The sequence below is a fragment of the Bufo bufo genome, chromosome 2 (assembly GCF_905171765.1).
Source record: "Bufo bufo chromosome 2, aBufBuf1.1, whole genome shotgun sequence".
Taxonomy (NCBI): domain Eukaryota; kingdom Metazoa; phylum Chordata; class Amphibia; order Anura; family Bufonidae; genus Bufo; species Bufo bufo.
The window spans coordinates 346,779,936-346,924,114 of NC_053390.1; the positions used below are offsets into that span (position 1 = coordinate 346,779,936).

General features: G+C 43.1%; 2 protein-coding genes across 2 annotated transcripts; both read right to left on the reverse strand.

The window, feature by feature from the left end:
* Nucleotides 1-30,587: 30,587 nt before the first annotated feature.
* LOC120991516 (cytochrome P450 1A1-like) lies at nt 30,588-75,181 on the reverse strand. Its single transcript, XM_040420313.1, has 7 exons — nt 75,046-75,181; nt 64,611-65,425; nt 59,880-60,003; nt 58,288-58,377; nt 55,744-55,867; nt 33,283-33,369; nt 30,588-31,777 (listed from the first exon to the last, which is right to left on the reverse strand). The coding sequence occupies exons 1-7, from the start codon at nt 75,053-75,055 to the stop codon at nt 31,495-31,497; spliced, it is 1,533 nt and encodes a 510-aa protein (XP_040276247.1). The 5' UTR covers nt 75,056-75,181; the 3' UTR covers nt 30,588-31,494.
* A 2,014-nt stretch (nt 75,182-77,195) lies between these two features.
* On the reverse strand, nt 77,196-93,085 carry LOC120990865 (cytochrome P450 1A1-like). Its single transcript, XM_040419747.1, has 6 exons — nt 92,288-93,085; nt 89,739-89,862; nt 82,910-82,999; nt 82,079-82,202; nt 81,853-81,939; nt 77,196-77,561 (listed from the first exon to the last, which is right to left on the reverse strand). Exons 1-6 carry the CDS (start codon nt 93,083-93,085, stop codon nt 77,279-77,281), a joined length of 1,506 nt encoding a protein of 501 aa, XP_040275681.1. The 3' UTR covers nt 77,196-77,278.
* Between the last annotated feature and the right edge of the window lie 51,094 nt (nt 93,086-144,179).

The window sequence follows — 144,179 nt, forward strand, 5'->3', positions numbered from 1 at the left end:
AGTAATTCAGGGAGAAGTATCCCTTGCAATTTTTTATATACCTCCACTGGTATACCGTCTGCCCCCGGCGCCTTACCATTCGCCATCCCCCCAAGAGCTGCCTCCAACTCCTCCAGCGTGATCGGCTCTTCCAGTCTCTCTCTATCCTCCTCTGATAACACTGATAGCTGAGCCTCAGCCAGAAAGGCGGACAAGGCCTCCTCCGAGCTAGACGCCTTAGAAGCATAGAGAGAGACATAAAACCCTTTTAGAATATCTAATATCCCTTTTGTATCCTGGCTACTATTTCCGTTACCATCCATTAGCTCTTGTATACAAGAAGAACCCCTCTGTGCCTGAGAAATCACTGAGAGCAAATGCCCAACTTTCTCTCCCTCCTCAAAGGATCTTTGGCGGTAGAAACTATGCTTCCTATCCGCAGCCTGTAGTAGGTGACACCTCAGTTGTTCCTGAGCTACCTCCAGCACCTCACTATTATCCATGGTGGGGGTTCTACCAAACTCCCTTTCAGCCTCAGTCACTTGTACATGCGCTTTAACATCCGCCTCTCTGGATTTAGATTTATGCTTACTTATTTCTTTGATCAATACCCCTCTCAGAAACGCTTTCATGGCATCCCATACTCCGTGAATTGAAGCCGTCCCTCCATTAATAGAAAAGTACTCCCTGATCTCCCTAGTAATCTCAGACAGATCACCCAATACATTCAGCCAATGCGGGTTACATTTCCACAACCTCGGTCCCTGCCTAAGCACGCCCAGGCACAAATCAATCTGCACCAAGGAATGGTCAGACAACGACCGAGGATGATAAATAACATCTCTTATCAATGGTAGCATAACATCATTAACTAAAGCCAGATCTATGCGTGATAGTGAATGATGCGTAGCAGATCTACATGAAAACACCCGCTTATCCGGGTTACGCAGCCTCCAAACATCAAGTAAGCCAGTTTCCCTCATAATATTCTTTAGAGCCACACTCCCCGGTGATCCACTGGCACCTTCTACCCGACATCTATCTATGGAGTCATTCAATGTGCAATTGTAGTCCCCCACTAGCAGCCACGGCAGTCCAGGGAAGTCCGCCACAAAGGTCATAATATCCCTTATTAAAGGGGAAGCAAAAGGTGGAGGCACATACACTGACACCAACACCACCTGGATCCCATCAATCTTGCACACTACACACACATACCTGCCCTCAGCATCCACACATTGTTTCAGATGTTCATACCTTATACTTTTATGCACAATCACACTTACGCCCCTGGAGTGAGAGGAATGGATTGCGCAGACACCGACAACAGAATCCAGACTCGCTCTCAGGTAAAGTTGAGAACTTAGTCGTTAATATTTCCTCCATGAACTTATCTCCAGCACACATTTCCGTTTTGCAAAAAGGATTAACCTTTTGCCCTACCACTCCTCTTGATACATTCCATCTAGAATTAGAATTGCAGCGATTCTTTCGCAATATAAGATTAAAGGCACATTTCAACCAGACAGACCCCATATCAACTTCATCACAAGCCAGTACCTCAGACCCTTTATCATTAAAAAACTTAAATCTGAGATTAAAAAGCACATTCATGCCTCCTAGAACCTACCACCCAGCAGAAACTTATATCTCCTTCACATACCAATCAATTCAACAGATTATTAAAGCCCAACAGACAGGTAAATTTAAACACACTCATAACCTCCCCATAGAAGAACAAAGGGCCATCACAGAATTACAAACCAATCAGGACATCATTATCAAACCGGCTGACAAAGGGGGAGCGATAGTAGTTATGAACAAGAGCATGTACATTAACGAAGTGCAAAATCAATTGAGAGACTCCACTACCTATGTGCCATTATCATCTAACCCAACGTCTATGTTAGCCAACAAAATCCAGTCCGTCTTATCACATTATCAAGAACGAGGTATAATAGATAGTAAAACATCTACTTATTTAACCAAACAACACCCAATAATTCCAGTTTTTTATATCCTGCCCAAAATACATAAGAGTTTAGAGAACCCCCCCGGAAGACCAATCGTTGCCTCCACAGAATCCATCTTATCCCCTCTCTCCATTTATTTAGACCGCATACTTACCCCACTTATCAAGACGTCACGATCATTCCTATTAGACACCAATGACTTTATTTCCAAAATCAAACAGATCGTACCAGAATCAGATACCATACTGTTGACCATGGATGTCAACAGTCTATACACGTCCATCGAACACGACAAAGGCATCAAAGCCACAGCACATCTACTTTCCACTACCTCCACTTTAACTCCTACACAACAGGAATTCTGCTTATCCTTGCTTACTTTAGTGTTGAAAGAAAACTACTTCCTCTTTGGGGATCAGTACTATATTCAAAAACGGGGTACCGCAATGGGGGCCAATGTAGCCCCGCCTTATGCAAACGCCTTTATGATCCACTTTGAGGAACAGTTTGTCTACACACATCATCTTTTCCAACAGCACGCAAAAACATGGCTCCGATTTATCGACGACATTTTCTGTTTGTGGAAAGGTCCTATATCAAGTGCTTTACATTTTCATCATTACCTTGATAACATCTACCCTGAACTCGGGTTCACAGTCATAACCAATACTGAGAGAATTAGTTTTCTAGACACTCTAGTTCTGAAAGATCCATCAGGTCACATCCAATTTGACCTTTACAATAAACCAACGGATAGGAACAGCTTACTACATTATACCAGTAACCACTCTAGAGCCACCAAAGCGTCACTCCCTAAATCTCAACTCACAAGGTTAGAAAGAATAGTAACAGATCCATTAACATTACAACAGAGACAAGCGGATATGAAAACCAAATTCAGACAAAGGGGCTACCCTGACCAATTGATCACTAACAAATCGTCAACAAGCAAACAAACTACTCCACAAACCACCATTCCCCCACCACGGATACCATGCATTCTCACATATCATCCCCTGGCTCCAAAAATCCAACAAACAATCAGAAAACAATGGTCTATACTGTCACAAGCATACCCCGAGATTCCAGAATTCCAGTCTCCTCCTATCACCTGTTACAAAAGATCACAAAATATTAGGGACCACCTCATCCGTGCAGATATTGGACCTTTAGAAAAAATACCAAAGCAACGTTTTTTACAAAATCCAAAATATGGCACATTCCCGTGCCTACATTGCGCACAGTGCTCGAGTGTGATTAAGGGTAACTTTATTACACATCCACACACGGGCAAAAGATTCCCTATCAAAGGCTACTATACCTGTGATTCCTCATTCGTTGTCTATCTAATTAAATGCCCTTGTGGACTTTGTTATGTGGGTGAAACCACGCAACAAATAAGGAACCGTATTTCCAAACACAAATCCACTGTTAGGACTGAACAATTACTGTTACCAATCCCAGCGCACTTTAAGGAACACCACCACCAGATTTCATCCTTACGCTACCAGGTCTTGGAACAAGTCAATACCCCACGGAGGGGTGGCAACAGGATTAAAACATTGAAAGAAAGAGAAAGCTTTTGGATACACCGACTGGACACCTTATCCCCGAGAGGCCTTAATCGGGAATGTGACTTTTACTGTGATCTCTAAACATTTATACTTACAGTATCTTTGAATATTGTGGACTGATATGGTACTATAATGTTACTTCTGATATTAATACGTATGTACCTCTCCTTTATTTCAGGCTCCCTAGTTGGATTATAAACATAGTCAATATACAAGTTGGTGAGAAAACTACCCCCCCCCCCCTCCCCCTTCTTCCCCCCTCTTTTCCACATTCCCTCCCACCCTTTCCCCCCCCCCCCCTCCCTTGCCTCCCCTCCTACCTTTCCCTTCCACCCCTTCCCCTTCCTACCCCCAACCCCCTCCACCTCATCATAGATTAGAATATAGTATAAGATTTTAGTACGCATAGATACCTATATGCTTATATATTCATTCATAAAATCTAAGAACTATATAATGTTTTTTCGCCTTTCGTTTTTTTGGCTTTTTTGTTATTTATTTTTCATCTTTTTTCTTTATACTTTATATCTGAGTATGCTGAGAATCAAAGGAATTGCTACATGATGCTTCAAATTATTTCTTTTTATATGTATGTGACCCCTTTTCTACTTCGACAACTGTCCCTATTCTCCCTTATTCAAGCAGCAGCATAGAACTACAAACACTCTCTACTTCAAATATCTTTAATATTCCTCATACAACCCCTCCCCCTTCTTGTGAATCAATCAGCTGTCTGATCCCCAGTCGATTATTACCATTATTCACCCCTCCAGACGTAATATAGCACATATATCTAGTACAATGCTAGACCTCTACTTATCATCCCAGCACTTAGTGCGCATGCCCCACTGTGTCCTGCGGCCGCGCTGCTCACATGACGTCACCGACGATCATGTGACCCGCTGAACCCGGACACAGGTCAAAGCAGACACATGACTTCCGGCCGCTCGTCTTAAAACGCCACCAGAGGTACACATACGCAGCGCCCACACCATGCAGTTCTACCAACCGGCCTTGGTAAGTTCATGTATTACTACAGATCGAGATATTATATACGTATATCCTAACTGCTATTCCATTTATCTATAGACATAACGTTTTTAAGCTCACCATACTAAATTTTACCCACCTTTTTAGATTGATTCCTAATTCTGACTGATATCTTACTGATGAGTAAGGGTTCATGCGCTAGCCTTATCTCATTTATCATGTACTCTCTTTATCAGAAACAGCATCTACTCGACCAGTCATATATCCTCAATCTCCCTCCTACTTTACCTACCTTTTACTCTCTCTTTATCAAAATCATTAATCTGAGATCTATATGTTTGCATGCGGTTTTTTGTGCATGGGTGTGTGTGTATGTGTGTGTGTATGTGTGTGTGTAATTGCATACACGTGTACATACATGTATACATACATGCATGCATATACATATATATATATATAAATTCGTCCTATTTGTTTATGCTTTCATATGGGTCAATAGTACACTATGGTCGCCATTTTGAGACGCCAAATAAAACCTTTATTTATACTCCTTTTCAGATCCCTTGAGAAAGGTCTTTGACAGGACCGAAACGTTGGGACATAGCAAGGCCTACAAAAATATATATGTGATTTTTTGCTTATATCACAGTTATGGCGCGACTAGTCATATATTGACAAAATCTTGTGAAATACCAATATGTACCCACAATAAATTTGCAAAGTAAAAAAATATTGGTGTGCCGTGGATTATCTCTATATATTCTGCGACTGAAGTCCTCTGCGAGCACCCACCACCATACCAAGGTGTGCGGATTCTACAATTTCCTACAATTGCATGTACCACATGTCCTACCCAATTTTTGTTCAGCCACTGCACATTATCATTGGACAAATGCGTTTCCTGCAGGCAGCAGATAGCCGGCTGAAATCGACTCAAATATTGAAATATACATTGTCGTTTTCGTGCATCAGCCATTCCCCTCACATTCCAGCTCAACACTTTAATCACCTGTGTCATAATGAAAGATTACATCTTGTTTGAATCTCACACTCCATACTAAAGTCACTCTCGCATAGTTCACGCCCCTCACCCATCTCTCACCCGTCCCCCTCCCCCCCTGACCCTCCCCCTCCCCAGTGATCAGACTACTTTGAACAGTAACCCCAACCCCCCCCTCCCAAACATCCAACTCTAACTCAGGGCAATCTGTAAGCACCATGCCCAATGCTGAACAAAAATCATTTCTGATTCCAACACTCTCCCTCAGGTAGAGAATCCTCTCCACAACTGGGAAATACATTTCTTATCCCAACTTCCTACTCCTGCATCAGGATCTACCGTGTGGTAGCAACACTCAATACACTTTATAACAGGTATAACGTTCAAGTGACATTAAGGTGCAATCCTATGCATATAAAGTGAACACAAACTGCAAACTGTTTCCTTCAAGTGTCCAGGGCCCCACTTCTCAATTGCCTCTCGTGGACGTCCAGCCACTGTGTCGCTTCATCAGGGTCCTCAAAAAATCTGGTGGATCCCAATGCCACCACTCGCAATCTGTCCGGAAACAACATGGCGTATGGAACTTGTAGCACTCTGAGCCTTTTCTTTATATCTATAAATCTGCTCCTCCTCCGCTGTACCTCATTGGAATAATCCGGATAAATGGACACTCTGACCCCATTCATGACCATCTCATCATTATCCCTTGACTGGCGTAGGATAGTGTCCCGATCTTTAAAGTGTAAAATCTTCGCCAGTATGGGGCGAGGAGGCCTGCCTGGCGGGAGCGGCCGCGACGGGACTCTGTGCGCCCGCTCAACCGCGTACAGGGAGGATAGGCCCTTCTCATGGAATAACTGGTGCAGCCATTTCTCCACAAACTCTGTAGCATTGGCCCCTTCTGTTTTTTATGGCATTCCAACAATTCTCAAATTATTCCTCCGCGATCTGTTCTCTAAATCATCCGCTTTGGCGTATAAGGCAGCTATATCTTTCCCATTCATTTTTGACGCCATTTGCAGGGGCTGAATAACATCTTCCAGTGAGGACACCCTCTTTTCCAGATCTGAAGTACGCTCAGAAATCTTATGCAGGTCATGCCTGATTATGGACACATCTGATCTCAGGCTGCCTACTTGTACTGCAAGCACTTTAAGGGTACTGTTGCAGCTTGCCACCGCCACCATTATATCTTTCAGTGTGGGCTCCCTTGTAGAATCAGCCCGCAGGCCTGCTGGAACTGTTTCAGGGACCGCAGAATTGGGCATCGGCTGACCGGAGAAAACCGGGTCATCGCCGTCCATGGATCCGTCCTCCTGGTCAGAGGAGGTAGGAATATCAGTCCCTTTATCACTGGCCGAATCGCCCACTCCACCATCCAATCTGGCATATCTACTAAGTTTAGCAGCCGCACTCTGGCTCACCAACTCCTGCCGCGCCGACCCCTCTCCACTTCCGGCGCCATCTTGGATTTTCTCCATGCGGTTTTGTTGCGCCAGTTTGGACGATTTCCTCGGCATTTTCAGGCTCCGATTTTGTCACTGCAGTCACCGGACACCTTCCTCTCCTTAGGTAAGTAATTTCAGGCAGTTTTGAGTGCGCTTTCACTGTAAATGAGCAGGATCTTGGCAGGAGCAGTGAAACGTGCGTCTTACTCCATGCACTCACCAAAGGCTGTGTCCTTAAGGGGTTAAAGACCAGGCCACTTTTTACACTTCTGACCTACCCTACTTTCACCGTTTATTGCTCGGTTATGCAACTTACCACCCAAATGAATTTAACCTCCTTTTCTTCTCACTAATAGAGCTTTCATTTGGTGGTATTTCATTGCTGCTGACATTTTTACTTTTTTTGTTATTAATTGAAATTTAACGATTTTTTTGCAAAAAATGACATTTTTCACTTTCAGTTGTAAAATTTTGCAAAAAAAAAACGACATCCATATATAAATTTTTCTTTAAATTTATTGTTCTACATGTCTTTGATAAAAAAAAAATGTTTGGGTAAAAAAAAAATGGTTTGGGTAAAAGTTATAGCGTTTACAAACTATGGTACAAAAATGTGAATTTCCGCACCCCATTTCGGAAAGTAGACACCCTAAGGTATTCGCTGATGGGCATAGTGAGTTCATAGAACTTTTTATTTTTTGTCACAAGTTAGCGGAAAATGATGATTTTATTTTTATTTTATTTTTTTCTTACAAAGTCTCATATTCCACTAACATGTGACAAAAAATAAAAACTTCCATGAACTCACTATGCCCATCATGAAATAGCTTGGGGTGTCTTCTTTCCAAAATGGGGTCACTTGTGGGGTAGTTATACTGCCCTGGCATTTTAGGGGCCCAAATGCGTGCGAAGTAGTTTGGAATCAAAATCTGTAAAAAATGGCCGGTGAAATCCGAAAGGTGCTCTTTGGAATGTGTGCCCCTTTGCCCACCTAGGCTGCAAAAAAGTGTCACACATCTGGTATCTCCGTACTAAGGAGAAGTTGGGCAATGTGTTTTGGGGTGTCATTTTACATATACCCATGCTGGGTGAGCTAAATATCTTGGTCAAATGCCAACTTTGTATAAAAAAAATGGGAAAAGTTGTCTTTTGCCAAGATATTTCTCTCACCCAGCATGGGTATATGTAAAAAGACACCCCAAAACACATTGCCCAACTTCTCCTGAGTACGGGGATACCAGATGTGTGACACTTTTTTGCAGCCTAGGTGGGCAAAGGGGCCCACATTCCAAAGAGCACCTTTCGGATTTCACAGGTCATTTACCTACTTACCACACATTTGGGCCCCTAGAATGCCAGGGCAGTATAACTACCCCACAAGTGACCCCATTTTGGAAAGAAGACACCCCAAGGTATTCCGTGAGGGGCATGGCGAGTTCCTAGAATTTTTTATTTTTTGTTATCAAAACAGCGTCTAATATACGATCGCCGCTGGCAGGCTGGAGATCCACTCGCTTACCTTCCGATCCTGTGAACGCACGTGCCTGTGTGCGCGCGTTCACAGGAAATCTCGCGTCTCGCGAGATGACGCATATATGCGTGACTCTGCGCAGGGCTGCCGCCTCCGGAACGCGATCCTGCATTAGGCGGTCCGGAGGCGGTTAATATCTCTTGTTGTTTTCTTCTTTTTTTGCTGGAAATCTGAACATATTATGGGGATTTATTAAAACTTCTGTAAAGTAAAACTGGCTATAGCAACCAATGAGATTGCACCTTTCATTTTTCAGAGCTCCTTTGGAAAATTAAAGGTGGAATCTGATTGATTGGTTGCTATGGGCAACTTAGTCAATTTTCCTTTGCACTAGTTTTGGCAATTTATTTATAAAAAAAAAAAGTTTTTGTGAATGCAATTTAATTTTTTGGGGACATTAGAAGGCTTAGCAAATCTTGAAAAACCCACTTTTTAAGGACCAGTTCAGGTCTGAAGTCACTTTGCAAGGCTTACGTAATAGAAACCACCCAAAATGACCCCATTTTAGAAACAATATGCAGAAATACACAGCACTCGTGAATTCATGTGAAAAATCGTGTTACTTTATTTGTATCAGCAGAAAGATAGCGACGTTTCGACCATCTCTGGTCTTTCTCAAGCAAGACCAGAGATGGTCGAAAAATCGCTATCTTTATGCTGCTGATACAAATAAAGTAACCAGATTTTCCATTTGAATCCATTTTTTCCACTAACAAAGCAAGGCTTAACAGCCAAGCAAAACTCAATATTTATTGCCCTGATTCTGTAGTTTACAGAAACACCCCATATGTGGTCGTAAACTGCTGTACGGGCACAAGGCAGGGCACAGAAGGAAAGGAACGCCATATGGTTTTTGGTAGGCAGATTTCATTGGTATAATTTTAAGCAGCCATGTCACATTTGAAGACCCCCTGATGCACCCCTAGAGTAGAAACTCCCAAAAAAGACACCATTTTGGAAACTACTGCAGTTTTGTTGGTACTATTTTAGGGTACATATGATTTTTAGTTGCTCTATATTACAATTTTTTGTGAGGCAAGGTAACAAAAATGGCAGTTTTGGCACCGTTTTAAATTTTTGTTATTTACAATGTTTATCTGACAGGATAAAACATGTGCTATTTTTATAGAGCAGGTTGTTACGGACGCGACAATACCAAATATGACTACTTTTTTTGGTTGTTTGTTTCAGTTTTACATAATAAAGCATTTTTGAAAAAAATATATTTTTTTTGTGTCTCTAAATTCTAAAAGCCATAGTTTTTATTTAAATTTTTTTTTGTATGAGATGACGGTTTGATTGGTACAATTTTAGGGTGCGTATGACTTTTTGATCGCTTGGTATTACACTTTTTGTGATGTAAGGTGACAAAAAAATAGCTTTTTTGACAACGTTTATATATTTTTTTTTACGGTGTTCATCTGAGGGGTTAGGTCATGTGATATTTTTATAGAACACGTTGCTATGAACGTGGCAATACCTAATATGTTTGATTTATTTTATTTATTTAAGTTTTACACTATAATATTATTTTTGAAACAAAAAAGAAATCATGCTTTAGTGTCTCCATAGTCTGAGAGCCATATTATAATTTTTTTTTTTTGGAAAATTGTCTTAGGTAGGGAATCATTTCTGCAGGATGAGATGACAGTTTGATTGGCACTATTTTGGGGTGCATATGACTTTTTGATTGCTTGCTATTACAATTTTTGTGATGTGAGGTGACTAGGGATGAGCAAACCCGAACTGTATAGTTCGGGTTCGTACCGAATTTTGGGGTGTCCGTGACACGGACCCGAACCCGAACATTTTCGTAAAAGTCCGGGTTCGGGTTCGGTGTTCGGCACTTTCTTGACGCTTTTTGAAAGGCTGCAAAGCAGCCAATCAACAAGCGTCATACTACTTGCCCCAAGAGGCCATCACAGCCATGCCTACTATTGGCATGGCTGTGATTGGCCAGTGCAGCATGTGACCCAGCCTCTATATAAGCTTGGGTCACGTAGCGCTGCACGTCACTCTGCTGATACAAGCGTAGGATGAGGTTGCAGCTGCGACGTTAGGGCGAGATTAGGCAGATTAACTCCTCCAAAAGACTTCATTCTGTGATCGATCTACAGCTGTGGATCATTGAACTGCTTCTATTCAATTGCTCAGTGTTTTTAGGCTGCCCAGAGCGTTTTTCAGTCACTTTTTTCTGGGGTGATCGGCGGCCATTTTGTGGCTTGTGGTGCGCCAGCACAAGCTACCACCAAGTGCATTTAACCATCAATAGTGTGGTTATTTTTTGCTATATCCTACATCAGGGTCAAGCTTTCATCAAGTGCATTTAACCATCAATAGTGTGGTTATTTTTTGGCATATACTACATCAGGTGCAGGCTGAGCCTGTGTCACCCAAGTGCATTTAACCATCAATAGTGTGGTTATTTTTTGCTATATCCTACATCAGGGTCAAGCTTTCATAAAGTGCATTTAACCATCAATAGTGTGGTTATTTTTTGCTATATCCTACATCAGGGTCAAGCTTTCATCAAGTGCATTTAACCATCAATAGTGTGGTTATTTTTTGGCCATATACTACATCAGGTGCAGGCTGAGCCTGTGTCACCCAAGTGCATTTAACCATCAATAGTGTGGTTATTTTTTGGCCATATACTACATCAGGGGCAAGTTGAGCCTGTCACCCAGCGCCTAAAAAATAGGCCTGACATTTATATTCATCCAAATCAGTACTGTTTTAGCTGGTCAAGTTATTTTTAGTGACCGTAAAAGCAAAGTTTTTGTTCTGGGTTGAAAAACAATTCCCAAATTTGCAATTCTCAAAATTAGTGGTTTCTGCTGTATCAGGCCTACTTTAAATCTATCCCTAAAAGGGTATATTAGATTCAAGGTGCTGATAGGGTCATTCTGAAAAACTTAACACACACGCTACAGTGCAGATACAAGTCTAATTCTGTGATTAAACGTATACCTGTCACACAGCGCCTAAAAAATAGGCCTCACATTTATATTCCTCCAAATCAGTACTGTTTTAGCTGGTCAAGTTATTTTTAGTAAACCGTAAAAGCACAGTTTTTGTTCTGGGTTGAAATACAATTCCCAACCTAGCAATTTCCTAAATTAGTGGTTTCTGCTGTATCAGGCCTACTTTAAATCTATCCCTAAAAGGGTATATTAGATTCAAGGTGCTGATAGGGTCATTCTCAATAACTTCACACACACGCTACTGTGCATATCCAAGTCTAATCCTGTCAGTAAACGTATACCTGTCACCCAGCGCCTAAATAATAGGCCTCAAATTTATATTCAGCTAAATCTGTCATTACTGCTGTGCCTGTATTAGTGTAATACGAAACCTAAATAGATAGCCAGACAGTGTTAGGTGTCTGTAAAAAAAGGCCTGAATTTTAATTCAATACATTGGCCCGAATAATATTTTTCTTATTGTGGTGAACGGTAACAATGAGGAAAACATCTAGTAAGGGACGCGGACGTGGACATGGTCGTGGTGGTGTTAGTGGACCCTCTGGTGCTGGGAGAGGACGTGGCCGTTCTGCCACAGCCACACGTCCTAGTGTACCAACTACCTCAGGTCCCAGTAGCCGCCAGAATTTACAGGGATATTTGGTGGGGCCCAATGCCGTTCTAAGGATGGTAAGGCCTGAGCAGGTACAGGCATTAGTCAATTGGGTGGCCGACAGTGCATCCAGCACGTTCACATTATCTCCCACCCAGTCTTCTGCAGAAAGCGCACAGATGGCGCATGAAAACCAAGCCCATCAGTCTGTCACATCACCCCCATGCATATCAGGGAAACTGTCTGATCCTCAAGTTATGCAGCAGTCTCTTATGCTGTTTTAAGACTCTGCTGCCAGGGTTTCCCAAGGGCATCCACCTAGCCCTTCCCCAGGGGTGGAAGAGATAGAATGCACTAACGCACAACCACTTATGTTTCCTGATGATGAGGACATGGGAATACCACCTCAGCACGTCTCTGATGATGACGAAACACAGGTGCCAACTGCTGCGTCTTTCTGCAGTGTGCAGACTGAACAGGAGGTCAGGGATCAAGACTGGGTGGAAGACGATGCAGGGGACGATGAGGTCCTAGACCCCACATGGAATGAAGGTCGTGCCACTGACTTTCACAGTTCGGAGGAAGAGGCAGTGGTGAGACCGAGCCAACAGCGTAGCAAAAGAGGGAGCAGTGGGCAAAATCAGAACACCCGCCGCCAAGAGACTCCGCCTGCTACTGACCGCCGCCATCTGGGACCGAGCACCCCAAAGGCAGCTTCAAGGAGTTCCCTGGCATGGCACTTCTTCAAACAATGTGCTGACGACAAGACCCGAGTGGTTTGCACGCTGTGCCATCAGAGCCTGAAGCGAGGCATTAACGTTCTGAACCATAGCACAACCTGCATGACCAGGCACCTGCATGCAAAGCATGAACTGCAGTGGAGTAAACACCTTAAAAATAAGGAAGTCACTCAGGCTCCCCCTGCTACCTCTTCTGCTGCTGCCGCCTCGGCCTCTTCTGCTGCTGCCGCCGCCTCGGCCTCTTCCTCCGCCTCTGGGGGGACGTTGGCACTTGCCGCCCAGCAAACATGGGATGTACCACCAACACCACCACCTGCGTCACCAAGCATCTCAACCATGTCACACGGCAGCGTTCAGCTCTCCATCTCACAAACATTTGAGAGAAAGCGTAAATTCCCACCTAGCCACCCTCGATCCCTGGCCCTCAATGCCAGCATTTCTAAACTACTGGCCTATGAAATGCTGTCATTTAGGCTGGTGGAGACAGACAGCTTCAAACAGCTCATGTCGCTTGCTGTCCCACAGTATGTTGTTCCCAGCCGGCACTACTTCTCCAAGAGAGCCGTGCCTTCCCTGCACAACCAAGTATCCGATAAAATCAAGTGTGCACTGTGCAACGCCATCTGTGGCAAGGTCCACCTAACCACAGATACGTGGACCAGTAAGCACGGCCAGGGACGCTATATCTCCCTAACTGCACACTGGGTAAATGTAGTGGCGGCTGGGCCCCAGGCGGAGAGCTGTTTGGCGCACGTCCTTCCGCCGCCAAGGATCGCAGGGCAACATTCTTTGCCTCCTGTCTCCTCCTCCTCCTACTCAGCTTCCTCCTCCTCTTCTTCCACCTGCTCATCCAGTCAGCCACACACCTTCACCACCAACTTCAGCACAGCCCGGGGTAAATGTCAGCAGGCCGTTCTGAAACTCATATGTTTGGGGGACAGGCCCCACACCGCACAGGAGTTGTGGCGGGGTATAGAACAACAGACCGACGAGTGGTTGCTGCCGGTGAGCCTCAAGCCCGGCCTGGTGGTGTGCGATAATGGGCGAAATCTCGTTGCAGCTCTGGGACTAGCCGGTTTGACGCACATCCCTTGCCTGGCGCATGTGCTGAATTTGGTGGTGCAGAAGTTCATTCACAACTACCCCGACATGTCAAAGCTGCTGCATAAAGTGCGGGCCGTCTGTTCGTTCTTCCAGCGTTCACACCCTGCCGCTGCTCGCCTGTCTGCGCTACAGCGTAACTTACGGCCAGCTCCTCTGAGGGCAGGGTTAGCATGGCAGAGATGTGGAAAAGTTTTTTTACCACGCCACAGCTAACTGCACCACCACCTGATACAGAACGTGTTAGCAGGAGGCAACATTTTAATAAGATGGTGGAACAGTCACTGTGCACACCCCTCCACGTACTGACTGATGGTTCGGCCCCATTCAACTTCTGGGTCTCCAAATTGTCCACGTGGCCAGAGCTAGCCTTTTATGCCTTGGAGGTGCTGGCCTGCCCGGCGGCCAGCGTTTTGTCTGAACGTGTATTCAGCACTCCAGGGGGCGTCATTACAGACAAACGCAGCCGCCTGTCTACAGCCAATGTGGACAAGCTGACGTTCATAAAAATGAACCAGGCATGGATCCCACAGGACCTGTCCATCCCTTGTGCAGATTAGACATTAACTACCTCCCCTTAACAATATATTATTCTACTCCAGGGCACTTCCTCATTCAATCCTATTTTTATTTTCATTTTACCATTATATTGCGGGGCAACCCAAAGTTGAATGAACCGGTCATGATTCTCTGCTATTGAGGAAATTGTGGAGACCGCACACCTGAGTATAGTGGTGGGTGCTCGCAGAGGACTTCAGTCGCAGAGTATATAGAGATAATCCACGGCACACCAATGTCTTTTGCTTTGCAAATTTATTATTGGTACAAAAAAGTATTCACAGATTTTGTCAATATATGATTTTGTCATAATGATATCAGCATAAATCACATATCTTTGTAGGCCATAATGTGTCCCAACGTTTCGGTCCTGTCAAAGACCTTTCTCAAGGAATCATGGCCGGGTAGCAAATGGCTTGATGCAGGCGCTCAATCACCATCTGACATGAAGCCAGATTCTCTGTTACGGGACCTCTCTCCTCTGTCTGGGTGCCGGGGCCTAAATATGTGACAGTGGCCTGTTCCAGTGGTGGGTGACGTGAAGCCTGATTCTCTGCTATAACATGAAGACTGATTCTGTGCTGACATGAAGCCAGATTCTCTGTTATGGGACCTCTCTCCTCTGCCTGGGTGCCTGGGCCTAAATATGTGACAGTGGCCTGTTCCAGTGGTGGGTGACGTGAAGCCTAATTCTCTGCTATGACATGAAGACTGATTCTGTGCTGACATGAAGCCAGATTCTCTGCTATGGCATGAAGACTGATTCTCTGCTGACATGAAGCCAGATTCTCTGCTATGGCATGAAGAGACTGATTCTCTGCTGACGTGAAGCCAGATTCTCTGCTATGGGACCTCTGTCCAATTGATATTGGTTAATTTTTTTTTATTTTTTTTTTATTTATTTCCCTATCCACATTTGTTTGCAGGGGATTTACCTACATGTTGCTGCCTTTTGCAGCCCTCTAGCTCTTTCCTGGGCTGTTTTACAGCCTTTTTAGTGCCGAAAAGTTCGGGTCCCCATTGACTTCAATGGGGTTCGAGTTTGGGACGAAGTTCGGGTCGGGTTCGGATCCCGAACCCGAACATTTCCGGGTGTTCACCTGAGGGGTTAGGTCATGTGTTATTTTTATAGAGCAGGTTGTTACGGATGCAGCTATACCTAATATGTCTACTTTATTTTTTTTTAACATAGTCTGAGCCATATTTATTTTTTATTTTTTGGGCGATTGTCTTAGGTAGGGGCTCATTTTTTGGGGGATGAGGTAATGGCCTTTTTGATCACTTGGTGTTGCACTTTTAGTGATGTAAGGTGACAAAAAATGTTTTTTTAGCACAGTTTTTATTCAATTTTTTTGACAACCATCGGGGCCTCGCCACCGCAGTGCGGGACCCAATGGCTAAGGGGAGGGAGCGCAAACCTCCCATATGCCGTGGTCAGCGCTGACCGCGGCATATGGGGGATTAATCCACCGGCATCTAAGTTATCACCGATGCTAGTGGATGCAGCACGGATCCCGTTGTCAGTAACAGCCGGATCCGTGCTGCTGATCACAGCAGCTCACATGGAGGGGAGGAAGGACCGCAGGACGAGAATGCTCGTCCTGGGGCGCAAAGTACCGGCTATTTAGGACGAGCATTCTCGTCCTGGGTCGTTAAGGAGTTAATATGTCGTTTTGTAGGAAAAGATTCCATATAACTTGTAATGTATTCATTTAAATTTCTAGAGGCAGTCCTATCAGTGATTGACAACCTTCCCTCTATTAGTGTGTATTCAGAGATAATTGTTAATCACTGATAGGACCGCCTCCTTGACATTAAAGTCCAGAATTAACAGGAAATTAAATGTATAAAAGAGACGTTTTACTGAATCTTTTCCCATAAAACTATATATCAAACTGCTCAGCTCCCCCTGCTCTATAACATGCTGCCTTCAGATAACTTTGCATTTTCATGGTGACAGGTTCCCTTTAAAAGAATCATCCATGTCTATGGTTTATTGAGCTTGCTCTAGGTTTAGGCTAAAGGTGTGGGAAGGGTATAGTGGTGTGGCTCCATGAATTTATCATGAGTGTAATATTTGAAGCCAGTTTTGCTTGAGTCTTCATTTTATGCCACATTTATCAACTGTCACATGATGTTTGATAAATTTGTCTCATCCTTAAAGGCTATGAAGACCTTTGGGGGAAATGTTTTTAATTATTGCATTGTAGTCATTTTGATATAAAAAAATAATTTTTTCATTTGGTCTTTATTAAAAAAAATGTTGAGCCCATTTCTCTGCACAGCATTGAGACTCTCTAGTAGCATGCTCTGTGATTTAAGGATCCTCAGGATAGGTCACCAATATCAGATCGAGTTCAGAATCCTGGCACCCTCATAATCAGCTGTTTGAAGGGGTCACGGTGGTACGAGTGTTGCATCCTCTTCAAAGTTTAACTGCACACCTTATTCCTTATACTGTGTGGTGTAGAGTATCTTTGTAGTTTTCAAATGAATTAAAGCGGTTATCCAATATCAATAACTCCCCGCCATGTGCCGGGCCCCCCACGTTGAATATACTTACCTGGCTCCCTGCGCCGCCCCTGGTCCCCGCACCGCCCCTGGTCCCCGCACCGCCGATGCTGCTTCTCCCCTTGTGAGTATGAAAACATCCGGTGTCGGGTGGGAGCAGTCAATAGCAGGTGGGGACCGGGACGATGTTTTCATCCATGCACGGGAAGAAGCAGCAGCGGTAGTGCGGGGACCCAGGTAAGTATATTACTAGTGAGGGGTCCAGCACATGGGGGGGCAGTTATTGATATCGGATAATCCCTTTAAGATGAACAGTTGCAGTTAAACTACATTGCTGCTGCAAGGGAGAAGGTGGGCAGTTAAACTTTGAAGAGGGCGTAGCACTGGCATGAGTACTGTGACCCCTTAAAACAACCCCTTTAATGCTTCCACATACCAAGACATTTTGAATAATAGTATGCTTCCAACTTTGTCGGAACAGTTAGAGGGAGGCCCTTGGGAGTTGTAGTTTTACCACAGCTGGAGTGCCTGTGGTTGGCCATCACAGTCCTAGGCTAACACCTGAAAAACAACCCTAGGATAGAGATCAGCAACCTCCTGTACTCCAGCTGTTCTGAAACTACAACTTGTAAGATTTGCGTGCAGTTGCTTGGCCATGGAAACCCATACCATGAAACACCCGGTGTAGTTTTTGTTCTGATGTTAATGCTAGAGGAGGTTTGCAACTTTTATACACTACACGCCCCAGCACTCGGTGAACCAGTTTTGCAACTGTTATCTGATCTTCAACTTAATGTCTGAGTTGCAGTGGCTCCTAAATGTTTCCACTTTACAACAACACCACTCACAGTTTATGGCGGAATATCTAGGAGGGAAGAAATGTCATAAACTGACTTGCTACAAGAGCTACAACCTATTACAGTACCATGCTAGAATTCAGTGAGCTCTTTAGATCGACCGAGTCTTTCACAAATGCTTGTAAAGGTAGCCTGCATGGTTCGGTGCTGGATTTTATACACCTGTGGCATGGGACTGAGAAAAATACCTAAAGTCAATGATTAAGAGGTTTCTCTAAATAATTTTACTCATGTAGCGAGTACTGAAGAATGTAATTACCTAAATAAAGCATTAGGTGGCACTAGTGACACACTGCAAGCTTTCCACCAGGATCTCTGCCATGTGCAGTATACCCTTGGCACAACTCTGAAGTTTTTCCCATTTTTTCTGAGACATTTGTATGTGTAGTGTATGAGAAAGCTAAATGTACATCTGCTCCACTATTCTGAGAAGCACTGCCTTAGCATGCATTCATTCATGCATGTATAGTATAGTATCTTGTTTTAGGCAAACCAAGAGTTGATAATGAAGGGAAGAAACTCCAGTTATGTCTCTGTTCTTTTTGTACCCAGTCCTTTAGCTAAAAAACATTTAATGGAAAGAAATGGTCTACAATCTGCATTAGAAACTGCATGTGTGACTCCAGCCTGAGGTCTCATGCACACGAACGTATTTTCTTTCCGTGTCTGTTCCGTTTTTGTTTGCGGACCGTATGCGGAACCATTCACTTCAATGGGTCCGCAAAAAAACGGAAGTTACTCCGTGTGCATTCCGTTTCCGTATGTCCGTATATCCGTTCCGCCAAAAAATAGAACATGTCCTACTATTGTCCGCATTACGGACGAGGATAGGACTGTTCTATGAAGGGCCAGCTGTTCCATTTCACAAAATACGGAATGCACACGGATGTCATTCGTATTTTTTGCCGATCCGTTTTTTGCGGACCGCAAAATAGATATGATTGTGTGCATGAGGGTGAAAAAAATTCCCAATAAAAAGGTTCACAGTTAAATGATATAACTAAAAGAACCAGTAGATGGAGACTTTCTATTAGGTGAAATGCATGTGCCATAAGTTTTATTAAGAGGTCATGTCTCTTGTTTGTGTCATACAAACTGTCCACAATACCTTTGCAATATGCTCGTGGTGGCCTTCATGCTCGGGTGTTTGAAGAGGGACCCCGTATAAAAAGCATAAAGAGAAAGGACCAGTACCGGGTGGCAATGTACTTAGAAAAACAAATATCGGACATGTTTCCAGCATCACAGAGGGTTGTCAGAATGCAGCATTTCCAGGCCTTGCTGCGAGAGATGCTGCATTCTGCTGTTGCGGGTGCTGGCAGAGGAATTTCCACCCACAGAGAAACAGTTGCGAGTACCAATCCTACAGCGCATGCAAGAAGAAGGCGGTTTGAAGATGCGTTGGTCACTTCGGATATGAGATCATTCTTGCAAGCAACCCATCGACAGCCGCCCTTCGGATCCAGCCTCAGGGAACGCCTAGACCGCATAACAGGTAGTATTTAGTGTTAGGACCCGTCTTACAGAGATCGCCTTGACGTTCGGCAGACAGGCTCAGATGGTTTTGTACAAGATGCATTTGCCAAGCATCTCTCTTTATAAATAAGCGTAGCATTAGCTCTATAATATTTTTTGTGACTATGGCAGTATTGTACTTTATCTGGTTTGCAGGGTGCTGCTGCATTGTCTTTTTTTTCTAGATTTTTAGCCATGGCAGCGTACACCTGTGCATTGGGAGGTGCTGACTAACCCCCCTTTTCTTTGCAGATTTACAGTGCTGGTGGTGTGGCACACCAGCAAGTCATGCACTCCTGATTAGCCTGTCTGCCCCATAGGCTGATTTTAATTAGTTTCAGTATAAAGCTGTGGCCTGCTCTCACTACATTCATTGGAAGCTGTCTGGCACAAGGAAAGGTATGGAGTGAGCTCGGCATGCATGTTGGTACTTGCATCCCTTGGAAGTAATGGGGGCCATTTTGGCACCAAAAATGGTAAAAGGCAGAGTGGACCCAGCATGCATGTGGAACCAACACTTCCTGAACATTATGGCGCATAACAGGTAGTATTTAGTGTTAGGACCTGTCTTACAGAGATCGCCTTGACGTTCGGCAGATGGGCTCAGATGGTTTTGTACAAAATGTATTTGCCAATCATCTCACGTTATAAATAAGTGTAGCATTAGCACTATAATATTTTTTGTGACTATGGCATTATTGTACTTTATCTGGTTTGCAGGGTGCTGCTGGATTGACTTTTTATTTTCTAGGTTTTTAGCCATGGCAGCGTGCACCTGCGCATTGGGAAGTGCTGACTAACCCCCTTTTCTTTGCAGCCCTCCGGATCCAGCCTCAGGGAATGCCTAGACCGACAGGTGTCCGACTTCATTGGGTTAACAGCCGATGTGGATGTTCTGAGAAGCGAGGAACCCCTGGACTACTGGGTGTGCAGGCTTGACCTGTGGCCAGAGCTGGCACACTTTGCCATGGAACTCTTGGCTTGCCCCTTGTCGAGTGTCCTGTCTGAAAGGACGTTCAGCCCAGCAGGGGGGATCGTGACCAATAAGAACACTCGCATAGCTCACGACAGTGTGGACTACCTCACATTTCTAAAAATGAATGAGGCATGGAACTCGGAGGAATTCAACACCTGTGACGACCATGCTTAATTAAATTTCCTCATGACAGCCCACAAATATCTGCCACCACCCAGAACAAATAATGGTCCCTGTCTTAGGTAAATACAGAAGCAAAAAGGCCTTTTCTGTCCGGTGAATGCCTAATGTTTGGGACCTCAGAGGAATTCAACACCTTTGATGACCACGTGTTATCGAATTTTAACTATTATCATTTTTTTTTTTTTTCAAGAGGGGGGATTTTGTTAGCCATGTTTTTAATACAATTTTATATTTTTTGTTCTTTTAAACATATGTATTTAACATCTATTTGTACTGGCCTGCAGTAAATCCGATGACCGTCTAGTATACAGTAGCTCCAGCCACATAATCATTTGATGTTTTCTGTCAGGTGAATGCCTAATTTTTTGGGCCTGTACTCCCGTGGCAGTTTGACAGCTTCCCTGTAAGATGCATAAAAAGGGCCCCTGATTAAAATACATATTTTTTGTGGGAATTTTTGCCATTGATCCCCCTATGGTATGTCACTGTCCATGCTGTAGGACGATTTGTGCACTTATTGTAAGTATTTGGTGGCTGCAATGACCTGAAGGTTTTTCAGGTTCGCCTGCCACTTAAGTGAATGGGGCCGGCCGCAAACTTGCGGATCGCGAACATTTGATCGCGTTCGTGCTATCGCATTCGCGAATCGTCCCAGCTGATGTTTGTCCATCACTAGTTTCCACATACTCACCATCCTCACCCACAATTGCCTCTTTCACACTTGCCTTCAGATCACTCCTCACATACAGGCACACGCCACCACCTTTTCTATTGACCCTGTCTTTCCTAAATAGTGTAAAACCCTCAATATTTACAGCCCAGTCATGCAAAGAATCCAACCATGTCTCAGCCACACCAACTACATCTATTTTTCCCCTCACCCATGACGGCACCCTGTGCGACTCAGGACCTCCCATCAGGACAGGAAACCTGAGAAGATAAAAAGGACACACCTCCACACAACACCAGTTCAGGTTTCCTGTCCTCCGGATGGAAGATCCTGAGAAGCAGCACTGCTGAAGACGTACCTCCAAGACACCGGAGCTGGGGAAGGTCTGTGGCTGAGTGCCGTGGGAAGTCCTATCCCTGGGAGCGGTAGTTCTGTGGCCATGCCGGAAGCCGCTCCCCATAAGTCTGCCTGCGCCTGCCCTCTCTCCGGCCCTGCGGGGAGCAGCTGTGGCCGTGTCCAGGCGGCTCCCCATGCTCTTCCTCGCTCTGCCCAGTTCCAAGATGGCGTCCGTGCGCTTATGCGCATGCGCGGGGCCGTCTCCTGGAGATGACGTCCAGGGGGGGCGGGGCTTAGCCCGTGCAGGACTCGGAAGTAGAGGCCGGAGCGCGTCCTTTAAAATACAAATACGGCGGCAGGTTCAGGCAACCAGCTGGGGCACAATTTGGATGTGCCACGTAGCGATCCTGGTTGCAATCATGTCGGAGCCTACAGAAGGACGCGCTGAACCCCAGGAACCCTTGAGGCCTGCAAGTCCGGTACCGGCCTGAGGATGGGGAAAAAAGGAAAAGCTTCAGGGTGAGAGCGTTCCTTTTTATTCTAATATGGTGTTTCTTATGATTGTTTTTAGATCCCTAAACCACCTAAAAAATCATCTTCTAAGACAAGACACAAGGAATGTGCGGAATGTAAAGTGCCCCTATCTACATCTTATCAGAAGGCGTTATGCTCAGCGTGTATAGATAATCTGGTAGCAGAGCAATCCCAGACCCTTACTAAATCCATGAAGTCTATTATTAAGGCGTCCTTTAAAGCATTCAGTAAGAGCCGTGCCAGGTCCCCAGATAAACCAGGGAAGGATACAGAGTACGACAGTATTGAGTTGGACTCTTCCGAAGATGGCGGAGAATCCGGACAACTATTGACTAGTGATTCGGACTCCTCGGATGAAGATTATTCAGGGAGATCCTTCTTTTCCCCAGAGGACACGCAGCCGTTATTAAAAGCGGTCAGAGCAACCATGCAATTAGAAGAAGTTAAGCAGACCAGATCAGTTGCGGACCAGGCCTTTCAGGCATTAGGCCCTAAAAAACATCGGGTCTTCCCTATTCATGATAACATGCAAGCGATCATCAATAGAGAATGGAAGAATCCTGATAGAAAGTTTTTCTTACCCTCCTCGGTGAAAAGGAAATATCCTTATGAAGAGAAAGTTTCCTCCAGCTGGGATAGGGCCCCTACGGTAGATGCTCCAGTCGCTAAGATAGCTAAGAGATCTGCCCTCCCCTTTGATGATCTGGGTTGCCTGTCGGACCCATTAGATAAGAAAGCAGATATATACCTTAAACGGGCATGGGAAACTTCCGCTACTTGTCTTAGACCCGCAGTGGCAGCCACTTGGGTATCCCGGTCCTTAAGATTGTGGATTGAACAGCTAGAGAAACATCTTAGAGAAAAAAAGCCCAGGGAGGAAATCTTAGCTTCTCTTCCCACCTTTGCTAAAGCGGCAGATTTTTTAACGGATGCTTCTACGGATGTTATGCGCTTTGCTGCCAAATCCTCAGCTATGACGAATGCGGCTAGAAGAGCCATTTGGCTTAGGTCATGGAAGGGTGACCAGGGGTCTAAGGCCAGACTGTGTGCCCTTCCGTGTGAGGGTGATAGATTGTTTGGATCCTCCCTGGATGACATCTTGGAGAAGGCATCTGACAAGAAAAAAGGGTTTCCTGTCCCTCAAAAACCCCCCTTTTTTCGTAAACCCCAGCAGGGCTTTAGAAAACAGAGGGGTAAGCCCTACGATAGGAAGGAAAGGGATAGATTTCCAAGAAAAACTAGCGGTTTCCTGTTTAAATCCCAGGATAACAAACCAAAAGACAAGCAATGACGCCAGACTCCAGGTTGGGGGGAGACTCTCTGCCTTTCTCCCGGCTTGGGCGAACGTCACCCAAAACAAGTGGGTTTTGGGGGGGATAGCGGAGGGATTCAGGTTAGAGTTCCGCTCCTATCCCCAAGTCTTTTTCACCCACACTCCAACTCCAAAGGATCCTCTAAAATCCACAGTTCTGGAGAGAGAGGTTCAGTTATTGTTGGACAAAGGAGTGGTTTGCCAGGTCCCAGGGAGGGAGGAGGGCAGGGGGTTTTACTCCTCACTCTTTTTAATAAAGAAACCCAATGGTTCCTTTCGTATGATTCTGAACCTAAAACGTCTAAACAAATTCCTGAGATACAAGAAATTCTGGATGGAAACTATAAAGACAACTTTAGACCTGTTATACCAGGATTGCTGGATGGCAAGTATAGACTTAGAGGATGCCTATTATCACGTCCCAATTCACTCTTCCTCCCAAAAGTATTTAAGGACGGCTGTCCAAGTAAGGGGCCAACTTCTGCACCTGCAATACAGGGCACTGCCGTTTGGGGTCTCTCAAGCCCCGAGAATTTTCACCAAGGTCGTGTCGGAGATGGTGGCATTCCTTCGATCATCTGGGATAGTAGTAGTACCATATCTGGACGATTTTTTGTTCATAGCCCAAACAAGGGAGCAGTTACAAGCAGAGCTCGTCCTGGTGTGCTCTCTGTTGAAGGATCTGGGGTGGAGAATGAATCAAGAGAAATCTTGTCTAACCCCTTCTCAAGTTTGCACCTTTTTAGGAATGCAGCTAGATTCTACGGCTCAGAAGACATTCCTCCCTCAGAAGAAAGTGTCCTCGACAATAGAGCATGTTTGGTTCCTTTTCCGGTCCTTCCAATGTTCCATCAGGGAGGCGATGGCAGTACTGGGGCACCTGACGGCTACAATTCCAGCCGTACCATTCGCTCAGATCCACACGAGACCATTACAGTCAGATATCTTGAAGATTTGGAATGGTCTTCCACAAACAGTAGAGAGAAAATTTCATCTTTCCTCCAGAGCAAGGTACTCCCTTCTGTGGTGGACGTCCGAGAAGAACCTCTCGATAGGAATGCCTTGGTCCTTCATGGAACCCATGCTGATAACGACAGACGCCAGTCCGTGGGGCTGGGGAGCTCATTCAGAAGGAAAATACTGGCAGGGAAGATGGGATTTAAAAACCCGGGTCTGCACGTCAAATTACAAGGAGCTCAAGGCGGTAGAAAGAGTACTAAAGGTGGCAGTTCCAGAGGTCTCCAACAGAAAGTTGGTATTTTACTCGGACAATTCAACAACAGTGGCCTATATAAATCATCAAGGCGGGACAAAAGTACCATCCCTAATCTTCCTCTGCCAGGAAATTTTTAAAATAGCGGAAGACAGGAACCTGGTCTTATCCGCAATACACTTGAAAGGGAAAGAGAACACGGTGGCCGATTTTCTAAGTCGAGTAGAACTCAGGCAGGCAGAGTGGAGTCTGAACGAGGAAGTTTTTTCCCAGATTGTAACAATGTTTGGGACCCCAACTATAGATCTCTTTGCCACCCGGAAGAACAGGAAGACAAAGAGATTCTTCTCCCTAGATTACACAGAGAATCCTACAGCGGTAGACAGTCTGGCTCAAGATTGGAGCCAGGAACTCGGCTATGCCTTCCCACCTATTTCCCTAATCCCGCAAGTTCTGAAAAAAGTACGGACGGAGGGAGCCACCATAATCATGATAGCCCCAAAGTGGCCCAAGAGAATCTGGTACCCCACCCTCTTAAGTCTAGCCAGAGGCCCTCCCTGGGTGATCCCTCCGAGGGAGGATCTACTCTCCCAGGGGCCCGTATGGCATCCCAATCCGGGGATTCTTCAGTTGGCAGTATGGAGATTGACAGGGACATCTGGTTGAAGAGAGGGCTTTCTAGCAAAGTTGTTTCCACCCTTCTAGGTAGCAAAAAAGCGTCAACAGCTAGGAAGTATAATAGGGTGTGGAATGTCTTTTCTTCCTTTTTGGGTTCTAGCCCTGATCCATTTAGTCCTCCTGAAATCCCTAAGGTTTTGGACTTTCTACAAGCAGGGTTAGACAAAGGGCTCAAGGCCTCCACCTTAAAAGTTCAGGTGTCGGCCTTGAGCTACTTTTTTGACTTCCAATTAGCAAACCACCCGTGGGTCAAACGTTTCCTTTCTGCCGCTGCCAGAATCTGTCCTTCCGTTAGACCTCTTTCCCCTCCTTGGGACCTAAATGGGGTCTTGACGGCCCTAACCGATAGACCCTTTGAGCCCTTACTAGAGGTTCCCATTGACATCTTATCCATTAAGATGGCTTTCCTCCTGGCTATTACCTCGGCTAGGAGGATCTCGGAGATCCAGGCCTTCTCGGCATTTCCGCCCTATACGATCATCCAGGATGACCAGATAGTTATCAGGCCCTTGCCTTCTTTTCTTCCCAAGGTTGTCTCCGATTTTCATAGGAGCCAAGACATTGTGTTGCCTTCCTTTTTTCCTAACCCCTCCAATAGCTTGGAGGAAAGGTTTCATTGCTTGGATGTCAAGAGATGCTTGTTAGTCTACTTAGATGTTACGGCTCCTTGGAGAAAGGACGAGAACCTCCTGGTTCAGTTTTTAGGAGGAAATAGGGGGAAAAAAGCATCCCGAGGGGTTATTGCTAGATGGGTGAAGAAGGCCATAGCTAGAGCTTATATTTCCCTGGGTCTCCCCCCTCCTTCAGGTTTTGGGGCCCATTCTACGACGGCGGTGTCTACTTCGTGGGCTGAGAAAGCTGATGTATCGTTAGCCCAGATTTGCAGGGCAGCTACCTGGAGCTCCCCGCATACTTTTCTTAAACATTACAGATTACAGCTCCATTCTGATGCTTCCTTTGGAGAGAAAGTCCTTCAGGCTGTGGCCCCCCCCTAGGTTCTACTTATAGTTTATCTCGCACAGGGTGCCGTCATGGGTGAGGGGAAAACAACATTGCTTACCGGTAATCGTTTTTCTCGATACCCATGACGGCACCCGATATTTCCCTCCCCAAGCAGATATATATATATATATATATGTTGATGGCTTTTTGCTAGGTCTATATGACGTAATATAGATATATAAAAAAAAAAAAAAAAAGAGGGTTTTTAACCCTTTGTCACTTCTCTCCGGAGAACAATTTATTTCTTCTACTGGTGTTGTGTGGAGGTGTGTCCTTTTTATCTTCTCAGGTTTCCTGTCCTGATGGGAGGTCCTGAGTCGCACAGGGTGCCGTCATGGGTATCGAGAAAAACGATTACCGGTAAGCAATGTTGTTTTTCTTCTAGTACCATAGCCTCCAGTTCCCCCATTTTGCTAGCTAGACTTCTGGCATTTGTGAAGATACATTTTAAATTACTATTACCTGTAAAGTGATTATCCGGGATTTTTGAGTTACCTTGGTTGATGTTTGTATGTAACAGGTTCTTGTTACCAGCAGTTCTATTTTTCATTGGTGTATAGTTCTGCCCAGTCTTCTCCCTACTTTCCTCACTAACCCCAACCCCCACTAAATCCCCACTGTCCCCTCCTATATCCCACTCTCTATCTACACTATCTACCCCCTTATTAGTATGATCCCTCCCCACAGATCCTAGTTTAAAGCTATTCCAGCCATCTAACCATTTTTTACACCAGGGCAGTTGCACCCTCCCCATTAAAGTGTAGCCCATCCCTACTATAGAGCTTGTAACCGACAGAGAAGTCGTCCCAGTTCTCCATGAACCTAAACCTTTCCTTCCTGCACCAGCTTCTGAGCCACTTATTTAACTCCCTAAGCTCCCGTTGTCTCTGTGGTGACGATTGTGGCACTGGTAGTATTTCTGAAAACACTACCTTTGAGGTCCTGGACTTGAGCTTCTCACCTAGTTCCCTAAAATTGTTTTAAAGGACCTTCCATCTCCCACTGACTTTGTCATTGGTGCCAATGTGTACTATGACCGCCGGGTCTTCCCCAGCCCAACCCAGCAATCTGTCAATCCGATCCACAATATGCCAAACCTGAACACCCTGAAGACAACACACTGTTCGGCATTCACGGTCTTGGCGACAGATGACCCTGTCTGTCCGACTAATAATAGAGTCCCCGACCACCATCATCTGTCTGACCTTTGCTGCACTCCTTTTCCCATCCTTCCTGCAGCGGTCATCCTCCTGGTTGCTAGGAGAAACGCCCTGCTACAGTGTTGCTGGCCCTGGGCTTTCATCCCTAATATCAGCCAAACAGGCATATTTACTAGGGCGTTCCAGCTTAGGACTAGGCACTTTTCCCTCTACCCCTTTTTCCTACATTAACCCAACTGCTGACCTGGTAGTCCTGATCTTGCCCTCCTCCTCCCACCTCTATTTTACTGACCCCAGTCAGTACCTGCACAGTGCGGTCTAAACCTCTCTCCAGGTTTGCAATGCCCCTAAGTATTTGAAGCTGCTTATTTAGATCCAAGATCGGGGCTTCCAAATATGCAACATGATTGCATCTAGTGGCAAATGGCTCTTCAAGGCACGCATACATTGCACAGGACACACACTTAGTAGCATTGTCCATGGAGCACATGTTTAGATGGGGATGAACTGTAAAGAAGGAAAACAGTAAATATGAGTTAGAATTAGATCCTGTCTGTTGCAGTTGGAGGACTGGTTCAAACCTTAGTTTCTTGTTCCTTGTCTTAAAGGGATTCTGTCACCTCGTTTTCGGTTTTTCAGCTGAGGACATGCACGGCTAGATCGCCGCTAGCATGTCCGCAATATACCTGTCCCATAAAGCTGTGTGCTTTTATTTTGTTTAAAAAATGATTTTAGAGATATGTAAATGAGCCTGGTAAGGTGCCCAAGGGGCTGTACTAACCTTCTTGGTGCCCAGCCACGCCCCCCTGTGAAGGAGCCCAGCATCGCCTATGTCCTCCGAATCTCCTCTTTTCGTTACAGTTAGATTGCCGTAATCTCGCGATGCACGAGCTCGCGCATATGCAGTGCCGGTATAGTGTTCCTTCCCTGTGCTGGCATCAGCCTCAGGGAAGGAACTGCACGAGCTTGAGCATCGCAAGATTACGGCAATCTAACTTTGTGAGCAAGGAGGAGATTCGGAGGACGCAGGCGGTGCTGGGCTCCTTCACAGGGGGTGTGGCTGGGCACAAAGAAGGTTCGTACAGCCCCTTGGGCTCCTTACCAGGCTCATTTACATATCTCTAAAATCATTTTTTAAACAATATAAAAGCACACAGCCCTATAGGACAGATATATTGTGGACATGCTACCGGCGATCTAGCCGTGCATGTCCGCAGCTCTATAACCGAAAATGAGGTGACAGAATCCCTTTAAACTCTGGTTCTTTAAACTCCACTTATTCAGAAGCCCACTACAGCAAGTCCAAGTAGAGCCTGTGACGGACAGCTGCATTATCACTGTTCCCTGTCACTACACCCACTACTTAGAAATATTATTTTTTCCAATACTTCGCTCATCTTTAACAAGTACTTTATGATCTTCCATCACAATATTAGGTACAGTAAGCCTATGCAGTGCAGACACAAGTTACATTTACTCAAAAATACTTACAGACCATGCATACTTCACTTGATCTTAGTCAAAAGGCCAAGAAGCTATCCAACCATGCATACTTGATAACTTAGGTTTATTTCTAGTTTCCACTTTCTTCAGACAGCTGAATGGAAGGGAGTCGTTTGTGTCTCTAAAGCAGGGATGCTCAACCTGCGGCCCACCAGCTGTTGTAAAACTACAACTCTCACCATGCCCTGCTGTAGGCTGATAGCCGTAGGCTGTCCTAGGATGCTGGGAGATGTAGTTTTGCAACAGCTGGAGGGCTGCAGGTTGGGCATCCCTGCTCTAATTTTTTTTTTTTTATATAGATTCCAATTATTGGCTGAAAACAACTAGTGCTGATCGTTGCTGACTCTAGTTTGTGGATCTTTTATGCTGGCATAAAACATATCGTTTGTCAGCAGCACATCACCCTGTCGTGTTCAGTGAGGAAAGGAGGTAAATTCCCTGGTGCCAAGGTGTCCTTAAGGGGCTTTCTAGGACTTTGATGGCCTATCTTTAGGAGCCAGAAGTTGGACCCCCAACTATCAACTGCTTATAAGAACTACTGTGCTCCGGAACCAGGCAGCTGGTTACTTCAGCCCTTTTACCAAGTGAATGCTAGCAGCGCTGCAGTTACCAGGCATGACCACTACACTGTAGATGAAACTGAGCTGTTCCGGTGTCTGGCTCTGACGCACATTTGCTGCAAATAGCCAATCTGTGGGAGTTGTGCCTTCGCTGGCCTGACATTAGTGACCTAAGCATAGATCCTCAGTATTGATCTCCCAAAAAAACATTTTAAGTTGGCAGTCAACTAAATTCCAAGTATAACTATGCTGGTATCGTGTTTTAGATGCCAACTTTTTGTATTCTACACCACCATAAAATACATCTGGAGTTCTTGCAATTATCTTTGCAATTACGCAAGCAATCATAATATTACAATAGATATGACATATGTTATTATTCATATTTAGTTTGTTTTATTCTCTGGAATGCATCTTAGACAAGATGATGCGGATACATTATCATCATTGAGAGTACTAAATGCCCTAGGTATTTCCTCTGGAGTCATTTACTCTGAAGCCCTCAATGTGCTTTTCTATTATGAATGGAAATTATACACTATATATATCAGTACCTGAAGCTTCCAACGTCATTTTTTTTAATCTCTTAGATAACACAAATGTGCTCCTTTAATGTTTGAAATTCCTGTAGAATTTTTTACAAAGAATTAGAAAATTGCAATCATGGACATAGAAAAGTAGGCAAAAATGGTATTCTGTGTAGAAGAAAATCCAAGCACTTCTCCATTTAAAGTGTAAGTCATAAAAAAAAAACTTTGACATGTCAGAAGTAGGGATAGGCAAATTGACTTTGGATGAAATATCCGAAGTCGATTCGCATAAAACTTCATTTGAATACTTACTGAGTGAGCCCTGCGTACAGTATTAGAATGTATTGTCTCCTATGAGACGACGTTATTACTTTGCGAAGTCTCGCGAGACTTCGCATAATAACTTCATAAATCAATTTCCACTTGGAACTGAACCCAAGTTCGGAAAATGTTTTTTTACAGTAGAAATTGATTTATGAAGTTTTTATGCGAAGTCTCGCGAGACTTTGCGAAGTAATAACTTCGGCTCATAGGAGCCAATACATTCTAATACTGTACAGAGTACAGAGCGCTCGCTCCGTACAGTATTTAAGCAAAGTATTATGAGAATCGACTTTGGATGTTTCATCCAAAGTCGATTCTCTAATCCCTAGTCAGAAGTTTCGATTTTTGAGATCCGGGTGATGAGACCCCCACTGATCACTAAAAAGAGACGGAAGATGCAATCAGCTGACTGCTCTCTCTCGTCTCCAGCTAGCCCATCTAAAAGTGAATCTATCACCACATCTTGGACTATTATCTGCAGTAATACATGAATAGTCCAGATTACTATTTTATATTTCCCTTCTGCCTCCTTTCTCTCCTGCTGTAAGGGTTTAAATTTGCACTAAAATACATGTTTTGGACTGTGGTGTAAGTGTACATTTTGTTAGCACAGCAGTCCTGAAGGTGTATTTCAGGCAGTGTGAGTGCTGACAGCGAGGGAACCGGAGGCCGTAGGAAAATACAAAATGGCTGGACTTCTTATCTACATTACTGCTCATGTATAACTGCAGATAACAGTCCAGAATTGTGATAGACTCCCTTTAGGCTAGTAAAGCAAGGCAGCATGATAATACATAAGACAGGCTGATGTTTATTTTTTTTTACTTTGCTTATATAGCTCAGTACAAAGATTATCAGTTATATCATACCTTTTCAGAAATTGAGTATGTAATATACATTTTACCATCTCACATAAACTTGGGTCAATTTCATAGAAACTTAATTAGCCTATCAGTATGTTTATGAAGTGTGGCGGAAAAAATGGAGGAAGCCAATGAAGATACGGAGACTCACAGCGCAACATGCTTCATTAATAAATGAAGGGCACCCCATTCTTTGAAACAACTACTCATTCCTTCCATAATAAAATTCTGCACTGAAAAGCAGCAGCCATTTTACTGACTGGGAAAGAATACCAGGGATTCCTAGATAAACCACTATAGCCTGTTTTCAGTTCTGAGAGTAAAAGGTTTTGGTTTCATAGTGAGCCCAAAAACTGGAGTCAGATCCACATGATGTTCAGGTTCCTTCACTAATTTAAGATGCTGCAATATGGACGTGAGAAAAATAAACATTTCATTTCGAGCGACGTCTTCTCCTAAACATTTTCTAACTCCCATGCCAAAGATGAACACCTTTTCAATCAAACTTTTATCAACACGTCCACTTTCATCAAGAAACCTTTCTGGGATGAACAGGTCGGCATCTCTCCACACAGTCCTATAGATGAAGCATCATAGAGAATGTCAAAATGAAAAAGATAATACACTGAGGATATCACGAATACGCATTCTACTATGAAAACAGGAGCTCACTGTATTATGAATTCATACATGTTCCATTGCTCAATATCCATAATAAAGCTGCATGTAATAAGCTCCTAAGCTTTCCATAGTGGCGGCTGCAGGGAAGAGGAATTGCTTCATATATGAAGGAAGTGTGTTGTTGGGACTTTAGAATCAGAAAACTTCAATAAAAATATATTATGAAATTTATAAGCTCAGAATTTTGGAGCAAAAAAATGTAATGTTAATCAAGAGTAGACATTCCCTGTAAGCACATGGATATCAAAAGCATGTATCCCTTGCACTTGCATCTATTACACTTCTATATATTACACATTGGTGAGTATTCCTGTGTAAGGCAGTGTAAAGTGTAATGAGGTTTCGCCCCCTCACCCCCCCTAGGAAGCTCTGCAAGTAGAGGCAACTAGACCTGCTCACATTTAAGGCTACATGCACACGACCGTTGTGTGTTTTGCGGTCCGCAAATCACGGATCCACAAAGCACGGATGGCGTCCGTGTGAGTTCCGCAATTTGCAGAACGGCATAGACAGCCTTTAATATAACTGCCTATTCTTGTCCGCAAAGCGCGGACAAGAATAGGACAAGTTATATTTTTTTGGTGGACCACGGAATGGAGCAACGGATGAGGACAGCACACGGAGTGCTGTCCGCATCTTTCGTGGCCCCATTGAAGTGAATGTGTCCGCATCCGAGCCACCAAAAATGCTGCTCGGATGCGGACCAAAACAATGGTCGTGTGCATGAGGCCTTAAGGAATGACTGCTGGTGGCCATTTTAAACCATTCCCAGAGAACCCATTTACAGAGGTTGTGCCTTGAAAGATATTCCACTTTTTTAAAACAGCACCTAGATCTAAATATTTTTGTAATTACATGTAATTAAAAATGTAGTATAGTTACTGAGTTATTAAAAAAAATCTAGATTTTAACTATCTGCTACATTGATTAACTATCAGTGTAGCACCACCTGCTGTTTGTTCTTTTCTTTATTTCTCCATCCACTTCAGTAACATCTCTGTGGTGGTCGCACATGCTCAGTTCCATCCTTCAACTGCTACTAGCCATATCTACTGTTAGAAGCTGTGACAGTTAAAGGGAGAGAGTTTCAGCAAAATAGACACACCCCTGAGCTGTGATAGGGAGAGAGCTGCATCCAAAAGGACATGCCCCCTGAGATGCCAGCTTGAGATAAATCTAGCAGAGCAATTGGAACAATGAATGGGGAGATCTCTGGATCCATGTGAGATACAGGACTAGTTCTAGCTTTGTTAGAAAGAGATTGCCATCTTCTATATGATGTTTGATTTTCATCTTTTACATTTACAATGGTACAACTTACTTTGTCACAGATAATCAGTTTACTAGAAACTTATCATGCATGGGTCACTCAAATGACTTTAGTAATCAGATTGCACTTACTGGTCATGATTTACTTGGTACATGTTTATAAAGACCGAGGTGTCTTTTGGTATGAAGTATCCATTCAGATTGGTATCCGTAATGGTACTAAACAATGAGAAAATGTTAGTAAAGGTCTTAACTTGAAAGAATATATGAGTAGATTTTTACAATCATAACATGCAACAAACTATAATGATTACATGAATGTCAATGATGTAAATGTACAGAAACAGCTCAGATAATATTGATGCCAAGTGGTACAGAGTCTGTCAGTATGGAAGACTAATGCCATAATGCTAGCTATAGTATGTACAGTACATAATACCCGAACGCACATAATACTAGTTTCATTTCCAACAATTATATTGCCCACAGAATATCAACCTCTGTGTTCATTACCATAGTGCTGATATTATACCACAGTGCTCACTATAGTGATATTATATTATTATATGATTTTATTATATTATTATAGTGAGATATATATATATTATACCACAGTGCTCAATATATTGCTCACAGATAACAGATGTGTCCACCTTTAAAGGAGTTGTCTGAGTTATATAAAAACTAGGACAAACCCTGTAAATGGTCAAAAATAACTTCTGAATGGATACTGTTTTCTCTGCTGTTTCCTCGGGCACTCCTCCCGCTGCTGACATCATCTCCTTGGCTGCAGCAATGATGTTTCATGCACAAAGCACCACTGCAGCCAATCGCTGGACCCAGCTGTGTATGGGGCATCTCTGCTGAGGCCAGCTATTGGCTTCAGCAGTGAACTGTGTCCACAGAATGTCACCGCTGCAGCCAATAAAACACATAGCAGCAATGAGGACATTGCGCATTGCTGGAAGAAGCCGAGGAGAAAACAGCTGAGAATCCATTAATTTGTTATTTTAGGCTGTTTACAGGGGTTGCCTGAGATTTTATATAACTTTGACAATACCTTTTAACTTCTGTGAATTTTGCGAAGTCACTATATAAATTGACTAAATTATTACAACTCCCCAGCCAAACCTTCGACAGGCTTCACTTCCCATCACAACCACCGGGTGGCCACACATAGACAAATATAGCATATACATCTCCCTAAAGCAGAGTGAAATCACGTTCTTTTCAGAGCTGGTAATCTTGCACTACACATCTCAAGATTTTTCTAGCCAAGACGAAAGGCAAGCAAGGACATATGTGCGCCAGCTTTTTTTAAACCACTTACCTGCTCCACGCTCCTCTTCTCCACTGATATCAACCACTTGTGAGCAGCCAATTAGCAGTTTTCCAAAACTGCTTTCAGGTTTGGATGGAGAATAATATACTTGACATTTTGACTAAAGTCCAGTGTTAGGCTACTTTCACACTAGCGGCAGCCTTCCCCAGCAGGCTGTTCCGGTGGGTGAACAGCCTGCCGGATCTGTACTGCCGCTTGTGCACACCTGCCATTGACTATAATGGGGGCGGGCGGAGTTCCGGCGGCAGCACGGCAAACATCCTGAGAGGCGGCCGGAATTTCAAACTACATGTCGTAGTTTTATTCCGGCCGCCTCTCGGCCTGTTTGCCGTGCTCCTGCCGGAACTCCAGCCCGCCCCCATTATAGTCATTGGGGCTGAAGCAGACCTCCGGTGGCACGAGTTCACTAGCGGTGGCTCGGATCCGGCAGGCTGTTCACCCACCGAAACAGCCTGCCGGAGAAGGCTGCCGCTAGTGTGAAAGTAGCCTTAAGAACTTTGTACAATAACCATTAGAAAGCTGCTTAAGAGCTCTTATGGTACAGCCACATGGTCAGATTTCTGCATGAAGTTTTGGAAGCCAAAACCAGAAGGGAATTCAAAAAAGAGAAGCCTTATCTGTCCTTTATACTTTCCCTTTATACTGATGCTAAGATGGACCAGTGTTAAAAAAGAGTGCAGCCATCAATTGCAGAGAGGTCATTAGTGTTGAGCGAATCAAAGTTCAGGGAAAATTCAATTTCCTGCTAAGCCGAATTTTCTCAAGCTTTGTGGTAACAAATTGATTTTCCCTGAAATAGCGGGAACATTTTTTTAAAAAATCAGACTTATGCCGCCGCAGCAATCCTGCCTGAAGATCCCACGTCTAGAGTTGAGCGAACACCTGGATGTTCGGGTTCGAGAAGTTCGGCCGAACTTCCCGGAAATGTTCGGGTTCGGGATCCGAACCCGATCCGAACTTCGTCCCGAACCCGAACCTCATTGAAGTCAATGGGGACCCGAACTTTTGGGCACTAAAAAGGCTGTAAAACAGCCCAGGAAAGAGCTAGAGGGCTGCAAAAGGCAGCAACATGTAGGCAAATCCCCTGCAAACAAATGTGGATAGGGAAATTAATTAAAATTAAAATTAAAAAAATAAAAATGAACCAATATCAATTGGACAGAGGTCCCATAGCAGAGAATCTGGCTTCACGTCAGCAGAGAATCAGTCTCTTCATGCCATAGCAAAGAATCTGGCTTTATGTCAGCAGAGAATCAGTCTCTTCATGCCATAGCAGAGAATCTGGCTTCATGTCAGCGCAGAATCAGTCTTCATGTCATAGCAGAGAATCAGGCTTCACGTCACCCACCACTGGAACAGGCCACTGTCACACATTTAGGCCCCGGCACCCAGACAGAGGAGAGAGGTCCTGTAACAGAGAATCTGGCCTTATGTCAGCACAGAATCTGTCTTCATGTAATAGCAGAGAATCAGGCTTCACGTCACCCACCACTGGAACAGGCCACTGTCACATATTTAGGCCCAGGCAGAGGAGAGAGGTCGCGTAACAGAGAATCTGGCTTCATGTCAGCACAGAATAAGTCTTCATGTCATAGCAGAGAATCAGGCTTCACGTCACCCACCACTGGAACAGGCCACTGTCACACATTTAGGCCCCGGCACCCAGACAGAGGAGAGGTTCATTCAACTTTGGGTTGCCCCGCAATATAATGGTAAAATGAAATTAAAAATAGTATTGAATGAGGAAGTGCCCTGGAGTAGAATAATATATTGTTAAGGGGAGGTAGTTCATATCTAATCTGCACAAGGGATGGACAGCTCCTGTGGGATCCATGCCTGGTTCATTTTTTTGAACGTCAACTTGTCCACATTGGCTGTAGACAGGCGGCTGCGTTTGTCTGTAATGACGCCCCCTGCCGTGCTGAATACACGTTCAGACAAAACGCTGGCCGCCGGGCAGGCCAGCACCTCCAAGGCATAAAAGGCTAGCTCTGGCCACGTGGACAATTTGGAGACCCAGAAGTTGAATGGGGCCGAACCATCAGTCAGTACGTGGAGGGGTGTGCACAGGTACTGTTCCACCATGTTAGTGAAATGTTGCCTCCTGCTAACACGTTCCGTATCAGGTGGTGGTGCACTTAGCTGTGGCGTGTTGACAAAACTTTTCCACATCTCTGCCATGCTAACCCTGCCCTCAGAGGAGCTGGGCGTGACACAGCTGCGTTGGCGACCTCTTGCTCCTCCTCTGCCTTCGCCTTGGGTTTCCAGCATGTAGTCGCTCATGTGTGCCAGGCAGCCCAGAGGTAAGGACAAGCTGTCCTCTGTGGGAGGCGTATCGTCATCGTCCTGTGTTTCCCCCCAGCCACGCACCAGTGATGGGCCCGAGCTGCTTTGGGTGCCACCCCGCTGTGAACATGCTTCATCCTCATCCTCCTACACCTCCTCCTCATCCTCGTCCTCCAGTAGTGGGCCCTGTCTGGCCACATTTGTACCTGGCCTCTGGTGTTGCAAAAAACCTCCCTCTGAGTCACTTCGAAGAGACTGGCCTGAAAGTGCTAAAAATGACCCCTCTTCCTCCTCTTCCTCCTGGGCCACCTCCTCTTCCATCATCGCCCTAAGTGTTTTCTCAAGGAGACATAGAAGTGGTATTGTAACGCTGATAACGGCGTCATCGCCACTGGCCATGTTGGTGGAGTACTCGAAACAGCGCAACAGGGCACACAGGTCTCGCATGGAGGCCCAGTCATTGGTGGTGAAGTGGGTCTGATCCACAGTGCGACTGACCCGTGCGTGCTGCAGCTGAAACTCCACTATGGCCTGCTGCTGCTCGCACAGTCTGTCCAGCATATGCAAGGTGGAGTTCCACCTGGTGGGCACGTCGCATATGAGGCGGTGAGCGGGAAGGCCGAAGTTACGCTGTAGCGCAGACAGGCGAGCAGCGGCAGGGTGTGAACGCCGGAAGCGCGAACAGACGGCCCGCACTTTATGCAGCAGCTCTGACATGTCGGGGTAGTTGCGAATGAACTTCTGCACCACCAAATTCAGCACATGCGCCAGGCAAGGGATGTGCGTCAAACCGGCTAGTCCCAGAGCTGCAACGAGATTTCGCCCATTATCGCACACCACCAGGCCGGGCTTGAGGCTCACCGGCAGCAACCACTCATCGGTCTGTTGTTCTATACCCCGCCACAACTCCTGTGCGGTGTGGGGCCTGTCCCCCAAACATATGAGTTTCAGAATGGCCTGCTGACGTTTACCCCGTGCTGTGCTGAAGTTGGTGGTGAAGGTGTGTGGCTGACTGGATGAGCAGGTGGAAGAAGAGAAGGAGGAAGCTGAGTAGGAGGAGACAGGAGGCAAAGAATGTTGCCCTGCGATCCTTGGCGGCGGAAGGACGTGCGCCAAACAGCTCTCCGCATGGGGCCCAGCCGCCACTACATTTACCCAGTGTGCAGTTAGGGAGATATAGCGTCCCTGGCCGTGCTTACTGGTCCACGTATCTGTGGTTAGGTGGACCTTGCCACAGATGGCGTTGCGCAGTGCACACTTGATTTTATCGGACACTTGTTTGTGCAGGGAAGGCACGGCTCTCTTGGAGAAGTAGTGGCGGCTGGAAACAACATACTGTGGGACAGCAAGTGACATGAGCTGTTTGAAGCTGTGTGTGTCCACCAGCCTAAATGACAGCATTTCATAGGCCAGTAGTTTAGAAATGCTGGCATTCAGGGCCAGGGATCGAGGGTGGCTAGGTGGGAATTTACGCTTTCTCTCAAATGTTTGTGAGATGGAGAGCTGAACGCTGCCGTGTGACATGGTTGAGATGCTTGGTGAAGCAGGTGGTGGTGTTGGTGGTACATCCCATGTTTGCTGGGCGGCAGGTGCCAACGTTCCTCCAGAGGCGGAGGAAGAGGCCGAGGCGGCGGCAGCAGCAGCAGAAGAGGCCGAGGCGGCGGCAGCAGCAGAAGAGGCAGAGGCGGCAGCAGCAGAAGAGGTAGCAGGGGGAGCCTGAGTGACTTCCTTGTTTTTAAGGTGTTTACTCCACTGCAGTTCATGCTTTGCATGCAGGTGCCTGGTCATGCAGGTTGTGCTAAGGTTCAGAACGTTAATGCCTCGCTTCAGGCTCTGATGGCACAGCGTGCAAACCACTCGGGTCTTGTCGTCAGCACATTGTTTGAAGAAGTGCCATGCCAGGGAACTCCTTGAAGCTGCCTTTGGGGTGCTCGGTCCCAGATGGCGGCGGTCAGTAGCAGGCGGAGTCTCTTGGCGGCGGGTGTTCTGATTTTGCCCACTGCTCCCTCTTTTGCTACGCTGTTGGCTCGGTCTCACCACTGCCTCTTCCTCCGAACTGTGAAAGTCAGTGGCACGACCTTCATTCCATGTGGGGTCTAGGACCTCATCGTCCCCTGCATCGTCTTCCACCCAGTCTTGATCCCTGACCTCCTGTTCAGTCTGCACACTGCAGAAAGACGCAGCAGTTGGCACCTGTGTTTCGTCATCATCAGAGACGTGCTGAGGTGGTATTCCCATGTCCTCATCATCAGGAAAAATAAGTGGTTGTGCGTTAGTGCATTCTATCTCTTCCACCCCTGGGGAAGGGCTAGGTGGATGCCCTTGGGAAACCCTGGCAGCAGAGTCTTCAAACAGCATAAGAGACTGCTGCATAACTTGAGGCTCAGACAGTTTCCCTGATATGCATGGGGGTGATGTGACAGACCGATGGGCTTGGTTTTCATGCGCCATCTGTGCGCTTTCTGCAGAAGACTGGGTGGGAGATAATGTGAACGTGCTGGATCCACCGTCGGCCACCCAATTGACTAATGCCTGTACCTGCTCAGGCTTTACCATCCTTAGAACGGCATTGGGCCCCACCAAATATCGCTGTAAATTCTGCTGGCTACTGGGACCTGAGGTACTTGGTTCACTAGGACGTGTGGCTGTGGCAGAACGGCCACGTCCTCTTCCAGCACCAGAGGGTCCACTAACACCACCACGACCATGTCCACGTCCGCGGCCCTTATTAGATGTTTTCCTCATTGTTCCCGTTCACCACAATTTTGAGAATGGCAAATTTGGGAATGATTTTTCAACCCAGAACAAAAAGTCTGCTTTTATGGTCACTACAAATAACTTGACCAGCTAAAACACTGCAGATTTGGTTAAATAGAGATGTGAGACCTGTTTTTTTTGCGCTGTGTGACAGGTATAGGTTTAATCACAGAATCACACTTCTATCAGCACGCTAGCGTGTGTCTTAGGTTTTTCTGAATGACACTATCAATACCTTCAATGTAAGATTTTCTTTTTGGGATAGATTTCAAGTAGGCCTCAAATACCAGAAACTAGTTATTTTGAGAATGGCAAATTTGGGAATGCTTTTTCAACCCAGAACAAAAAGTCTGCTTTTACGGTCACTACAAATAACTTGACCAGCTAAAACACTGCAGATTTGGTTGAATAGAGATGTCAGACCTGTTTTTTTTTTTTTTGCGCTGTGTGACAGGTATAGGTTTAATCACAGAATCACACTTCTATCAGCACGCTAGCGTGTGTCTTAGGTTTTTCTGAATGACACTATCAATACCTTCAATGTAAGATTTTCTTTTTGGGATAGATTTCAAGTAGGCCTCAAATACCAGAAACTAGTTATTTTGAGAATGGCAAATTTGGGAATGCTTTTTCAACCCAGAACAAAAAGTCTGCTTTTACGGTCACTAAAAATAACTTGACCAGCTAAAACACTGCAGATTTGGTTGAATAGAGATGTGAGACCTGTTTTTTTTTTTTTGCGCTGTGTGACAGGTATAGGTTTAATCACAGAATCACACTTCTATCAGCACGCTAGCGTGTGTCTTAGGTTTTTCTGAATGACACTATCAATACCTTCAATGTAAGATTTTCTTTTTGGGATAGATTTCAAGTAGGCCTCAAATACCAGAAACTAGTTATTTTGAGAATGGCAAATTTGGGAATGCTTTTTCAACCCAGAACAAAAAGTCTGCTTTTACGGTCACTACAAATAACTTGACCAGCTAAAACACTGCAGATTTGGTTGAATAGAGATGTCAGACCTGTTTTTTTTTGCGCTGTGTGACAGGTATAGGTTTAATCAGGGGCGTAGCTAGAAATGCATGGGCCCCATAGCAAAAAAAAATTATGGGCCCCCCCCCCCCATAACAGTGTCCCTGACAGTGACTGACCCCCAACAGGGGGTGGAGGCCGACAACTATTGTAAGACGGACCCCGCGTTCCTTATGTAAGTGAGCTTAAAGGGAACCTGTCACCAAAAAATCACTTATTAAGCTGTTAATAGTACCTTTTAGTGCTGCATAGTAGTTTCCTAATGCACTTTTTCTTCATTTAGCCTCCTTGAGAAATCGATGTTTTATTCAGCCGCTGCCCCGTGCTTCAAGTCAGGTTTGAAGTCAAGGGGGCAGCGGCCTAGGCGTCTCCAATCCTGCTCTCCCCGCCTCCCGCCGCCTTTATTGACACGCTGGATCTCAGTGCCGGGACCACGCTCCCAGCCCGCATGCGCAGTAAAGGGCTGCTGTAGCCTGTAGCGCGATCCCGGCTCCGGCTCGTACACTCAGCCGGCTTCAGTTTCGCTACTGCGCATGCGCCCGCCAGCCTTACATACTAGCGCAGTTACAGAAGATGCTGGGCGCATGCGCAGTAGCGAAACTGAAGCCGGCTGAGTGTACGAGCCGGAGCCGGGATTGCGCTACAGGCTACAGCAGCCCTTTACTGCGCATGCAGGCTGGGAGCGCGGTCCCGGCACTGAGATCCGGCGTGTCAATAAAGGCGGCGGGGAGAGCAGGATTGGAGACGCCTAGGCCGCTGCCCCCTTGACTTCAAACCTGACTTGAAGCAGGGGGCAGCGGCTGAATAAAACATTGATTTCTCAAGGAGGCTAAATGAAGAAAAAGTGCATTAGGAAACTACTCTGCAGCACTATAAAGGTACTACATACTAGAACATACTTTGCACAAGTTTATTATTTACAACTTAAAGGGAACCTGTCACCAAAAAAATCGCTTATTAAGCTGTTAATAGTATTTTTTGGTGACAGGTTCCCTTTAAGTTGTAACTAATAAACTTGTGCAAAGTATGTACTAGTATGTATACTACTATCTAATAATCCTTATCTATCACTTGACACTTCACTAACTTACTGGGGACAGTCAGGACTCCTCTCCACGCCAGACTTTTTCTTTTTACTGTGGCAGACTGCTGGCAGTGCACAAAAGATCAGAATCCATTCACTTCTGTATTGATGACTGATCCTGAAGATCAATTAGGCACACTGGGCGCAGGGGGGCGGGCAGGCAGGCTCCCGCTCTTCACATTCAAAACAGGCAGCCGGCGGCAGCGTAACGTGACGTCACTTCACTCCGTCACGCCGCACGTGCATGGCTGGCAGTGCAGGAGGCGGAGCACAGGGGTGTGATTAGGCTGTGCCCAGGCACACCTCGTGCGCACGCCTATGGGTACGCCCCTGTTCCGGCCCCCTCCACCACCTACCTCATCTTCTGCCCCGGGCCCGCCTGCTCCAGTCCTGAGTCCTGACTTGACGCGGCTTCCCCCCAGCCAGGCCTGAGCCGCGGACCGCCCACGCCCCACCCACTACACTGGGCGGGCGGTCGGGCCTGGCTGCCAGTGCCTGTGTGTGTGTTAATAAAAAAAAAAAAAAAAAAAAAAAAAAAAAATGAATGCGATCCGGACGGGCCCCCAGTGGCGTAGGGCCCCATAGCCACTGCTATGGTTGCTATGGCGATCCCTACGCCACTGGGTTTAATCACAGAATCATACTTCTATCAGCACGCTAGCGTGTGTCTTAGGTTTTTCTGAATGACACTATCAATACCTTCAATGTAAGATTTTCTTTTTGGGATAGATTTCAAGTAGGCCTCAAATACCAGAAACTAGTTATTTTGAGAATGGCAAATTTGGGAATGCTTTTTCAACCCAGAACAAAAAGTCTGCTTTTACGGTCACTACAAATAACTTGACCAGCTAAAACACTGCAGATTTGGTTGAATAAAGATGTGAGACCTGTTTTTTTTTGCGCTGTGTGACAGGTATAGGTTTAATCACAGAATCACACTTCTATCAGCACGCTAGCGTGTGTCTTAGGTTTTTCTGAATGACACTATCAATACCTTCAATGTAAGATTTTCTTTTTGGGATAGATTTCAAGTAGGCCTCAAATACCAGAAACTAGTTATTTTGAGAATGGCAAATTTGGGAATGCTTTTTCAACCCAGAACAAAAAGTCTGCTTTTACGGTCACTACAAATAACTTGACCAGCTAAAACACTGCAGATTTGGTTGAATAAAGATGTGAGACCTGTTTTTTTTTGCGCTGTGTGACAGGTATAGGTTTAATCACAGAATCACACTTCTATCAGCACGCTAGCGTGTGTCTTAGGTTTTTCTGAATGACACTATCAATACCTTCAATGTAAGATTTTCTTTTTGGGATAGATTTCAAGTAGGCCTCAAATACCAGAAACTAGTTATTTTTAGAATGGCAAATTTGGGAATGCTTTTTCAACCCAGAACAAAAAGTCTGCTTTTACGGTCACTACAAATAACTTGACCAGCTAAAACACTGCAGATTTGGTTGAATAGAGATGTCAGACCTGTTTTTTTTTGCGCTGTGTGACAGGTATAGGTTTAATCACAGAATCATACTTCTATCAGCACGCTAGCGTGTGTCTTAGGTTTTTCTGAATGACACTATCAATACCTTCAATGTAAGATTTTCTTTTTGGGATAGATTTCAAGTAGGCCTCAAATACCAGAAACTAGTTATTTTGAGAATGGCAAATTTGGGAATGCTTTTTCAACCCAGAACAAAAAGTCTGCTTTTACGGTCACTACAAATAACTTGACCAGCTAAAACACTGCAGATTTGGTTGAATAGAGACGTGAGACCTGTTTTTTTTTTTTGCGCTGTGTGACAAGTATAGGTTTAATCACAGAATCACACTTCTATCAGCACGCTAGCGTGTGTCTTAGGTTTTTCTGAATGACACTATCAATACCTTCAATGTAAGATTTTCTTTTTGGGATAGATTTCAAGTAGGCCTCAAATACCAGAAACTAGTTATTTTGAGAATGGCAAATTTGGGAATGCTTTTTCAACCCAGAACAAAAAGTCTGTTTTTACGGTCACTACAAATAACTTGACCAGATAAAACACTGCAGATTTGGTTGAATAGAGATGTGAGACCTGTTTTTTTTTGCGCTGTGTGACAGGTATAGGTTTAATCACAGAATCACACTTCTATCAGCACGCTAGCGTGTGTCTTAGGTTTTTCTGAATGACACTATCAATACCTTCAATGTAAGATTTTCTTTCTGGGATAGATTTCAAGTAGGCCTCAAATTTCAGAAACTAGTTATTTTGAGAATGGCAAATTTGGGAATGCTTTTTCAACCCAGAACAAAAAGTCTGCTTTTACGGTCACTACAAATAACTTGACCAGATAAAACACTGCAGATTTGGTTGAATAGAGATGTGAGACCTGTTTTTTTTTGCGCTGTGTGACAGGTATAGGTTTAATCACAGAATCACACTTCTATCAGCACGCTAGCGTGTGTTTTAGGTTTTTCTGAATGACACTATCAATACCTTCAATGTAAGATTTTCTTTTTGGGATAGATTTCAAGTAGGCCTCAAATACCAGAAACTAGTTATTTTGAGAATGGCAAATTTGGGAATGCTTTTTCAACCCAGAAAAAAAAAGTGTGCTTTTACGGTCAATACAAATAACTTGACCAGCTAAAACAGTACAGATTTGGTTGAATAGAAATGTCAGGTCTATTTTTTAGGCGCTGGGTGACAGGCTCAACTTGCCCCTGATGTAATATATGGCCAAAAAATAACCACACTGTTGATGGTTAAATGCACTTGGGTGACCCAGGCTCAGCCTGCACCAGATGTAGTATATGGCCAAAAAATAATCAGACTGTCGATGGTTAAATGCACTTGGGTGACACAGGCTCAGCCTGCACCAGATGTAGTATATGGCCAAAAAATAATCAGACTGTTGATGGTTCAATGCACTTCGGTGACACAGGCTCAGCCTGCAGCTGATGTAGGATATAGCACAAAATAACCACACTATCGATGGTTAAATACACTTGGGTGACACAGGCTCAGCCTGCAGCTGATGTAGTATATGGCCAAAAAATAATCAGACTGTTGATGGTTAAATGCACTTGGGTGACACAGGCTCAGCCTGCAGCTGATGTAGTATATGGCCAAAAAATAACCAGACTGTTGATGGTTAAATGCACTTCGGTGACACAGGCTCAGCCTGCAGCTGATGTAGGATATAGCACAAAATAACCACACTATCGATGGTTAAATACACTTGGTGATAGCTCGTGCTGGCGCACCACAAGTCACAAAATTGCCGCCGATCACCCCAGAAAAAAAGTGATCTAAAAACGCTCTGGGCAGCCTCAAAAAAGTGAGCAAGTCAATATTAGCACTTCAATGATCCACAGCTGCAGATCGATCACAGAATGAAGTCTTTTGGAGGAGTTAATCTGCCTAATCTCGCCCTAACGTCGCAGCTGCAACCTCTCCCTATACTGATCATAGCAGAGTGACATGCGGCGCTACGTGACTCCAGCTTAAATAGAGGCTGGGTCACATGGTGCACTGGCCAATCACAGCCATGCCAATAGTAGGCATGGCTGTGATGGCCTCTTGGGCCAAGTAGTATGACGCTTGTTGATTGGCTGCTTTGCAGCCTTTCAAAAAGCGCCAAGAAAGCGCCGAACACCGAACCCGAACCCGGACTTTTACGAAAATGTTCGGGTTCGGGTCCGTGTCACGGACACCCCAAAATTCGGTACGAACCCGAACTATACAGTTCGGGTTCGCTCATTCCTACCCACGTCCAATGTGATGACACGAGATTTCACGCTGGAACTTCAAGCAAGATGGCTGCGGCAGCCTGTTCACAATCATATGGATGAGGTAAGTACAATTTAATTTTTTTATTTGCAAACACTAAAATGCTTAAATATAGATTTTGGATGCCACGATTAGTGATGAATGCGGCATCTGAGGGGTTCAAAGACAGGAGTGGCTCAATCACCATTCCCTATCATTGCACCCGCTATTTACAAAGAAATGTACTTTGTGACAAAGTAATTCGTTATGAAGCAGATTTTTGGTAAAATTTGGAAAAGCAGTCAATTTTAAAGTGTAACTGCTATTTCATTTTTTTATACCTTAATGGTATAGTACACCCTGCTTTTGTGTAAATGCTTTTGTGCTTTTTCAGTTTTAACTGATAATAACTCCCAGAAATGTGTGTTACTTCCCTACCCTGCAGCCTCTTCTTACAGCGTTGTCATGTGCAGCCGTCTCCTCTCTGATATAAACATGAGGGGAGAGCACTGGAAGGAGAAGCACAGCCCTGAGTGCCTGTGCAGAAAGTAGAGGGGGGGGGAGATGCTGCTTTCTCCTGAATGGTAGCAGTTAGAAACATGCAACTGGTCTTGTTTAAAAGCTGACATTCCAGAAATGACAAGCTAAAGTCAAAGCAACAGAGGAGAAATCACTGTTAGAAATCGAGTCGGAAATAATCGCAGGTAAAACCCGCTTTTACTTTCACTTTCAGCTGCATTCACTGCATCCCGATTTCTATCAGTGATATCTTCCCCTGTACTGAACATTCTGGTATTGTCTGAAAGCTTGGAATTTCATCTTTTAGACAAAACAAAGCCCATATTGCTGGTACCAAACCTGAGATATGAGCAGTTAATGCAGACGTCCCCACCCCCCCTGTCAGTGTGGAGGAGAATGAGGGAGCAGCTGCAGAGCTGACAGGTGACTATTAAGAGGCTAAAACTAATGCCTACTGATTTCATGCAATTGCAGGGCCTGTCTCTGGTTAGCTGTATGTGAGAGAATACACACTGCTCTGGGATAGTGGGGGGGTTATCTGTATTCTGATTGGTCCTGCTGATAGGGTTGCTAAGGGCTGAATATAGACATCAGAAAGGCAAAATTAACTGAAAAATTAGCTTCATAAATATCTTTCAGCATCATATATGTTAGGAATTTTATTTTTGGTAGTGAAATGGCAGTTGCACTTTAAAGAACCTAAAAGATTTCAGTTTGTTTTTCAATTGAGTTGTACAGTTTATAGGTCACATTAAAGGTGGAAAAAGTTCTGAAATGATTTATCTTTGTTTCATTTTTTTACATCACAGAAACCTGACATTTTAACAGGGGTGTGTAGACTTTTTATATCCACTGTAAATAAATTGCTATAATGCATAGTAATCCTGAGAGCGCTGAACTGATTGCTACCCCATGCTGCGTGAGGTTTCAGGGGTCACGGCCCCTTCCACTTTTTTCTCTTTTTGTTATTTTTTCTTTACGTGGCGAAAAAGAAACAAAGCAATGTTGTTTTCTTTCTCTGCTTCTGACTGTTGGCTGGTTTCAGATTCTGTCAGTGCCTCATAGTTTTTTCTCTGTTGATTATCCTTTTTCCCTGTTTGAGGTGTTTTTCTCCCAGAGCGCAGCTTCATATGTCCTCTATCAGACTGGCTTTTTATCTTGTGTACTAAAATCACTTGAGGTACAAATTTTTCCAGCTATAGTTTGTCGCATGCGTCTTTGCTGGCGTCTTTCATCGGCCCATGTATAGACTCTGTTATGTAGATAGTCTCAATTATCTCTTTCAAATTTAGATATTTTTTCTTTTAAGATAGAGGATCGGAGCTTGTTTAGACTGTCATTTAGCTCAGTGTGGATTTTTCACATTCCTCCATTGTTTTATTAGTTTTTATTTCCTGTATAAGATTAAAATTTTAAATGTAAAATTTAACATTTTAAAATTTCTTTTTGTACCACTGTAATTTATTGTTGCAGATGGTCAAAAGCATTAGATCTAGCAAATGCCGATTATTCATTGCATACTATTTTTGATGATAGTCTGCATCGTCCTGTAATAATATTAGGGTTAATGGACATTGCAATCCTCTTGGGATACGTTGGACTTTAACATATTCCGTAAGCGTAGATGCAAAAGAGTGTGTATTATTTATACCTCACAAATAACCTTTTGAATAAGGCCTCTTGCACATGACCGTATTGGCTTTTTCAGTATTTTAACGGATCCGTTGTTCCGTTTTTTGTTTCCGTTGTGTTTCTGCTCCGTAGATCCGCAAAAAATCTCTGTATGGTTTCCGTATGCGATCCGTTGTTTGCGGATCGCAAACAGAAACCTAAAATTTTTAATATTAATGTAATGTACAGTAATGTATTTTAACAGTATACACATGGGCAAAGTGGGCATGGATCTGCAAAAAACGGATGACATACGGATGTGTTCCGTATGCATTCAGTTTTTTTGCGGACCCATTTACTTGAATGGAGCCACAGATCGTTATTTGCGGGCAATAATAGGACAAGTTCTATCTTTCAGCAGAACGGATATACGAAAATACGGAAACGGAATTCATACGGAGTACATTCCGTTTTTTTTGCGGAACCATTGAAATTAATGGTTCCACATACGGACTGCAAACGGAATCCACAAAAGAGAACGGAAACGGAAAAAATAAATTTGTGTGCAAGAGGCCTAAGACTAATACGACTGAGTGGATTATGTGGATATAAAGGAATCTTTACCTTTAATTGATAATGCCACAAGTTAGCTTTACAATCACCTAATGCTTGTCACAGCATCATGTGCCTTTATTTGTTAGATGGCAACACAATGCAACTTCTTAGCTGCCAAATCAACCAAGTATTTTTTTTTTTTTGTGTTTAATGTTGAGCCAAATATAAATCTAGAAGAAAGTATATTCAGTTTAATTTCATCCATTAAAATGCTATGATCTGAAATAAAACCATATTTATTTTGATTGATGCTATAATGCTAGATATTACTTTTTTCTGCTTTGTGTCACCTGTCGTGGCACGTAGCTTCAGTCTTCTTTACTGTCAGAGCCTTATTGCTCTGATTAGGAGGGATGAACAGATGTATTGTAATGCATTGCAGAGGGGATCAGACCCCAAAAGTCAGAAATAAAGTAAAAAAATAAAGTAAAAAACTGTGTTTTTACAAAAAAAAGCTTCAAGTGAAAAAGAAAAACGCCCCTTTTCCCCTGATTTTATAATAAAAAATAGAAAAAAAAAGAAAAAAACACACATATTAGGTATCGCCGCATCCATAACGACTGGCTCTATAAATATATCACATGATCCACTCCGTCCGATAAACACCGTAAAAAAAGGTCATTTTTGTCACCTTACATCACAAAAAGTGCAACACCAAGCGATCAAAAAGGTGTATGTCCCACAAAATGATACCACTATAACCATCACCTCATCCTGCAAAGAATTAGCCCCTACATAAGAAAATCGCTAAAAAAATAGACACATGAGACACTAAAACATCATTTTTTTGTGTGTCAAATATGCTATTATTGTGTTAAAGTGAAATAAATAAAAAAAAGTATACATATTAGGTATTGCCGCATCCGTAACAACCAGCTCTATGAAAATATAACATGACATAACCCCTCAGGTGAACACCGTAAAAAAATTTAAATAAAAACTGTATAAAAAAAAGCCATTTTTCTCACCTTACATCACAAAAGTTGCAACACCAAGTGATTAAAAAGGCGTATGCCCCTCTAAAAAGTACCAAATCAAACCTACACCTCATGTCTCAAAAAAGGAGACCCTACCTGAGACAATCGGTCAAAAAATAAAAAAGCTATGGCTCTCAGACTATGGATACACTAAAACATCATTTTTTTGTTTCAAAAATGCTATTATTGTGTAAAATTAAATAAAAAATAAAAAGTATTAGGTATTGCCACATCCGTAACGATCTGCTCTATAAAAATATCAGATTACCTAACCCTTCAGGTGAACGCTGGAAAAATAAATAAATAAAAACTGTGCCAAATTTACTACATTTTTTGTCATCTTGCCCCATAAAGTGTAATAATGAATGATCAAAAAATCATATGTACCCAAAAATTGTACCAATAAAAACATCAACTCTTCCTGCAAAAATCAAAAAATATGGCTTTCAGAAAATGGAGACACAAAAACATACTTTTTTTAAACATGCTTTATTATGGAAAACTGAAACAACCAAACAAAGAAAGTAGACATATTTGATATCATTGCATCCGTAACAACCTGCTCTATAAAAATAGCACATGATCTACCCTGTCAGATGAATGTTGTAAAAAATAAAAACAATGAAAAAACAGCCATATTTTGGTTACTTTGCCTCACAAAAAACATAATATAGAGCAATTAAAAATCATATGTACCCCAAAATAGTACCAATAAAACTGGCAACTTTTTGGGAGTTTCTACTGTAAGGGTGCATTAGGAGGGCTTAAAATGGGACATGGCATCTAAAAACCAGTCCAGCAAAATCTGCCTTCCAAAAACCATATGGTGTTCCTTTTCTTCTGCACACTTCAGTACGCCCTTACATCAGTTTACAACCACATGTGGGGTGTTTCTGTAAACTGCAGAATCAGGGTAATAAATATTGAGTTTTGTTTGACTGTTAACCCTCGATGTGTTAAAGATTTTTTTTATTAAAAGGGTTAACAAAGTTTGTAAAATAAATTTTGAGTAGCTTGAGGGGTGTAGTTTCTACAATTTGGTCATTTATGGGGGGTGTTCACTATGTAAGCCCAACAAAGTGACTTCAGACCTCAACTGGTCCTTAAAAAGTGGGTTTTGGAAATTTTCTTAATTACTATTATCCGAGTAAACCTGTCAGCATTGCCAGTGGACAAGCGGATACGCTTATCTGTTATAATGCAACCAGAAGCACTAAATACACCCTCAGAAAAAACGCTGGCGGCAGGGCAGGCCAGCACCTCCAAGGCATAGAACGCAAGTTCGTGCCCCGTGTCCAGCTTGGACGCACTGAGGGATTATTTAGGACGCTGACATGGTCTGCTATGTATTCCTTCACCATCTTCCAAAACTTTTCCCTCCTTGTACCACTAGGCCGCGCTTCAGGATGAGGTTGCTGGCGGGGGGTCATGAAAGTGTCCCATGCCTTGGAGAGTGTTACCCTGCTTTTGTTGGAACTGCTGTGTGTTCCCCTTGTCTCCCTTCCTCGGTTGCCTAAGGAAGTGCGGACTGTGCCACCAGCGTTGTCAGATGGAAAGTTTTACTCGTCCAATCCACCACAAGAATTAGAGATGAGAACTTCTCTTTGTAGCGGGGGTCGAGAAGGGTGAACACCCAGTAATCCGTGTTATCTAAAATGCGTATAACGCGAGGGTCGCGGAAAAGGCAGCCTAACATGAAGTCAGCCATGTGTGCCAGAGTACCAACAGGCAAGACGTCGATGTCGACATCAGGATGACTCTCCATCTCCTCATCCTCCTCTTCTGCCCATCCACGGAATTAAATTAAAGTTCCATGGGTAGCAGAGGTAACTGTCTCCAGCTCCTCCTCTTCATGTTCCAATTCGCACCGAGAAGACGAACTAAGAGTGGACTGACTATCACCCTGTGTAATGTCTTCCACTATTTCCTCGTCTGCTACATTCAGAGCGTCGTCCTTAATTGTGAGCAGCGATCGCTTGAGTAGACACAGCAGTGGGATGGTTATGCTGATAATAGCGTTATCGCCACTAACCATCTGTGTGGATTCATCAAAGTTTTTTAAAACCTCAAAGAGGTCTGACATCAATGCCCACTCCTAGCTTGTGAATAGTGGCAGTTGACTCAAAAGGCGACGACCATGTTGCAGCTGGTATTTCACAACTGCCCTCTGCTGCTTTCAAAGCCTGGCCAACATGTGGAACATAGAGTTCCAGCGCATGCTCACATAGCACAACAGTTGGTGAGCTGGAAGCCGCAAGTGCTGCTGCAGTGTTGACAGACCAGCTGAAGCTGTGGACGACTTGCGAAAATGGGCACACACAAGGCGCATCTTCACTAGTAGCTCTGGCAAATTGGGGTAGGTTTTAATAAACTGCTGAACCACTAAGTTTAAGACTTGGGCTAGGCATGGGATGTGTGTCAGGTTGCCGAGCTCCAAAGCCGCCATCAAGTTACGGCGATTGTCAGACACAACCATGCCTGGTTGTAAGTTGAGTGGCGAAGGCCACAGCTCGGTCTGATCCCTTATACCCTGCCACAGCTCTGCGGCAGTATGCTGTTTGTCCCCTAAGCAGATCAACTTCAGCACGGCCTTTTGACACTTACCCACAGCAGTGCTACACTGCTTCGAGCTAGCGACTGATGGCTGACTGCTGCTGGAGGTGGAAGTGGAGTAGGAGGCGGCGGAGAAGGAGAAGTGGGGGTTGGAGCCAATAACATAGCTGCTGGCAGAGACCCTGATGGACGTAGGGCCTGCAATCCTAGGCGAAGGTAGCACCTGTGCCATCCCAGGGTACGACTCACCCCTGGCCTCCACAACATTCACCCAGTGTGCCGTCAGGGAAATGTAGCGTCCCTGGCCACCAGCACTTGTCCATGTGTCCGTGGTTAAGTGGACCTTCCCAGTAACTGCGTTGGTCAGGGCACGGGTGATGTTCTGGGACACAGGCTGGTGTAAGGTGGGCACGGGACACCGTGAAAAATAGTGGCGGCTGGGGACTGCGTACTGAGGGACGGCCGCCGAAATCAGGCTGCGGAAGGCCTTAGTGTCCACAAGCCTAAATGGCAACATTTCAAGGGCCAGTAATTTCGAAAGTTGCGCATTTAGTGCTATGGCCTGTGGGTGAGTGGCTGGGTATTTGCGCTTGCGTTCAAATGATTGTGTTATTGACATTTGGATGCTGCCCTGGGACAGGGAAGTGGATGTTGTTGCTGATGGTTCATGCGAAGGTCCAGGTGCAGGGCGAGGGGCATCCAGGCCTGCGCCTTCGACAGGGGATTGGCCAGCAGTGCGTAACACAGGGAAGAGGGGGCAGTGGTGTGACCAGCAGACCCAGATTGTGGACCCAGGCGTTCGGCCCACTTATTTGGGTGCTTGGATGCCATGTGGCGGATCATGCTGGTCGTGGTGAAGTTGCTAGTGTTCACGCTCGGCTCATTTTGGTACGACACAGGTTGCAAACTACCACTCTTTTGTCGTCTGCACTTTCCTCAAAAAAGCGCCATACTGCGGAACACCTACCCCTTGGCAAGGTAGATTTACGCATGGGGTGCTCAGTGTAACGGTTGGAGGCCTATTTGGTGTGGGCCGACTTCTCCCTTTTGCAACCCCACTGCCTCTTCCAGCCTGTTGCAGTGCTGCGGATCCCTCCCCTCTGTACTGCTGTCCTCGCTCGGCTTTTCACCTTCCCATGTTGGGTCAGTGACCTTATCGTCAACCACCTCCTCTTCCACTTCCTCACTCTGCTCATCCTCCTGACTTGACCTAACCACAACCTTAGTGATTGACAACTGTTTCTCATCATTATCCACCTCGTGATTAAATGATTGCCGTTCACTACCGTCATCTTCTTGAAACTGTGAAGGCTCAAGAGGTTGGGAATTAGGGCACAATATCTCAGGTCCCTTTTCAAGCGTGCTGGGTGCGAGGGCCAAATGTAATAGTGGCGCTGGAAAGAGCTCCTCGGAATATCCGAGTGTCCACCATTTGTTTGGCAAGCCTCTCCATGGTGGAAGGAAGGATGATCATAGTGAGGATTCGGTTGACCAGACTCTTGGCTACAGTGACTGGACTTGGTGGAAGAGAGGGTGGTGCTTAACTGACTGGAAGCATTATCTTCAGCAATCCAACCGACCAACTGTTCGCACTGGTCCAATTTGGACAGTGTTGTCCTGCGCCGCCCAGCTAAGTTGGACATGAAGCTGGGTACGGTGGATGTTTTTTTTTTTCTGGTGCACTGGCAGCAGGCACAACATTCATTGCACCCAGGGCCATGGTCTCTGCGTGCACCATCAGTATCACGCCCACTTCCCCGTCCCTTAGTGCTCGCCTTCTTCATATTAATGGTTTTGTCACTAGATGTGGTGCAGATTGTTTTACAGTCCCCTAAAGACACAGTTTTCGGATGCAGGACAGTATATGTCACAGAAATCTACAGAATATCCACAGAATATGGACACTATATTAGGCCCAGATTAGTTAAATTTGCCCTAAAGAAACAGTTTTCGGATGGCATACTGTATATGTCACAGAAAACAACACACTATGGACACTAGATTAGGCCCAGATTAGTTAAATTTGCCCTAAAGAAACGTCTTTTTCGGATGGCGTACTGTATATGACAAATCGATCAGTCGGCACTCCGTAATGTTACTAGGCGGAGCACGTGTTCAGGGCCAGCTTCCCACACGTATCCATATAGAAAGGATCGCCGCTCACTAATATCAATGCAATGTTCTTTTAATGTTTCACATAGAGGAGCAATAATAGATCAGGTGACGCGTTTTGACTCTACATGAGTCTTTGTCAAACCAGGGTTTGACAAAGACTCATGTAGAGTCGAAACGCGTCACCTGATCTATTATTGTTCCTCTATGTGAAACAATAAAAGAACATTGCATTTATATTAGCGAGTGCCGGTCCTTTCTATATGAAGGCGTACTGAATGTCACAGAAAACAACACACTATGGACACTAGATTAGGCCCCTGATTATTAAAATTTACGCTAACGAAACAGTTTTCGGATGGCGTACTGTATATGTCACAGAAAGCCACACACTATGGACACTAGGTTAGGCCCAGATTAGTTAAATTTTCCCTAAATAAACAGTTTTCGGATGGCGTACTGTATATGACAAATCGATCAGTCGGCACTCCGTAATGTTAATCGGCGGAGCACGTGTTCAGGGCCAGCGTCCCACACGTATCCATATAGAAAGGATCGCCGCTCACTAATATCAATGCAATGTTCTTTTAATGTTTCACATAGAGGAGCAATAATAGATCAGGTGACGCGTTTTGACTCTACATGAGTCTTTGTCAAACCAGGGTTTGACAAAGACTCATGTAGAGTCGAAACGCGTCACCTGATCTATTATTGTTCCTCTATGTGAAACAATAAAAGAACATTGTATTTATATTAGCGAGTGCCGGTCCTTTCTATATGAAGGCGTACTGTATGTCACAGAAAACAACACACTATGGACACTAGATTAGGCCCCGGATTATTAAAATTTACGCTAAAGAAACTGTTTTTGGATGGAGTACTGTATATGTCACGGATGTATATTACACGCACACACTACAGAGACAGTAGATGAGGGCTGGCCCCTGATTATTAAAATTTACGCTAAAGAAACAGTTTTCGGATGGCGTACTCTATATGTCACGGATGTGTATTAAATCTGCCCCTTCCTCAGCATGGATGTCCCTGAGACTGATCAATTTAGCGCAGGTAAAAATTTATTGCTGCTCTAAAACACACACACACAGTAGTCCTTAAAAGGACTTTTGGGTCTTTGAAAAGCTTTTCTTAGAATAAGAACTGTGAATTTCGCTCCCTACACTGCCTTTCCCTTCCTACGCTCTGTTCTCCCTGACTATGACTGATCCGAGCATGTGTCATCGGGTGCTATATAGCACCCGATGACACGTTCCGGCCAGCCAATCACTGTAATGCCAGCAGCCAACATGGCTACTGGCATTACAGTGAGGGCAGAACTTACCTGCACGTTTATTGGCTGCTTAGCAGCCTCGAAACGTGCGGGAAGGAGACTCGAGCATGGCACTCGAGCACATGCAGTACCCGGCCGAGTACCGCCATGTGCCAAGCATAGCGATGCTCGAGCCGAACAGGTATTCTGCCGAGCATGCTCGCTCAACACTACAAATCATCCAATGTGATTTCCTGAATTTCATTTTTTAATTCTGTTTCTCAGAGTGGGAATGCAGCTACAATGTGAATTTCAGACCCCTCTCTGATTTCTAAGTGGGAGAACTTGCAAAAATCGCAGGGTGTTCAAATACTTCTGTTCCTCACTGTAGTTGAGGCCTAACTGTACCTTGTGGCTTTGATTTTCACTAAAATCTAATCTAATTGCCAAGGCCTTTATCTCAGTGCATGCTTTATAGATCAGTGTCCAGCTTGCTCTGAGGAAAGTACAAACTGTGCAAAACTTACACTAGTCAGTGGATCTGGCGTCATATTAACTAGTTATGAACGGTATAATTGTGCCATAGTGTACATCGTTTTACCTCTATCGTGAACCTGAAAATGATGGAAACCACTTGGTTATTTTAAGATGGAAAATCCCTTTGACATACGGCATCACTGTCTATACATACCAGTGGGGAATTGTGAATGGTACAAAAGATGAATGTCTTAGAACTTCATTGATAAACGCCTCGGTGTAATGCAAATCTTTTCTATCATCAAACCTGGGTGATCTGCTTGTTCCAATAATCTCATCTGAGGAGACAATAATTCAGTTTACAACACAATTTAATCCATAAATTTACCAAAAAACATCACTGTACATCATGAAATTTTAATCATTTCACATGCATTTTCAGCTCTTTCTTTCCTTGACCACCATTTCCCCTAAAAGGAAGGGTTTACAGGACCCCATTATAATGAGGGGTCTCAGAAATGGGAGCCCACCAAGCAGACAATTTTAGTTCTAGGAATATTCCATAAATGACACTCTTTAAAAGTTAGATTGATTTATCATACAACTGTTTATTATTGTTTCTATAATTGCTCCTCCAAAGACCAATTCATTAAAGAATGTCTTCACAGATAAATCTTTACTAAAGCAGACCTATCAGGAGAGGTGGCCAGTTTTGATTGTATATCTAGTGGAAAAAATTTCCCTCTGCTCTGGAGCCTCATGTACAGTACCAGAATGAAGCAAATGAAGCTCATCGGGGGCACTTATTTTTATTAGATAATGAATTTGGCTGCATATCCTAAGCATTTAGAAATATGCTTTATAGCAGCCACATGGACCATAGGCACAATAGACAGGAAATATCCATTGACTACTATAGGAGAGTGTTCTTGAGATGCTCAGTGACCTGTGCAGAGGACATTGTACAAAGTGGTGGAGGAGATTAGCTGTGGCCATCACCTATTGTGGTGTGATCCTATGGTATCTATTTACAGGTGTTATCTGTCATTGTAATCCTGCCTGTGATGACAATAAAATGACTGCTGAAATGTGATCTCTTCAAAACAGGAAGTCTCGACATATTATTAGGCTTAGTGACTAGTATAAAAATTCTAGTATAAACTAGTGACTAGTATAAAAGTCTGAAAAAGGTTTTATGAAAAACCTGATTTAAACAATAGGTAAAGTTCTGGGAAAGAGATAAAGCAATGGCTTTTGTTGTTACAAAAGCTGTGAACAAATTCTCCTCTTTAGGCAGTAGCAGTACGGCATGGAATCTGATGGACAAGGCAGAGGAAGTGTGGCTGTGGAGGGGTAGTATATAGTGGCAGCAGGGACATAAGTAACTACAGCAATAGCAGTACAGTATAAAACCTAATAAAGAAGGCAAGATATGTGTGGCTGTGTAGGGGCAGTAGTGGTGGCAACAGGGACAGTGGTAGCTGCAGCAGTACAGTATGGGATATGATGAAAAGGCATACAGTGGCAGTAGTATCATTGGGCTGGCAATAAAGAGCCAGTCCTCACTGTCAGAAATGGCAGATCTATTTATTGACATCAAGCAGAGGTCTGTGAAAATCCTCACAGATCCATACCATTCTGACAGTACACTGGAGGCTGGATAAGACAGTACACGCATGGCAAACTCACCCAGTTCCTGCCACTAGTCCAATCTGCTGACCTAGAAGTCCATGGGCCAGCAGACAAAAGTCACAGTCCAGATATGACTGAACTTGACTGTTCAGGCAGTCCGTATCCATGCGATAAATGGAATTTTTGTACTACAATTTTAAACACTTTTTTTTAAGATAAAATGCACAATCGGACAAAGTCTGCTACAATGAATGGTGAATGTGACATAGGAGAATACACAGGATGACTGTAATGTTGGGCAGGTACATTAGTCTGTGATCAGTGGAGGTTTTCAAAGAAACTTTGCAATATGTTTAAATATATGTCAATTGAATGGAGTCTAGTGCAACTATGAAACAGAAATATATGTCAGCCAGTATACCATCATCATCAGGATTAATATTGTAGAAGATTTTTGTCTGTGATTGTGATTGTATTTAAAGTAAATTGGGCTGAATGGCAGCTAATACACATTAAGAAGAAAATGAGTACTGTAACTTTAAATATTGATGTGCAGTACAAGCACTTGATGGAAATAGCTGCACCACAGTGACACCCAATGCAGTACACTGTCCTTTCCCTGTGTAAAATCTCTCTCTGTCTATCAATTTATTCAACTAACTAATATCTTTATTAAAGCTGTCCCCATTTGACCCTAAACTAGCTGTACCGTGTGTTTAAAGATAAGCTTTATTTGCACTCTGTCTTCCAGACATCCTGTCACATCAGTGTAAAAGCTTAAAATACACATGGTTTTCCTGGTTATGATCTTATATAGTGTCTATTGCACATGTCAATATCATTCCTGCTGATTGGCTGAGGCTGACTGCAAGGCATTAGTGTATCGGCAAGCCTGCCAGCTAGGGCATCACCCAGGGAATCATGTTATACTCTGTTTATCTGCCTTCGCTACCCTGCTGTGCTGTCTTCTAATCTGTAAAATGACGGACACCATTATGAGTGATTCCTCCAAATCAAATCGCACAAATTCAGATTAGCTGGAATTACAAAGTTTTGGGAAATTTAAGATATTTATTTACATAATGTAAAAGCCTGAATCAGAACAACAATTATGTAAATGCCTTACCAATTTCCTTCTGGACTTTCTCTTGCATTTCTGGATACTTTAACAAGTACAACACACACCATAGTAATGCAGAGGAGATGGTGTCAAAGCCTATATATGAAAATAACATTTTAGTCATACAAGGAAACAAACATTGTACTGAATGATAATGTTCTCTAATGGTGTTTTTCGTTTAGCGATGTCAACCTGGTTTCCAACTCATCTCTGAAAGTTTGTCTTCAGAAACCCTCAAGAAACAGCTAATATTGGTATGAGAAGAGACAGCTAGTCATACATTTATATTACAAGGTTAAGTGGTGACACCAAAAAGAGAGCTCCTGTGAATGAACAGTGTAACAGACTCCTTGTTTTTGACTTGTGAGGTGTGCGCTGTTGATCACCTCATTTATGTCTCTCAAAAATGTCTCACTAGTCTGCTAATCTGCCAGCAATTGGGACATGGAGAGGAATGAGCATAGACATATAAACTAGTAGGGAACAACTTTAGTTTTTTTTTTTAGCAGTGACGCCTACCCTGAAAGTTCCACACAAAGCTACATATGCTGTGCATATGTAATTTTCCCCCTCTGGCAATGTACCCAAAGGGGACCATGTAAGACATGTCCCAGATGAGATGCCCCACTCTGATGCTGAGATGTCCCAGATGAGATGCCCCACTCTTACATGGTTGCAGTGGTCACTTGCGGTACATGGACACTTCATCCCTGAAGACATATAAACAGTGGAAGGGATTTGAACCAGTGAGTATACAATATTTTGTTCTTTTAACAACTTTCCTGACTTTTTACAGTTTTTTAAGGGCTCATGCACACAAACGTATTTTCTTTCCGTGTCCTTTCCATTTTCTTTGTGGACCGTATGTGGAACCATTAACTTCAATGGGTCCGCAAAAAAAAACAGAAGTTACTCAGTGTGCATTCCGTTTTCGTATGTCTGTATTTCCTGCATGTCTGAATATTGTCCACATTATGGACAAGGAAAGTACTGTTTTATGAAGGGCAAGCTTTTCTGTTCCGCAAAATATGGAATTCACACGGATGTCATGCGTATTTTTTGCAGATCCGTTTTAAGACAACCACTTTAAGAATAACAAATAACAGTGATGAGCGGCAGGGGCAATATTCAAATTTGCGATATTTGGCGAATATTTGTCATATATTCACAAATTCGTCATCTCCGGTCATTATTTTCTTGATTGCGAATATCGGCAATCGGAGAAATCGCAATAGAAAATTAGCAATATGAAAATTTGCGATCAACACTACTCCTAAAGTCAAAGATATTGCAGCCTTCTCATTGGCCCACAAGCAAGAATCAGTGAGGGACCATGGGTACTGATGAAAAAAAATCTAGAATATTAGCAATTCTGAAGGTATAGCACTATATTCTAGATATTCGCGAATCCTGGAAGGGCCAATATTCGCGATAAAAATTAGCGATTAGAATATTTGGAAAACAACACTAACAAATAATAGCCTGGTGGTGTATTTAAGTTGAGGAACGTCTTTATAATGGAATAATATCAAGATGTGCTAAAAATGGAATAATGTACATTTCTAAAAGTTATGAAAAAAAAAAAACTGAGACTGTACCTGCACCAAAGATATCATTCACTGTAGATATAATCTGTTCATTGCTTAATTTGTAATTTTTATCATATTTATTTCTGTCATTGCACAATTTTATGAGGGCATCTGTTATGTCTCTGATGTTGTTCTACAAATGGTATAAAAATAAATAAAATAAATATAAAAAAACTTAAAAATGAAATATTTTTATAATATGGTGTATACTTCATATTAGCCGTGAAACAACAAATTATATGGTAAAATACAATATATATTAGACATGACCAACGCATAACTCCCCTCTAGAAAGAGACATGCAAACCAATCCTACTTCCAAAAGGAAGGATAACTAAGGGGGTCATTTATTAAGACCGGCGTTAAGACTGGTTCACAGGAAAAGGTCAGAAATTGATGGAAACTCCAATGAAATGGTTCGGGAACAGCATGGGGAGGATGTCTGGATGCATCTTGGACTCCCAGGTCCCTGCTTGGAACGATGTTGTCCGAGTAGTACGCCACTTTTATAGACTGACAATAATACGCACAAAACCGAAGATAAAATCGATTTTAGAGGAAACATTCTTTCCTGTATATTTATTTGTACATAAAGTGCAAGTGCTGCCAAAAATTACAAGGAAGAGGCACTCTGATACAACCTGTATGTCACATAAAGGAGGGTCTCATTCACATTGTGGTACAATTGTTCACGTAGTGGGACTCTTACACTCATAAAGCCTATGCACTTAGTGAAAGGGCTGCCAAAAATTACAAGGAACCTGCACTCCAATACACCCTCTATTACACATAAAGGAGGGTATCATGCACACTCTGGAAAAATTATGATTGATGGCCTGCTGGTGACCCTCTAAAACATTAGGAGCAAGGGCCTGCTGGTGACCCTCAAAAACATTAGGAACAAGGGCCTGATGGTGACCCTCAAAAACATTAGGGGCAAGGGCCTGCTGCTGATCTGACCATCTAAATAATTAGGGGTGAGGGTCTGCTTCTGATCTCACCATGGAAAAAATTATGGGCGAGGGTCTGCTGCTGAGCTGACTATCTAAAACATTAGGGGTGAGGGCCTGCTGCCGAACTGACCATCTAAAACATTATGGGCGAGGGCCTGCTGCTGAGCTGACCATCTAAAACAATAGGGGTGAGGGTCTGCTGCTGAGCTGACTCTCTAAAATATTAGCGGCTAGTGTCTGCTGCTGATCTGACCATCTAAAACATTCTGGGCGAGGGCCTGCTGCTGAGCTGACTCCCAAAAATATTAGGGACGAGTGCCTGCTGCTGAGCTGATCATCGAAAAAATTATGGTGGAGGGCCTGCTGCTGAGCTGATCATCGAAAAAATTTAAGAGTTTGGGCATCAGTGCACACGATCTCCTCATGTCCCTCTTCAAGTGGGCTTGGCAAGAGGGCTAAATCAAGGAATGGCGATGAAAAGAGCTCCTCTGAATATCAGAGTGTGGGATCACTTGTTTGCCAAGACTCTCTATGGTGGGAGGAAGGAGGATGAGGGTGAGGATTCTGTTGACCAGACTCTTGGCTACTGAGACTGAACTTTGTGGAAGAGAGGGTGGTGCTTAACTGACTGGAAGCATTATCTGCTGCAATCCAACCGACCACCTGGTAGCACTGGTGTGACTTTGAGAGTGATGTCCTGCAAACTGGGACATGAAGCTAGGTATCGTGGATGAGTGTGTTTCTTGTGCTCTGGCAGCAGGCACAGTTTCACTGCGCCCAGGGCCACGTCCACTTCCCCGTCCCTTACTGCTTGTCTTCTGCATATTAAATGGTATATATGATTGCAAGTATGTGACATGTACAGTAGCGCAGGTTTTGTAAGTGTATGCGCAAATAAATTGAATGTCACTGATATTTAGGATGTTCAAACGTTATACAGGAGATGTAGCGCAGGTAATAGAGATGGCCTTGCGATTCGCTCGGCAATTGTTTCGCAGAGAACTTTGCTCATTCGCGGTTCGCCGAACGGGCGAACATATGGCAATGTCTGCCGGCGCCATATTCTATTACATTGTGAAGAACTTTGACCCATGACACATCCATCAGGTGGTACAGGACAGCCAATTGAGACATTTCAGCACATGGACGTACCCCCTACCTTATAAATAAACTTGATCTGGACGTCATTTTACATTCAGTGTTTTGCCAGTGTAGGTAGAGGTTGCTGTGTGGAGCAGGGACAGACTATTAGGGACACCAAACGCTCGCTAATAGGGCCACAAAGGTCCTTTTAAGGACTGGTATAGGTGTGCTATCGATAGGTGTGACTAAGGCCTCATGCACACGACCGTATTTTGTTTCCGTGTCCGTTCCATTTTTTTTGTGTGGATATGATGCGGACCCATTCATTTCAATGGGTCCGCAAAAAATGTGGACAGCACATCGTGTGCTGTCCGCTTCAGTATGTCCGTTCCTCCGCAAACAAAATAGTGCATGTCTGATTTTTTTCTAATTTGTGGACAAGGATAGGCATTATTACAATGGAGCCGCAAAAAAAAAACTGATCCGCAAAAAAAACGGATGCCATATGGAACGTCATCCGTTTTTTTTTTTGCGGACCGCAAAACACATACGGTCAAGTGCATGTAGCCTTACTGAGGGGTGTAAAATACTTATAATATACTTTCTAACATAGAAAGTATATTATAGTGCATTTGTATTGTGCAGCAGTTGTGTGCGGTTCTGCTGCGATACTGCAACTATACAGATGGGCAAACGCCCTTGGAACAAATAATTTCTACTGGTGTGATATACCAGTTGCCCCCCAAAAAAAGTGATTGAAGCAGGGGTGTTATATACCAATAATATACTTTTTATATAGTGCATTTGGTTAGTGCAGCATTTGTTTGCGGTTTTGCTGCATTACCTCATCACTAATGTCACTGCCACCAGCAGTGAATAATTAGACTGAATGTCACTGATATTTATGATGCACAAGAGTTATATAGGAGATGTAGTGCAGGTAATGTCGCTGTCACCAGCAGCGAAAAAATTAGACTTAATGTCACTGATATTTAAAATGCGCAACCGTTTTACAGGAGATGTAGCGCAGGTAATGTAACTGTCCACAGCGGACACAGTCTACAGAAACAGTACGCTGGATGTCACAGATATTTTTACTATGCGCACACGTTAAACAGGAGATGCAGCATAGATAATGTTGCTGTCCGCAGCGCCTACGGAAAAAGTACACTGGATGTCACAGATATTTTTAGGCTGCGCACACGTTACACAGGAGATGTAGCAAAGATAATGTCGCTGTCTCCTGCGGCCAAACAATTGCAAGCTATTTAGCGCAGGTTGGGTCTCTAATCACATGCAATTTAGTGCAGGTTGCGCTAACAATATACTGTATATTACTGACAGACACAACAATAGTCCTTAAAAGGGCTTTTGGGTCTCTAACCATGCCTAACCCAAAAATAAAATTCAATTCCCACTATCTGTCCTTTCTACAGCACAGCTCTTTCTGACTAAGACTGGCTGAACCACGTGTCATCGTGTCAACATGGCTACGGCATTACAGTAAGTGGCAGTACTTACCTGCACGTTTATTGGCTGCGTGGCAGCCAACAAACGTGCGGGGAGGAGACTCGAGCATGCCGCTCGAGCACACGCGGTATTTGGCCGAGCAGCTATTTAGGGATATACAGTAGTTGCATATATGTTTTAATATGTTTGGCAATACCACTTCAAACAGCACTGTACATCAGTTAAAAGAAAAACAATACAGTAGTTTGGGTTTATTTTGAACAGTTATTTTTGTTATTATTGCCATGGCATTTTACTAATTTAGGCTAAAAATCATTTAAGCCATATTCTTATGAGTTTTAGTGTTTGAAAGTTTATGAGCTATCAGAAGTTCAGAGATAAATACTACACATCCAACAGTCAAGGCAGCTCTCTGACGGATTCAGAGTAAGGCCTCTTTCAAACGAACGTGTGCGCTCCGTGGCCGTATTGTGGACCGCATTTGCGGATCCACAATACACGGGCGCCGTTTCGTGGGCATTCCGCATCACGGATGCAGACCCATTCACTTGAATGAGTCCGCAAATCCGGAGATGCGGAATGGTGCGGAACGGAAGCACGGAACGGAACCCTACGGAGGTACTACGAAGTGCTTCCGTGGGGTTTCATCCCGTGCTTGTGTTCCGCAAAAAGATATAACATTTCCCATCTTTTTGCGGAACGGGCCGATGGCGGACTCATTAAAGTGAATGGGTCCGCAATCCGTTGCGGCTGCCCCATGGTTGGTGTTCGTGCATTGCGACACCGACCGTGGGACAGCCGCATGCGCATCGCAGACCCATTCACTTGAATGGGGTCCGTGATCTGTCCGTTCTGCAAAAAGAAAAAATATTTTTCCGTAATGGAAGCATGGAACAGAACACCACAGAAGCACTCCGTAGTGCTTCCGTCGGGTTCCGTTCCGTGCTTTCATTCCGTTCCGCACCACATCTCTGGATTTGCGGACCCATTCAAGTGAATGGGTCCACATCCGTGATGCGGAATGCACACAGCTGCTGACCCGTGTATTGCGGAACCGCCGTATGCGGCCTGCAGCACGGGCTTAGAGCCCTTACGTTTGTGTGAACAAGCCCTAAAACAGAAAGCAATAAATAAATGCCAAAAACAAGTAAAATTGAATTTAAAAAAATGCCCCCAAAAGCTGTTCATAGCCTTTAAGATATTAGTTTGACATATGTATTTGTTAGCTCCTTACCTCATCATGAGATCCATAATGCTCTTGCACAGAGTTAGCAATAAAATCATTAAAAGCCCGTATAAATTTTTTCAGCTCATTTAAACCTGATGATGGGAAAAACTTGAAAAGTGGAATGAAATCAGCCAGAAGTCCTGCCCCTGATATTTTTTGGACATCATTATTAATCTCAATGATGCGGAGAAACTCTTTGTCATGATGGTTATACCTCTTACCAAAGCACAGGGCACATACCACATTAGCAACGGTCAAAGTTATTAAAGGGGATGGGTTAAATCCTCTATGATCTTTTGACAGTTGTTGCATTGTATTAACTAAATCGGAAGCTTCTGCACAAACATATTCCTCAAGGCGACAGGAGCAGTTCAGGGAATTTACTTCTGACTTGGACAGGGTCCTCAAAGCGTTCTTCATAACCTTCTTATGAATTTTCCAAGTTTCACCATACTTTTCTGAAAATGTCATACTTTTTCCATCAGCCAGCAGTGAAAATGAATACATGTTGGGTCTGTTGGCAAAATTTTCTCCTTGTTTACCAAGAACTTTTTTTACTGTCTCAAAACCACTGACAACCACAACTGGCATCAAGCCTAATTTTATCAGGAAAATATCTCCATATGTTTTCCTCATTTCCGTAAGGGATATATGGACTTGGTTTCCAATTTGAAAAAAGTTTCCAAATACAGGCAGTGCCCATGGGCCTGGCATGGACATTCTCTTTTTTCTTTGCAATCCCAAAACAAGCAAAAGAGTGGAGGCAATTAGAAGAGCAGCCATTTGAAAAGAAAGCAGGTCACCCAGGAACTTATAGACAACTGTAAAGAAATGCAATCATAATATTAATATTATGCTATTTACGAAAAATAAAATATTGGCTGGGTTGGGGTTAAAATAATTGTTGTTTGATATCAGCTAAAAATAACAAATTGCTTAAAGGGGTTCTTCAGGACAGAAAACAAAATTAAAATGCTGAAAAACACATGTCTTTATAATGGCTCATTTTGTCTAGGGGGCAATCAGTGGAGGAGTTAAAATGGCTGCAGTCAGATTCCTGGGCAGGTCGGCTTGTGTGAGAATGAGGAGGACAAGCTTCTTGCTTGTGGCCAATGAGTAATTGGCCCACAAGCAACTTAAAGGGGTTGTCCAAGTTATATTTATTGATGACCTATCCTCAGGATAGGTCATCAATATCAGATCGGCTGGGTTCCGACACCCGGCCAATCAGCTGTTTGAAGAGAAGGCGCCAGCGGCGCCTCCTCTTCATTGTTTACCTGCTCGCCATTGCATTTGCAGCGGTGAGCAGGTGTAATTACACCCAAGCCGTCCTATTCATTTCAATGGTACGGATCGCCTCTATACACTTGTATATGTAATTACACCTGCTCACCGCTGCAGATGCAACAGCGAGCAGGTAAAGAATAAGCAAAGAGGTGACCCCCGCCGATCTGATATTAATGACCTATCATGAGGATAGGTCATCAATAAATATAACTTGGACAACCCCTTTAAGCAGGTAGAAATCATGACTTCAGATGAAAAAAAAATTACGAATATTCTAAAAACAAATATTTAGCACTATATTCAATATAGTGCTATATATTCGTATTTTAGAATATTTGTCATTTTTTTCCATCTGAAGTGAACACTGAATATTCTATAGTGCTATACATTCGTTTTTGACCCACACCTGTATTGATTGCGTAATATTCACATATTACGTGATGATTACCTTTGCGATTTTCGAGTAAAAAAAAAGAATGTAGAATATAACGAATATTCGAATTCGTGAATATTCGACGAATATTCTACAAAATATTTGCGAGATATCACGAATTTGAATATGACCCCTGCCGCTCATCACTAATCACAGCTGAGACAAGCACTTATCTGTCTGTCTGCCTCAGAAGAGAGCTGAAGTCACCTCACATCGAACACACAAGCTGACTTGTTTTCTAATGGACACTTTCCTCACATCAGCATGTGTCTGGTCCTCGTTCCTACACTTCAGCTTGTGAGTACGATCACACAGACACAGCTGAGCACTTATCTCTGCTGTCTTCTGCACATAATATGGTGTTTCACAGGGCTGATGCAGGCAGAGATCGAGATTACATAGGGCTCTTGCTCTGTGCTCTGAATTCTCACACAGGCTGTTATTAGGACGGATTCCATGTCCAGGAGCAGCCATTTTAACTCCTTCACTGATTGTCCCCTAGAAAAAATAAGTCATTATCAATAATTACAGGCATTTAGGAGTTTATATATAATAACAACATGTTTTTTCTGCATTTTCATTTTTACCTTTACCGGAGAACGTCTTTAAAGACTGGCTTTTTTTAGGCCTTTAGGACCAAGTTATTTTTTCTTTCATTTTTCATCAGTGAATTTCAAAAGCTTACTGTTAGGGTTGAGCGAACCCGAACTGTAAAGTTCGGGTTCGTACCGAACTTTACGGTGTTCGGCACCCGAACCCGAACATTTCAGTAAAAGTTTGGGTTCGGGTTCGGTGTTCGGGTAATAATAATATACCATCGGATCAGAGTTTTCTCCAATCCGATGGTATATTTTAACTTGAAGCGTCCCCATCACCATGGGAACGCCTCTATGTTAGAATATACCATCGGATTTGAATTAGATCGTGAAAACTCAGATCCGACAGTATATTCTAACACAGAGGCGTTCCCATAGTGATCATACGGGTGTATTACTGTAGTACAGCGGCGGCATGAAGTGCACGGCGTCATAGGAACCAATGACGCCGTACGCTCCTGCTGTCAGCAGGAATCCAGGCTGGGATACTACGGACTGTTCACGTGTGCATTCGGCCTGATTTGTAGTTTTTATTAGCAACCTTTTTGGCATAATATGATTTAATATCTTTTATTAACCCCTTAACTCAGAACAACGTACATGTATGGCAGGGGGATGCATTACCAGAACGGTGCGCGCCCGATCACTGCAGGGGTCCGGCAGTCCCTGGTAGCCAGGCCCCTGCTGTATCCGCCGCCGGCTGACCGCGACATAGAAGTGGTTTGCGGCAGGTGAACCAGCGCATTGTGGGGGGACTCGATGCGTGACAAGGCCGCCAGATGCCGTGCAGAGGCTGCCCAATGCCCTGCATGGCATCTGGACCTGCCTTCTACAGGTGCTCAGGAGATCCAGCCTCAGGCTGGGTCTCCTAGGCAACCTGTTTGTGTACTACTCACTGTAGTACACGAACAGGCAATGCATTACAATACAGATGTATTGTAATGCATTGCAGAGGGGATCAGACCCCAAAAGTTGAAGTCCCAGAGTGGGACAGAAATAAAGTTTAAAAAAAAAAAGTTAAAAAAAGTGTTTTGAATAAAAAAATAAAGTTTCAAGTAAAAAAAAAAAAAAAATGCCCCTTTCCCCTGATTTTCTAAAAAAAAATTGAAAATAAAAAGAAAAACCGCACATATTAGGTATCGCCGCGTCCGTAACAAGCGGCTCTATAAATATATCACATGATCCACCCTGTCCGATAGACACCATAAAAAATAAAATATACAAACTGTGTAAAAAAAAAAGCAATTTTTGTCAACTTACATCACTAAAAGTGCAACACCAAGCGATCAAAAAGTCATATGCACCCAAAATTTGTACCAATCAAACCGTCATCTCCTCCCGCAAAAAATGAGACCATACCTAAGATAATCGCCCAAAAACTGAAAAAACTATGGCTCTCAGACTATGGAGACACTAAAACATGATTTTTTTTTGTTTCAAAAATGAAATCATTGTGAAAAAAATACATAAACTTACATAAATAAAAAAAAAGTATACATATTAGGTGTCACTGCATCCGTAATAACCTGCTCTATAAAAATATCACATGACCTAACCCCTCAGGTGAATACCGTAATTTTTTTTTATAAAAACGGTGTAAAAAAGCAATTTTTTGTCCCCTTACATCAGAAAAAGTGTAATAGCAAGCGATCAAAAAGTCATATATACAGAATATATATATATATATATTTTTTTTTTCTTTCCTCTAGACACAGAGGATGTCCTTCATCACAGTCACAGTCCTGGGATTAAATAGATCAGGGGAAAGATATCTGTACTGACCTCTGATATATTTATACATAGTTATTACGTCTCCTCTCAGCCATCTTTCTTCTAAACGAAATAACCTTAATTTTGATAATCATTATTTATATAGTCGTCCACCCATTCCAGTTATTACTTTATTTGCCCACCTTTGAACTCACTTAAGCTCTGCAATGTCTTTCTTGTGCATGGGTGCAAAAATTGTCCACAATACTCCTTGTGTTGTCTGACCAGCATTTAGTGGTAGAACTATGTTCTCATCACGTACAGTGGAGGAAATAATTATTTGACCCCTCACTGATTTTGTAAGTTTGTCCAATGACAAAGAAATGAAAAGTCTCAGAACAGTATCATTTCAATGGTAGGTTTATTGTAACAGTGGCAGATAGCACATCAAAAGGAAAATCGAAAAAATAACTTTAAATAAAAGATAGCAACTGATTTGCATTTCATTGAGTGAAATAAGTATTTGAACCCTCTAACAAAAAAAGACTTAATACTTGGTGGAAAAACCCTTGTTTGCAAGCACAGAGGTCAAACGTTTCTTGTAATTGATGACCAAGTTTGCGCACATTTTAGGAGGAATGTTGGTCCACTCCTCTTTGCAGATCATCTCTAAATCCCTAAGGTTTCGAGGCTGTCTCTGTGCAACTCTGAGCTTGAGCTCCCTCCATAGGTTTTCGATTGGATTAAGGTCCGGAGACTGACTAGGCCACTCCATGACCTTAATGTGCTTCTTCTTGAGCCACTCCTTTGTTGCCTTTGCTGTATTTTTTGGGTCATTGTCGTGCTGGAACACCCATCCACGACCCATTTTCAGTTTCCTGGCAGAGGGAAGGAGGTTGTCGCTCAGGATTTCACGATACATGGCTCCGTCCATTTTCCCGTTTATGCGAATAGGTTGTCCTGTGCCCTTAGCAGAAAAACACCCCCAAAGCAAAATGTTTCCACCCCCATGCTTGACGGTGGGGACGGTGTTTTGGGGGTCATAGGCAGCATTTTTCTTCCTCCAAACACAGCGAGTTGAGTTAATGCCAAAGAGCTCTATTTTGGTCTCATCAGACCACAGCACCTTCTCCCAGTCACTCTCTGAATCATTCAGGTGTTCATTGGCAAACTTCAGACGGGCCTGCACATGTGCCTTCCTGAGCAGGGGGACCTTGCGAGCCCTGCAGGATTTTAATCCATTGCGGTGTAATGTGTTTCCAATGGTTTTCTTGGTGACTGTGGTCCCTGCTAATTTGAGGTCATTAACTAACTCCTCCCGTGTAGTTCTAGGATGCTTTTTCACCTTTCTCAGAACCATTGACACCCCACGAGGTGAGATCTTGCGTGGAGCCCCAGAGCGAGGTCGATTGATGGTCATTTTGTGCTCCTTCCATTTTCGAACAATCGCACCAACAGTTGTCACCTTCTCTCCCAGCTTCTTGCTAATGGTTTTGTAGCCCATTCCAGCCTTGTGCAGGTCTACAATTTTGTCTCTGACATCCTTGGACAGCTCTTTGGTCTTTCCCATGTTGGAGAGTTTGGAGTCTGCTTGATTGATTGATTCTGTGGACAGGTGTCTTTTATACAGGTGACTAGTTAAGACAGGTGTCCTTAATGAGGGTGACTAATTGAGTAGAAGTGTCTAACCACTCTGTGGGAGCCAGAACTCTTAATGGTTGGTAGGGGTTCAAATACTTATTTCACTCAATGAAATGCAAATCAGTTGCTATCTTTTATTTAAAGTTATTTTTTCGATTTTCCTTTTGATGTGCTATCTGCCACTGTTACAATAAACCTACCATTGAAATGATACTGTTCTGAGACTTTTCATTTCTTTGTCATTGGACAAACTTACAAAATCAGTGAGGGGTCAAATAATTATTTCCTCCACTGTATATAGATACCTCTTTTGATGCACTCCATGATCTTATTCTCGTCTCTTTTATTCCCATAAGGTATGTACATCTAAAGTTATGATTTCTCCCTGCTTAAGTTGCTTGTCAAAATGGGGGCAGTGCTTGGAAAAAAATTACGAATATTCTAAAAAACAAATATATAGCACTATATTCAATATAGTGCTATATATTCGTTTTTTTTGAGTATTCGTCTGATGAATAGTCTAAAAAACGAATATATAGCACTATATTGAATATATTAATTTTTTTGAATAATTGTCATTGACGAATATTCTAAAAAACAAATATCTTCGATATAGTGCTATATATTCGTTTTTTAGACTATTTGTTAGACGAATACTCTAAAAAAAGAATATATAGCACTATATTGAATATAGTGCTATATATTCGTTTTTTAGAATATTCGTTTTTTAGAATATTCGTCAGAGAAATATTCTAAAAAACAAATACCGGTATATAGCACTATATCGAATATATTTGTTTTTTAGAATATTTGTCATTGATTAATATTTAAAAAAATGAATATATAGCACTATATCGAATATGATAGTTTTTTAGCATATTCAACTTTTTTTTTTCAATCTGTACAGTTGTTCCACTTCGGCATACTCCTCCCTGACAAGCGTCCCTGTCACCATTGGAATGCCTGGGGGTTAGAATATTGAGATCGTGAAAACTCAGAGCCGATGGTATATTCTAACCCCCAGGCATTCCCATGGTGACGGGGACACTTGTCGGGGAGGATTATGCCGAAGTGGAACAACTGTACAGATTGAAATATAAAAGACAAATATTCTAAAAAACTAATATATTCTATATAGTGCTATGTATTAGTTTTTTTCGAATATTCGTCAATGACGAATATTCTAAAAAACAAATATATTCGATATAGTGCTATATATTTGTTTTTTTAAATATACGTCATGATTTCTCCCTGCTTAAATTGCTTGACAAGCAGGGAGGAATCAACTTCAGATGGAAAAAATTGATGTATTTTTTAAAAAACAAATATATAGCACTATATTTTATAGTGCTATATATTCCTTTTTGACCCACGCCTGTATTGATCGAGTAATATTCGCATATTACGCGATCATTACATTGCCGATTTTTTTTGTTAAAAAAAAATTACGACTATTCGAAAAACTAATATATAGCACTATATTCGAAATATTCGCGAATTCTCAAAGTTGCGATATTCGCGATAAATATTCGTAATTCGCTGCCCTTTGTCTCGCTGCCCTTTGTCTCGTGGCTAGGTAGAAAAAATCTTCTACAAACATATATTATGCCCAAGTTCCTGTATTTCCTCCAAATGCTTCCTATCTACTTACCCCAATCCTTCTTCACGCAAACTCACTCTCTATTCACAACCTTCCTATGGAAGAGCAAAAAACCCAGACTGGCATACGACAGACTGATCCGGGACCGCTCACAAGGTGGCTTCGGCCTCCCAGATTGTAAAACCTACTATAAGGCAGTGCAACTTAAAAGATGGCTACAACTATGCATTCCCCACTTTTGAATCTTAGGGTCAGACATAGAATTAGCTAGCCTCACTGATAAACAACTAGCAGGGCTCTGGGGCATAGAAGACAACTCCTTGTCATTAGAGGGTTTGTCCAAAGGTATACACTTGACCTTTAAATCCTTATCTAGGATCACTTCTAAACCCCCGAGACTCCTACCTTCTAATCTTAGCCACTTCTTAATCTACCCAAATGCTACTAACCTGCCATCATTCTGGAACGACCTTAAAGATCTAACTGTCACAGATCTATTATCCCGTACCACATCCTCGGAAGACAGCGATACGCTATAATCTCAACTTTTAAAACGGGCCAACTTCTTAGACCTAAAAACATTTAAAGACATGTGTTCAAAAATACACTCTAAATATGCAACAACGTCTGAGGATACATGGTTTGAGAAACTTGCACTTGGCCAATCACTTCCTAAGCATGCTATTTCCCTCTTATATAAAAGTTTGCAATCATTGCAGAAACAGAGCAAACCAGCATACATCTCACAATGGGAGAAAGATCTTGGACTCTCCTTTACAAAAGCAGAAATTGACCAAATGCACCTCAGATCACACGGGTTCTCTCGATGTGTAAGATTACAAGAACACTAAAACAAAACACTCATACGACCCGAGTAAACTGCACAGAATGGGGCTGAGTGAGATGAACACATGCTGGAGATGTTCCCAGGCAGAAGGCACTCTGGGTCACATATTTTGGTATTGTCCAAAAATTACCAACTTTTGGACCCAGATAGAAACGAAAATCAACCAAATATGTGGTTGCTCTCTTCGGCTCTTTCCTGTCTCAGTACTATTTTGGAAACCGTCTGAGGGATGGACCCCTAAAGTCTTCGACCTTATTACTTGGCTAGTCCAAGCCGCTAGATCCCTCATCCCGTTACATTGGCTGGATCCTAACCCCCCAACTTTGGCTCAATGGCAGACGAAAGTAGACCAGCTCTACCTGATGGAAGAGCTGAGCAGTTGGGCTAACAGATCTCACTCTAACTTCTCACGACTATGGAGACCTTGGAGCACCTACAAGGACTCTCTTGCTATAGGGCCTACATAGAGAAGTTACTCTCTACTGTGAAAGTTCTCTCTCATTATATAAACATAATAAAGCCTTTGACGTACTTTCTTTCTCACTTATAAACTAACTGACACTCAAAAATCCACTCACGCAATCGATAACTTTTTACCAATCACCCATTCTCTCTGCAGCACTACCCTTATTTTAGTATTTTTATGTTTATCTACACTTGTAAAATCTCTCATGTTCTTCTTTGTTGAACGTGATATATCAATAAAAATATATTTGATTAAAAAAAAAGAAATTACTATATGGGGCAGTGTGGGGAAAATTACTATATGGGGCAGTGTGGGGGAAAATTCTATATGTGGCAGTGTGGGGGCGTTTCTATTAGGGGACATTATTTTTGGAGACACTATACAGGCATTTTTACCTGGAGCACAATATAGGGTGTTATTATTACTGGGGGCACTCTAGGGGACATTATAATTGCTGTAGACACTATACGGACCTTTGGGGTAATTTATCAAACTGGTGTAAAGTAGAACTGGCTAAGTTACACATTGCAACAGATTCCACCTTTCATTTTTCACAGCTCCTTTGGAAAATTAAAGGTGGAATCTGATTGGTTTCTATGGGCAACTAAGCCAGTTCTACTTTACACAAGTTTGATAAATGACCCCAATTATGAGAAATCTAACGTGTCTGTGTAACAAACTCTGTAGAGATGAGATGCGGCTGAAAGAATTTGTCATGGCGGTCTGGGTCAAACGGAGGAGAAGAGGAAAGAGAAGATCTACATGACAGGAGAAGTCACTGGATGTAACAGGTATGTGATGTTGTATTCCCTTATATGTAGAGCTGGCTCACTACTGTGACCTGTGTCTCATCTTCTCCTCCAAGTATTTTTTTTATCATAATCATATGTATTTAAAATTTGGCAACTAAAATTTTTATTTGTCACCTGCAGTCCTATATAATAGCCCAGATAACAGTGCTAACTTTCTGTGTGCAGATAATGATATTCCATGCAGTCCTATGTAACACCCCACATAACACAATAGTTCACTGTGCTATGTGGGGTGTTACATAGGACTGCAGGTAACATCTATGGCATCTGTACTCAGAGAGTTATGAGATGGTGGGGGTCCGACTCCTGACACCCCCATTAATCAGCTGTTTGAGGAGACCGTGATGTCCCAGTGAGCGCCGCAGCCTCTTTGCTCCTCACTCAGATGGGACAGGGCTGCACTTAGACCATGTGAACGATGTCATATGGCCTAGGAAGAGACTGTGGCGCTTATGAAGCACTGCAGCCTCTTCATACAGAAAAAAAAAACTAAAGCTAAAATGAAAGGAAGGGGGGGGGGGGGGGTGAGTTAGGTAGAAAGCCCTGGGCCTATCATGCATTTAATCCGCCCCTGCTGGTGCCTCTTCATAAGTTCGGCGGATCCACCACCAGCATGCAGTGTTATTAAGATCGGCATCTAAAACAACCCATAGAATTTTTATATTTATTGGAATTTTATGTAGAATAACTTACTATTTATTCTAAGGTTATTACAGTATTTATTGATATTGACTATGTAAAAATACTACTGTAATTTATACTTTATTAACATATATCAATGAATACAAAGTTTCTATATTTTGTGTGTCATTTGTGATCTTGATTATAATTCTATTTTACAATCTGAGAAGTCCTGTTGTACTCAGACTTTGTTCTCATGTATCGCAAAATCATCAGTGCCTGGCGAACCCCATTGACTAAGCTAGTGTTGACTACAGAATCACACTACACGTGCTGTTCCCCCTCTTATTATGCGCAAGCAGCTTTGGGAAGTAGCGCAAAACTTTGAAAAAACATGGTTCTCAAAAGAGAAGTAATATTATTTTTACCTGATGCCATGGTAATGCAGTTTAATTTCTTAGCAAATCAGCAGACCTGTGAGCAGAAATGAAAGAAAATCTTTATGTCCTCAGTCGTTATTCAGCCTGACAAAGTTGTCTTGTTTCTACTGTTTCACTTTTTCCGCTAGCAATACATATTTGTATATCATGTTAAGACTTGTTGCGTGACAAAGTACTCATGCCCAGCCCATTCTTTGCAAGAGTTATCTTGTGCTTGCACCTTATGACTCTGACCTTTGACTCCTTCAAGCTTTCCGTACTGTGTGTGCAGCAAAGTCATACAGAACAACCGGTTACACCATGCACAGCTAAGCAACTTGAAATATTATTTATTTGCATTTCTGAAGTAGAACTTAAACTAACTTTTTGATAATAAAATTGGGTTGAAAAATAAAAAGGAATACATGTTCTAACTGGGAGATCAGGAAACTCCATTTTGTTTGCTTTTATTTATTTTATGCATTTATATAGAGCTGGCATGCTCTGCATTGCTTTACAGACATTATCATTACTTGCTGTTCCCAATGGGGCTCACAATCTAAGGTCCCTATCAGTATGTCTTTGTTGTGTGGGAGGAAACCGGGGTACCTGGAGGAAACCGATGCAAACACAGGGAGAACATACAAACTTCATGCAGATGGTGACCTTGCGCTTCAAGGCATCACTGCTAACCACAATGTATATGCTATAAAATGTATTTTGTACTAAATAACCACTTTTTTTTGCAGACATTTTTAAATGAAAATGTTAAATTAATCCAACTAACAGATTATAATTTTAAATTTTTTATTTTAAAGTTATACTAAAAAAATTACACTTAGTGCCACTATGGCAAAGGCTGCAGTTAGGAAAACACTTAGCAGACAGCCTGATCAGATGGCCCTGTTTACTTTCTAGATCCCCAAAACTGACTGCAGTCTCCGATTACATCAATGGGAAAACTGGTGACCTGGTCGAAAGGTGGATTACCCTTTCATCATGCCACAGAGCACGACAATTATAGGCCAGGATCAAGAGTTACAGATTTCAAGGCCTCATATTAGGTGTATTTAGGCAAGTTGCACTTTTTCAGACTAGAACTCATAAGGTCCCATATAAAACCATTTTATCTAAAGTAGTTAACTGTAAAGTGAATTGCAACAATGCAAATGGAGGAATAAGTATTTTTACTAGGTGATGTACAGCAATGTCAAATAGCTCATCTTCAGCAAGGAGAACCCTCATAGTGGTCCTAAAGAGTAGAAAGCAACCAACTTGCTTTTCCCAATAACAAAGAATATAATTTTTGCACGGGTGTGGGACCTACAATATGGATGGTGAAGGTGCAGCCCTGACAACAACTGACATAAATGTGATAAGGCTAGAGCTTGAAGATAAAGAGCTTGAAAGTGGTTGCATACCAGTCCTAGGAGACTCGAAAGTGTCATACATGACTTTTCAGGGCAATCTGAGCACCTTCAATTTGGGTAGAATTTATTTGTACCTGCATCAAATCTGCCCCAAAACAAATTTAAAAAAATCTGATAATCTCTAAATAAGACATCTTGTTTTGAGTGTGTAGCATTATTTATGTAGCATAAAGTATCCTCTTAAAAATAAGAAATTCCATCATACAAACTGTAAAATATACAAAATACAGCATGCTAAAATTGAATTGCTCAAGCTCAAAAATTTCATTAAAAATTAATATAAATTTTACAGTTACATACAGTTATGTATGGCAAATATGTCCATATACAGTATATGTTTAGAGATGAGCGAATTTCAAATTTTGAAATTCGTTCCCGCTTCGTTTACTGGTAAAAGGTGAATTGCGTTATGGATTCCGTTACCACGGACCATAACGCAATTCTATGACAGAATGCATAATGGAATGCCTTTACAGGCATTCCGTTATTCATTCCGTCATAATAGAAGTCTATGGGCTGCAAAACAGATCCGTTCCGTTTCCATTATGCAGGGGAGTCCTCTTCTGCATAACGGAAATGGGACGGATCCGTTTTACAGCCCATAGACTTCTATTATGACAGAATGAAAACGGAATGCCTCTTAAGGCATTCCATTATGCATTCTGTCATAGAACTGCGTTATGGTCTGTGGTAACGGAATCCATAACGCAATTCACCTTTTACCAGTAAACGAAGCGTGAACGAATTTCATACCTGTAATTCGCTCATCTCTATATATGTTCTAAAGTGTATTAACATTAGACAGTGTAATACTAATAACGTGCTAAAGCTTTCAACACATATTTTTTGGGCTTCAGAGCCATTCCATTAATTGCTGTCGCTGTTAACTCATCCGATGGCCTCTTTTCCAATCTTAGTCTTTGCAAAATAATTGTTAACATCAAAAACAATTCATTTCGGGATACTTCCTCCCCCAAACATTTACGGATTCCCATTCCAAAAATAATGACATTTTGAGCAATGTGCTTGTCCACTTTTCCTTCCTTATCCAGAAAACGTTCCGGTTTAAAACAGTCTGGATCCTCCCAAAGAGCTCTAGAACACATTGAAAATGCAAGCAACTTATTAGTCCGTTCTCATTAAGGTTAAAGCTACTTGCCCACAACATTTTTGGTCGCATGACCAAATTAACTGTGTAGCCCACCCTGTATTGCAAGTAATGTAAGTGAATGGGGAAGAGCTGAGCAGATTTACACAAAGGTTTATGGGAAAAGATCCAGTATATCTCATCATTTAGGAACTTAAATGTGTGCTCTTTCTAGCCTTAGGAGTCATGTGGGTAGCCTTAGTCACTGAATAAGGGCTCATGCACACGAACGTGTTCCCCCGGTGCCCGTGCTGCGGACCGCAAATAGTGTGCCCTTTGTTTGCAGATGCGGACCCATTCACTTGGTATCCATTCAACATGTTCTATTTTTTTGCCCTGCACCACTCCGTATCTTGCAGATTGCAGACTCATTCAAGTGAATGAGTCCACATCCGTGATACGGAGCGCGCAAAGCTGTTTGCGGGCTGCAATACGGCATGGGTCACACACGTTTGTGTGCATGAGCCCTTAGGGTGTATTCACACGACTGTATGTATTTTGCACTCCGCAAAACAAAGATCCACAAAAAAAACAGATGACATGCATGTGACGTCCGTGTTGCATAGTTTTTAGGTTTTTTTTGCTAACCCATTGTAACAATGCCTATTCTTGTCTACACAACTGACATACGGATGCAGATAGCACACGGTGTGCTGTCCCTCATTTTTGTAGACTCATAGAAAATAATGGGTCAGTGTGTAATCCACAAATGTGGAATGGATGCAGAGCAAAAATACAGTCGTGTGAATGGGGTCTAACAGTTATCTCAGTATGCTCAGTCATGCAGAGTTAGCTGTCAATCACTACAAGTGTGAGGAGGGTGGGGAATAGCATTCGGGGCACCGGACAAAACATCTGGGGCTCTTTTCCCACAAAACTACATATTAATCTACTCAGATTGTACTGCATTTTCATGGTGACAGGTTCCCTTTAGTGCGACCCCATACATTTACATTACTTATTATGATACACACTATGCTACACAGCAACCTGTGGTCTTGCAACGCTGTTTGTGACCAAACTTGTTGTGTAGCCATGTATGTAAATTAGACAATGACAAATACTTGAAGTTCATGGCATTGTGTACTAGCATTTAAAAACACCAAAATAATTTTGTGTGAATGAGACCTTATGGTCTTGATTCCCACACCCAGCATTTGATACAGGAGTGTATCCAAACAGAATGAAAGTATAAGGCTATGTTGTTTAGGTAAAACAAAAAAAAATCACTTGAAGTTTAACACGGCTTTTATACTTTTTTTCTGTGTGTGGGGAGGTTAAGAAGCACTTTAAGTGCAATTCTTTAATTTTGATTATTTGGTACACATGTTTTTCCTGGCGGTTTTTGAGTTCCATTGAAACATATGTGGATTAGGGCTCGTTCACACGAACGTGTGAAGCTCATGCCCGTACTGTGGACCGCAAATTGCGGTTCGCAATGCACGGGCACCATCCGTGGGGCAGGCGCAAGTCACTTGAATGGGTCCGCGATCCTTCCGTTCCGCAAAAGTATAGAGCAAGTTCTATCTTTTTGCGGTGCGGAAGCACGGAACGGAACCCCAGGAAGCACTCCGTAGTGCTTCCGTAGTGTTCCGTTCTTCTGTTCCGCACCATTCCGCATCTCCGGATTTGCGGGTCCATTGAAATTAATGTTGTCCGCATCTGTGATGCAGAATGGCCACTGAATGGTGCTCGTGTATTGCGGATTCGCAAATGCGGTCCGCAATACGGCAACGGGCATCACACGTTCGTGTGAACAAGCCCTTACAGCAGAACAAAAGAACATACCTTCCGCGTGCAGTGCTTTCAAAAAACACCACTGACATCAAACACAACATTACGTTGCCAAAAATCAAAACTCTACATATGTGCCGCAAACCCAGGAGGAGCGGAGGATGGGAGTGGCAGTGGCACACCGATTTTCCCTAAGGCAAGGGCAATGTCAGGAGATGTGATAAATGGACAGTCTTTCTGGTAGTAAACATGATCTGTTGTCCCTCCTGTAGTATATATTATGTCATATGAATATATTGTGTGATCTCAGTGTGTAATATTGTCTTTAGCATTATTCATAGAGTCCCTCCGCCTACCCCACAGCATATATTTTTAGTAATGATGGTTGTGAAGGTTGTTATATATTGTTTGTATAATGCTGTACTGATTCTTAGAATGGCAAAGTCTATATGTTGACGCTAAGCCGAGAAACCTATGTGGTAAATGTGTGTCCCCTGGGGGAATTTCAATTAGCAATGGGCTGTTAAAAACTGGTTCTTTGGAACTGGTAATGAGAGGTTTCCTGGGTTTTTACACTCAAGCCCCATAGATATGGTGACTACGGATGAGTGAATCGACTTCATTAGAATACTGCATGGAGCGAGTGCTCCGTACAGTATTAGATTGTATTGGCTCCTATGAAGTCTAGTGGGACTTCGAGTAATAACTTCAGAAATTAATTCCTACTGTTAAAAACCTTTTTTTCCGAACTCAGTTTTGGTTCCAAGTGGTACGCTCGCTCCGTACAGTATTCTAATAAAGTTTTATGCGAATCGACTTTGGATGTTTCATCCGAAGTCGTTTCGCTCATCCCTAATGGCGACACTCCCCACAGTGCGTGTCTGGAGCTTTTCAGCTTGAATACCAGGCAGAGAATCCTAAAAATAATTGCTAACAAACGTCATAGGAATTCTCGTTGGCGATTAACTGGCTGTGTAAAGGTACCCGCGATTACCTGATGAACAAGCGAAATTCTCATTCATCTGGTAATCCGATCGTTTGTGCACACACAAAAATATTCGTCTGCCGGCAGCAGATCCTGCTGTGTAAACACAATCTGCTGCCGGGAAACGCGCGATGACTTTGGAGGAGATTGCTGCATGTAATAGCAGTGTTTTCCTGCACTGTCATTCTATGTAAAGGGACCTTAACTCATTCCTGGTTAAACATAAAAATTAAAGGGCATCTGCAGCAGATTTGTACCTATGACACTGTCTGACCTGTTACATGTGCTCTTGGCAGCTGAAGGAATCTGTGTTGGTCCGATGTTCATATGTGCCCGCATTACTGAGGAAAATTATGTTTTATATATGTAAATGAGCCTCTAGGAGCAATGGCGGCGTTGCTGTTACACCTAGATGCTCTGCTCTCTCTGCAACCTCTGCACTTTGATTGACAGGGCCAGGCAGTGAAAACATAAGTACAGTAAAATGAATCCCCATTTGTTAGATTGGGTTGTGCGTCAGATGTGCTCAGTTTGCGTCATTTCCATCAGGTTTCATTTATTTTTGAAGGGAGGAAAAGTGCTATCTTCTACGCTTCTTTTTTTGACAAAAAAAATAACAGAAACATGACAGCGTTTTAACACTGAAGTTAATGAATGACAGATTGAAAGAGAAAGTGTTGAGTTCAGTTTGTATCTGCCATTCATCATCTGATGAAAGAGAAGTATGGAAAACACAACGCTGATGTGAACAGGCCAATATGCTGCACTTGAACTTCCTGCAAATATACTGTATAGGCTAATAATGTTACTAGGGTGACAAAAGTAGCTCGGGTCTGATTGATATGGACTGTCCTCTGCAATTCTCCAATTTCATAAGTAGACTATGAAATGAATACAATAACATAAAACCACTTTCACACGAGCAAATTTTCCGTAGAGGTGCAATGCGTGAATTGAACTCATTGTATCCGCACTAAATCCTGACCCGTTTATTTCTATGGGTCTGTATTTTTCACGCATCATCTCTGCGTTACATGAAAATCGCAACATGTTCTATATTCTGCATTTTTCACACAGCCCTGGTCCCATACAAATGAATGGGGCTACAGTGAAAAACGCATCTGGATGTAGTCCAGATGTAAAGCGTTTTTAACTGATGGTTACTAGGAGATGTTATTTGTAATACTTGTTTTTTTACGTGGAATGAAAAATGCATCAAAACTGATTGCACCAGCGTTAAAAAAATAAAATAAATACTGAACACAATCGCAGACAAGACTGACTGAACTTGTGTGCAAAACCATCAGTTTTTTCCTGAACAGATCCTGACACAATCTGTATTGTTCGTACTAAAGAGCCCTAAGACTGAAGGCAAATGTTGATACAAAGATTTTGCCACAAAATGAGCATCTAATATCAGAAGTAATTTTAAAATGGAAATGAGAAAATGGGTGTCCATTCTAAGAACAACATAAAGGCTAATATTTTCCATATTGTAATGAAGCTTATGGTTTACTCACGGATCATGATGCACTTGATACAAGTTCACAAGGATGCAGGTATTTTTTGGTATAAAGTAGCCATTCAAAACAGCGTCAGTGGTGGTGCTGCAATGAGAAATGAGTCGATACATAAATACTTCTCCGTGGCTGTGTTACACGCGAACACATCTCTTCTTTTATGGAGTGAAATACCATGTTTACATTACTGGAGGTGAACAATCTACAGATTTTATGTAAAACTTACCAATGAGGTATCGTGAATGGAGAAAATGAGGAATGCCTGAAGACCTCATGTATAAACGCCTCTGTAAAATGCAGGTTGTGTCGGTCATCGAATCTCGGAAATCTGCCAGCTCCAATTAGAGTATCTGTAGTTATAATTGATAATTAATCAACAGACCTATCATTTCAGTGTACTGTAGGTGAATAACACAATCTTGCACATATGCTATTTGCAGGATTCCCAAGAGTCAGACTCCGCAATCATACACTGATGGCGATTAAAACACCAAGGTCATTGCAATGTGCTGATGGAGACTCGTCATGCTGATGGGGATACATAATGCATAATAAAGTGGCTTTAATAGGAATCTTATGGACTGAAATATTGATGGACTTTACTAGGGCATGTCATCAATATCTGATCATTATGACTCTTGGAACAACTGCCAATGAGTTGAATGAAGGATTTTTGCCACTCGAGTGAGCACCTCATACCCTACCATACTTTATCTAAGCACGGCGTTGTGCATTTGGTTGGGGCATTTCCCAGTACTGCCGAAGTGTCAGGCACAGCCTCAACTAGTTACACAGGGCTATGCTTGGGTAGATAATGAAAAGGAAATTGGCACTTTCTGGTCATTTTAGTCAGTAAATTGGTACTGGAAGTCAGACTTCTGCTGATAAGATATTAATGGTCTGTCCAGATTTGGAAATACTCTTTAAGTGGCAGTTGTATTCTGAAGAGGGTGTTTAGAATCCAATTTTCTGCTTTACCACCCAAAACCTACTTGCAAACATGATCAAATCACGTAACAAATATATACTACAGAGAAAAATAAATAGTGATATTCACCTATCTCTTTATGAATTTTTTCTTGAACCTCTGGATATTTAATCAAATATAAGAATGACCATTGTACAGCAGAAGATATAGTGTCATAACCTACAAATGAAAGAAATACAAATATGGTAAGAAGAAGATAATGTTGTTTGAGGGACGTGGATATGACACAAATATGATAATGTAGCATGGGGGAACTGGAGAAGGTTGGTTTCATGAGCAGAGCCATAAGGCTTCATCTCAGTAATGCCCCTCATGATTGGAGATTTTCCAACAGCACAGAGAAAATAGATTTTCCCACTCGCACAGGGACAATGAAGGTGTACCTGGCTGTTACACTGTCTCCTAATTAATGTTAAAGTGTTGTGCAATACATGGTGTTACTCATGTATTACTGCAGGTAATAGTCCAGAATTGTGAGAACAGATTCCCTTTGAAGGGAAATGTGCACCAGAAAACCTGGACAGAGGAGATCATCTATATAGCCCACAAAAAAGGAGCTGCCTAACCTAACTAAAATATACTGAAATATGATAATTCACCCTTTTCACTCACTTCAGCTGAGTATATTTTGCTTTTTTGTGAAAGAATAGCAAAGTACTGCATTTAGATGGGATGTCCAGTTATTGGGTAAATTAAAGGTAATATAGTAGGTTCCCAGAGGGTTTCTGGACACACTCATCACTCCATCTCTTCAAAGAAACTGAGAACTTGCCCAATAGGGAACTAGGATATGCCATCAATGACAGATAGGTGTGGGTCCCACCTTTGGGACGCACGTCTATCTCCAGAACAGGACCCCATAAATGAGCATAGAGCAGCCGCCCTCCATTCATTTCTACGGGACTGCTGAAAATAGCCAAGTGCTGGCTGAGCTATCTCTCGCTGTCCTATAGAAGTGAATGGAGTGGTGGCCAGCCTTGCATGGCGTGTTCTCCATTCATTTCTTTGGGACTTTGAAAAATATTCATGCATACTTGTTCAGCTATTTTTGGAACTACTATACATTTAAGCTATATAGCTATATATTAAACACCGATCTACAGAAATTGAGGGTCTGTAAATCATATGCCACATAGGTACATTCAAAGCTACAGCACCTACAAAAATTTAACATACTGTACACCAGCAATCAAAACAAGTAATATTTATTGATAAACAATATGATAAAATATACAAAATATCAAAACAGAGACAGATAAAGACATCCCTCCCAAGCATGTAAGGTCAAAAGTATTAGTGATGAGCGGCAGGGGTCATATTCGAATTCGCGATATTTCGCGAATATTTTGTAGAATATTCTGCGAATATTCGCAAATTCGAATATTCGTTATATTCTATGATTTTTTTTACTCAAAAAATCAACAAGGTAATGATCGCGTAATATGCAAATTTTCGTAATGTGAATATTTATCGCAAATTTTTCAATTGCTGAGCAAAAACATTATTCCTCCCTGCTCCTGCTTCTTGCTTGTGGGCCAATGAGTCATAGCACTATATCGAATATATTAGTTTTTTTTTAATATTCAGAATATTCTAAAACAAGAAAATATAGCAATACAGCGAATATAAAAAAAACGAATGTATAGCTATTTAGCTAATATAGTGCTATAATCTTTTTTTTAAAAGTTAAATTTTTTTTCCAATCTGTACTTCAGATGAGAAAAAAATTACAACTATTGAAAAAAAGATTATAGCAGTATATTAGCTAAATTGCTCTATATTCGTTTTTTTCTAATATTCGCTATATTGCTATATATTCTTGTTTTAGAATATTACGAATATTCGAAAAAACAAATATATTCGATATGTGCTATTTATTAGTTTTTTTGAATATTCATAATTTTTCCCATTTAAAGTCATGATTCTCCCTGCTTCTTGCTTGTGGGCCAATGAGTCATTGGCCCACAAGCAAGAAGCAGGGAGGAATCATGTTTTTACTCGGCAATTGAAAAATTTGTGATAAAAATTTGCATTACGAAAATTTGCATTATAAAAATTCGCAATAAAAAATTCGTAATTCGAATATTCGTGAGCAACACTAAAAAGTATATCATACAAATAAAAGTAATACTGACCAAGAGGGGAGGGGAGTCACACTCCAACATACAGTGCTTTGAAAATGAATTCATACCCCTTGAATTTTCCAAATTTTTTCATGTTCCACTCATTTACTGTAAATGTATTTTTTATGTATTTTATGTGATAGACCAACAAAAGTAGCAAGTACCTGTAAAGTAAAAAGTAAATGATACATGATTTTCAAAATTTTTAAGAAATAAAAATCTGGAAAATGTGTGCATTTGTATTCAACCCCTTGAACTCAGATACCCCTAACTAAAATCCAGTGTGACCAATTACCAAAATCCAGTGTGACCAACTAGGGTCCACCTGTGTGTAATTTATTATCCGTATAAGTACAGCTGTTCTGTGAAGGCCTCAGAGGAACATTAGTGATCAAACAGCATCATGAAAACCAAAGAACACACCAGACAGGTCAGGAACAAAGTTGTGGAGAAGTGTAAAACAGGGATAGGTTATAAAACGAATATCATAAGCTCTAAACATCTCACAGAGTACTGTTCAATCCATCATCTGGAAATGGAGGTAGTATGCACAAACCTAAAAAAGACATGGCTGTCCACCTAAACTGACAGCCCAGTCAAGGAGAGCACTAATCAAAGAAGCAGTCGAGGCCCACAGTCACTCTGGAGGGGAGAGAGTCTATCCATAGGAAATCTAGCCTTTATGGAAGAGTGGCAAAAAGAAAGCAATTTTTTAAACCCATAACAAGTCCCGATTGCAGTTTGTCTCAAGCCATGTAGGGGACACAGCAAACTTGGGAGAAGGTGCTCTGGTCAGATTAGATCAGGGGTGCACAACCTGTGGCCCAGGGGCCACATGTGGCCCTCAATACCATTCTGTGCGGCCCCAACCATCTGGTAACAGATATGTATTTCTATATCTTGTGGCTGCTCACATGTATTTTTCATGTATTCTCCCATTAGATGGGAGTACTAGAAGTGAAACTAGACATTTATGATATCTACTGTATGTTAAATATGCAAAAAATATGGTATTTCAGTAGTACCTCTTTAAGTTTTATTTTCGGCCCTTGGAATTTGTTTAGGCTGACAATGTGGCCCCCAACCAGAAAAGGTTGTGCACCCCTGGATTAGATCAAAGATAAACTTTTTGGCCTAAACGCAAAATTCTATGTGTGGCGGAAAACTAACACTGCACATCACCCTGAACACACCACTGTAAAACATGGTGGTGGCAGCATTATGCTGTGGGGATGCTTTTCTTCATTAGGAACAGGGAAGCTGGTCAGAGTTGATGGTAGGATGGCAGGAGATAAATACAGGGCAATCCTGGAGGAAAACATGTAGAAGCTGAAAAAGACTTGAGACTGGGACAGAGGTTCACCTTCCAGCAGGAGAACAACCCTAAACACACAACCAGAGCTACAATGGAATGGTTTAGATCAAAGCATATTTATTTATTAGAATGAAACAAAGTCCAGACCTAAATCCCATTGAGAATTTGTGGCAAGACTTGAAAATTGCTGTTCACAGACGCTTTCCATCCAGTCTGACTAAGCCTGAGCTATTTTGCAAAGAAGAATGGGCACAAATTTCACCCTCTAGATGTGCAAAGCCGGTACAGACATATCCCAAAAGACTTGCACCTGTAATTGCAGCGAAAGGTGGTCTGACAAAGTATTGACTCAGGGAGCTGAATAGAAATGGACGCCACACTTTCCAGATTTTTATTTATTAAAAATTTCAAAAACCATGTATCATTTTATTTTCACTTCACACATACTTATTACTTATTATCACATAAAATCCCAATAAAAATACATTTAAGTTTGGGGGTGTAATGTGAAAAAATGTGGAAAAGTTCAATGCGTATGAACACTTTTTAAAGGCACTGGACATTTCTCCTTAGCTTCTTCTCAGAGAACTCCAGAAGAAGCTAAGGCAAAACGTATGTTGGGGTTTGACTCCTCGTTCCGACTTGGTCAGTATTAATTTCATGCCAAAGTCTGAGATGACACAAGCCCTAAAGGTTGTAAAAGACTGAAAGGGCTTAATGACTACATACATTTTAGGGATTTTGCACATGCATTGATTTACTGGCTACTAAAATATTTATTGCAGCATTTTTTTTATGAAAAATAGGGCTGTTTACTGGTATGTTCTTTAGTGAAATATTTTTTGTTCTTTGTTTTATTTTATTTGGGGTATACAGTACAGTCGACAGGGCAGCTATGACAGCAGTCTAGGTTGTCATGTTTTTTTGCCTGTATTTGTATTTTATGTTTTCTTTTGTGTTCTTTTTTACTCATGTGTGCATATTTTTGGTACATATGTCCTCCAACAGATCATAAAAGATTTCTGAGGGACATTTAAACTTTGTCCATCTTTGTTAAAAAAAAATATCCATAGGTGCCTCAAATACAGGGGGAAACAACCCTCAGTGGTCAGACCCTGCTGATCAGACACATCTCCTATCTTGTGGATAAGGAATAAGTGTTATGAGACAACCCCTTTAATACAGTGATGCCAAAAGACATCAGGACTCTTGGTGGGAAAAGAAAGTGGGCAATGGGATAATTAGAAGAATTTCCAGATTAGTCCTCTGTGGTCACTCTTCTGCCTTGTGACAGTCAACATTATATTACAGATTTTTATTTTGTTTACTGCAAAAATTTTTGTCAGATTATTTCATTGGATTATTTTTTACATTATGTTCGGAAATGTTTAAATATTTGGGCACTGATACAATGGTACTGCATTTAGATGAGCCCCCATATGATCATGATTTCCTGGATGTTGGGAGGTATGTACTGTAATTCACATAGTAATATATTGTGTATAATGTAGGAAGGTGCAAGGGTCCGTCGTTGACTGAAGGTATGTGTCACCGAGGTTCCTGGCCTCGGTGAAGTAAGAGCCGGTATTTTCAGGTGTCAGCGGCAGCTAATGCTGACTGACACTTTACTATTTTAGTATGGCTGTACAACTGATCCGGGGCAGCTCTTACTGGGAGTAGGCAAAGTGCTGGGTGGATGACTACTCCCCACGTTCCAGGCCTGGTCTTAGTTTTGGGCTACAAAACACAGGCAGCACTGTCAGGTGGGGTGGATTACTCCTCTCTGACAGTGGAGCTCTGCCAGTCTCTGTGTTGGGACCTGGGAGTTTGGGCCTGGATTAAGGCCTGCTACCTTGTTCGTGTGAAAGCAGGTGGATTCTGCTTTGTCCAAGGACTTCTTCTTTTCTGCATGGTGTGAACGAACACCAGAATCACAATGTGACTGTTTTCCTTGAAACTGACTTTTAGTTTTGTCACTTACTTAGGCTACGTGCACACGACAGTATGTGGTTTGGGGTCCACAAATTGCGGACATCCGTATGCCATCCGTTTTTTTTTTTTTAAGGATCCATTGTAACAATGCCTAAAACAGATATACTGATGCGTACAGCACACAGTGTGCTGTCCGCATTTTTTGCGGACCCATTGAAATGAATGGGTCCGCATGCTATCCCCAAAAAAAAATAGAACGGACATGGAAACAAACAACGTTCATGTGCATGTAGCCTTAAGGCCTCATGCACACAACCGTTTTTTGGGTCCGCATCCGGGCAGCAGTTTTTGCGGCTCGGATGCGGACCCATTCACTTCAATGGGGCCGCAAAAGTTGCTCCGTTCCGAGGCACCGACAAAAAAATATAGCATGTCCTATTCTTGTCTGTTTTGCAGACAAGAATAGGCATTTCTACAATGTAGAAATGCCTATTCGGAAGGCACACGGGCGGCTTCCGTTTTTTGCGGATTCGCGATTTGCAGACTGCAAAAAATGGGACAGTCGCGTGCATGTAGCCTTAATGTGTGGATAAACACTGAACTGTTTAATTTAAAGAGACTTTGTTGTTGCCTCTATACTGCGTCCGCTAACCTGCCTATCAGAGCAAACTATCACAATATATATGGAATAATACTCTTTGTGTGCTTAGAATTGTACTTTCTTTTTAATAGTGAAAACTTTATGCACATTTGTGTGCTAAAATTATGTAGACATTTCAGATTAAGAGTTGCATTTGATATCAATCAGTTAATCTTGTTTGAAGAAAATTTTAGGGACTGTTTATTAACTTATAGCGCTGGATTAAGGCTCGTTCACACGACCGTGCTGTTTTTTGCGGTCTACAAATTGCGGATCCGCAAAACACGGATCTTTTGCGGACCCATTGAAATGAATGGTTCCATATACGGACCGTATGCAGAACGCAGAAAATGAACCATATATGGAACGCAAAATACTTTCGTGTGAACGATCCTTTATAAGCAGGGAAAAAGCACAATTCCTCTGGGAGAACTCTACCTAGGGTCTCTTCTTTCTAATTCCCACTTTCTTCCCAGATAAGTCATTGGAGATTTAAAAGTGTACCTTCAATATCTCACAGTAAATGTCAGCTGTGGTCAAGTGCTATGGATACAGTATATAATCCACATCATACACCTCTTCGAACACAGATAAGGGACAGAGGACAATGGCAACAGGCATTGGTTAGGTAGATACATTTAGACATTTTGAACTCCAATAAAGCTGATTTCACACTTCAGTTATTTGGTCAGTTATTTCCATCGGTTATTGTGAGCCAAAACCAGTAGTGAAGCCTACTCAAAGATAAGGTATAAAAGGAAAATTATGTTTCTGCTCCGTATATTTGACCTGCACCTTGGCTCACAATCACTGATGGAAATAACTGATCAAATAACTGAAGTGTGAACTCTGCCTGAACGAGCCAAGAGCTGAGTTTCAATTCTTTACCTGCTCCAAACATATCGTTCACTGTAGAAACTATCTGAGCATCTGACAAAGTAAATAATTTATCTTCGACTTTTTTCCGGTTACAGAGGTATATTAATGCATCAGTGATATCTCGTATGTGACCCTGTAGCAAGTTAAAAAAATATATTAGCAACAAATTAAATTAAAGCTGTCATTTCACTGGTCTAGCAACGTTTAAAAAATGCAAACTAGATTGGTTGCCATGTACTGTACAACTCTTCATTTGTTTTGTCTTCCATTAGTTTTCATACATGGGTCCTTTTGTCCTTGTTAATGCTGCTATTGAGACTAAAAAAAGGTCGCAATGGCATTTAAATGTCACAAAACTGGGCTTTGCAACTTTTTAATGCCAGAAAACTGGCGTAGGGGAAATGATAAGTTTTCCTACCATTGCACGATAATTGCCTCTCTGAATTCCAAGACCCATGACTTTTTTCTTTTAACAAAACCATGTGAGGGCTTGATGTCTGCAGAACAACTTGCAGTTTTCATTGGCACCATTTTTAAATACATAAAACAGTTTGATCTGGCAGAAAAAAAAACAGCAACGCTGACATTTTTTTTTATGGCATTCGCCATGCTGGATAAATAACCTGCTATTTGTATAGTTCAGGTTATTATATATTTGACAAAATGAATTATGTATTACAGTTTTTCCATTTTTGGAAATGTTATAAAACATTATTTTTTCTAGTTAAAAAGGTGGGTTTTTTTTAATAAAAATTTATTCGGACAGGACATTATTAAGAATGGCATTTTCTACCCTGGTCTTAAGTCCCTCTGTTCTGTTGGCAGAAGCACCAAAGTTTTGTTGAGGCGCTCACCTGTACACAACTTTGGCACTTCCGCCAGCATGCTGTGCGACAGACTTAAATGTACACCAGCCCCCTTTTCTCGGCACTTCAGAAAAGTGGCATGAGCGGGTGAAATAAATGGCATAAATGGCATGTGACAAAATATGCGACTTTAGTACTATTTTGGTGTATATTAGTTAATAAATGTCCCCCTTAATTCTAATTCTAGTGCGGTGTATTATGTGGTCTGTGAAAAACTGCAATATGTTAGGCTACCATGTAAAGGTATTGGCACTGCCTGATTGCATTTGTGGGGGTGCTGAATTGGTGACAGAGGAAGCAGCCTTTCTCAGAAACCACTTAAATTAATATTGACTGTGACACCTAATTGGTTAAACATTAAAGACTGGAGGTTTCATATGGCTGGGGCTGCACAATGTTCTTGAACCCGACAGATATCATGCAGGGTCACCAATGATTGCATTGTAGTAGTGCAGAAATAGAAATGAATGGGGTCTCAGCTACACTCACAAGTTTGCTGCAACTGCAACCCCAGAATAACAAAAAATCTAGCAGGGTTGAATTTTTGGTGATTCTGGGGTCACAGTTGCAGCAAACTTGTAAGTTGCGCTGCAACCCTAGTTGTTTCTATGGCTACACTGCTATATTATGATCCTTGATGTCATGACAGCTATCACTCCCAAGATCGCTATGTGTCCCCAGTCTTAAACAGCCAGGCAACCGCTTAAATCAGTACAGAAAGCCTGTGCTGGGCTAAGCCTGCTGTCACGGGGATCCGGCTGCGAGCTCTTCCTTCGCAGCTCTGCTGGCATTCCGCGCATATAGCAGATCGATGATGCGGTCAGCGTCCTCGTCTCCATGGTGACCAGGGGGTGGGTAGGACCTGGCCACGCACGCCTCCTCAGCGTGGCCCGGCGTCCTCCTTACCCTAGACAACGAGCAGCAGGGGATCTGAGCGGCAATAATAATGAATCGGCGCTCAGCTGTATTATGCGTAATACAAGTCACGTGATGCTGGCCATGTCACGTGACTCACCTGTAGGGGTTATTTAAACAGGCAGCCTGCTGGCCACAGGTTGCCTGTGATTGGTCTTGCTACCCTCACCAGCATATTGTTATATTGTGTACTCTGTGTGTTTTGACCTCGGCTCTGTTTTTGACCTCGACCTTGTGACCTCCTTGGATTTGACGTTACCTCTTGGCTTCTGACTTTGGATTGTATTGACCTTGTTGTTGTGTTTTTCCCTGTGTACCTGCATAACCTCCCTGACTCTGTTCACGGTTTTTCCTCTTATCATCTTTAGGCCCCTTTACGTATGTAATCTAGGGACTGCCGCCAAGTTGTACGCCGTCAGTTAGGACTAGTCGTGCAAGTAGGTAGGGATAGACATGCGGTAGATTTCAGGGCTGCACTCTTCCCTCCCTTTTGTGACACCTGCAGTACCAAAATAGATATATGTGCAGGTTTAAGGCCCCATAATGACCACCGTAGTCAATAAGGGGTTAACCAGCACTGAAGCCCCTTCATTCTGAAGAATGGTTGGGGTCCCAGTAGTTAGACCTCCACAGATCAGTAAGTGATAGTATATTCTAGTGATCTGCCATCCCTAAGCATAGTAGGGAAAAACTGTTTAAGTAGCAAACTACTTTTAATGAAAACTTGTTTCAATATATCTGGTCCTGTGACCTTTAAGAATGATTGTAATATCAAACCTTTTCATAGGATTCAAAATGTTCTTCCACGTGCTTTTTAGTGAAGTTGTTAAATTTGTCAATTGCTCGCAGTAGTGTTCGTACTCCAGACAAAGGGAAAAAACGTAAGATGGGAATGAAGTCTGCAGGTGCAGCAGACCCGGATTCCTTCTGGGCAACCTCGGTTAGCTTTATGATTCCAAGAAACTCTTCATCATCATGACTATAGTGCTTTCCATAACATAAAGCACAGATAACACTGGCTGCAGTGTATGTGATATCTTGTGATGGATCAAAATAGCCCTTTTCAGAATTCTTTAGCAATGTTTCCACAAGAGCTTCAGACTGGGAAGACATAAACTCTTCAAAAATGCTAAAGGATGATGAGGACCTTGATGATTTGGAAAATTCTTTCAATGACATTTTTGCTATCTTTTTATGGAGTTTCCAAGCATCCCCAAATTGTTCGGAGAATGCCAGACTTGTTCCATCGTTAATCAAGCTGAAAGTGTAAAGTTTTGGCCGACTTGCAAATTGTTCTCCTTGCTTCAGTAACACCTTCTTGATGGTCTCCAGGCCACTCACTACCACCACTGGCACTATTCCTAGCTTCAGATGAAACACGTCCCCATATTTCTCCTTCATTTTCAGAAATGTCATGTGAGGAAGTTCTCCTATCTGTAATATGTTTCCCAAAATTGGCATTCCCCAAGGACCAGGAGGAAGTTTTCCTCTTTTCCAGATTTTCTTTGTTATTAAAAGGACAATAAAAAACGTCACTAATGACAAAATGATCTCTGCATTAGTGAAAAACAACATGATGAATGATATTCCTAAAAAAAAAAAAAATTGTGCAAAAGTTGAATTTTTTTGGAGTAACTATATTTACATCACATTTAATAAACAGATCAATAATGTAACCAAGAGCTTCTTCAAAAATATAACATGCATATGAACAGTTACATCATGATTGCTGGCAAATTGGATACAATTTTAACCATTCTCATCCACACTCTGCAAAATAAAGTGCAAGTGCACCGTAAATTTGCCTGCTGTGTGGATTTGAAATCTGCAGCATATAAATGTATGCTGCCGATTTCCAACATGGATTCCATCCTTTGCAATGTATTGGGTAAAATCTGCATTATATTAGTGGGAATATCCATATGTAACAGGTACTGATTTTCCTGTGGATTTAGTGCAGATTTTGCCACAGGAATGCAGAAATTCAACCCCTTATGAACATATCATTATTCTTATATTTTATAGCACATTATGGCTATCTGGACACTAGAATGGATTTAATGCAGATTTCCTGTGGGGATTTGCATTTAGATTTCACTGCATTTCTACAACAAATCCGCATCAAAATCAGTATGTGTTTGGCCCCTTTCACACAAACTAGTTTTCCGCGCACTGAATCCTGACCCATTCATTTCAATGGGTCTGTGTATATGAGCATTTTTTTTTTCACGCATCATTTCTTGCTTGCGTGAAAAACGCAGCATGTTCTATATCCTACGTTTTTTCACGCAGCCCTGGCCCCATAGAAGTGAATGAGGCTTCAGTGAAAAATGCACTGCATCCGCAAACAAGTGCAGATGCAATGCGTTTTTCACTGATGGTTGCTAAGAGATGTTGTTTGTAAACCTTTGTTTTTTATCACTCGCATGAAAAACGCATCTAAACGCATTGCGGGGAAAAAAATGAACAACTGAACGCAAACGCAGACAAAACTGACTGAACTTGCTTGCAAAATGGTGCGAGTTTCACTGAACGAACCCTGAACGCATCCAGAGCGCGAATATTCGAATAACAAATTTTTTCTCGAAAATCGCAACTTGGAGATTTCGCAAATATTTCTAATATAGTTCTATATATTCGCGAAATCGAATATTAGTTTTTTCTTTTTCACAAAGAAAAGTCCAGCTCAACCCAATTATCCAAACACCTGCGTGCACGGAAAAGGCTGGTGAGCCTGTATATCCTTGATATGAAAACACAATGAAATTCCAGCACTCACGATTTTGGTAGCTAAAATCTTCGTCTTTTATTCAGGCAGTAGATAATTTAGACAGGACATCCACCCACAAGTGTAGCAACTTTGACGCGTTTCGAACAGTAGTTCTTAGTCGTAACCTTGCGACTAAGAACTACTGTTCTAAACGCGTCAAAGTTGCTACACTTGTGGGTGGATGTCCTGTCTAAATTGTCTACTCCATGAATAAAAGACGAAGATTTTAGCTACCAAAATCGTGAGTGCTGGAATTTCATTGTTTTTTCTTTTTCATCTGAAAATATGATTCCTCCCTGCTTCTTGCTTGTGGGTCAATAAGCCATTGGCCTACAAGCAACTTAAGCAGGGGGGAATCCTGTTTTCATGTGGAAAATAAAATGACCAATATTCTAAAAAACGAATACATAGCAATATAGTGAATATATTCATTATTTAGAATTTTGACATTATTTTTTTCCTATCTGTACAGTTGTTCGCATACTCCTCCCCGACAAGCGTCCCCGTCACCATGGGAACGCCTGTGGGTTAGAAAATACCATCGGATCTGAGTTTTCCCTGAGATCGTGAAAACTCAGATCCGATGGTATATTCCCATGGTTACGGGGACGCTTGTCGGGGAGCAGTATGCCAAAGTGGAATAACAGTACACAGTAAAAAAAAAAAAAGACAAATATTCTAAATAACAAATTTATTCGTAATATTGCTCTAACTTCGTCTTTTAGAATATTCGTAATATTCTAAAAGACGAAGTTAGAGCAATATTACGAATATTTGTAAAATACACATATAGACTGCAATTTAGCTAATATAGTGCTATAGGAATTTTTTTAATAGTGTACATATTTTCCAAAACTGAAGTTCAGAAGAGGCAAAAAAAAGTGACAAAAAAAAAAGATTATTGCACTATATTAGCTAAATTACAGTCTATATGTGTATTTTACGAATATTCATAATATTGCTCTAACTTCGTCTTTTAGAATATTCGTAATATTCTAAAAGACGAAGTTAGAGCAATATTATGAATATTCGTAAAATACACATATTAGCCTAGCCATAGTCATAGGAACGTTGCCATATACTGTCAAAAGAAAAATCGCAATACGCGAATAATTAAATCGTATATTATTCGCAATAAATAGAATAATGAGGAATATTCGATTTGGACGAATATAAGACGAATATTCAATCGAATATTTGCGAAATATTGCAAAATCGAATATGGCACCTCCCGCTCATCACTATCCGTCACGCTCGTGTGAAAGAGGCCTTACATGTGGATTTTGTAGCAGATGTTGTCGCAGATTGGCTCTAGATTCTTTAGTTTACATTGCAAAGGGTGAAATCCACAATGAAAATCTGAACAGAGTTGACAAGCTGTGTATTTAAAAATTTGCACTGCGCGTCAATTTACATACAGTAAATGTCTGCATTGCCCTGCTTTACACTGTGGAAGTACTACACAAATATCTGTAGCAAATATGCGCTTGACATAGGCGTGCGCACGGGGTGTGCCGGGTGTGCCTGGGCACACCCTAATCAAGCCGACTCAAGGTTCCGTCAGGGCCAGGAAGGGCTGAAAGCGCTATACACACCTCTTCCTTCCTGGTCCTCGGCGCTCCACTGTGAAGGCTGCGCACAGTGTGAGGCCACGCTGTGACATCACACTGTGCCCGCCCACACAGCAGACTGTACAAGAGGATTACCGAGTGGGGGCAGTGAGGAGCGGCGGCATCCGGAGCAGGAACTGTAAGTGTTTTTTTTGGGGGGGGGGGGGCTGATATGAGGCACTGGGGGCTGAAGAGAGGCTGCTGGGGGGTTGAACAGGGGCACTGGGGGCTGATATGAGGCACTGGAGGGCTGATATGAGGCACTGGGGCTCTTATCTGAGGTCTGATTGGGGGTCATTCACATTGGGGTCTGATCTAAGGTCTTATTGGGGTCTTATTAACATTGTGGGTCTTATTGGGGCTGTCAGCTGAGGTCTGATTAACATTGGGGGTCTGATTGGTTGTATGACCTCAGATGTAATGACATTTTTTTTAAATTATTATTGCCCCCTCTAAAACCTAGGTGCGTCTTATAGGCGGAAAATACGGGTAAGTTTAAAAATTATTTCTTCTCCCTTCATTATATTGATAGTGCAGGTCTGTATGTATGTATGTATGCAGAGTGTATTTGTGTATATATATGTGTGTGTGTGTATGTGTATATAATATATATACACACTCGCACGGCATGTGTGTTTGTGCTTTAGGGTGCACACCCTAATGCAATAGGCTGCGCACGCCTATGGCGCTTGATATGCACAGACGGGAGATTTTATCAAAACTGGTACAAACAAATACTGGCTTAGTTAGGGTGCATTCACATCACCGCTTAGCTTTTTGTTCTTCTGAGCCGTCAGAAGAAGAGAGAGAAAAAAAAAAACAGGATCCAGTAAAAAAAACGGATCCTATTGCATTAGTTGTCATTTCTATCTGAAATCCGTTTTTAGATGGAGGGAAAAAAAGACCTGCATGCAGTACTTTTGTACTAGTCTAAAAAACGGATCTAAGGCTACTTTCACACTAGCGTTTTTGCTGAATCCGGCAGGGTTCAGCAAAAACGCTTCCGTTACTGATAGTGCAACCATCTGCATCCGTTATGAACAGATCCGGATGTATTATTTTTAACATACCCAAGACGGATCCTTCATGAACTCCATTGAAAGTCAATGGGGGACGGATCCGTTTTCTATTGTGTCTTGCTTCTTGCTCCGCATCCCAGGACGGAAAGCAAACTGCAACATGCTGCAGTTTGCTCTCCGGTATGAGAATGGAACGGAATGCATTTTGGAGCATTCCATTCTGTTCAGTTACGTTTTGACCACCATTGATAATGAATAGGGACAAAATGGAAGCGTTTTTTTCTGGTATTGAGACCCTATGGCGGATCTCAATACAGGAAAATATTAACGCTAGTGTGAAAGTAGCCTTATACGGAAATGGCTCAAACGGATGACGATTGATGCAACAGGATCCATTTGTTTACAGGATCCAGATGTTTTTTTTCTCTCTCTCCTCTTCTGACAGATCAGAAGAATGTAAAGCTAAACAGCAATGTGAATGCACCCTTATCAATAGCAACCATTAAGATTCCATATTTTATTTTCTAAAGGAGCTGTGAAAAATGAAAGGTGGAATCTGAACCAAGGGTTTGGGTTTGGGTCTCATGTTAGCTCTCGTTGGAATGGAAAAGAACTGTGCAAGAAAGATGGTTTGCATCTTTCGTTCAAGGGAACGAATGTCCTCAGTGAACAGTTCAAAGTATTTACTAAAGAGCATTTAAACTAGGAAAGGGGGGCAAAAGGGTGATAATCCAGCAGTCCGACTGCCCCCCGGAACAATGCCAGAAGATGCCAGTAGCACATAGGTTAAGAAATGAGAATCTCAGTGTCTTGTCTACAAATGCTCGCAGTTTAGGGAATAAGAAAAATGAACTTGAGTCTATAATGGCATCTGAGAATATAGATTTAGTGGCTGTTACTGATACATGGCTCAATGGGAGTAATGACTGGGATATAAAAATACCAGGGTTCTCTCTATATAGGTAAGACAGAGAAGGCAAGAAAGGGGGAGGGATGGCCCTGTATGTGAAAGATCGCATAAAAACTAATTTAAGACAATTTAGCGAAACCAATTTAGAGTCAGTTTGGGTTACCTTGCAACTTGATTATCATAAGTTAACTCGTGTAGGTGTGATATATAGACCACCTAGCCAAGTCAAAGAATTAGATGATCTACTAGTTAAAGGAAATAGCTAAAATGACATTGAAAGGGAAAGTTATCATTATGGGAGACTTTAATCTTCCTGATGTAAACTGGAAAACCAAAATAGCTAGTTCTGCCAGAAGTACAGATATTCTAAATTCCCTACTGGGATTATCTCTACAGCAAGTAGTTGAGGAGCCAACCCGGAAGGAGGCCATTTTAGATTTAGTATTCACAAATAGGAATTTGGTATCTGATATAACTGTAGGGGGAAGTTTGGGATCTAGTGATCACCAGTCAGTGTGGTTTACTATAAGTACAGTGACTGAGTCACACCACACAAAAACTGACTGCTATTTATTTACAGTCAAAATTGTTGTTTTTATTTAAATGGAATCGAATGTGACACCAGATGTGAATGGCGCTGAAGTGACACTATGCGCTTGCAGCTGGGCCTTAAACACACAAACACGTGTGTGCAACTGACTGCTATTTATTCACAGTCAAAATTGTTGTTTTTACTTAAATGGAATCGAATGTGACACCAGATATGAATGGCGCTGAAGTGACACTATGGACTTGCAGCTGGGCCTTAAACACACAAACACGTGTGTGCAACTGACTGCTATTTGTTCACAGTCAAAATTGTTGTTTTTCTTTAAATAGAATCGAATGTGACACCAGATATGAGTTGCGCTGAAGTGACACTATGGACTTGCAGCTGGGCCTTAAACACACAAACACGTGTGTGCAACTGACTGCTATTTGCTCACAGTCAAATTTTTTTTTAAATTTAAATGGATTTGAATGTGACACCAGATATGAGTTGCGCTGAAGTGACACTATGGACTTGCAGCTGGGCCTTAAACACACAAACACGTGTGTGCTACTGACTGCTATTTATTCACAGTCAAAATTGTTGTTTTTCTTTAAATGGAATCGAATGTGACACCAGATATGAGTTGCGCTGGTGACACTGTGCACTTGCAGGGCATGAAACACACGTGCGTGCCGGCAACTGACTGCTATTATATTACAGTCAAAAAAGTTTTTTTTTTTTTTTAAATGCAAGCTACTGTGACACCAGTTATGAGTGGTGGCACTGGGCAAGTGGGCACAGTATACGCTGTGAGCCTGACTCACACGCTGGCAGGCAGGCAACTGCAATTAGATTACACAGGAAAAATAAATAAAAAAAGCAGACTGATGTTCTAGCCCTAAAAAGGGCTTTTTGGGGTGCTGTCCTTACAGCAGAGATCAGATGAGTCTTTCAGGACTGTAGTGGACACTGAATACACTAGCCTAGCTATCGATTTCCCTATTAAATCAGCAGCAGCTACACTGTCCCTCCTCTCACTAAGAATGTAGCTTCCGAATGAATCTAAAATGGATGCTGTCCAGGAGGTGGGAGGGTCTGGGAGGGAGGGTCTGCTGCTGATTGGCTGGAATGTATCTGCTGACTGTGAGGTACAGGGTCATTAGGAACCCAGCTCTAAGTTGAAATCGCAATGCGATTAATATAACCTGTATTAATCGCATTGCGATTACAACTTAGATCTGAGTTCCTTATGGTTGTATTGCTAGAATTGACGAATATAACGAATATAGCACTATATTATCAATCTTCGTTATATTCTAGCAATACAACAACCATTAGGAATCCAGCTCTAAGTTGAATTCGCAATGCGATTAATATAACCTGTATTAATCGCATTGCGATTACAACCTAGTCAAATTTGTGACACTGCAGCTTCCGAATGAATCTAAAATGGATGCTGTCCAGGAGGTGGGAGGGTCTGGGAGGGAGGGTATGATGCTGATTGGCTGGAATGTGTCTGCTGACTGTGAGGTACAGGGTCAAAGTTTGCCCAATGATGACGAATAGGGGGCGGACCGAACATCGCATATGTTCGCCCGCCGCGGCGAACGCGAACAAGCGATGTTCCCCGGGAACTATTCGCCGGCGAATAGTTCGTGACATCTCTACTCCCAGGATGCCTGCACATGGCTCTGCAGTGTGGGATTTTTTTAATATGTCAGCTGCTGACAAAAGTATTGCCATCTGCAGCCTGTGCTGTCAACGTATAAGTCACGGTAAGCCCAACACTCACCTAGGGATGACCGCCTTAAGAAGGCACCTGGCCTCAAATCACCGAGCCCAGTGGGAGCAACGCCGTCAGAACCCACAAAGTCACACGCCCGATGCTCCATGTCCTGTGCTGTTCATGCGCGACGCATGCAGACTTCTGTGGCCATTTGATAAGATCACCAAACTGGTCAGTTGCAGAGGGCGCCATCAGTGACATCGTACCTTATGCCATCTTTCTGGAGCGTGCATTGCGTCGTGTCATTGATCAAGCCGTCGATGAGCAGGAGCTGGAAGATGAGGAAGTCGCAATGCTGAATAAATTCCCAGGGGGGCTACTCCATCTGAGACAAGTCAGCAGGAGTCTGAAGAGGAGTCAGAGGAGGATGGTGGCTGGGGGGAGGAGGAGGATCAAGTAGAGCGGGGTTTGAGGGGGACTTTAAACTTTTCAGGGATCCCTGGTGTTGTCCGTGGCTGGGGGGAGGAGACCGAGGACTACATTCTCCTGGGTGATGAGAAGGAGCCAGGGCTCTCCCACCACTTCCAATTTAGTGCAAATGGGGGCCTTCATACTCCAGTGTTTGAAGAGGGACCCCCGTATTAAAAGCATAAAGGGCAAGGACCAGTACTGGGTGGCAACATACTTAGACCCCCGTTACAAACACAAAATGGCAGACATGTTACCAGCATCACAGAGGACTGGAAGAATGCAGCATTTCCAAGCCTTGCTGCGAGAGATGCTGAATTCTGCTGTTGCGGGCGATGGCAGAGGAATTTCCACCTACAGCGAAACAGGTGCAGGTACCAATCCTACCGCACCTGACAGAAGAGGGCGGTTTAAAGATGTTTTGGTCACTTCGGATATGAGATCATTCTTTCAATCAACCCATGGACAGCCGCCCTCCGGATCGGGCCTCAGGGAACGCTTAGACCGCCAGGTTTCCGACTACATCGGGTTAACGGCAGATGTGGACGCTCTGAGAAGCGAGTAACGCCTGGACTACTGGGTGTGCAGGCTTGACCTGTGGCCAGAGCTGGCACAATTTGCCATGGAACTCTTGGCTTGCCCCTTGTCGAGTGTCCTGTCCGAAAGGACGTTCAGCGCAGCAGGGGGGATAGTAACCGATAAGCGCACTCGCCTAGCTCACAACAGTGTCGATTACTTCACATTTATTAAAATGAATGAGGCATGGATCTCAGAGGAATTCAACACCTGTGACGACCACGTATAATTGAATTTCCTCCTGCCAGCCCACACATATCCGCCACCACACAGAACAAAGAATGGTCCTTGTCTTATGTATATACAGCGACAAAAAAGGCCTATTATGTCAGGTGAATGCCTAATTTTTGGGGCCTATACAGCATACAGTAAAATTTTTATCCAGTGACCACCTAATGTACCTACAGTCACATAATCACAAGTTCTTTTCTGTCAGGTAAATGCCTAATTTTTGGGGCCTGTACTGGCCTATAGAGATGTCCCGAACTATTCGCCGGCGAACAGTTCCCGGCGAACATCGCTTGTTCGCATTCGCCGCGGCGGGCGAACAAATGCGATGTTCGGTCTGCCCCCTATACATCATCATTGAGCAAACTTTGACCCTGTACCTCACAGTCAGCAGACACCTTCCAGCCAATCAGCAGCATACCCTCCCTCCCAGACCCTCCCACCTCCTATCAAAAAGCAAGGACAGTATCCAACTTAGATTCATTCGGAAGCTGCAGTGTTAGTGAGAGCAGAGCCAGTGCAGCTGCTGCTGATTTAATAGGGAAATCGATAGTTAGGCCTGTGAATTCAGTGTCCACTCCAGTCCTCAAAGACTCATCTGATCTGCTGTAAGGACAGCGTCCTGACAGCACCCCAAAAAGCCCTTTTTAGGGCTAGTAAATCAGTCTGCTTTTTTTTTCTCTCTGTTATCTAATTGCAGTTGCCTGCCAGCGTGTGTGTCAGGCCCACAGCATGTACTGTACCCACTACTGCCAGTGCCCAGTTGCACCACTCATATCTGGTGTCACAGTAGATTGCATTTAAAAAAAATATATATTTTTTTCACTGTAATATAATTGCAGTTGCCTGCCTGCAAGCGTGTGTGTCAGGCCCACAGCGTGTACTGTGCCCACTACTGCCAGTGCCCAGTGCCACCACTCATATCTGGTGTCACAGTAGCTTGCATTTAAAAAACAACAAAAAAAATTTCACTGTAATATAATTGCAGTTGCCTGCAAGCGTGTGTGTCAGGCCCACAGCGTGTACTGTGCCCACTATTGCCAGTGCCCAGTTGCACCACTCATATCTGGTGTCACAGTAGCTTGCATTTAAAAAAAATATATATATTTTTCACTGTAATATAATTGCAGTTGCCTGCCTACAAGCGTGTGTGTCAGGCCTACATCGTGTACTGTGCCCACTACTGCCAGTGCCCAGTTGCACCACTCATATCTGGTGTCACAGTAACTTCTATTTTAAATACAACAACAATTTTTTCACTGTAATATAATTGCAGTTGCCTGCAAGCGTGTGTGTCAGGCCACAGCGTGTAGTGTGCCCACTACTGCCAGTGCCCAGTGCCACCACTCATATCTGGTGTCACAGTAGCTTGCACGCATAGTACAACTAATCGGAAAAAAAATGACAGGCAGAGGCAGGCCACCCGCAGGGGCCGTCGTGGTCGTGGTACTGTGATTTCCTTTGGCCCTAGAATAATCAGGGCCGGTGCAAGGATTTTTGCCAACACAAGCGAAGCTACATTTTGGCGCCCCCCGCCCCAGAAGTTGAACTGTTTGGTTTAGAGTTGACCCATTGTTGTCCGTTTGTTGCAGCCGTAATACAGACGCTAAAATGCTCCAATAGTTCAGCCATGTGAAAGCAGAGAGGTTTTCATGTATTATGTAAATATGGCTTAAAAATAAGCAAGAAAAAAAGGCACAATTAAAAAACAAAACAATGAAGAACCATAAGAAGGCTAATAGCGCATGCACACAACCGCCATTTTCGGAGTCCTATTCTTGTTCATACTTTCAGACGATAACAGCCCTTGCAATTGATGGGTGTGAGAAAAATACAGAACGCACGCAGAAGGACCCCCCCCCCCAGCTCACCTGGCCTTGGTCCTGTCTGCAGCAGCTGGCTTCTCCTCTGTGTGGTCCTGGTATCTTCTCTCTGCTTCAGACAATCGCTGGTTTAAGGACCGTATTTTTCGCCCTCTAAGACGCACCTAGGTTTTAGAGGAAGATAATAAGAAAAAAATTTCCAATACACCTCAGGTTAGACCAGCAATCAGACCTCAGATCAGACCCCCATGTCAGCCATCAGCCCCTATCCATCAGCCCCCCATGTCAGCCATCATGCCCCCATGTTAGCCATCATTCCCCCATGTCAGCCATTAGCCCCCCCATGTTACCCATTAGACCCCATGTCAGCCATCAGCCCCCCATGTAAGCCATCATGCCCCCCATGTAAGCCATCAGTCCCCCATTTCACATTTCTCCCCCTCCATGTAACATTTCCCCCCTCCTTTTTGCATAATCCCCTCTGTCACATCACCCCCATGTCACATTCCCCCCACCATGTCAGATTTCTCCCCCTCCGTGTCACACTTCACCCCCTTAATGTAACATTTCTCCCCCTCAAGGCCTCAATGTCAAATTTTTTCCCCTCCACGTCAAATCACCTATGTTACATCAGCCCTCCATGTCAAATTTCTCCCCCTCCTTGTCACATTTCACCCCCACAATGTCACATTTCTCCCCCTCCATCCATGTCATATTTCTCCCCCTCCAAACCATTTCACATCACCCCCTTTGTGTCACATCATGATCACATCATTACCCCCTATTGTGTCACATTTCTCCCCCATGGCACATCATCCCCCCAACCCTGGCTGGCCCTGGCCACATCCCCATGTCACAGACTACAGACATTGTCCCCCCTCCCATCATGTCATGGTCACTACCCCCCCCTACATTTATGATTGTTGTTTGATTGTTGTTTAAAAACACATTTAAGCCGTGCACTCTGGTGCTAGTGCGCTCATCACCTACCCACCTGTTCTGCTGCTACAGCAATCTGGCTATGTGTGAGTCAGACTCACAGACACAGTCAGCTCCCTGCTCCCGCGAGCCGCCACTCGCCAGTCACACCCCCTGGCCTGACCCTGTGACTGTGTTGCCCGCCCCGTGCCGCTCTGTGAGTGAGGGCTGTGGCCGATCGGCGCACGCAGGCTGGGGCGGATGGCCGGCGGCGCTGCGGCGCAACTCACAAGTACTGTAAGTTATTTAAAGAAAAAAATATGAAAAAAAAAGAAGGTTCATTTTTCCGCCCTCCCCCAGGGTGCGCCCTAAGGCAGCCGCTTGGTCTGCCTTATGGTAGCACCGGCCCTGAGAATAATGCCCAGTGTTCTGAGGCCACGTACCCTGAACTCGAAAAATTCTGAGGACATAGTTGACTGGCTAACACAGGACACCCAATCTTCTACAGCTTCCGCTCGGAACCTTGACGCACCATCCTCCTCCAGCTCAGCTTCGGCCACCTCTCAAGTTACCACTCGCCCGCCTGCCACCACCACCAACACTAGCACCACAGCTGCTTCACTTGATCTGTCAGAGGAGTTATTTACACATCAGTTGGAAGAAATGAGTGATGCACAACCATTATTGCCAGAGGATGTAGATAACAGGGATATGTCTCAGTCAGGCAGCATTACACACATGGACGTACGGTGTGATGATGATGATGATGTTGTACCCGCTGCTGCTTCCTTTGCTGAGTTGTCAGATACAAGTGAAGTGGTTGATGGTGATGATGTGTCCGTGGATGTCACGTGGGTGCCCCGCTCGAAGAGAAGAAGAACAGGGGGAAAGTTCAGATGGGGAGACAGAGAGGAGGAGGAGACGAGTTGGAAGCAGGGGGAGGTCGTCGCAAGGAGCTAGTGGCACAGTCAGACAGCATGCATCGGCACCCGGGGTCAGCCAGACAGCACGCCAATCAACGCATGCTGTTGCCACCACCAGAATGCCGTCATTGCAAAGCTCAGCAGTGTGGCATTTTTTTTGTGTGTCTGCCTCTGATAACAGTGATGCCATTTGCAACCTGTGCCAAAAGAAACTGAGTCGTGGGAAGTTCAACACCCACCTAGGTACAACTGCTTTGCGAAGGCAAATGATCTCACATCACAAACGCCTATGGGATCAACACATGATGAGTACAAGCAGCACACAAACTGAAAGCCACCATCCTCCTCCTGGTCCAGCATCTTCAGCCACGTCAACCACTGCTGTCCTTCTTGCCCCCTCTCAACCATCCGCCACTCCGCCTCTCACCTTCAGTAGTTCCTGCTCATCTGCCCACAGTCAGGTGTCTGTCAAGGAAATGTTTGAGCGTAAGAAGCCAATGTCACAGAGTCACCCCCTTGCCCGGCGTCTGACAGCTGGCTTGTCAGAACTCTTTGCCCGCCAGCTTTTACCATATAAGCTGGTGGAGTCTGAGGCCTTCAAAAAATTTGTAGCTATTGGGACACCGCAGTGGAAGGTACCCGGCAGAATTTTTTTTTCACAAAAGGCAATCCCCAACCTGTACTCTATTGTGGAAAAGGAAGTCATGGCATGTCTGGCACACAGTGTTGGGGCAAGGGTCCATCTGACCACTGATACCTGGTCTGCAAAGCACGGTCAGGGCAGGGATATCACGTACACTGCGCATTGGGTAAACCTGCTGATGGCTGCCAAGCATGGAATGCGTGGCTCTGCAGAGGAGTTGGTGACACCGCCACGACTTGCAGGCAGGCCTGCTGCCACCTCCTCTACTCCTCCTACTCCATCCTCTTCGCTAACCTCCTCGGCTGAATCCTCTTCTGCTGCTGCTTCTTGCTCCACATCAACGGCACTCCCCCTGCTCCCCAGGGGATATTCCACATCCCGTATACGACAGTGTCACGCTGTCTTGGGGTTTTGCCTGAAAGCAGAGAGTCGCACCGGACCAGCACTCCTGTCCGCCCTGAACGCACAGGTGGATCAGTGACTGACTCCGCACCAACTGGAGATCGGCAAAGTGGTGTGTGACAACGGAAGAAATTTGTTGGCGGCATTGAATTTGGGCAAGTTGACACATGTGCCGTGCATTGCACATGTGTTGAATCTGATCGTACAGCGCTTTGTGCATAAGTACCCAGGCTTACAGGACGTCCTCAAGCAGGCCAGGAAGATGTGTGGCCATTTCAGGCGTTCATACACGGCCATTGCGCACTTTTCAGATATTCAGCGGCGAAACAACATACCAGTGAGGCGCTTGATTTGCAACAGCCCGACACGGAATTCAACATTTCTAATGTTCGACCGCTTGCTCCAACAAGAAAAAGACGTCAACGAGTATTTGAATGACCGGGGTGCTAGGACAGCCTCTGCGGAGCTGGGTATTTTTTTGCCAGGTTACTGGACGCTCATGCGCAATGCCTGTAGGCTCATGCGTCCTTTTGAGGAGGTGACAAACCTAGTTAGTCGCACCAAAGGCACCATCAGCTACATCATCCCATTTGTTTTCTTCCTGGAGCATGCCCTGCGAAGAGTGCTGGATCAGGCCATAGATGAGCGTGAACAGGAAGAGGAAGAGTTGTGGTCACCATCACCACCAGAAACAGGCTTATCAGCATCGCTTGCTGGACCTGCGGCAACGCTGGAAGAGGAGTGTGAGGAAGAGGAGTCAGAGGAGGAATGTGGCTTTGAGGAGAAGGAAGACCAACCACAGCAGGCATCCCAGGGTGCTCGTTGTCACCTATCTGGTACCCGTGGTGTTGTACGTGGCTGGGGGGAAGAACAGACCTTCAATGAGATCAGTGAGGACGAGGAACGGGACATGAGTAGTTCGGCATCCTACCTTGTGCAAATGGGGTCTTTCATGCTGTAATGCCTGTTTAGGGACCCTCGTATAAAAAGGCTGAAGGAGAACGACCTGTACTGGGTGGCCACGCTACTAGACCCCCGGTATAAGCAGAAAGTGCCTGAAATGTTACCGAATTACCGCAAGTCGGAAAGGATGCAGCAGTTCCAAAACAAGTTAAAAAGTATGCTTTACACAGCGTATAAGGGTGATGTCACAGCACAACGGGAATCTAACAGGGGAAGAGGTGAAAGTAATCCTCCTTCTACCACGACCACGCCGGCAAGGACAGGACGCTTTACAGACATGTTGTTGATGGAGGACATGCGGAGCTTTTTAAGTCCTACGCATCGCCACAGCCCTTCGGGGTCCACCCTCGCCTTAACTGCAGATATCGACACTCTGAGGAGCGACGAACCCCTTGACTACTGGGTGTGCAGGCTTGACCTGTGGACTGAGCTATCCCAATTTGCGATAGAACTTCTGGCCTGCCCCGCTTCAAGTGTCCTGTCAGAAACGATCTTCAGCGCAGCAGGAGGTATTGTCACTGAGAAGAGAAATCGCCTAGGTTAAAAAAGTCTAGATTACCTCACCTTTATTAATATGAATGAGGCATGGATCCCGAAGGGACTGACAGTGGGGAATGCATTTGACTAAAAAAGGCCTGATGAGATGCCTTGGGCTATAAAATGGTCCATACGCTGCTGTATTTAATCTCTGCCTGCCGGATGACTTGCGTTATTTCTCCGCCACCAACTAGGGTTCAAGCCGCAATGTTTTAGTGCACTTTCTGCCTGGAAAACATAAATTTTTTCGGCCAACAATGCCTAATTTTTCAGGCATGTGTACAGGCCTAATTTTTCTGGCCTCTGGTGCTGCACTGTGGCTGCAAAAACAAAACAGAAAAAAAGGCACATACATGTGACAATTCCCCTTTTTGATCATTACCTTGTGGTGAAGGGACTTGCGTATCACAATGAAGCGATCACCTCTATGAGTGTGTTGGCAATAGCAATGTTGGCACACTTCAGATGAGATAAGGTCGTTGCTTCATTGTGAACAGACCAAAAGCGATCGGCTGGATAATTTTGCATAGAAAAAACATTAATTTTCTTTGTGATCATCTAAGGTGATTATTAAAGCCTACTACTAGGCCAACAATGGGCCCACACTGCAGAATCATTGTTTTCTTTGTCACTTAACTGTCACTGAACTACCTCAGCACGACCTCAGCACCGCCATCGACTGCAATCTCCCAAACGTGCGCACGAGCACAGTCATCACTACACCAAGATTGACGCATAGAGGAATAAAATGTATGTCATGAGTGTGTCAACTATTGACAACTCTTTGCGGTTGTCTAAACTCTATTCCATACACGTCCCCTGATAGGGGACGTAACAGGGATTAAAATGATAGGAATAGTACTACTTGACAAACCACTCATATCGGGTAGCACAGTATATTGCACGGCGCATGCGCAGAGCCCCAAATTGGAAGTAAGAGCACCAACCAAGCATCTTTTTCCATCTCCCAGTTCCTAAAATCTATTCCATACACCGGCCCCTGATAGAGGACGTAACAGGGATTAAACTGATAGGAATAGTACTACTTGACATACCACTCATATCGGGTAGCACAGTATATTGCACGGCGCATGCGCAGAGCCCCAAATTGGAAGTAAGAGCACCAACCAAGCATCTTTTCCCATCTCCCGGTTCCTAAAATCTATTCCATAAACCACACCGGGCCCTGATAGGGGACAAAACAGAGATTAAACTGGTAAGAACAGATTTTTTTAATTAAAAAAAAAAGAGGACAGCCTCTGTAGAGCTGGTTATTTTTGGGCCGCGTTACTGAACGCTCATGCACAATGGCTGTAGGCTCATGCGTCCTTTTGCGGAGGTGACAAACCTGGTCAGTCAAATCCAAGGCAACATCATCGACCTCATCCCATATGCGTTTTTTCTGTAGAGGAAGTGCTGGATCAGGCCGTAGAGGAGCATGAAGAGGAAGAGTTGTGGTCACCATCACCACCAGAAGCAGCCTTGTCGTCGTCGATTGCTGGACCTGCGGCAAGGCAGAGAGAGGAGTTTGAAGAAGAGGAGTCAGAGGAGGAAGGTGGCTTTGAGGAGGTGGAAGACCAACCACAGCAGGCGTCCCAGGGGGCTTGGTTTGGTAGGTCAGAGTTTGGTCTGTCACTGTGAAGCGGGCGTAACCCTTACACTACCTGATCGATACAACATCATACCTGATGTTTTAAAGCATGTTATACCAAACAATTTAGGAATGTTAGGTGATTTATGCCCTTTATGGATTAAAACCCGACTCTGCATCAACTATGTAATTTTCCATGGGAGTTTTGCCATGGATTCCCCTCCGGCATGCCACAGTCCAGGTGTTAGTCCCCTTGAAACAACTTTTCCATCACTATTGTGGCCAGAAAGAGTCCCTGTGGGTTTTAAAATTTGCCTGCCTATTGAAGTCTATAGTGGTTCGCCCGTTCGAGAATATTTGCGGAAATTCACGTTTGCCATTCGCAAACGGAAAATTTTATGTTTGCGACATCTCTAATGGCCTACAGTAAAAATTTTATCCAGTGAATGCCTAATGTACCTCCAGCCACATAATCACAAGTTCTTTTCCTTTAGGTGAATGCCTAATTTTTGGGGCCTGTACTCTAGTGGCCTACAGTAAATATTTTATCCAGTGACTGCCTAATGTACCTCCAGCCAAATCATCACAATTTCTTTTCTGTCAGGTGAATGCCTAATTTTTGGGGCCTGTACTCTTGTGGCCTACAGTAAAAATTTTATCCAGTGACTGCCTAATGTATCTCCAGCCACATAATCAGTAATTCTTTTCTGTCAAGTGAATGCCTAATTTTTGGGGCCTGTACTGGCCTACAGTAAATATTTTTGCCAGTGACCGCCTAATGTACCTCCAGCCACATAATCACAAGTTGTTTTCTGTCAGGTAAATGCCTTATTTTTGGGGCCTGTACTCTTGTGGCCTACAGTAAAATTTTCATCCAGTGACTGCCTAATGTACCTCCAGCCACATAATCACAAGTTCTTTTCTGTCAGGTTAATGCCTAATTTTTGGGGCCTGTACTGGCCTACAGTAAAATTTTTATTCAGTGACCACCTAATGTACTTCCAGCCACATAATCACAAGTTATTTTCTGTCAGGTGAATGCCTAATTTATGCGGCCTGTACTCCCATGGCCTAAAATAAAAAATTTCTAGGCTCCAACAGGGCACATTTTTGAGATTTTCCCTTTAAGACGCATACAAATGATCTCTGATTAAAATACATAGGAATGTCACTGTGAATGTTGTGGGACTATTTGTGCACTTCTAGTAAGAAAGGTTTTTCAGGTTCGCCAGCTATTAAAGTCAATGGGGCCTACCGCAAACGCGCGGTTCACGAACATTTGATCGCGAAAGCGCGTTCTCGTTCGTGAACCGCCCTTGCCGATGTTCGTCCATCACTAGAAATAAATCTGAAGTTTCTGCAACAAATCTGCCACATGTGAAAATGCTTTTATTCAGCATCATCACATTTTCTCCTCAAGATTTAAATGCAATCCTCGTCATAAAGTAAATACCTCCTCCAGCAGTCTCATAACTGGTGAACTTTTCAGTTATCATTTATGTAAAAATTTATATGTAAAAATTGTGATGGCACACTCCTATCTGGTATACAATGGAATAATTGTTTTGGATTAAAAAATTATTTTATTAATGACATAAAAACAGGAAAAGTCTTATATGCTGGTAGAGATGTAATGTATTCAAAATGCCTTGAAAGGTGTGATGTATGGTAACTGTTTGGGGATTGTCCTCTCTCTAAGGATCTCTTGAATTGGTATACTATATGTTTCAATGATAGTGTGACTTATCTTTTTGCCTGCATACGATGTTGTTATCGAAAATAAACTGAAATAAAGTGCTTAGGTGCATAAAGTGTTATGTGTAGGCTGAGTATATATAAATGCTACGTAGGGTTGAATATATAAAGAGCTACGTGCAAGTTAGATATATGAATAAGCTTGGTTCAAAGTGCTATGTACAAGCTGGGTACATGAAAGTGCTGCGTGCAAGCTGGGTACACAAAAATAGGTTAGGTATAGGCTGAGTACACAGGAATTGTAATAAAGGTGTTAAGTGCAAGCTGAGTACATAAAAGTACATAAGTGCTGCGTGCAAGCTGAATACACAAATATATGTTGTATAAAAGGGTTAAGTATACGAGAACCGTTGGTTTCAGTACACACGAATCTTGGATGCAGATGCACTGGAATAAGGTCCAAAGATTGATACAAATATTGTGTGCGATAAGGTAAAAAAGTACATTGAGATATAGGCATATATCACATAATTTGAATGTCTGCCTATTAAATCAATATCAGAAAAATTGTTGTATATTAAAAGATGGGGATTTCGGTAATGATAATCCTCACTCTGTAAGGAAAAAACAGTTCCTCATACTTTGCTGGTTGCATTGTATTCAAAGTTCTCGTGTCTATGTTATTAAGTTTGGTTGCTGGTAGTCAGCTCAATATTTTGTTATATATACTGCTCAAAAAAAATAAAGGGAACACAAAAATAACACATCCTAGATCTGAGTTTATTAAATATTCTTCTGAAATACTTTGTTCTTTACATAGTTGAATGTGCTGACAACAAAATCACACAAAAATAAAAAAATAGAAATCAAATTTTTCAACCCATGGAGGTCTGGATTTGGAGTCACACTCAAAATTAAAGTGGAAAAACACACTACAGGCTGATCCAACTTTGATGTAATGTCCTTAAAACAAGTCAAAATGAGGCTCAGTAGTGTGTGTGGCCTCCACATGCCTGTATGACCTCCCTACAACACCTGTGCATGCTCCTGATGAGGTGGCGGACGGTCTCCTGAGGGATCTCCTCCCAGACCTGGACTAAAGCATCTGCCAACTCCTGGACAGTCTGTGGTGCAATGTGACGTTGGTGGATAGAGCGAGACATGATGTCTCAGATGTGCTCAATTGGATTCAGGTCTGGGGAACGGGCGGGCCAGTCCATAGCATCAATGCCTTCGTCTTGCAGGAACTGCTGACACATTCCAGCCACATGAGGTCTAGCATTGTCTTGCATTAGGAGGAACCCAGGGCCAACCGCACAAGCATATGGTCTCACAAGGGGTCTGAGGATCTCTTCTCGGTACCTAATGGCAGTCAGGCTACCTCTGGCGAGCACATGGAGGGCTGTGCGGCCCTCCAAAGAAATGCCACCCCACACCATTACTGACCCAATGCCAAACCGGTCATGCTGGAGGATGTTGCAGGCAGCAGAACGTTCTCCACGGCGTCTCCAGACTCTGTCACGTCTGTCACATGTGCTCAGTATGAACCTGCTTTCATCTGTGAAGAGCACAGGGCGCCAGTGGCGAATTTGCCAATCTTGGTGTTCTCTGGCAAATGCCAAACGTCCTGCACGGTGTTGGGCTGTAAGCCCAACCCCCACCTGTGGACGTCGGGCCCTCATATCACCCTCATGGAGTCTGTTTCTGACCGTTTGAGCAGACACATGCACATTTGTGGCCTGCTGGAGGTCATTTTGCAGGGCTCTGGCAGTGCTCCTCCTGTTCCTCCTTGCACAAAGGCGGAGGTAGCGGTCCTGCTGCTGGGTTGTTGCCCTCCTACGGCCTCCTAAACATCTACTGATGTACTGGCCTGTCTCCTGGTAGCGCCTCCATGCTCTGGACACTACGCTGACAGACACAGCAAACCTTCTTGCCACAGCTCGCATTGATGTGCCATCCTGGATAAGCTGCACTACATGAGCCACTTGCGTGGGTTGTAGACTCCGTCTCATGCTAACACTAGAGTGAAAGCACCGGCAGCATTCAAAAGTGACCAAAACATCAGCCAGGAAGCATAGGAACTGAGAAATGGTCTGTGATCACCACCTGCAGAACCACTCCTTTATTGGGGGTGTCTTGCTAATTGCCTATAATTTCCACCTGTTGTCTATCCCATTTGCACAACAGCATGTGAAATTGATTGTCACTCAGTGTTGCTTCCTAAGTGAACAGTTTGATTTCACAGAAGTGTGATTGACTTGGAGTTACATTGTGTTGTTTAAGTGTTCCCTTTATTTTTTTGAGCAGTGTATATATTCTAGGCTGTATCTGTTTCAAGATAACTTGTATTCAATCTCAGTCTGCATTAAAGCTAATAGGGAGAGATTTAGTACGTTAACGCTCCACGCCGCTTTGTTCTTTCTACGCGGCGTCCCACGTGTTTACTCGCTTTATCACGTGGCGTCAACGTGACTATGGCGGGGCGATGCGTCACTCATTCCAGGATTCCTGATAGGTCTTCTTGTGACTTCTAGATTTGAGGGAAATGCGGTTGTTGTTATTGTCACGTAGTATACAGTTATTTGAGCAACAAACCGCAGCGATTTGTAGTTATCCCGGCCTTTGTATTCCTCACTGTTTCTTTGTACCGAACGCGTTTCGGGGCAAATTCCTGCCCCTTCTTCAGTGGTTAATAGTTGTATACTGGAAACAAGTGAGGGTTTTAAAATGGTTTTCATCAAGGGGGTGTTGCCTGGATTGAATTGGGTCATTCCCAAATCCGGAACTAGATGCTTTATTTTGGGCATATGGAGGCCAATAGTAGTATTCAGATTTTGTTGGTGAATACATCACTGAATATATGGTATACTTGAGATATAATATAGTATAGATAGAACATCGCAGGTGTCTGATTTTATGCACAAATTAAAACGGTAAAAAAATAACAAAAATATATAGAATACAAAAATTAAAAAAGTTGAAAAAGTTAAAACGTTTTTTTTCTTTTAATCGTGGAAAAATTGTAAAAATCGATTGGAATTAGTCAAATTAACTCAGTGAGTCTATAATCGTACTCAGCAGGTGTTTGGCTTAATTTATTTGTTCTAACCTACAGATATGTTATATGTATATCATTTATGTCAGCTTTTTGCCTTAAATGCTAACAAATGTGCTCAGGCTGATGGCTGCGCACACACACACCACTCTCACCATTTCCTCTTTTTTATAAACTGGCAAGGGTAGCGTAAAAATGCCAATTGTGACTAAGTTTAGTGGAAGTAGTGCTTTTAACTTTTTTTTTACACCAAAAGCAAGGTGTAGGGAAACAATATATTCCCCCTCCCCTCAAGTCTTGAAGACTTTCCTTAGGGCTGCAAAATTAGGATGCTGTCATGTCTAGGGGTTTTAGGAAAACTTTCACATTTTGGCATTGTTTTTTTGTAGGATTTTTTTTTTGTCAAAAAAGTTACTGTGGATGTTTTCTCAAAGCAAGTAGGGAATTATGAATAACACTAGGGACTTTTGGAAGAGACTACGCAAAGTCAGTTGATTACCATTCTATTTTATTTTCTTGCGTAATCCCATTAGTATGTGTCCCATTATTGACAAGGCAGTCCAGTGCACATCTTGTCAAATGTATGCAGTCTTGGAATAGCCTTTTGACTGTGCATATTTTTGTTTAAAATGTGAGCAAATTATTAATTTCGAATCCCAGATCCTGTATCTAAAAGAGCAAATTTCGACACTGAGACATGTTGACAATTTTGGAAAGAGTTTGCTGTTCAATGAGCAGACACTCTATGGGGTGGATGAGGGGAAGGGTGGTGGAATGCAGGATCAGGAACGTAAGAAAGCTAGCTGGATTACATTTAGAAAGCAGGGTAGAGCTAGGAGTACCAGGCAGTCTAGCACTGACACACACCCCAACAAGTTTGCAAGGTTGGTAAATAACAGAGATGTCAGTTCAGGAATGACACTGCTGCAGCAAGACACTTCCTCTGCCAGTCAGGGTATGTCAGCTCCAGTAGGCAGGGGACCAGGAAAGCAGGGCAGGACAGACAGGTTCTGGTAGTGGGAGACTCATCATTAGGGGTACAGATAAGGCGATCTGTCACAAAGACTGGGATTGTCAAACTGTGTTTTGTCTTCCTGGTGTTTAAGTTCGACATATCGCAGATCAGGTTGACAGATTAATGTGAGGGGCTGGAGAAGACCCAGCAGTCATGGTCCACATTGGAACCAATGACAAAGTTAGAGGTAGGTGGAGGGTCCATAAAAATAATTTTAGGGACTTAGGTTGTAAGCTCAGAGTAAGGACTTCAAAGGTAGTAATTAGAGATGAGCAAAATTTTGAAATTGATTCACGCTTCGTTTACTGGTAAAAGGTGAATTGTGTTATGGATTCCATTACCACGGACCTTAACCCAATTCTATGATGGAATGCATAACGGAATGCCTTTAGAGACATTCTGTTATTCATTCCGTCATAATACATGTCTATGGGCTGCAAAACGGATCCATCCCATTTCCGTTATGCAGGGGAGTCCTCTAAAGGCATTCCATTATGCATTCCATCATAGAATTACGTTATTGTCTGTTGTAACGGAATTCATAACGCAATTCACTTTTTACCAGTAAACGAAGCGTGAATGAATTTCATAACCAGAAATTCGCTTATCTCTAGTAGTAATACTACCAGTACCACAAGCCACATTAGAAAGTCGGGCGATTAGGGAGGTTAACAAGTGGTTCAGGAACTGGTGTAGAAAGGATGGGTTTTGGTTCCTGGAGAACTGGGATGACTTCTCTGTCGGCGCTATTGTAGGGATGGGCTGCACCTTAATGGGGAATATGCAGCTGTTTTGGGGAAGAAGATGGCTAGAAAGTTAGAGGAGTATTTAAACTAGGGACTGATGGGGGGTGTAATTACATTATAGGTGGGGAAGACAGCGCAGATAAGGAGCTGGGGCAAGGTAATGGGACAGGGGGTGGATTAGAGGGAGGGACTAGAACAGCTCATAAGGAAAGGTGTAGGGTAAAAAATATCCAAAAGCCTCTTAATTGTATGTATACTAATGCCAGAAGCCTGACTAATAAAGCTGTTGAACTGGAATAAGTATTGTCTGAGGAGGACTATGATATAGTGGAATTAACTGAGACATAGCTGGATGATAGCTATGACTTGGCGCTTAACATATAGGGTTACATTAATAATTAGAAAAGATCATAAAAACCAGAGAGGGGGAGGGGTTTGCCCTTATTTAAAGTCTTGTCTAAAGCCCACACTCCGGGAAAATATAAGTGAGGGACACAAACATGTGAAGTCATTGTAGGTAGAAATATATCTAGGCAAAAACAATAATAAAATAAATATAGGAGTTTGTTATAAACCACCTAATAAAACTGAGTCCATCTACTACTAAGGGAAATAGATGAGGTGGCAAATCATAATGAGGTTATTATAGAGGACTTCAACTTTCCAGATATAGACTGGGAAACTGAAACCTGTGGATCTAATAAAGGAAACAGGTTCTTTGCAATAACGAAAGACATTTACCTTTCCTAACTGGTTAAGAATTTGACTAGAGGGACGGCCATACTGGATTTAGTATTAAACAATAGACCTGACAGGACAACAGACATGCAGGTTGGGGGACGCCTGGTAAATAGTAACCAATCCTAAACTCTTATTGTGAGAACTACTGTATATACTTTTTGGGAATTTAAGGGTAAGGAACAAGAAAAAAAAACTATGTGGATAAATAGAAATGTAAAGGGAGCAACACATGACAAAAATAAATCACTAAAATAGGAAGGTTGAAAGGAAGCATTGAAAAACTATAAGGAAAAAATAGAATATGTAAAAGACAAATAAAAGCAGCCAAGGGGGAGATAGAGACATTTATTTCCAAAGAGAGTAAAACTAGCCCTAAAATGTTTTTCAGTTATATAATTGGTAAAAAGTTTAAACCTGAAAGTGTTGTCCCATTACAGAGTGATAAGGGAGTTCTAGAGATCAACGAGGAGAAAACAAATCTATAAAATATTTTTTCGCCATTGTATTTACTGAAAAAAATAAACTGTCAGATGAAATGCAGAGTGTAAAAGTAAATTCCCCATTAAAAGTGAAAGGTCTGACCTAGGAAGATTAAAAAAGATTAAAATAGACAAATCACTGGGTCCAAATGGCATATACCCTCGAAACCTAAGCGAATTAAGTAATGTCATAGACAGTTCCTAATTTCTGATATTTAAGGACTCTATATTAACAGGGAGCATTCCACGGGATTGGCACTTAGCAAATGTGGTGCCAATATTCAAAAAGGGGTCAAAATCAGAGCCCGAAAACTACAAGCAAGTAAGTCTAACATATACCGTGGGTAAACTGTTGGAAGGTTTTCTAAGAGATGCTATCTTGGAGTACCTCAATGAAAATAAGCATATAACACTGTATCAGCATGGCTTCATTAGGGATCGGTCCTGTGAAATAAATTTAATCAGTTTCTATAAGAAGGTAATTTCGAGACTTGACTTGGGTGAGTCAATGGATGTAATATATCTTCACTTATCCAAAACATTTGATACTGTACCACATAAAAGGTTAGTATATAAAATGAGAATGCTTGGACTGGGAGAAAATGTGTGTATCTGGGTAACTGGCTCAGTGATAGAAAACAGAGGGTGGGTATTAATGGTACACACTCAGATTAGGTCACTGTCACTAGTGGGGTTAGTACTGGGACCTATTCTCTTCAATTTATCTATTAATAATCTTGTAGAAGGCTTGCACAGTAAAATATCATGTTTTTGCAGATGACACTAAACTGTGTAGAGTAATTAACACAAAAGAGGACAGTGTACTGCTAGAGAGGGATCATCCTCTGCGTCTAGAGGAAAGAAGCTTTGTACAGAAATATAGAAGAGGATTCTTTACGGTAAGATCAGTGAGACTACGGAACTCTCTGCCTGAGGAGGTGGTGATGGTGAATTCACTAAAAGAGTTCAAGAGGGGCCTGGTGTATTTCTGGAGTGTAATAATATTACAGGTTATAGTTACTAGAGATGGGTCGTTGATCCAGGGAGTTATTATGATTGCCTGATTGGAGTCAGTAAGGAATTTTCAGTTTTTTTGTTGTGTATTTATTAGTGGGGGGAAAAACTGGCTTATTAGCCGTTGTGTGGTGAAGTAAGAAAATGACAGCCCTTTTTGGCATGTATTAGTGGCAATAAAAAAAATTATTTGCCGTTCACAGCCGCAATTATATGTTCTAAAGCCTTTTTTGGCATGTATTAGTGAGGAAAAAGAAAAAAGGCTTATTAGCCGTTGTTTGGTGAAGTGGGAAAATTAAAGCCCTTCTTGGTGTGTATTAGTTGCAACAAAAAAAAACGTTATGTGCCTTTCACGCCACAGTTATATGTTCTAAAGACTTTTTTGGCGTGTATTAGTGGGGAAAAAGAAAAAGGGCTTATTAGCCATTGTGTGATGAAGTGAGAAAATGAAAGCCCTTTTTGGCGTATATTAGTGGCAAAGAAAAATATTATTTGCCGTGCAGCGGTGAAGTTCCATTGTAGTACAGCCATTTATGGGGTGTATTAATAGGATAGATACATACGTCCTATTAGCCATTCTGCAGTGAATTGTGATTGTTACATTTATATTTTTGGGGTGTATTAATAGGAAAAAGAATATGTCTTATTAGCTGGTCTGCAGTGAATTGACATTGTTATACAGCCATTGTTGGGGTGTATTAATAGGAAAAATAAGTACGTGTTATTAGCCGTTCTGCAGTGAATTTACATCTTCAGTACTTCTTATTAGCCGTTCTGCAGTGAATTTACATTGTCATTCAGTGGTGAATTTTTTTTTTTTATACAGTCTTTATTGGGAAAATTGGTCTGTGAATGTTGACTTTCTTCTGTAGGCACTGAGTAATTGTGTCAATTAGCCATTCAGTGGTGAAATTTGTTTGTGATACAGCCTTTTTTGGGAAAATTGTTCGGTAGCTATGACTACGGTCAAGGACAATATATGTCCTTTACGGCCCACTGGGTAAATGTGGTTCCTGCCCAGCTACACCAGCAACTTGGCGAGGTTACGCCGCTTATGTCTCCACATTCTCACGCCGTTGATCCTGCGACAATGTCCGCCTCTGTCTTCTGATCCTCCACCATGTCCTCAGCCTCCACTGCAGGGACAATTCATAGTGCTCCTCCAGCATACCACATGTGCAGGGCATGGTGGTGTCATGCTGTTCTACACCTCATTTGCCTGGGTGAACAGAGTCACACAGGGGAGGAATTGCTCCATGTCCTTCATTAAGAAATCAAATCCTGGCTTTCTCTGTGACAACTCAAATTCGGAACCATGGTGACCGTCAACGGGAAGAACGTGGTGTCAGCGCTGTGTCAAGGAGGGCTGAGCCATGCGCCCTGCATGGCGCACGTGTTCAATCTGGTTGTAAAGTGGTTCCTGAAGTCTTCCACCTATCTGCAAGACATCCTAAAAATGGCCAGGAAACTTTGCATGCACTTCAGCCACTTGTGGACCACCCTCCTTGAGCTGCAGCGGCAGAATGGCACCCCCCCAACATAGGCTGATATACTACGTTTCCACCTTTTGGAATTCCACCCTCCATATGTTGGACCGACTATACGAACAGAGAAAGGCTATAAATGATTTCTTGATGATCCAAACAGACAGAGGTACTCCCCTGTGTAACTTCGATGTTAGCCAGTGGCAGCTCATGAATGACACCTGCCATTTGCTCATGCCCTTTGAGGAGGCCACGCTGATGAGCAGCTTTCTTCGCCCGCATAGTAAAAAAACTACTCACCAGCAGCTAGACATAGAGCAGAACCTGAACCAGCAGGTGGTGGCATACTTGGAGTGCACCCTGCCACCCATCATCGAAGATCCGCTGGACTACTGAACAGCCAAACTGGATTCGTGGCCGCAACTGGGCGAGTTTGCCCTGGAAAAGCTGTCCTTCCCAGCCAGTAGTGTGGCATCAGAGCGGGTGTTTAGTGCAGCGGGGGCCATAGTTAACCCAAGGAAAACTCGCCTGTCCACCCAAAATGTGGAGAGACTGACCTTTGTCAAGATGAATCAGGTGTGGATCAGCCAAGATTTCCACCCACCAATGCCTGATGCATCAGATTAGATCATCCATGCTGCCTCACCCAAACCTTGACAAAAAAGACCAGTTTCTTATGGATACCTGCCTCAGCTACTATTCTGATGCTGCCACCCACCTGATGCCACACATCTGATGACAAGTGCTCCTTCTTACACCCACCATTGGCAGTGGGTACTGTTATTGCCACCCATCTCCCCACTCTGTCACTGGGTCAACTCTGTGATCTCCTCATGCTTCTGCCACCTCCACACTGTCACCGTGCCACTCTGTGGTCTCCTCATGCTGCTGCCACCTCCACACTCTGTAATTGTGCCAGTGGCCTCCTCATGCTGCTGTACCTCAACACTATGTCACCTTAAAATGCAAATATTCCATTCTCGTGTCATCTCTGTTTTGGATCCACTCCTGTTTATTTTGGCTTTAGCAAAACTGATGGATTACTGACAAAATGCTGACAGAGTGAAGGCGGATGCTCAACAGACAGTATATGATTTTTGGGGGTTATTGTTCTGACGGATCAAAGGAAGGGCAAAATAATCAGTGACGTCAACACAAACTTACTGCTGACACCCGGGAGGCTCTACTTGTATAAACGTTTAGTAGAACAGGTTCTGTAGACATCTATGTGGAATCAGCTGATGACTGTGTAAAAGGAGTGCGCTTCTTCTTGACGCTAACATCGATCTTTAACCCCTTCAATCCGGGGCCTGTTTTCACCTTCCTGACCAGGCCATTTTTTGCAAATCTGACATGTGTCACTTTAAGTGATGATAACTTTAAAACGCTTTTACTTATACAGGCCATTCTGAGATTGTTTTCTCGTCACATATTGTACTTTATGACAGTGGTAAAAATGAGTAAAAAAAAAAAACATTTTAAGGCCTCATGCACACGACCGTATTTTTTCACGGTCCGCAAACCGGGGTTCCGTTGGTCCGTGATCCGTGACCGTTTTTTCGTCCGTGGGTCTTCCTTGATTTTTGGAGGATCCACGGACATGAAAAAAAAGTTGTTTTGGTGTCCGCCTGGCCGTGCAGAGCCAAACGGATCCGTCCTGAATTACAATGCAAGTCAATGGGCACGGATCCGTTTGACGTTGACATAATATGGTGCAATTTCAAACGGACCCGTCCCCCATTGACTTTCAATGTAAAGTCAGGCCTCCCCCGGCCCCCCTCCCTCCCTCTATTGTATTATCATTGGTGGCCAGTGTGCGCCCCCCCTCCCTCCCTCTATTGTAATATCATTGGTGGCCAGTGTGCGGCCTCCCCTCTCCCCCCCCCCCCCGATCATTGGTGGCAGCGGAGAGTTCCGATCGGAGTCCCAGTTTAATTGCTGGGGCTCCGATCGGTAACCATGGCAACCAGGATGCTACTGCAGGCCTGGTTGCCATGGTTACTTAGCAATATTACAATATTAGAAGCATCATACTTACCTGCTGCGCTGTCTGTGACCGGCCGGGAGCTCCTCCTACTGGTAAGTGACAGGTCTGTGCGGCGCATTGCTTAATGATCTGTCACTTACCAGTAGGAGGAGCTCCCGGCCGGTCACAGACAGCGCAGCAGGTAAGTATGATGCTTCTAATATTGTAATATTGCTAAGTAACCATGGCAACCAGGCCTGCAGTAGCGTCCTGGTTGCCATGGTTACCGATCGGAGCCCCAGAGCGATTAAACTGGGACTCCGATCAGAACTCTCCGCTGCCACCAATGATCGGGGGGGGGGAGGGGAGGCTGCACACTGGCCACCAATGATAATACAATAGAGGGAGAAAGGGGGGGCCGGGGGGGCCGCACACTGGCCACCAATGATATTAATACAATAGAGGGGGGCCGGGGGGGGGGGCACACTGGCCACCAATGATAATACAATAAAGGGAGGGAGGGGGGGCAGGGGGAGGCCGCACACTGGCCACCAATGATATTACAATAGAGGGAGGGGGGGCCGGGGGGGGCGCACTGGCCACCAATGAAATTAAAACTGGGGAGGGAGGGGGGTCTGCCCCCTGCTGCTTGGCAGCCCCTGATCTCTTATAGGGGGCTATGATATGCACAATTAACCCCTCAGGTGCAGCACCTGAGGGGTTAATTGTGCGGATCACAGCCCCCTGTAAGAGATCGGGTGCTGCCAGGCAGCAGGGGGCAGTCATGTACACAGTTCGTAGCATATTCTAACTAGAAGCGTCCCCATGACTATGGGAACACCTCTGTGTTACAATATACTGTCGGATATGAGTTTTCACGAAGTGAAAACTCATCTCTGCAAAGCTTTTATGCAGACGGATCTTCGGATCCGTCTGTATGAAAGTAACCTACGGCCACGGATCACGGACGCGGATGCCAATCTTGTGTGCATCCGTGTTCTTTCACGGACCCATTGACTTGAATGGGTCCTTGAACCGTTGTCCGTCAAAAAAATAGGACAGGTCATATTTTTTGGACGGACAGGAAACACGGATCACGGATGAGGCTGCAAAACGGTGCATTTTCTGATTTTTCCACTGACCCATTGAAAGTCAATGGGTCCACGAAAAAAAACGGAAAAAATGGCACAACGGCCACGGATGCACACAACGGTCGTGTGCATGAGGCCTTATTCATAAAAAAATACCAAATTTACCAAAAATTTGAAGAATTAGCAAATTTCTATTTCTCTACTTTTATAATAGTAATACCTCCAAAAATAGTAATTACTTTACATTCCCCATATGTCTACTTCATGTTTGGATCATTTTGAAAATGACATTTTCTTTTTTGCGGACGTTAGAAAGCTAAGAAATTTATAAGAAAATCTTCTTTTTAAGGACCCACTTTTTAAGGACCAGTTCAGGTCTGAAGTAACTTTGTGAGGCTTACATAATAGAAACCAACCAAAAATGACCCCATTTTAGAAACTACACCCCTCAAGGTATACAAAACTGATTTTACAAACGTTGTTAACCCTTTAGGTGTTCCACAAGAATTAATGATAAATGGAGATGAAATTTCCGAATTTCACTTTTTTGGCAGATTTTACAATTTAATCCATTTTTTCCAGTAGCAAAGCAAGGGTTAACAGCCAAATAAAACTCAATATTTATTACCCTGATTCTGCGGTTTACAGAAACACCCCTCATGTGATTGTAAACTGCTGTATGGGCACACAGCAGGGCGCAGTAGCAAAGCAACGCCATATGGTTTTTGGAAGGCAAATTTAGCTGAACTGGTTTTTAGATGCCATGTCCCATTTGAAGCCCCCCTGATGCACCCCTACAGTAGAAACAAAAAAAGTGACCACATTTTGGAAATTACAGGATAAGGTGCCAGTTTTATTGGTACTAATTTGGGGTACATATGACTTTTTATTGCTCTATATTAAGTTTTTTGTGAGGCAAGGTAACAAAAAAATTGATGTTTTGGCACCGTTTTTATATTTTATTTTTACAGCGTTTACCTGAGGGATTAGGTCATGTGACTTTTTTATAGAGCAGATCGTTATGCACGTGGTAATACCTAATATGTCTACTTTTTCTTATTTATTTAAGTTTTACTCAATAATAGCATTTTTGAAACCAAAATAATGATATTTTAGTGTCTCCATAGTCTGAGAGCCTTAGCTTTTTTATTTTTTGACCGATTCTCTTAGGTAAGGTCTCATTTTTTGTGGGATGAGGTGACGGTCTGATTGGTACTATTTTGGGGGGCATACGCCTTTTCTATCACTTGCTGTTGCAATTTTTGTGATATAATGTGACAAAAATTGCATTTTATTTACACTTTTTTTTTTTTTTTTACAGTGTTCACCTGAATGGTTAGGTCATGTGATATTTTTATAGAGCTGGTTGTTACGGATGTGGCGATACCTAATATGTATACTTTTTTTTATTTTTTTCACTTTAGCACAATAATAGCAGTTTTGAAACCAAAAAAATGATGTTTTAGTGTCTCCATGTTCTGAGAGCTATAGTTTATTTTTTACTTTTTGGGTGATTGTCTTAGGTAGGGGCTCATTTTTTGCGGGATGATGTGACGGTTTTATTGATACCATTTTGTGGTACAGACGCCTTTTTGATTGCTTGGTGTTGCACTTTTTGTGATGTAAGGTGACAAAAATGGCTTTTTTTACACCGTTTTTATTTTTATTTTTTTATGGTGTTTATCAGACAGGGTGGATCATGTGATATATTTATAGAGCCAGTCATTATGGATGCGGCAATACCTAATATGTGTGGGTTTTGGTTTTTGTTTCGTTTTTTTATATAAAATAAGGGGAAAGGGACGTTTTTTTTCTTTATAAATTTTATTACTTTATTAATTTTATAAAAAACACTTTTTTAAAAATTTTTTTTTTACTTTGTTTATGATGTTCACTTTTGGGGGTCTGATCCTCTCTGCAATGCATTACAATACATCTGTATTGTATTGCATTGCCTGTTAGTGCATGACACTGAGTCATACACTAACAGGTTGCCTAGGAGACCCAGCCTGAGGCTGGATCTCCTCGGCACCCGTAGAAGGCAGATCCTGATGCCATGCAAGGCATTAGGCAGCTTCTGCTTGGCATCGGGCTACCTTGTGTCGCATCGGGTCCCCGCCACAGCAGCGCGGGGACACGATGCAATCAATCACCCGATACAAACCCCTTCTATGTCTCGGTCAGCGCAGACCGCGCCATAGAAGGGGTTAATCCACCGGCATCAGCTTTTACAGTGATGCCGGCGGATACAGCAGGGGCCCGGCTACCATAGACTGCCGGGCCGCTGCAGTGATCGCGCGCACACCGCTCCTGTGCCCTCGCGATCACTATGACGTACTATTATGTCAAATTGCGGGAACGCAGTGGTTCCCATGACGTAGGAGTACGTCATAGGTCGGGAAGGGGTTAAGGCTGAGTTTATACTTGAGTTATTTGGTCAGTTTTGGCCCGGTAATTGCCCAAATAAGCGAAGTGTGCAGTGATTCTAAGAGCGACCCCTGTCATCTGCATGTCATACTGACTCACACTATTGTTTCACTACCACAGCAGACTCCCTATGCATATTACTGCAAGGCACAGTGTTATACACAACTATACAGGCTCTCTGCAGCCAGGAAATAGCTGTTTTTAACATGTTTTGCCACGAATATTTTCGGATCGAATCAAATCATTTTGGAAAATTCCGCGAACCGGCCAAATCAAATTTTTTTAAAATTTGCTCATCTCTACCAATGAGTCCTGATATTCATGAGCTCCTTGATCTTCTCCTGCAGCTCCTGCAGCTTATTTACATAAATATCAGGACTCATCAGCATGCACTGGAGCTATTCAGTATAAGATTTTAGCTAAATGCCTGGGTTAATGTAATAAAGTAATAAACATTTTGGTAAGGGGATTTGTAATAAACTAGTCACAGATTTCCTTTAACTGAAAACCGACCGTTTGTTTTAATATGGTACTCAAATCATATTTGCCCAGTTTTGGGGTGCTATTACATGTGTGGCTTGAGACTCAGGTACTGATTTAGGTTACTGCTAATCATCAGGGCAGACCTGGATATTGTCTTATCATGGATGTTGTCACGGATACAGATGTATGAATAAGGTGTAAGTGAATACTTGTGCTCCTTATAAAATAGCAATTTTGGAGCACCTTCTTTTAGAACTAGTCTGCTATTCCTCTTGGAAATGTGTCAATAAATTGAGAACTTGGTGTTACCTTTCCTATTGCCAATATGAAGTGTCCCTACACAGTCTGCCTCCATCTTATCACTTGTAAATGTATTCCTACTCTTCCAGCAGTAATAACAGGAACAGTACAGTGAAGATTTCTAAGAAAAGATGCTGCAGAATTGTTTTCCTCTGGGGGCTATAAGTGCAACACAGAAATGTTGGAGGAGACCTGATGTAGTAGAAGTTTATAATAGAAAAACAGCTGTTATATGCAATCAGTATACAATTTTGAATATTTTAATAATTGTACTATTTCTATAACAAAAAAATAAAAAGAGAAAATTCAAGCATGTTGGATTATGAATGTTAACTTTCTGCATGGACAGCAGAGATAAGTTATAATTTGCTCCTGTTCTGTGTTTTAAACCTGTCCCAGGTTCTGGATAACAATCTCCAATGGAAATCCATGACCAAACACTGACATGTTAACAACGCCCGGGTTCACACACTACCTATTCCATTCAGAATTTCAGCTGCAAAAAAACAAAATCTTGCACTAAAGTGCAATACAATGTAAGTGAATGTGGTTTTAACCCTAAATCCTCATCAACATTTGTGATATGAGATGAAATGTACATGTAGCTCATGGAGCATACCTTGAAGCTGGTTCCAAGCAGTGTTAAATGAAAAGAATCTTACAGTGTCAAAGTTGCACGTTTAAGTATTGTGTAAATAAAAAATAAAAAATTCACATTCTGTAACATTCTATATGAGAAAATAAAATAAAGTAAATGTAATCTGCATCTGAAAACTTGTCACAAAAGTAGTGCAAATTGCTGTTAAGATTTTATATGCAAGAATGAGATATACAGTAAATATTTGATTGTGTAATCCACAATGTCTATACAACAGCTTAGAACAAACAAGTGGAAATGTTGTATCAAAATATAAGTTTATTTATAAAATATAAAATGTGGAGAAACTACAGGATGATATCCAAAGATACGGAAAAGCACAGGGGAAATGACACCAATCAATCACCAATACTACTGTGAAATATAGCATACGGTAGGATGCAGTCCATGAATCCAAATCAAAGCTCAAGGAGAACCAGGATGGTGAGTGCCACTGTAGGACTATGCACCCACTGTACAAATGACCATACCTGATAGTCCATGGGCTGATTCGCACCTGACACAGTACATAAATACCTATACAACAGCTTACCCTTCTAAATACACCATTGCAGTAACATAAAATACAGTATTTTTTATTTTATACCAGGGTTTACGCTACCTTTGTTGCTTTACAGACTCCTGTAGATTCCACAATGTAACTGCTTGTCTTTGACGGAGAATAGGCAAAATGAAGAGTGATACTGGCAGTGGATCAGTGAAAACTATGCTACAAACGAGGGCAGGGCTATCTTATCAGTGTATGCTTTTTATATTCTTCTGACAATAAATACCAGTCTTTGATTAAGCTAAATCACAGGAAAGCATTATGGGTAAATTCTTGCTTAGAATTGGTTCATTACTTGATTCTACATATATCCAAATGGTTTAAAAACACCAATCTTATGAATCTTATGATAGGTCCCTTTAAGGCTATGTTCACATCAGCGTTCAGCCTTTCCGTTCTCTTGCTCCGTTATAGGAGCAGGAAAACGGAAAAGACGGATTCGGCTCATAACTGAGCCGAACGGAGCCTACGGACCTCATAGACCCCCATAGACTATAATGGGGTCCGTTAGGTTTCCGCTCAGAAGATGATTTTGGAGCCGAGACGAAAGTCCTGGGGGCCCGTCCGACCGCATTCAGTTTTTTTATTTTTTATTAACACACACAGACAGCCAGGTGGCGTAACTACCAGGGAAGCAGCTGCTTCGGGGCCCAACAGTTTATTTTCAAGTTAGTTAAATATCGATTCTTGTCTTAATGTTCAGGCCCCCTCGCTAATGTGATCTAATCTTATTGTATTCTAAAGTTTCCTGATGTGTCTGGGATTCGAACCCACAACCTCCAATGTATCAGTGGCAAAGCATTTACCCTCACAACCATAAAGGAGGCCTTGCAACTGATTGAAAAAACATGAGACTTCTACTGTTATAGCTGGCTAAGTGTACATCTATACACATGACTGCTGCACTGCTATATCTCTATATGACAGCTATCCCAGCACACTCAGCTCTGCTATATCTCTATATATAAGCAGCTGTCATGTGTATAGATGTACACTTAGCCAGCTATAACAGTAGAAGTCTCATAATTTTTCAGTCAACAACAAGGCAGCTGTTATGGTCTTGTGGTTAGATGCTTTGCCTCTGATACAGAAGGTCGTGGGTTCGAATCCCAGCAGAAACCTTTTCTGAAATACACAAGCACTGACTCCATATATGGACATACAGGGCGGGACACAGAAAGAGGCTGCATCGCATCGCTGACATGGAGGTAAGTAGAAGTGCTTATTTTTTTTTTTTTAATACCCGACTGTTACTGCCATGGGGGGAGTGGGGGGCACTTGATACTGGCACATAGGGGGAGGGGGGTTGGCACCTGATACTGGCACCTGGGGGGGGTTGGCACCTGATACTGGCACATGGGGGGGGGTTTGGCACCTGATACTGGCACATGGGGGGGGAGAGGCACCTGATGCTGTGGATGGCACTGTTTAGGGGAGGGGGATCTGTGGATGGCACTGTTTAGGGGAGGGGGATCTGTGGATGGCACTGTTTAGGGGAGGGGATCTGTGGATGGCACTGTTTAGGGGAGAGGGGATCTGTTGATGGCACTGATTAGGGGAGGGGGATCTGTGGATGGCACTATTTAGGGGAGGTGGATCTGTGGATGGCACTATTTAGGGGAGGGGGATCTGTGGATGGCACTGTTTAGGGGAGGGGGATCTGTGGATGGCACTGTTTAGGGGAGGGGGATCTGTGGATGGCACTATTTAGGGGAGTGGGATCTGTGGATGGCACTATTTAGGGGAGGGGGATCTGTGGATGGCACTATTTAGGGGAGGGGGATCTGTGGATGGCACTATTTAGGGGAGGGGGATCTGTGGACTGCACTGTTTAGGGGAGAGGGATCTGTGGATGGCACTATTTAGGGGAGGGGGATCTGTGGATGGCACTATTTAGGGGAGGGGGATCTGTGGATGGCACTATTTAGGGGAGGGGGATCTGTGGATGGCACTATTTAGGGGAGGGGGATCTGTGGACGGCACTGTTTAGGGGAGAGGGATCTGTGGATGGCACTGTTTAGGGGAGGGGGATCTGTGGATGGCACTATTTAGGGGAGGGGGATCTGTGGATGGCACTATTTAGGGGAGGGGGATCTGTGGATGGCACTATTTAGGGGAGGGGGATCTGTGGACGGCACTGTTTAGGGGAGAGGGATCTGTGGATGGCACTGTTTAGGAGAGGGGGGATCTGTGGATGGCACTATTTAGGGGAGGGGGATCTGTGGATGGCACTATTTAGGGGAGGGGGATCTGTTGATGGCACTATTTAGGGGAGGGGGATCTGTGGATGGCACTATTTAGGGGAGGGGGATCTGTTGATGGCACTATTTAGGGGAGGGGGATCTGTGGATGGCACTATTTAGGGGAGGGGGATCTGTGGATGGCACTATTTAGGGGAGGGGGGTCTGTGGATGGCACAGGGGGGGGGGGCATAAATTTTTTTTGCTATGGGGCCCATGCATTTCTAGCTACGCCCCTGGCCTTTATGCTCCTAAGATATGTTTATACTGTACATGAATGTATTCAGCGCTTGCAGCAGTATAAAGGCTTTGTTAGGTATGATCACATTTGAATTGAAGGTTCCATTCAGAGATCCATTCACAAAAAAGTTCTACATGCATCCTGAACAGAGGCTGAACGGGCACCATTAAAGTTTGCCTACTTGGATTCAGGTATAAAATTATAGAGAAAAGAGGCTTCCAGTATGAATCAATAGCTAGCGTTGATCGAGCACCAAAGTGCTCGGGTCGAACACCTCGGGATGCACGGGTGCTCTACCGAGCACCCGAGCACAATAGAAGTCAATGGGAGAACCCGAGCATTAAACCTCTAAAGAGCTGCTCTAAAGAGGGGAGGGTATCTGGTTCATAGGAAAAGGTCAGAAATCTATGGAAACATCACCGAAATGGTTCGGGAACAGCATGGGGAGGATGTCTGGATGCATCTTGGACTCCCAGGTCGCTGCTGGGAACGATGTTGTCTGAGCAGTACTCCACTTTTATAGACTAACAATAATACGCTCAAAACTGAAGATAAAATTGATTTTAGAGGAAAAATTGTTAGGAAACATTCTTTCCTGTATATTTACTTGTATATAAAGTGCAAGTGCTGTCAAAAAGTACATTTAAGAGGCACTCTGATACAATCTGTATATCACATAATGGAGGGCCTCATTCACACTATGGTAAAATTGCTTAGGTAGTGGGACTCCTATACTCATAAAGCCTATGCAGTAAGTGAAAGAGCTTCCAAAAATTACAAGGAACCGGCACTCCAATACACCCTTTATTACACATAAAGGAGGGCATCATACACCCTTGAAAAATTATGATTGATGGTCTGCTGGTGACCCTCAAAAACATTAGGAGCAAGGGCCTGCTGGTGACCCTCTAAAACATTACGGGCGAGGGCCTGCTGCTGAGTTGACCATCTAAAACATTAGGGGTGAGGGTATGCTGCAGAGCTGACTCTCTAAAACATTAGGGGCAAGTGCCTGCTGCTGACCTGAGCATCCAAAAAATTATGGGCGAGTGCCTGCTGCTGAGCTGACCATTAAAAAAAATTAGGGGAGAATGTCTGCTGCTTAGCTAACCATTGAAAAAATTATGGGCGAGGGCCTGCTGGTGAGCTGTCCATGTAAAACATTATGGTTGAGGGCCTGCTGGTGATCTGACCCTTATAAACATTATATGCGAGGGCCTGCAGGTGAGCTGACCCTCTAAAAGATTGTAGGTGAGGGCCTGCAGGTGAGCTGACCCTCTAATAGATTGTAGGGGAGGGTCTGCTGGTTAGCTGACCCTGTAAAACATTATTGTTGAGACCCTGCTGGTGAGCCGACCCTCAAAAACATTATATGCGAGGGCCTGCAGGTGAGCTGACCCTCTAAAAGATTGTAGGTGAGGGCCTGCAGGTGAGCTGACCCTGTAAAACATTATGGTTGAGGGCCTGCTGGTGAGCTGACCCTCTAAAAGATTGTAGGTGAGGGCCTGCTAGTGAGCTGACCCAGTAAAACATTATGGTTGAGGGCCTGCTAGTGAGCTGACTCAAAAACATTATATGCAAGGGCCTGCAGGTGAGCTGACCCTTTTAAAGATTGTAGGGGAGGGCCTTCTGGTGAGCTGACCCTCTAAAACATTATATGCGAGGGCCTGCAGGTGAGCTGACCCTCTAAAAGATTGTAGGTGAGGGCCTGCTGATGAGCTGACCCTCTAAAACATTACATGTAAGGGCCTGCAGGTGAGCTGACCCTCTAAAAGATTGTAAGTGAGAGCCTGCTGGTGAGCTGACCCTCTAAAACATTATATGAAGGGGCCTGCAGGCGAGCTGACCCTCTATAACATTAGGAGCGAGGGTAGACTAATAAGCATGTTGATATGATGGAAAAGGAGGAGGACGAAAAAAGGAAGATTGAACCATATACCCTTTTTTGTGGTGGAAGGGGTGCATGGGAATACAGTGTATGGAAGATGGTGAAGGAGTATGTAGCAGACCGGGTCAGCGTCCTCAATGATCCCTCTGTGCCTTACAACTACTGGGTGCCCAAACTGGACACTAGGCCGCGCATCAGGGTGAGGGTGCTGGTGGGGTGTCATGAAACTGTCCCAGGCTTTGGAGAGTGTGGCTCTGCCACTTTTGGAACTGCTGTGTGTTCCCCTTGTCTTCCCTCCTCGGTTGCCCAAGGAACTATGTACTCTGCCGCCAGCGTTGTCAGCTTGAAATTTTTGGAGCAATTTTTCCACAAGGATCTTCTGGTATTGCACCATTTTTCTCATCCTCACCACCACAGGAATGAGAGATGAGAAGTTCTCTTTGTAGCGGGGGTCAAGAAGGGTGAACAACCAGTAATCAGTGTTGTCCAAAATGCTTAAAACGCGTGGGTGCGGGAAAGGCAGCCTAACATAAAGTCAGCCATGGGTGCCAACAGGCAAGACTTCGCTATCATCATTAGGAGGATGACTCTCAATCTCATCATCCTCTTCCTCCTCTTCTGCCCATCCAAGCTGAACAGATGGAATTAGACTTCTTTGGGTACTACCCTCTGTAGCGGAGGAAACCGTCTCCTGCTCCTCCTCCTCCTCCTCATCATCCAATTTGCGCCGAGAAGATGAACTGAGGGTGGTCTGGCTATCACCCTGTGTAATGTTTTCCACCATTTCCACCTCTTCCACATGCAAAGCGTCTGCCTTAATTGTGAGCAGCGAGCGTTTGAGTAGACACAGAAGTGGGATGGTGACAATGATAAAAGCGGCATCGCCGCTCACCATCTGTGTTGATTCCTTTAAAGTTTCTTAAAATCTCATAGAGGTCAGACATCCATGCCCACTCCTCACTTGTCAAGAGCTGAGTGGAAAGGCGACGACCATGTTGCAGCTGGTATTCCACTACTGCCCTCTGCTGCTCACAAAGCCTGGCCAACAGTCGGTGAGCTGCCAATTGTAAGCGCTGCTGCAGCATTGACAGACTGGCGGAAGCTGTCGATGAAATGGGCACACACCAGTAGCTCAGGATAATTGGGGTAGGTTTTGATAAACCGCTAAACCATTAAGTCAAAGACATGGGCTAGGCATGGGATGTGTGTGAGCTTGCCGAGCTCCAAAGCCGCCACCAAGCTATGGCTATTATCAGACACAACCATGCCTGGTTCTAGGTTGAGTGGCGAGAGCCACAGCTCAGTCTGGTCTCTTATCCCCTGCCACAGCTCTGCGGCGGTGTGCTGTTTGTAACCTAAGCATATCAGCTTAAGCACGGCCTGTTGACGCTTCCCCACTGCATTGCTACACTGCTTTAAGCTACCGACTGATGGCTGACTGGTGCTGCAAGAGGATAATTCTGAGGTGGAAGTAGAGAAGGAGGCAGAGGAGGAGAAGTGGGGGTTGGAGCCACTAACGTAGGTGGTGACGGAAACCCTGATGGAATTAGGGCCCGCAATCTTTGCTATCGGTAGCCCCTGTGCCATACCAGGGTATGACTCGCTTCCAGCCTCCACAACGTTCACTTAGTGTGCCATCAGGGAAATGTAGCGTCTCCGGCCGAAAGCACTTGTCCATGTGTCAGTGGGTAAGTGGACCTTCCGTTCAGGGCACGGTAGATGTTACGGGACACATGCTGGTGTAAGGCGGGCACGGCACACTGAAAAATAGTGGCGGCTGGGGACTGCGTAACGAGGGACGGCCACCGACATCAGGCTGCGGAAGGCCTCAGTGTCCAGAAGCCTAAATGGCAACATTTCCAGGGCCAGCAATTTGAAAAGGTGTGCATTTAGTGCTATAGCCTGTGGGTGGGTGGCTGGGCATTTGCCCTTGCGTTCAAATGCCAGGGGTAAGGACATTTGTACACTGCACTGGGACACGGAAGTGGATGTGGTCTCTGTTGGCGATTGCGATGGTCCAGATGCAGGGTGGGAGGCATCCGGGCCTGTGCCTTCGATAGGGGATTGGCCAGCATGTAACACAGGGGAAGAGGAGGCAGTGGTGTGACCCGCAGACATAGATTGTGGATCCAGGTGTTCGTCCCACCTATTACAGTGCTTTGATGCCATGTGGCGGATCATGTTGGTGGTGGTAAGGTTTCTAGTGTTCACACCCCTGCACATTTTTGCATGGAACAAGTTGCAAATTACAATTCTTTTGTCGTCCGCACTTTCCTCAAAAAAGTGTAAGACTGCGGAACACTTTCCCCTTGGCAAGCGAGATTTCCTCAATGGTGTGCACTGGGGAACAGTTGCGGGCCTGTTTGGTGTGGCCCGCCTTTTCCCTTTTGCCACCCCACTGCCTCTTCTAGCCTGTTGCAGTGCTCCGGATCGCTCCACCTCTGTACTGCTGTCCTCGCTCAGCTTGGTCGCACTGGTCTGAGCGTTGTCCTGCGCCGCCCTGCAAACTGGGACATGAGGCTAGGTATCGTGGAAGATTGTTTTTCTTGTGCTCTGGCAGCAGGCACAGTTTCAATGCGCCTTGGGCCACGGCCTCTGCATTCGCCATCAGCATCACGGCCACTTCCCTGTCACATACTGCTCGCCTTCTTCATATTAAATGTTATACATGCTTGAAAGTATGTCACACGTACAGTAGCGTAGGATTTGTAAGTGTATGCGCAAAAAAAATAAAAAAAGGTATTTGGGATGTGGAAACGTTACACAGGAGAAATACTGCAGATAATGTCGCTGATGTCAGCAGCGGCTAATAGAAAATTACAGGGAATGTCATAGGTATTTGGGATGGGGAAACGTTACATAGGAGAAATACTGCAGAAAATGTTGTTGATGCCACCAGCGGGTAATAAAAAATGACAGCGAATGTCACAGGTATTTGGGATGTGGAAACGTCACACAGGAGATATACTGCAGATAATGTCAATGCTGTCACCAGCGGCTAATAAAACATTACAGGGAATGTCACAGGTATTTGGGATGTGGAAACGTTACACAGGAGATGTACCCCAGGTAATGTCACTGTCCGCAGATGACACCGTCTACGGAAAAAGTACACTGTATGTCACTGATATTTTTTGGATGTGCACATGTTACGCAGGAGATGTGGCGCAGCTAATGTCCCTGTCCGCAGCAGACACCGTCTACAGAAAAAGTACACTGGATGTCACAGATATTTTTGGGATGCGCACATGTTACACAGCAGATAATGTCGCTGTCTGCAGCAGCCTAACTATTGAAAGCTATTTAGCGCAGGATGCGCTAAAAATAGATATTGCTGCCACACACTAGTCCTTAAAAGGACTTTTAGGCCTGTAAAGTTGTAGCAATTTAGCGCAGGTTGAGCTAAAAATATATATTGCTGCTGCAACACACAACAATAGTCCTTAAAAGGACTTTTGGGTTTCTGCCAAGTTTTTTTTACAGAAAAAAAAAATTCACTTCCTACACTATCTATCCCTTCTTCAGCACAGCTCTCCTTGACTAACACTGCTATATAGCACCCGATGACGTGTTACGGCCAGCCAATCACTGTTATGTCAGTAACCAATATGGCTACGGCATTACAGTGAAGGGCAGTACTTACCTACATGCTTATTGGCTGCGTATGTGCCATATGCCGAGCATCGAGATACTCGAGCTGAACTGGTATTCGGCCGAGCATGCTCGATCAACACTAGTAATAGCTAAACATGTCCTGACATTCACCCATGCTCCTGGTTATAAAATAATCACATACTCTTTTATGTAAGAGCAGCCAATCATTTTATTACCTTTAGGGAGCACAAGATCTGATTAGACTTTATACATTCTGTTCTAATCAAAGAAAGTGCTAAAAGTGATAGCATTTGATCTAAGAAGTAATGTAATAGATAAATGAGCCATGTTCAACATGACTCTAAAGCCCCACTATGTGACTTTTTATGTGGAAGGGGATTCCATAGAAGGTTGGAGAAGTCTTCTATAGAGAAGTCTAAGGGCTTGTTCACACAACCGTGTGAAGCCCGTGCTCGTGCTGTGGTCTGCAATACACAGGCACCGTCCTTGGGGCAGCTGCATGGGGATCGCAGACTTATTCACTTTAATGGGTCCGCGATCCATCCGTTTGGCAAAAAGATAGAGCAAGTTCTATCTTTTTGCAGTGCAGAGGCACGGAACGGAACCCCAGAAAGCACTCCGTAGTGCTTCCGTAGTTTTCCGTTCCGTGCTTCCGTTCCGCACCGTTCCGCATCTCTGGATTTGCGGACCCATTGAAGTGAATGGGTCCGCATCCGTGATGCGGAATGCACCCAGAATGGTGCCCGTGTATCGCGGATCCGCAAATGTGGCCCGTAATACAGCAACAGGCAGCACACATTCGTGTGAACGAGCCCGAAAGATGGGATTATAGTGGTTGACCGAGCATGCTCGATCAACACTAGTAATAGCTAAACATGTCCTGACATTCACCCATGCTCCTGGTTATAAAATAATCACATACTCTTTTATGCAAGAGCAGCCAATCATTTTATTACCTTTAGGGAACACAAGATCTGATTAGACTTTATGCATTCTGTTCTCATCAAAGAAAGGGCTAAAAGTGATAGCATTTGATCTAAAAAGTAATGTAATATATAGATAAATGAGCCATGTTCAACATGACTCTAAAGCCCCACTATGTGACTTTTTATGTGGAAGGGGATTCCATAGAAGGTTGGAAAAGTCTTCTATAGAGAAGTCTAAGGGCTTGTTCACACAACCGTGTGAAGCCCGTGCTCGTGCTGTGGTCCGCAATACACGGGCACCGTCCGTGGGGCAGCTGCATGGGGATCGCAGACTTATTCACTTTAATGGGTCCGCGATCCATCCGTTTGGCAAAAAGATAGAGCAAGTTCTATCTTTTTGCAGTGCAGAGGCACGGAACGGAACCCCAGAAAGCACTCCGTAGTGCTTCCGTAGTTTTCCATTCCGTGCTTCCATTCCGCACCGTTCCGCATCTCTGGATTCACTTCAATGGGTCCGCATCCGTGATGCGGAATGCACCCAGAATGATGCCCGTGTATCGCGGATCCGCAAATGTGGCCCGTAATACAGCAACAGGCAGCACACATTCGTGTGAATGAGCCCTAAAGATGGGATTATAGTGGTTGAGGAGAGGAGAGGAGATATTTGGTAGCTAGAAGGTTGAAGGTAGGGTGGTATTGTCTGGAGATAAGGGAAAAAAGTTAAGTAAGTTGAGAACAACTTTAGTTAGGGGTCTGCTGGGGAACTGACACAGAAAGGTGACATTAGAATGGTCAAAGCAAAAGTAACTGAAAGAATATGAAGAATCCCCAACCATATGCCCTATCAGGGCATATACAGTGGATATAAAAAGTCTTCACATCCCTGTTAAAATGTCAGGTTTCTGTGCTATATAAAAATGAGACAAAGATAAATCATTTCAGAACTTTTTCCACCTTTAATGTAACCTATAAACTGTACCACTCAATTGAAAAACAAACTGAAATCTTTTAGGTGGAGGGAAGAAAACAAAAAAAATAATAATATTGTGGTTGCATAAGTATGCACACCCTCTTATAACTGGGGAGGTAGCTGTGTTCAGAATTTAGCAATCACATTCAAAATAATGTTAAATAGGAGTTAGCATACACCTGCCATCATTTAAAGTGCCTCTGATTAACCCCAAATAAGATTCAGCTGCTCTAGTTTGTCTTTCCTGAAATTTTCTTAGTCGCATCCCACAGCAAAAGCCACGGTCCACAGAGAGCTTCCAAAGCATCAGAGGGATCTCATTGTCAAAAGGTATCAGTCAGGAGAAGGGTACAAAAGAATTTCCAAGGCATTAGATATACCATGGAACTCAGTCATCATCAAGTGGAGAAAATATGGCACAACAGTGACATTACCAAGAACTGGACGTCCCTCCAAAATTGATGAAAAGACGAGAAGAAAACTGGTCTGGGAGGCTACCAAGAGGCCTACAGCAACATTAAAGGAGCTGCAGGAATATCTGGCAAGTACTGGCTGTGTGGTACATGTGACAACAATCTCCCGTATTCTTCATATGTCTGGGCTATAGGGTAGAGTGGCAAGATGAAAGCCTTTTCTTACGAAGAAAAACATCCAAGCCAGGCTACAATTTGCAAAAACACATCTGAAGTCTCCCAAAAGCATGTGGGAAAAGGTGTTATGGTCTGATGAAACCAAGGTTGAACTTTTTGGCCACAATTACAAAAGATGTTTGGTGCAAAAACAACACTGCACATCACCAAAAGAACACCATACCCACAGTGAAGCATGGTGGTGGCAGCATCATGCTTTGGGGCTGTTTTTCTTCAGCTGGAACTGGGGCCTTAGTTAAGCTAGAGGGAATTATGAACAGTTCCAAATACCAGTCAATATTGGCACAAAACCTTCAGGCTTCTGCTAGAAAGCTGAACATGAAGAGGAACTTAATCTTTAAGCGTGACAACGACCCAAAGCATACATCCAAATCAACAAAGGAATGGCTTCACCAGAAGAAGATTAAAGTTTTGGAATGGCCCAGCCAGAGCCCAGACCTGAATCCGATTGAAAATCTGTGGGGTGATCTGAAGAGGGCTGTGCACAGGAGATGCCCTCGCAGTCTGACAGATTTGGAGTGTTTTTGCAAAGAAGAGTGGGCAAATCTTGCCAAGTCAAAATGTGCCATGCTGATAGACTCATACCCAAAAAGACTTAGTGCTGTAATAAAATCAAAAGGTGCTTCAACAAAGTATTAGTTAAAGGGTATATTTTTTCTTCCCTCTACATAAAAGATTTCAGTTTGTCTGTCAATTGAGTTGTACAGTTTATAGGTCACATTAACCTGTTACGGACACAGGGTGTACCTGTATGCCCTGATGTCCTGGTACTTAAGGACACAGGGCGTACAGGTACGTCCAGTTTAGTTCCGATCACCGCTGCCCGGCGGTGATCTGAACTGGGTGCCTGCTGAAATCAATCAGCAGGCACCCTGGGTCAATGCCAAGGGGGGTCCTGTGAGCCCCCCCCCCCCGTATCGGCGATCGCTGCAAACCACAGGTCAATTGAAACCTGGGGTTTGCAGCGCTTTCGGAAGTTTCTGATCCCTGCGGTCCTTGACCACGGGGATCATAAACTTCAAAATGCCTTTTTTTAATGCCCCCCCCCCCCCCGCAGCCCTCATTGTGATGTGCCGGCGGGCGCAGCAACGGGGGGTGCGGCAGTGCGGGCGGGAGGGCGGGCGCGCGATCATCCACTCGCCCTCCCTCTCATTTTCAGGATAGCCGAGCGGTTAGCAAGCAGAGTGTCAGCACATTGCTGACACTCTGCTTGAAATGGCTGACATCATCACACAGATGTCAGTCGTTTAACCCCTTTCATGCCGCGGTCCGTAGGGACCGCTGTATGGAAGAGGTTAACAGGGAGAGAGCTCCCTCCCTCTCCCATCGGGAGCTGTTGTGCATTTTCAGTCCCCGATTCTTGACGGGATCACTGAGGGAGGGGGCCCCCCTCCCTCCCCATCAGCCGCTGCTCTGTTGTCGCAGCGAGTGATGGTTACCATGACAACCAGACGCCTTCACAGGCTGATCAGACTAAGTAAAGTGAAAATACAGTACAGTAAACTATATAGTGTACTGTATTGTATTATACAGATATCAGACCCACTGGATCTTCAAGAACCAAGTGGGTCTGGGTCAATTTTTTTTTTTAAAAAAGTTAAAAAAAAGTAAAAATAAAAAAAAACACATTTATCACTGATTAAAAATAAAAAAAAATTAATTCCCCTCACATGTTTGATATCACTGCGTCCGTAACAAACTGATCTATAAAACGGTCATGTTACTTTCCCTGCATGGTGAACGCCATAAAAAAATAAAATAAAAACTATGATGAAATTGAAATTTTGCCCACCTTACTTCCCCAAAAAGTTAATAAAAGTGATCAAAAAAGTCGTATGTACGCCAAAATAGTACCAATCAAACCGTCACATCATCCCGCAAAAAATTAGCCCCTACATGAGACAATGGCCCAAAAATAAAAAAACTATGGCTCTCAGACTAAAACATGATTTTTTTGTTTCAAAAATGCTTTTTATGTTAAACGTAAAAAAATATAAAAAAATAGACATATTGGGTATCACCGCGTCCGTAAGAACCTGCTCTATAAAAATACCACATGACATAAACCCTGAGGTGAACACTGTAAAAAAAAAAGTGTCAAAAAAGCAATTTTTGGTCACCTTACATCACAAAAAGTCGTATGCCCCCCAAAATAGTACCAATCTAACTGTCATCTCATCCCACAAAAATGATACCCTACCTAAGACAATCGCCCAAAACCTGAAAAAACTATGACTCTCAGACTATGGAGACACTAAAACATGATTTTTTTTGTTTCAAAAATGATATTATTGTGTAAAACTTACAAAAATAAAATATACATATTAGGTATCGCCACGTCCGTAACGACCGTATCTATAAAAATATCATATGACATAACCTCTCAGGTGAACACTTAAAAAAAAATTATTAAAAACTGTGCTAAAAAAACATTTGTTTTGTAACCTTACGTCACTACAAGTGCAACACCAAGCGATCAAAAAGGTTTATGCGCCCCCACCATGGTGCTAATCTAACCATCACCTCATCCCGCAAAAAATTATACCCTACATAAGACAATGGCCCAAAAATAAAAATAAAATATGGCTCTCAGACTATGGCGACACATCACAAAAAGTGTAATAGCAATCGATCAAAAAGTCATATGCACCCCAAAATAGTGCCAATATAACCATCATCTCCTCCTGCAAAAATGATATCCAACCTGAGACAATCGCCTAAAAACTGAAAAAACTATGGCTCTCAGACTATGGAGACACTAAAACTCGATTTTTTTTTTTTTAAAAATGATATTATTGTGTAAAACCTAAATAAATTTAAAAAAGGATACATATTAGGTATGGCCGCGTCCGTAACCTGCTCTATAAAAATAGCACATTATCTAACCTGTCAGATAAAAGTTGTAAATAATAAAAAATAAAAACTGTGCCAAAACAGCAATATTGGCAAATTTTTCATTTTAATCCATTTTTTCCCCGTAACAAAGCAAGGGTTAACAGCCAAACAAAACTTAATATTTATTGCTCTGATTCTGTCATTTACAGAAATGCCCCATATGTGGTCGTCAGTGATGGCCAGTTCGCAGTGTTCGCCGACGAACACATGCGATCTGCCATCTTTATTCCCAAGCCCGGCTATGCAGAGGTAAGTCCTTACCGATGAAGGCTGTTCTTGGAACTGCCTGCTCCCGGTGACCGCATGTGTTTCAGAGCGGCTCGCGCGCAGGCACAGGTAAGGACTTACCTCTGCATCACCAGGCTTGGGAATAAAGATGGCAGATCGCATGTGTTCGTCGGCGAACACTGCGAACTGGCCATCACTGGTGGTCGTAAACTGCTGTATGGCCACACGGCAGGGCGCAGAAGGAAAGGAACGCTATATGGTTTTTGCAAGGCAGTTTTTGCTGGACTGGTTTTTTGACACTATGTCGCATTTGAAGCCTCCCCCCCCCTCCCGATGCACCCCTAGAGTAGAAACTCAAAAAAGTGACCCCATTTAAGAAACTACACCCCTCAAGGTATTTAAAACTGATTTTACAAACTTTGTTAACCCTTTAAGTGTTCCACAAGAGTTAATGGCAAATGGAGATGAAATTTCAGAATTTCTATTTTTTGTTACTTTGCCTCGCAAAAAGTGTAATACAGAGCAACCAAAAAAAATTTACCCTAAAATAGTACCAACAAAACTGCCATATTATCCCGTAGTTTCCAAAATGGGGTCACTTTTTAGGAGTTTCTACTCTAGGGGTGCATCAGGGGGCTGGTGTCTAAAAACCAAGCCAGCAAAATCTGGCTTCCAGAAACCATATGGTGTTCCTTTCCTTCTGCACCCTGCCGTGTGCCCGTACAGTATGGGGTGTTTATATAAACTACTGAATCAGGGCAATAAATATTGAGTTTTGTTTGGCTGTTAACCCTTTCTTTGTTACTGGAAAAATGGATTAAGATGGAAAATTTGCCAAAAAATAGAAATTCTGAAATTTCATCTCCATTTGCCAATAACTCTTGTGGAATACCTAAAGGGTTAACAAAGTTTGTAAAATCAGTATTGAATACCTTGAGGGGTGTAGTTTACAAAATGGGGTCATTTTTGGGTGGTTTCTGTAACAGATCTCCTTGCACCCCGACTGGGTACCTCCTTTGATGGATGCTCCTAGTGCTTCCCGAGGACTCCAAGCGCTCCGCTCAACACCGTAACCACAGGAAAAAGGAACAGGAACAGCTCTTACAAGAGCTAGGGGTTATAGCCAGGGGAGTATACAGCTTATAGCAATCCCCACACACATGAGACAAGGCTCTATGTTGAAGGCCAAAACAGGAACTCTTTATTGACCACACAATGCGCCTTTTATACACATTTTCCAACAAGGGTACCACCCCCATTGACCTGGTTGGGAACTAAGAACATAACATAGCAGCCAATCATTTACAGTTTTACAGTTTAAACACAAAAACTATACATTTAACAAACACAATGGCATTGCCTGTGACGCAATCAATAATAGAATAGGCATTGTCTGTGACGCAATTAACAACACAATGGCACTGCCTGTGACGCAATCAATATCAGAATAGGCATTGTCTGTGATGCAATTAACACAATGGCATTGTCTGTGACATATTTAACAAACACTATGGACTTAATTACTCACAGGCATAAAATACACATTTTTCCCAACCACAGAAAACACCCCAAAACACCACATATCCCCATAATATCCCCTGATAGCCTCGATCTGGGTGAACAACCCATCCAAAAATCACCCAGATTGGTTCAGGAGTTCAGGAATTTCCTGGAAGTCTTATTTTTGCCCCACCGTGCACATGGTCACATGTCCTAAATAGTTCCAGTAAAAAGTCCACGGGCAGAAACAGAGCCTTTGAAATCCAATATGCCCAAATAGTGTCCCAGGGGCCATAGTCACAGGGCAAGAGGCTGGCAAGCAGGCCTCTCCAACTCCCAGTGACGAAGGTGCTTTCGTCACAGTTTCTATTATGTAAGCCTCCACACGTGTTGACGTCACATCACCATGGAAACATATACACAAAATATAGATTCTCAACAAAAGACATATTTTGATGCATGATCGCAACAATGATAGATATCCTATCTATGTGGAAAGAAAATACAAAGGATAAGCCAGTAGGCATGCGATACACACAAACGCAATCAATTAAAGCCATAAGGAAGAAAATAATTACCCTGAGATGTATTTATCTCGTACAGGCTACGCTTGGATCAAGGGTTTCCATTCTGGACATATTTTAGTCAAATTTTTCATTTTTTCTGTGAGTAAATAAATAAATATATAAAATCAAAAAACAATATAATGAAGGTATAAAGAGAACTGAAATTCATAAAATTTCTACAAAAATGCACTCAATTCATATTCTCGATTGAGACCCCTTGGTTCTAAAGAGTATGGATCCAAAAAATTTCCCGTTTTTTAAGCATTAGTAACCTATTGCCCCCTCTCCGGGGTTGTTGAACCTGTTCAATGATCTGGAATCTTAATTGTGATAGATTGTGAGAACATCTATCAAAATGAAAGGGGATTGGTAATAGCAAATTTTTCTTTCGTATGCTAGACTTATGGTTACTGAACCTATCCTTCATTCTGGTAGAAGTCTCACCAATGTATACCAAACCACAGGGGCACTTCAACAGGTACACTACATAATTGGTGTCACAGGTAAAGAAACCCCTAACAGGGTATTTTTTACCTGTATGCGGGTGAGAAAAAAATTCTCCCTTAATTACATTGGAAGGTACCCCTCTTAGGAGTAGAAAGAAAAAGTTGGCGTGGCATGTTTATAGTACCTCCTATGTCTGCCTTAACAATAGTATCCCTAATATTTTTTGTTCTTTTGTAGCAGATCATAGGAATATCCCTGAACTCCACAACATCAGGGTAAGCAGCACGCACAATCCCCCAATGTTTGTTAATTACATGGCAAAACTTATTGATCCATGGATGGTATTTTACAATAAACGGTAAACGTCTATTCTCACTGCCAGGTTTTAGTATATCGGCACTGCCACTACATTTTTTCATTTCAGAATCCAGCAAGGATCTCGGATAGCCCCTGCAGGAAAATTTATCTGCCATCTCCTCCAATCTAGTTACCCTCAATGATTTGTCTGACACAATTCTCTCTACTCGTCTAAATTGCGAAAGAGGCAAGGATTTCTTGACTGATGGTGAGTGATTACTAGAATAGTGTAGCAAGCTATTTTTATCAGTTTTTTTAATATGCAAGTCGGTTTGTATGGAGTTATTCGTGCCTTTAATCACCCAAGTATCCCAAAAATTAATTTTGCTCAAATCATTGAACAGGTTCAACAACCCCGGAGAGGGGGCAATAGGTTACTAATGCTTAAAAAACGGGAAAGTTTTTGGATCCATACTCTGCAAACTTTAGAACCAAGGGGTCTCAATCGAGAATATGAATTGAGTGCATTTTTGTAGAAATTATATGAATTTCAGTTCTCTTTATACCTTCATTAGGCCTATTGCACACGGACGTTTTTTTTTCCCGTTTACTGGCCGTTTTTTGCGTTCCGTATACGGTCCGTATACGGAACCATTCATTTCAATGGTTCCGCAAAAAAACGGAATGTACTCCGTATGCATTCCGTTTCCGTATTTCCGTTTTTCCGTTCCGTTTTAACATAGAACATGTCCTATTATTGCCCGCAAATCACAGTCCGTGGCTCCATTCAAGTCAATGGGTCCGCAAAAAAACGGAACACATACGGAAATGCATCCGTTTCCGTTCCGTTTTTTGCTGAACCATCT

Bases quoted from the DNA above. Each gene is read 5' to 3' on its own strand.
- LOC120991516 (XM_040420313.1), bottom strand. The intron at 58,378-59,879 runs GTACAGTCTCAG...TTTCATATATAG, and splicing joins GAATGATATCTTTGGTGCAG to GCTTTGACACCATCTCCTCT. The intron at 55,868-58,287 runs GTAAGGCATTTA...TTGTCTCCTCAG, and splicing joins GAAAGTCCAGAAGGAAATTG to ATGAGATTATTGGAACAAGC.
- LOC120990865 (XM_040419747.1), bottom strand. From the start codon at position 93,085: ATGTTGTTTTTCACTAATGCAGAGATCATTTTGTCATTAGTGACGTTT. The intron at 89,863-92,287 runs GTTTGATATTAC...AACTTGCTACAG, and splicing joins ATTTTGAATCCTATGAAAAG to GGTCACATACGAGATATCAC. The intron at 81,940-82,078 runs GTAAGTTTTACA...TTCTCATTGCAG, and splicing joins CCATTCACGATACCTCATTG to CACCACCACTGACGCTGTTT.